This window comes from Miniopterus natalensis, chromosome 14, assembly GCF_054644295.1.
Source record: "Miniopterus natalensis isolate mMinNat1 chromosome 14, mMinNat1.hap1, whole genome shotgun sequence".
NCBI lineage: Eukaryota > Metazoa > Chordata > Mammalia > Chiroptera > Miniopteridae > Miniopterus > Miniopterus natalensis.
The window spans coordinates 47,977,089-48,121,267 of record NC_142094.1 but is presented as its reverse complement, the minus strand read 5'-3'; the positions used below and the strand labels follow the sequence as shown (position 1 = coordinate 48,121,267).

Here is a 144,179-nt window from a genome sequence, read left to right as displayed (position 1 = left end):
ATGAACCTAGAGGCCATGGTTTGATTCCCAGTCAGGGCTGGTGCCCAGGCTGTGGGCTCGATCCCTAATAGGGGAAGTGTAGGAGGCAGCTGATGGATCATTCTCTCTCATCATCTATGTTTCTATCTATCCCTCTCCCTGAAATCAATAAAAACATATTTTTAAAAGAGAGAGAGAGTGCGGACCTAGCTGGGTGGCTCAGTTGGTTGGGGCATTGTCCTGTGCATCAAAAGGTTGCAGGTTCCATACCCGGTCAGGACACATCCCTAGGTTGTGGATTTGATCTCTGGAAGGCAATGGATCGATGTTTCTCTCTCTCTCTCTCCCTTCCTCTCTCTCTAAAATCAATAAATATATCATTGAGTGAGAATAAAAAAAGAGGAAGTGTTTGCCTTCCTATTTCCCTTTCTGTCTTCTTGCTTACATTGGAAATTCATTTTTGTTTGCATAGGACTGACCCTTTGCATGTTTCCACAGTAGTAAGACATATCACATTATGTATCAGAATAGTTAAATAAAAAAAAAGACACCATATGTCATTCTAATGGACAGAGTTTGGGTGATCTCACAGATATGTGTGGCCTGCCAAGGAGTCACGTCAAAACAACTGTCTGAAATTATAACCTACCTGGAGAAGTCAGAAACGTAATCAGAGGCTATTTTCATATAACTACACCCTAAAAACACCCGTCCCAGACAGGCAGGCACATGAGAATAACATGTTGGCATACAGTTGCAGAAATCTGCCTTAGACTTTTGATACTTAATTGCATCACTGTTAAAGGAGAATTGAGTAAAAAAAATCCCAGACACAGAGGCTAGAATTGGGCAATTCTTCATTTCCTGTCCATGTTTCAAAGTTGTGGAAGAACTGGGCTCTATCAAATCTCTGGCGGAACGAATGTTAAGGAAAATGCCTTCCCATCCTGTTAATTTTTAATTTCATATCCTTTGGACGTGAACACTTTTGAGCGCATTATACGTACGTGTAATGCGGTCCCAGGCTGCCCTGGAGATGCTGTGAAGTGTAGGAGCTACTATTCATGAAATGCTTACAATGTTCCAGGTCTTGTTCTCCAAGCACAATTTTATTTCACCCCCATTCTCACTCCATGAAGCGTTCTCATCACCCCCATTTTACAGATGGAAGACAGAGGCTGAGGGAGATAGATGCCTCACCCCAGATGGCACAGCCAGCAAGCGAAGAGCTGGGACGCTCCGCAGCCCCGGCCTGGCAGGCAGGACGCTCCCGCTTCCTGCGGGTGCCCGCAGCTGGTTCTGCCCAGCCACACGTGCATGGGGTGCAGACTGCCTGGCTAACTGGGTTTATGTGCATACCAAGGGCGCTTGTTCCAAATCCTCATCAGATTGTAGACTGAACACTGCTCCATTCAAGGAGACTTGGACTCTCCCTTCCCAGGCTGTGGTCGTTCCGGAGCTTCCATGGCATCTCCTGAGTGTTAACAAGCGCCCTGCGCAGCGGAAGTGTGCAGAGGACGTTATTCGATTGCAATATCTAGGATGTACTTATGCTAAAAATTTTAATAAGTAGCTGTTATTGTTATTATTTCATTGGGCAGATTTCCCCAGCAGAAGCTCCCCGAAGGCTCGGCAGCAAAAGAACAACCTGGAGCTCCCCAAGGAGTCCCTCTGCTGGGCAGAACATGGGCTCCGATGCCCTGGTCCTCACCTTTCTGCCTTTGAGCCCTTGACCAAGCCTGGCAAGATAGGATGACTCATAGTGTAAAAACATGTCTTAGATTGCACAATAGGGACCCAATTCCGTGAATTCCAGTTGTGACTTTGTCACTAACTGGTCATGATCTTAGGCAGGCCTTTGCCCCTCTCAGGGACGTAAGATGGATACAGGCCAAATGGTCACTTCCATCCATAATGTTCTATGATCAGCTTGCCTGTAGAAATTCTTCCCCAGAGAATTAAGATTCTTTTTCTGCCTATTCCAGGGTCCTGAAGGTGAACATCGGGTCCTGCAGGGTAGAGAGTTTGAGAGTTGTGGATTTCCTGCCTTCTCTTCAGGGACATATATACTTCTGTTTTGCTAAAAAAATAAATAAATAAACAAATAAATAAATAAATACACGTGCCTTCCCCCTTTGCATTGTGTATTGACCAATGTCACCCCAATAAATTCAAATAAATAAATAAATAAATAAACATCATGTGTTTCAAGCTAAATGTGAGTGAAACAAAAGATAAATAACTAAGAAAGGAAACGTCTGTGCTCATTCCACCTTTTGCCCATCTTTAAGATGGCCCCAAACTTACCAACACTGGCCGTTGCCAAAGTCCATGGGTACAAAGAGAACTGAAATGCAAAGGGGCTATTTTGAGGGTGTCATTCAAAAGCTGAAGCTCCCCCCACCCCTGAATGGCGTACCCTGGATACACCTGTTCTTTTTCCCTTAAGTAATCCTTTCCTAATCCTTTTTCGAATTTCACCTGTCGCTGGAGCCCACTGCTGTTGTCATTTTTGAAGGACAAACCTGTTTTTCAAGTGGTAATTGCAGGGGCCATCTGTCTCCGTTAGCTGTCCCCCATCCCACCGTCTTTCTCCAAACCCCTGCATGAGTGGAATCGTGGTGCAATAAAAGACTCTGGTTTCAGCAGACGGCGTTCTGTCCATGTGTGTTTCATATCAGGACGGACCTGAGAGCAAACCAGGTAACAAAAGAAAAAGTCCTCTTTGCGTTTCCAGAAGTTTTCCTGCCACAGGGCTCAGAGCTGGAGAAACAGCCAACTGCCACCTCTGATGAAGAAACCATTTCATTAGTAGAGAGCCCCAGGAGGCTGTTGTGTTGCTTTTTTACAAGGGAACATAACCAGCTAACACGCATGCTGACGGATATTCTGAGAACACACCTATCTTCATTAGGGCTTGAGATAAAGTCCTAACCAAAGCAGTCATGAACTCCTTCTGAAGTTGCCCAGGAAATCTCCAGGAAGCAGTTTAAAGACTCTCCTTCAAAGGAAACTCCTTCTTTATTAATAATATTCAGAAATTTGTTTCTGATTTGGTTTTGGTAACTTGCTGTGCTGAGCAAAATATAAGAGGAATTTAGACAGTTTTTCTGGGAATTAAATCCAAAAGATTGGGGTGGGAGTTGCAGATAATTAATTTTGAGGGACGTTGTTAGCCGCCACTTGGAGTTTGCACATGGTACAGCAAGACCCAAGAGCTGGGCACCTTGGTGTTTTTCCAATAGCCACTCTGGGTATAAAACTGTCTTTGCCTCCCCACTTTGAACTAGCGAGATTTAACATCCTGTGATGGAGTTCATTTTACTGTGATAACAGATGTACCCAGAGATGATCCTTGCATAATTCAGGCCTCATTATCTCTCTGGAAAGGCGGGGCCCAAAATATCTCACGGAGATATTCTATTAGCAAAGAACCATGATCACTTAAAAATATTGGCGAGTTATGCTAAAAGTGGACATGATACCAAAATTCCAGTGGGTTTTGCAGGTAACAGCACGAAGGAAGCACTCTCACTTCCAGGAAGATGAAGTAGACACAGTTTTCTCTGTCCCTCCTACTAAGCACAACTAAGAACCTTGGACACCACATACAACACAAACCCACGAAGACTGTCAGAGGCGGAGAGAGGAAGACAGACCAGTTAGGGACCTCAGGACCCAGGGGACAACACAGTGGTGAGTTCTTTGGGTTTCAGGTTTGCCTCATTTATCCCAGACTTGGAGCTAGAGAAGCCAGCAACCTGAAAACGTTAAGCAGATAATAGCCACTCTGCTTCAGCCAAACACCACAGGAAAACTGTGACCCCACCCACGCTCACATCAGGCAAGGCCAAGTGGGGAGCCTTGACTTCCACCCTAGCGGGGCTCCAGCGAGGCTCCTCAGCATCCCCCACCCGAGTGGTGTCAGAGAAGGCAGAAGAGAGAGCCAGGACCTTGAACTCTGCCAGCCGGGAATGAGACACACCCGTCTGCAGTGTTGTGCAGATCACGCGGGGAATTCCCACCCCTGCACAGCTTAACAATCCTCAGGGGTCAATGGAGGCCAAGAGGGGAACCTGGATTTCTGTCCCCACCCAGCAGTAACAAGGCAGTGCTCCCCCTTTCCTGCCATAGTGGTCTCAGGGGAAGCCACATGAAACGGAAGGTTTAAAAAGGGTGCAGTCTTATAATATGAAAATGTCCATGTTTCAATAGACATTCATTCTTCATGTCAAGAACCAGGACAATCAAACTAAATGAAAAAGTACCATCAGTAGATTCCAACGCCTAGAACAAAGAACTAGCCATAGAAAAATGTTTCAATGAACAATTAGAAACTATGCTTGAAAAAAATAAAAAATAGAAAAAAGTCTCAGCAAAGAAATCTAATATATAAAGAACTGAAAAGTACAATAACCAAAATAAAAGGCTCAGTGGATGGGCTCAATGGCAGAATGGAGGAGACAGAAGAAATAGTCTGTGAACTGGAAGCTGGAACAATAGAAATTACCCAGTCTGAACAACAGAGAAAATAGACTTGGGGGAAAAAAAAGTGAACCTCAGAGTCACGAGGGAAGAGAGCAAACCATCTAACATTCCTGTCGTCGAAATCCCAGAAGGAGAGGAGAGAACAAGGCTGAAAAAAAGCCTTGAAGAAGTAATGATTAAAAACTACCCCAATTTTTTAAGAGATGTGAACTTCAGACTCAAGAAACTGAGTGAATCTTTTATAAATTTTGCATATTAACCTCTTATCAGATGTATCATTGGTGAATACGATCCCCCACTCACTGGGTTTCTTTTCATTTTGGTGACGGTTTCCTTTGCTGTGCAAAACTTTTTAGTTTGATGTAGTCTCATTTGTTTATCTTTTTCTTTTGTTTCCCTCACCCTAGGAGATATAGCAGAAAAAAAATATTGCTACGAGAAATGTCTAGGATTTTGCTGCCTATGGTTTCTTCTAGGATTTTTATGGTTTCAAGTCTAACATTTAAGTCTTTAATCCATCTTGAGGGTTTTTTTTTGTGTGTTTTATTTATTTTTTAAATCCTCACCTGAGGATATTTTTTTCCATTGCTTTTTTAGAGAGAGTAGAAGGGGGAGAGAGAGAGAGAGAGAGAGAGAAACATCGATCTGAGAGAGACACTTCAATTGGTTGCCTCCCAGGTGTGCCCCGACGGGGGCCGGGGATGGAGCCTGCAACCGAAGTAGGTGCCCGTGGTCAGAGTTGAATCCAGGACCCTTCAGTCCACAGGCCGATGCTCTAACCAATGAGCCAAACCGGCTAGGGCCATTTTGAGTTTCTTCTCGTGTGTGGTTTAAGAAGGTGGTCTAGTTTCATTTATTTATTTATTTTTTGCACATATCTATCTAATTTATTTAAAACAACTTATAAAACTCAACACAAAAAAACCCAAAACAATCCAATTAAAAAATGGGCAAAGGACCTGAAAAGACACTTCTCTAAAGAGGACACACAGATGCCAATAGACACATGAAAAGATGCTCAATGTCACTACATGTCAGAGAAATGCAAATTAAAACGGTCAGAATGGCTATCATCAATAAATCAACAAACAACAGGTGTTGGCCAGGGTGTGGAGAAAAGGGAGCCCTCGGGCACTGCTGGTGGGAATGCAGGTTGGTGCAGCCACTGTGGAAAGTAGTGTGGAGTTTCCTCAGAAAAATAAAAATGGAACTGCCTCATGGATGACCCAGCAATCCCAGTTCTGGGGATATATCCAAAGAAACCCGAAACACTAGTTCAAAAGAGCATATGCACCTGTATGCTCATTGCAGCGTTACTTACAATAGCCAAGATTTGGGAACAGCCCAAGTGCCCATCAGTAGCTGAGTGGATTAAAAAGCTGTGGGACATTTACACAACGGGACACTATTTGGCTATAAAAAGGAAGGAAATCTTACCTTTTTGGACAGCATGGGTAGATTTGGAGAGAGTATTATGCTAAGTGAAATAAGCCCGTCAGAGAAAGAGAAGTACCACATGATTTCACTTGTATGTGGAATCTAATGAACAAAATAAACTAAGAAACAAAATAGAAACAGACTCAGAGAACAGACTGACAACTGTCATAGGGGAGGGGGGTTGGGGGACTGGGTGGAAAAGGTGAGGGGATTAAGCAAAAAAAACCAAAAAACTTCATAGATACAGATAACAGTATGGTGATTACCAGAGGGAAAGGGGGATGGGGCAGGTAGAAGAGGGTAAGGGAGGGATGAGTGGTGATGGAAGGAGGCTTGACTTGAGGTGGTAAACACACGGTACAATATATATCATAGAACTGTACACCTGAAGCCTATATAATTTTATTAACCAATGTCACCCCAATAAATTCAATAAAAAACTTTTAAAAAAGAAATTGAGCGAATCCATTGGTGGCAACTAGGTAAAGGGTAGACAGGATCTACAATTATATAAACATAAAGCATTTAATTTTTAAAAAACAACTCAGGGGGAAAAATCAGAATTGCCCTTGGAAGTCACAACTGTGTTCCCCATTCACAAGTGTAGAGTTTAAGTAGGTCATAATTTACCTCATTCCATTTCGATATGAGTAACTTCTGGTCCTGAAAGAACTATAATTATCTTACTGTGATGTAAAACTTAAGAAAAAACTGCATTAGTGTTGCATAGAGCTTCTCTATCACAAATGTTTGGTACAATATGCTTATCACTGCTTTATGTTATATTTAAGTGATATTTTCATTAAACAATGATTGCAGCTCAACAAAACAGGCAGAAGCTCTCTCTTCTGAGTGTCAGCCTGGTCGTTGGGTGGGGGTTCTCTTTTGCCCGCCTTCTGCCTGGGGTTCCCACCCACGGCTTTCCTGCACAGCAGCAGTTTTGGTTTCGTTGGTTTTTTTGCCCTTCCCAGGCCTCACCAAAAATGAGGTGACTATGTGGCAGAGTCAGGCTAAGGAGATCCAGTGTCTGCCCAGAAACAATCTAGCACATGTTCACACGATCCACCTAAGGAGAACTGACTACAAAAAATGGCCTGGCTACTGGTGGCATGTGTCCCAGGAGCCCAGGTAAGGTCATGGGCATTGTCCCTGAGAGACTGTGGATGAAATTTCGAAGCCACTGGAGTTTGCTTTTCTCAACTCCCCTTCCCTTCCTACCTCGCTCCCAGCTCTCAGGGTCCTCCAGCCATATAGCTTGGATTTCTTTTAGTCTTTTTAAAAATAACTTAAATTTTTTTAAAATAAGTAAATAAACCATCACAGGAATACAGAGAAGACAATATAAGATAATAAACGTTATCCAAATCCCAGCTGCTACTGATAACATTTTGGTTGGTATATCCGTGGAAACGGATCTGTTTTCACACTTCTGACCCTTAATTTGTACCACCCTCCCCTCTAGGGTAAAGTCAAAATATGTTAAGTGAAAAAGCTATGTCACCATAATGCAAAAGATACCACATAAGGTCCTGTATTCCATGTGCCTGTAGCAAAGTCTTTCCTAAAAGAATGTTCTCCCTAGTTACTATATACACAGGGCTTCCCCCAAAAAGTATACACACTTTGAAGGCAATGTTCATTAAAACACATTTTATCTTCAAAATGTAATAGAATCTACAGCTATCAGCTGTTAAAGTGTGTATACATTTTTGGGGGCCACCCTGTATACACACACACACACACACACATTTTTTTAAATAAAAATGAGAACATACCATACAGGCTGTTTTGTAACCACTTTTCCCCCACTCAATCATGAACATCTTTCCAGGTCAATAAATGTGCTTTTACAATATTATAATGGCTGCACAGTATTCCATTGTATGACTGGACCATGCCCAGTCTCCCAATGGTAGACATTTAAATTGTTTCCAAATACGTGTTGCTGCTGGAGACAATGGTACAATAAACATCCTGGAGCAAAATCTTCATGCACATTCTTACTTATTTCCTTAGGATATATTCCTGGAAGGGAATAGCTGGGTATATGTTTGCAATTTTTAAGGGTATACAAAGGTTTTGTCAAATTGTCCTGCAGTTAATTTGTTCTCATTTGTGTATGAAAATGTCTCGATCAGCCTGAAGAGGCAGGAATAGTGTCACAGAGAGAGGACACTTGAGATCAGTGTTGAAGGATGAGGGAGAATTCACAGGCAGCCCAAAGGGAAGAGAATCTGAGTCAGAGGGAACAGCCTTTGCAAGGACTCAGAGGTGTGAAGGAAGACGGTGTGTCTGAGGGAAGTCCCTGCGCGTGGAGGACTGCGTGGCTGGGCCAGGTGTGCGACAGGGGAGTCACCAGCGGGGGAGACTGGCGAGGTAGGTCAGGGAAAACTAGAAGGGCCCTGTTTTGGTTTCTCATTGCAGTTATAACACATTATGACAAACTTGGTGGCTTAAAACAATGCAGATTTATTATCTTACAGATCTGAAGCTCAGACAACTAAAATGGATCTTACTAGGCTAAAATCAAGGTGCCCACAGGGCTAAGTTTCTTCTGGGGGCATCTGTTTCCTTACCTCTTCCAGCTCCTAGAGGCTGCCTGCGTTCCTGGGCCAATAGCCCCTGTCTCCGTCTTTAAAGCCAGTCCCCCTCCCCATTTTTCATATATAAGGACCCTCACGGTTATATTGGGCCCACCTGGATAATCCAGGCTACTATCATCATCTCAGGGCCCCTAACTTAATCACATCTGTGAAGTTCCTTCTGCCACGTCAGGTAACTTACTCACAGGTTCCAGGGTTTAGGAGTGAACATTTGGGGATGGAGCCCTCATTCTGCCCAGTACTTGGTCCTGGACAGGTGGATGGGGCCCTGTTGTGACAGGCGGTTTTGGAAAACTCATCTTGGTGATCAGCAGGGAGGGCGGGCCTGGGCCGGGGGTGGGGGTGGGGGTGGGGGGCTGAAGATGGGAAACCCCTCAGGAGGCTGAGCCGTCAGCCCAGGGGAGAGGAGTGCATGGGCCGAACGAAGCAGGTGGTTTTGGAAACGGAACGAACATTGGGCTGGAGAGTAGATGTCCAGAGCTTTCCAGAAGTGCAGAGCAGGACAGAAAAGGAAGCTGAAGCTGGAGGAAGATGCTTATTTGCTTGCTGGTTGATTTTGTTCTATCTTTTATGAAAAAATGAGGTACTTATGTGTGACCTTTGACTGAGGGGACAAGACAATGAATGAAAAGGGAAATTGAGAGGAATTAAAGGTTGAACTAAATATACAATTTTTTAAGTCGAAACACTCATGTTTGAGGGTGTCTCTCAGCTGGACAACTTCTTTTATTTTCTTTTATTCTGCCCCAAACTTCTGACACTAAAATAAATATCCACTAGAGGGTATTTCTAAGGAACAGTCATTCAACGTCAGCCTCAGAAGAGGCCAGTTTTTCCTGTATCTGGTATTTTAAGTCCTTTTGTATTGGGGGGTCTTCAAAAAATTGGAGCTAAAGGCAACTCAAGCCCTCTAGTCCCAGTGCGATTGCAACAGCAGAGCCTGATGACCAGTTTCCTTTATGAAACCACCTCGGACTCACTCCCGGTCAGTGAGGAGAGCTCTGGAGTCAGAACTGAAGAGCCGGGTTCAACCTCCGCTCCTCACACACGCATGTGGCCTTGGACAGGTCACTCTTCCTCGTGGCCCTGGCTTCTTCTCTGTTAAGCGAGAATCATTAGGGCCCCTGCCTGCTCACTTCACGGTGCTGTCATGAGGGAGTCTGTTGAAATGGCCCACAAAGAGCTCTGTAGTTGCTAAAGCACCATACAATTATGGGGCACCATTATTATTTTTTTTCATGCCCAGACACTTATTCAGTTATTTTTCCTGAAGATCCTGGTCTATTCCATCTGTAAGTGGGGAAATGAACTTTGGGCAAAGCCGGGTAAGTCTCAACTGGCCAAGGGGGGCGGGTAGTTTTGGCAGTTGCTCTCCTTCCCCTTCCTCAGAAGCCCCACCCCAGCTCCCTGGCACCTGCAAGACTCTGCCCTCAGGGGCTCCCAGTCCAGTGGGGACAGGAGAAGTGAAGTGACAATGACCATGTGTGATGGTGAGTGTTGCAGAGGTCCCCTGAGTCTGTGGAGGGCAGATCCCTCCAGAAGAGGGAATCTGCCCGTGGGGGCTGGTGGTCAGGGCTGGCTTCTGGGGAGGGGACCAAATGATGCGTAAAAACAAACAGTTCAGCCAAGACGGGGGAAGGAAAGGGCGCTCCGAGTGGAAGGCACAGCGTGTGTCAGGCATGAGGTTTTCAGCAACATACTAGGTACCCGAGCCCTAGATGGGACAGCCAAGTCCACAGGGCTGTTGCCAGCTCACTTTCATCTTGTGGACTTTGCAAAGCCCACAGCCCATGTCAGTTTATTCTGAGCGGGCCTGGGGGTCCTGCAGGCTGCGTCCCTGTCATGGAACCTGACTCCACACGGTTATGGTGCTTGAAGAGTTTCCCACTGAAGGCAATTTTCTTATTAGTGGGGGGGAAGCTCCTGTCCCTCCAACTCCCTGACTTGAGTTCGTGTCATTAGTTTCTTGCTTTGGCAGTTTTATTATGGAAATGACATCCTGGAACATGAATGGGGCCGTGTACAGTATGATTACTAATACTGCATACTCATTTCCTCGTTTGTTGCTGCCGAGTCCCCATCGAGCCCTCTTGCCAGCCCCGTCCCAATCCTGCAGGCAGTTGGTTCTTGTCTCTTTTCTTCTGAGGGCCAGGCGGGACTGGGAGGGAAACACAGCCAGAGGAAGTACCTGCCTTCCCCAAGAAGAGCTATTTTTGTGACAATGCTGAGCTGTCCCGGCCTCTGAGGTCCAAGGGCTTCCCAGCTCTCCCTACACAAATAGTTCACAGACCGAGCCAGACACGGGAAGTCCCAGCCAGGGGAGCTTTCTAAAATATTAACTGCAACAAAACAAGTATTTGCAGCGGTGGTTGAGGCTGGACTATGCTGTCCTCCGGGGCCCGTTACTTGTCTCCCGTCAGCACCTTTCTCAGGAGAAGGAGGTCACGTAAGTTGGTTGACTTGACCACCTGCCAGAGCTGCACAGTCAGGCATTCAGTGCTGGGTGACCTGTCCTGTCTCCTTTGATGACCTTGGTTTCTGCCTCTCCCCTGGGGAGCTGTAAACACACATCACTGTGAGGCAGGAATGGCTCAGAGAATGGGCTCTGGGTTCTAATCTTGTTTCTGTCACTTAGCAGTTGTACCACTTTGGGCAAATTTGCTTAATCAATCTGTAACTCAATGTTCCCATCTATAACATAGGACTATCAGTAGTTGCCATATCAAAGAGATGCTATGAGGATTAAATGCCTTTCTGTGGATAAAGCATGTAGGACTATTGTGCTGTAGATTTATTGCACTCATAGCCTCAATTCATATCCTCTCTGTATATATCCCTTTGCAGTGTGGCTTTGCAGGAACCCCCGTCAGCTATTCAGTCTATTTCTTCACTTCTTGAACCTGTGTCAGCTTGTTTCTTTGGCCAGCAGAAGTGATAGTGGGCCAGTTCTGAGCCTAGGCCACAAGAGGTCTTACTTCTGTTCTGTTGGATCCCTGGCTCTGCCATGAGAACAAGCCCAGGCTAGCCTGCTGAAATGATAATAGACTAAGTGAATCACCTTATTGTCCCAGCAGAGGCCCTAGACATGTGAGAAAGTCCAGCAATGATCAATGAACCAACCCCTAGGCAACTCACAGCTGACCACAGGAGCATGAGTGAGGCCACCCTAGACCAGAAGAACCACCTACCCAACCCGCAGCTCCAGAGATGAATACATGCTCATTATTTTAAGCCACTAAATTTTGGGGATGGTTTGTTATGCAGCAATAACTAACTGGTGCATATAGTAAGCTATTAATGTACTTTTCCCCACCTCTAGTACTCACTATCTAAGTGTGTTGACCCATTGCTTATCTGCATTACAGCCCCCAGGGGCAGAGAGATAGCAAGGTATCAGGGCAAGAACATAGGCCCTGGAGTCAGACAGAGTTTAAGTCCCAGAGTTCAAATCTGATATGTACAGAGATAGGACCTTTAAAGAGTAATTCCTGTTCTATTACATGGAAATAATAACATCATACAAAGTTGTCGTAGGAATTGAATAAAGTAATGGGTGGGGAAGAGAATGACACCCAAGTTCTTCTCTTTCCACAGGAAGCTCAACGTCTTGCACATAAAGTAACATTTAGTACATGGTGATTGAAATCACATTTTTCTTGACCAGGTTGAACTGATAAGCTCAATTACCTGATGCTCTAAAGAGGAGGCGTAGGCCATAGCTTCATGTGAAAGCACAAAGGATGTGTTTCTCCAACTAGCTAATGATGGTCATCCTAATCCCAATAACAACTGAGACCCATGGCATTTGCTTCGTGGTTGCGAAGCACGTTCACATAGACATTGCTGAGTTTCACAGTAACTTTGTGGAGCTCTTGAGGATCAGCACTGTCCCCACCGCACATCCTCCAAAGACACTGTTGAGGTCAGTGGTTTACCCCTTGATACACAGCTGGTAAGTGGTGGGGCTAACGCTGCCCCCGATATAGCAGTTGCTACAGCGCTGAGGGCCCGTGCCCATGAGGAGTCCCACTAAGGGCACACGGACCTCTGCTTTTCCGTTTCTTGAATGCATAGAGCTTCAACCGAAGTGTTCTTCATCCCCTGGAAACCCAGCTCAGACCTCACCTTGGCTCAGCACTGAGGCCTTGGGCTTTTTCCGCTCAGGACCTTTTTGTTGCGGTGGAGAACCTTTCCTTGCCCTCATCACTCCCTGCCAGGACATAAAAGGACCCCCGTCAAACTGACATGTGGGCAGCCAGCCTATGACACTGAGGGGCCTTCCTCCTGCACTCTCTGGAAGGGTGCTCCCCAACCGCCACCGGGCAACGTGTCCCCACAGCCAAATCCTTGAAGGATGAGGGCACTTGCTGAATAAAGATCATAAGCTCCCCTCTGGACTCCTTTCTAGTAGGAAGGTCAGGGCTCCCCCCTGCAGTGTCAGACCCTCCCCTTGGGCGGGTTTCTGTCCTGGGTGAGTCAGGGGTTGAGAGGTGGACATGGAAGATGTGAAATGTCAATGAAACAGTCAAGTACCACTCCTGCCTTCCAGGAGCTCAAAATCCAAATTGGTCCTGGGAAATGCCCTTCTGGGGAGGCCATCTCCATCCAGGGAGTTGATCAAAAGTTAAAGAGCTATTTGTATAAAGATATTTATAGCAGCATGACTCAGTGATGACAATCTGGAAATTGCCCAAATGCCCAACAAAAGCAGGCCGGTTAAGCAAACTTTGGTTTATCAAATTGAGGAAATATTACTTTGCCGTTAAGGAGACTCATGGAGTTTAAGAAGGCCCATAGAAAAGGGCACGTGAAATGACAGAGGGCAGGTGAAGAATGCAGAGCCGTTCCCGAGCCTGGGTTACACCGTGTAGAATCTTTTTTTGTTTAGTGATAACAACAATAGGAAGACATCGCAAAGTCAACACCGCAGTTGTTTTAAGGTAACTGGGCACAATCGTAATCGGAGATATGTGAGCTTCATATGCAGTTAAAAAAAATCTGGAAAGTAGCAAGAGAGACGCACGCCACCCGGCTTTCCAAACACGGAGCGAAACTCAATAGCGCAAAAGAGGAAAATAAACGCAGAGCAGGGAGGGGAATTAGAAAAAGTTGGGAGAATGAGGAAGAGGTGGCCTTGGAGTGGCTTAGTGCTGTGTGGCTGCTGAGCCGGCCCTCCTGGCGTCAGTTAGCCGGATGCAGACAAGGCGCAGCAGTAGCTGGGGTGGAGCTGCAGGCACAGGGCCGCCCGCGGGGCAGAGGTTGGAGTGTAGGGGGGTCTTCTTAAATCACATCGTAACTGGCTGCTCCCTCAGCCCGTGGAAGGCTGGTCTTCGACCTGCTTTCAAGTTTTTTGTGGGTTTGTGTGTTTTTTGTCTTCTGTTTTAATATAAATAGCACTATGCATTGATGAGAAAGAACAAAGATGAGCGGTGAGAAGGTGAGCTGTGCATCCAATTTGCTTAGAAGAAGCCAAGTTCTGTTGCCAGGATGTTTCACGTAAGATGTTTCTGGGGGTTCAAGGGAGGCCAGTGCATGCATCGCCTCTGAATTTCTTCTCCGGCCAGAAGCTAGAGTCCCAAACTAACTCTACCTGAGACTCTACCCATCTGTTCTCAGACTGAAGTCTGAGATGCACTTTGGATGCATAAATATGCAGATTCCAGGGCCTCGATGCCCGATTCAGATTCAGACAGCGAGCTCCTTGTCAACAAGGCTGCCAGAGAATGCTGAGGCATGTGGTCCTAGGACTGTGCTTCGAGAAGCATTGAGCCAAAAGACTTCCATTTATTTCAAAGTGAAAATCCTCACCCAGTCCTTACCATCCCATCTGCCTCCTTGAAGTTGCAGGGGCCATTTTCACATGGCAGTGAGGGACACAGGAGGGAGGAGAGCAGAGGGCACAGGGTGCTAAGGGAGAGAAGGCCAGTCCCTCTCCCCCAGCAGAGAGGCCAAGACCAGAAAGCCAAGGACTTTATACCCAGCTTGACTGATGTCATCTCGGCCACCATTGGCCAATGGTGCATGACATCTTCCATCTTGTTATGAATGGATTGGGGTGTGTATCCACCGGCAGTTGTGTATGAATTTTGGGGCTCAGGCTGGAACAGGCACAAGAACAGAATGGGGGCCGTGGGTGCTTCTCTGATCCTTTAACTACCTCGAGGTATTCACAGTTAGAGACAAACAGACAGACTTAAATAAATTATTACAATACAATAATAAAGAATGCCCTGAGAGAGTAATACAAGTATTGTGGGAACCAGGGCAGAGGAGGGAGTGACTAATATCTCTGTGTGGGGGTAGGGGGAGGGCGGGGCCGGTCAAATGATTAGCTGATGACCTGTTAAGGGCCAGGTACGGTAAACAGTAATTTCACCCTCACAACAATTGCAGAAGGAGATATTATTTTGCATGGGTGAATGTGTATCTCAGAAAGATCGGTTGTGCTCCGGCATCATACAGCGGTGATCTGGGCGCACGCAGTTCTGTCTGACTCTGAACCAGGAGGTGTGATTTCCCCCTAGGACTCAGCTGGCTGTGATGTTGGGTGAGTCATTTCCCTTCAGGTTTCTCATCTACAAAAGACAGGTTGGGCTCCCTGTGTGATGATAAGGTGCTCCCAGCTTAGAGCCTTTAGGAGCCTACCAAGAGCTCACGTGGGGGGTTGCTGGACCTGAAAGAAAGCCGAGATTCTGCTCTCCAAGAGGGATTCTTGCCTTCCAAAGAGTCATCATATGACAGGACAGCACGGCCACCTCCTCCCCCCCCCACTGCCCCCCCCCCCCACTAGGCGGTCAAGCCTCGGCTCCCAGACCTGGGCAGGAAGCGAGCGTGGACATTCCAAAGCCAAAAGTATTTCAACAGGTTGCAGCAAACCCACCAGGGAAACAGGATGAGAGGGTTTTTTTTTCTGGTTTCATATTTTGACTCCTGGTCTCCCATCTCTGTTAGAAAGTTTACTGATCCTCAATGCAGTGTGGGACAGAGGAAGTCTTCTTTGTTAGAAGTTTAAAAAAAATATTTTTGGCCACTGGTGGCCCAGCAGCCCACAGCGGCCACACGGACCGTGGGCTGAGGGGAAGGCAGCAAGGTGGGACGCTCCCTGGGAAGCCCTGGGAGGACCACACATTAGGCTGTACCTCCCCTAGCTCAACGCAAACAGAAGGAAAATCAGTCCTGGCTGTGCCAAGTCCCTGGCTCAAGGCTGTTAGGGAGAGAAAAGATTCCTTCTCTCCCCCTCCCCCAGCCTCCCAGGTCACCAGAAAACCTCTTGTGCTGCAAAACCACACCCATTCCTGCCTGACAAGCCTTCACGTGGGCCCCCGGAGTCTACTGCCACTAGCTCAGAGCAAAGAACAGGAGACCGACCATCGACCATCGCTTTCCTGGGGTAGCAGCCATGAACAGAATCCAGGGTCACAAAGGTGCCCAAGGGTGGCTCCAGGAACGGCCCCAGGTGATATCAACTTAACTGCCTCACACTAGCAGCTGCTTAGGGTTGGGGACCTTGGCAAAGCCCCAACCCTTGGTCCAGAATTATTTGTCTACCGATGGACACACAGTGGCTCCAGTCTCACCAGCCAGCCCACAGGTTCTAGGGGACCCCGTGTGGTGCTTTGACACTTAGATGTTAGAGCAAATAGTTCTCAGCTGTGGAAACAGGCAGCCCAGCTGCGGCTGCTCCAACCAGGGGGAGCAAAGCTAGAGACACTTCCCATTGGTATCATTCCCCACTCAGCTCAAGGGTAGCTTTGGCTCCTACTGTTAGTAGCAGGGGCAAAGGCTTGCTAGACTTATGTGGGTTGTCTTATTGATTTCTCAGAGTAGCCAGGCAAAGTGGATACTACTTATTATTCATTTTTTAAATTTTATTTTGCAGATGAACACACCGAGGCTTGGAGAGGTTAAGTGGTGGAGGGGAGATGAGCACCATGGCATCTGGCTCCAGAGCCTGGGCTCTCTCGGCCAGTACACCCCGGGGGAGGACCCTGGGTTCTCTCAGAGTTGCAAGAAATCCACAGTGGCCTCCATCCCCTGATGGCCAGTCAACAGGAAGTTTTCAGGGGCCCCTTTCCCTCCTGGGAAAGAGGAAGCAGTTACTGCAGAGATCCTGGGGCACACCAGTTAACTCCAAAGGGAGGGGCAGTGGGAGGGGATGGAGCGTGAGAGGTGGGGAGGGAGCATGTTTAGCTCCAAGAGGTCCCCTGGGATCGCTTTGGCTGGCGGGCTGCTGCAGGCCCTCGGACACTGATTGCTGATCGCAGCACAGCCTGGGCCCCGGGGCCCTTTCCCTCAGCACCTTGCTCTCCTCCTGCAACACGTTCTACAGCTAAGCTGTTCTCGTGGGCTATTGGCTGCCACTGTGTCACCTGTTCCCTCCTTTGGGTCAGAAACAGTTTTACAGGGTCCTTCTAGAAGTAATGGTGGGAAGTGTTGGGGGTTTGTGGCACCATGGGAGGTCTGAGGGGCCTTTTTCTCAAGTTGAGCCCTGGAGGTTGCCACCCAGCCTTAGGAGCCTCACAGTCAAAGGGCAAAAAAACAGCTTTGTGGGGATGAGGGAATTAAGTGGGGGCTGGCCAAGATATGGAAACAACCTAAATGCCAGCGACAGATGAGTGGATAAAGAACATGTGGTGTATTGTGTGTATGTTACATATATAAACATAATATATCATGTGTATATTATGTGTGTATGTATATATATATTTTATATATTTTTTTATATAGTTCATGTATAATATTATATATGCCCATACACACACTAGAATATTATTCAGCCTTAGAAAAAAGGAAATCCTGTCATTTGAGACAACCTGGATAAACCTGGAGGACATTACGCTCATTGAAATAAGCCAGACACAGAACGACAAATACCACATGATCTCACTTCTACGTAGAATCTAAAAAAGGAGTCGAACTCATAGTAACAGAGAGTAAAAGTGATGTTTAGGGTCTGTGGGTGGAGACCTAGTGGACAGCATGGTGAACAGTTAAAAATACCATATTGTCTAGTTGAAATTTTCTAACAAAGTAGCCCCTGAGTTAACTATGTGAGCCAGTGGATGTGTTAATTAGCTTGACTGTGGTAATCATTTCACAATGTACATGTATATCAAAACATGGGGTCTACACCTTAAATATATACAATTTATATTTGTCAATCATACCTCAGTAAAGCTGGAGGGTGGGGGGGATGTGGGGTGTGGCACCTGCCTGAAGGGCTGTCACAAAAAAGAGATTAGGAAGAGGGGCTTCTGGGGCAGAGTGGTGGGTACACAACCTAGGGAAGCAGATGTCAGCTTAACATAAGAAAGGCTGCCTCCTTTCTCTTGTTGGTATTGTCATTCTCACAGCTGCCACTGATTGAGGACAGTGTCAAGCATTATGCTAAGTACTTTTATCTACACTGGTTTAAGCAAACCTTCTGACCACCTGCAAAGTAGATGCCTGCGGTTAGTGTCCCCTAACATCACAGATGAGAAATTAAGCTCAGTGAAGTGAACTGGTTAAATGTGACTGAATTAGCACCTGGGAAACTGAGGTCCCTAAGTGTGGACTCTTAACCGGTAAGTCTATCATCTCCCCCACCTTCTAGATGAGTAGTGAGTTCCCCACTCCCAGAGGTATTCAAGAGATGCTGTAACTTGCCTGATCATAGGAATCACCCCAGATGCTCTTCCACATCCAGCTCCCCAGGCCTCGGCCCAGAACCATGGCAGAATCTCTGGGGAGGGCCCCAGAGTCTGTTTTTGGCAAGCGCCAAGCAAGACTGGGAAGCCTGGCTTTAGGGATCCTGCACGGAGGGGAAGCTGGACCAGTTGACTTCTCAGGGCTCCCAATTTCTGTGTGGCCTAAGATTTTGTCCTATTTTCCGGCAGGTCCTCCCTGAATCAACGTGTCAGACTTTCTGGCACCTTTTGATGGCTCCGGGGCACCCAAGCTGTCTTCAGAGCCGCCCTGATGCCCCACAGATATGTGGAGCAGGGCTGGGAGGAGCCCTGGGAGCCAGGGTACAGGGAAGGGGAGGGGAGGGGAGGGGAGGGGAGGGGAGGGGAGGGGAGGGGAGGGGAGGGGAGGGGAGGGGAGGGGAGAAGGAGTGGGGCGGCCTTTCCTGTCCAGCTCTGAGGGCCGTCCCTGATTCTCTCCACACCTGTCCTTGCTGCAAGGGCGCTCAGAGAACTTTTCCCTCATCAGAGAGCGTGGAGGGAGGGAAGGAAGGAAGTTTTCTCAGACCATTTTCTCAACTGCTTTGGAAGATTGGAGAATGGCTTGTGGGTAACGCGTGGAGGAGAGACAGCAGAGTGACGCGTGATGGGCGAGCTTGGGGAGCCCTCCCGAGTGCTCGCTTTGTGCGGGACACCATGCCGAACGCCAGCACTCTCCCCCTCTGTGTAGTGAATCCTCATGAAAGTCTCCTAATAGCACGATGGCTCCCATTTTCCAGATGAGTTAATAGGCCGAGAGAGCTAAGGTGATGTGGCCCCAGCCCCACAGTACCGGGCAGAGCCTTCAGGTATCACCGTCCTCGCCACCCCACTCCGCGCCTCAACTTCCTTTTGGGCCGTTGCTTCTGAAGATGCGCCAACAGCTGTTATTTTATCCTAACGGCCAGTGATCAGTAATGCTGACCAAGGGCCAGGCGCCGGCTGAGGTGCCTCACATGTACTGACTCAATCCTACCAACAACCCTAAAGGGCGTTGCCACGATGCCCATTGAACAGGTGAGAAAACAGAGCCTGGGAGACGCGGAGTGCCGTGTGGGCCGTGGTAAACTGACACAGCCACGCTTCCAGCTCGGCGAGTTCCACCCCGAAGTCTGCGCCACTGACCACCCTGCTGGCCAGGCAGGCCTTGCCCTGTTGCACGCCACTGAAGCAGGCTTCACACATGTTACGAGTTTTTACAAATTGAAGGCAAGACCCCGTCCCCCCCAACAAAAAGGTATGACTCGTTACGTTGTGACACTCAAAATAAATGTGGGGGTCTGGAACCACACCCACAGCATCTCCCACCTCACTCCAGAGGGGCACCCCCCAGCACACACACACAACACAGCTGTGCACTCAGTTTCAGGGCATTTAGGGCTCTCCTGAGGTCCTCTTTTGGGGTTCAGTTCTAGGTTAATGATACCTAAGAATTAATTTTAAAAAAACACACACCTGAAAACAAAGATTTGGCTTTACGCTTCCAGGAGACCATGGAGGAGGGAAGCCGAGCCTGGGGCGGGTGCCCTGGCTGCTCTGAAGCTCTCCTTTCCTCTTCACCAAGCCCAGAGGCTGGGGTCCACCCAAGGCCAGGGAAAAGGTCAGCTCTGGCCACGCCTTTCTGGTCTTTTGAAAAAAGACCATGCTGTTGGGCAGCTCCACCTCACACTTGCCCTTAAGTGACTGGGCCTCCATTTGCCTTTCTGCTGGGGTGCAGCTGGGGTCAAGTCCAGAAAGGTGAGTGGGAGTGGGCCAGGTAAAGGAAGGGCAACCGCTAGGTGACAGGGGTCTTCGGTTTCAGTTTACGCCTGCGTCACCTGTCCAAGAGCGCATTCCTGCGCCTCACCCCCAAGGACTCGAATGGAATCCGTCCGAGGTGTTTTCAATCAATGCCTCACCTGTTCCTAATGAGGCGGCCCGTTCACCGAGAATCCGGCCGAGGTCAGAGTCCACACTCTGCTCCCTGCTGGCAGTGTGGTCAAGGGGAGGACTCCTGGTGAATTCTGCTCTTGCCGGGGCAATGGCATAGGTGGGGGACTGCAGTGGGGCGGGGCAGGCAGGAAAGGAGGCGGCTGTCCCTGGCACTCCCTCCTGCCTGCTGCCTTCCTGCTTCCCAACAGGTGGCCGCATGCTCAGCTGCCATCCTTCCTCCCGCACCTACAACCCCTCGCTGGCCTTCCCCGAGCCTCCTGCTCTCTGCTCTGAGCTGTGAACGCTGCTGAGGGCCCACAAGGCTGGATTTGATAGGACAAGACATAGTTCCTGGCCTCACGGGACTCAGACTCAAGTTGAAAATGTGGACAAGTCAAGCGAGAAATGTCAGTGAACCTGGGACGCTGAAGCAGGCCCTGTGGGAGCCAGAGCCCAGCCCAGCGGGCAGGACAGCAGGACGGCAGGGTTGGGAGAGGCCGCGGCGAATGCTGGTTGGGGAATAGAGAGGAACCTGGGGAGAGGGGTGGCTAACCTACTGGGTTTCCCAGGGACGGAGGGGATCCCCCCTGATACAGGGCCTCCGGTGAAAGTCCCGGGCAGACCCTACATGGAAGGCAGGTGCGGTCACCTTCAGAAGGCCCTGAGTGCTCCCCCAAGGCACAGAAGGGCCCCTGAAATCTTATGACATTAAACTCTCCCTCCACCTGGGAGGAGCCGGAAGAAAGCTGGAAAGTCCAGAGGGTTGGGGACCTACTTCTGAATACTCCGGGCTCTTTTACAAACCTTGAAAGAGGCCTGGCCTAGATCACCTCAAGTTTCGAGTAAACAGAAGACTTACACTCCAAGCAGCAGCAGGAGTGGTGACTAAATCAGCTCTTAACTGACTCTTACCGTGGGCCAGGACTGTGATAAACGTCTGGTGGAGACTGTCCCAGTTAATCCCCTTCGCTTCCCCGTGAGGCCGATCAGCAGACAGATGAGAAGAGAGGCTCAGAGGGAGCAGGCCACCTGCCCGAAGTCACACAGCTCGTCAGTGGCTGAGCTGGGACTTCAACAAAACACTTTAATTGAGGAATAAAGATCCACAGATGTTTACTCTAATTGGCCAGGATGCAACTCCCCAAAGTTCTAAACAATACTCACCTGTCACAGAATTGGCTCCAGAAGGAGGAAATGACTTAGTTCAAGGCACCACATGACAAAACCACTTCAATAGGCAGAGACAACCTTAAAACGAGTCTTTGAATGGAAGTTGCATTCTGAGCATCTAAGTCGAACCGAGAAGCCGAAGCTTCCACAGACCCGGTTTCCCAGGGGAAAGGTGCTTTCTGGTCGGGGCTGAGCAGCGTTTGAGAAAAGAATGGAAGATCGGTTGCATTTCTGGAGCACGGTGATTAACAAAGGGGGCCTCTGTCGTTCTCTGGGTCCAGCAAGGTGACACTGCTAATCCTAAAATCTATCCCGCAATCACACTGCCAGGGAGAGGCCCCTGTCCCCAAAGCCCTCGCCAGACAGTCACCCAGGCTCAGGCGGCAGGTGGGGGTGACCCTTGCGGCAATTTCCCCTCTACTGGGGGAGAGGAGCAGTGTTCTTCAAACTTCCTGGTGACAAGTCACAGTAAGAAATACATTCAGTGTCGCAATCCAGCTCATACAGGCCTGTTTATGTGTCTCAGGAAAAATACCCATGTTAAATGCAGTGCACTGGTATTTTCTATTCTATCCAAATTCATTTGTCTTAAAGCTGGTTGATTTCACTCCCCACTAATGGTTTATGATCCCCAGTTTAAAAGCACCTACACTGTGAGCAGGGAAACTGAATAGGAGGTGTTCATGACAGGAATTTACATGGCAGCCATTCTCTCTACCCTCTGCTCCCGTGCCTTTGAATAGTGTTTTGTGTTTACCCTACTTTCATCTAATCAGCATTTCTCAAACGTGTTCCATGGGTTACCTTTATTCCGGGACATCTGAGTAGATGTTTTCCTCCAAAATGGTTCTTTGGGAAATGATACATACTATAGCCACACCCGGCATGTCACAACGTATTGAGCATGTTCAAGGCTCTGAGAAGGTCTGCAGTGAAGGACCTGATTAACTGTTTACCCAGCTTTTCCCAGACGTTTTTTCCCCCCCACAGAGACACTTCCTCATGGGAACATTGGTGATCCCCAGAAGCCGGGGTCTGGCTGCTCCACATTTTCTATGATCCTCACGCTGTCCCCGTGAGGCCAGGGAGGCAGGTGTCAGGGGAGCACTGCTGAAACAGGTTCCCTTACTTGTCTGATCTCCCACATCAAGTCAGGGCCTGAGCTACGCCTCCTGACTTTCAATCAGATGGGGGAGCCCCTGCAGTCCCACGGCTCCTGAAGGGCCACTTTCCCAAAGGGCTGAGGAGACACCTCCACACTGAGCTGCATTCAGAGGCCGGTGCTCAGTGTCCCAGGAGTTCAAAGCTCAGCCTGAAGAATCTTTAGCTCCTCAGCTTCCCTGGAGGCAAGACGGAGACAGGGGCCTTGTCTTCCTCTCCCCTCCCCTCCTGAACAGGGGTTAAGTAACTCACACAGCAATTACACCTACACAGCAGCCACCCACTCCCCTGACTTCCAGCTTCTGCTGTGGTGCAGGCCAACCTTGGCCAAGAAACCTGTGTTCAGATTTGTAAAACGGCTCTGCTGCTTTCCTGTAGGACTTTTTTTGAATACACCATTTATTTCTCTGCATACAAAAGAAACAGGAATATATAATAAAATTTCTTTTCCAAAAAAATAAGGACATTTCTTTCCTATCTCAGTTGTCAAATCACCCAGTTCCTCCCTCGGGTCAGCCAGTAGCATCAGTTTCTAGCATCTGTGCATCTACAAAAACAGATATATATTCCATACCCACCCTCACATTCAGCGTTAGACACAAATTAACATACTCTGCACACTGTTGGCACCTCACTTTTTAACTTAATGACGGGTTTTGGAGATTGTTACCTGTTCGTACACTGAGAGTCTTCTTACTCTTTCACTGCTGCATCCGTTATGGCCACCTGTGGACCCGTCATAGGGTATTTAACTAGCCTCCTTCTAGTGTTTTCTGTCGGAAGCGAGGCTGCGGTGGGCAATCGTGTGTCTGAGCTGTGTGCACCTGTGAGGGTGTGTGCAGGGTAAAGTCCTGGGAGCGGACCCAGCAAAGTGGGGGGGGGTAGTTCTGCCCTGTCTTACACCAGCCGTGGGACCTCAGGTAAGGCACAAGCATGACTCCAGCCTTGCCTCGCCTTTGTAAAGTCAGGACGTGGGGACCCGCCGGCTCCTTCTTTCTTGTGACTCTGATATGTGCTCTCGGTGAGTCTTCCAGGGGTGGGAAGGGCAGCACTGAACTGTTCTTACTGCCCTGTCTCGTCTCCATTCTGGGACACTTCTCGTTTATGAAATCACCGGTTAGGGACAGGCCTTTGGGAGAAAGAAGCCAGCTGAGCTGTGTGATGCCTCTGTTACCTCCCTCCACAAAAGTAGGATCTCCACATGGCTGGGATTTGGTGGGTCTCACTCACTGCGGTGTCCCAGCGTGTGGAGCAGCCCCGTTTACTAAAAACATAAAGCGGTACAACAGCAAGGACGAACCATTGCACACCTACCGGAACGGCCGGGTCTGGAGCGCAGGCCGCATCCAGTGCTGGGGGGACGGGAGCAGCGGGGACTCCCATTCACTGCTGGTGGCAACATCCTGCTCACGTTTAGAACAGGCCGTCCAGGGAGGGCCTTTGAGAAAGGCCAGCCTGCGGGCAGGGCCCACTGGAGGCCTGGCGGAGTTAGGAGAGCGGGGCTCCGCCCAGCGCTGCACCCCATGTGCAGGGAGGGAGGAAAAAAATACGACTCATTGGGAGCTCACTTCGTCCGTCTAAGTCTCTACAAAGGACCCCTCACTTAATCTGCAAAGCCAGGTCCTGTGAGGAAGGCACCCTCAGCTGTATCTTTCCTACGGATGAAACGCCTGAAGCTCCCAGGGGTTGGGGGAGCTCCTCGCCGCTGGGGGAGCCGGGCCTCAGGCCGGCCTGTTTGCCCCATTCTGCTCTCTCCCCTCCCAGCTCGTTTCTCCACCCTGGGTGCACTCTCAGCGTCCCCGAGGAGGTCAGACACAGGTTCAAACGCGTGGCAGCCAGAAAGGCCGGCAGAAAGGAGCGAGGTGCCTGGCGGGCAGGCGTCTGCAGCGGTTCTGGGTGAGATATGGGCGGGGAGAGGGCAGGAGGGGCACAGGCAGAGGGAAAAGAAGTGGTTTATCGAGGAGGTGCCTTCGCACAGTTTACAAGCCCCGCTGCCGACCCAGTTCCTTCCTGCCACACGCCCGCCGGCCTTGTGTGTCCCAGAGCCTCCCCGCCCTCTCCAGAGAGCTGGGACCCAGCAGGTTTTCCTTAGCACCTAAGCTTGGGGAGTAGGTATCATTTCCCGCTGAGGAGACCAAGGCTCAGAGACGCTAATAACCTCTCAAATCACACAGCAAATCAGTCTCAAGGCTGAGGTTCCAACTACGCGTAGGACTCCCAGCCCGGTGCTTCCTCCTCTAGCACAGTGATTCTTAATTTGGGGCAGACTGTGGTCCCCTGGAGATTCTGATGGAAGCTGTCTTCCCCGTGTCGCGAGTGAACATCACACGTGAGTGTGCGTGTTGGGGGCTCACTCATGATGCTGTGATTTTAGGGTTAACATGCTCGGCTTTGCTCCTGGTTTGAGGGACCCCTCTCAGGAGCAGCAGGGGCACGAGAACCTATTAACACCCCCCAAAGAGGAAGGCAGGTTAAAAGGGTGACTCATCACAGAGATGGGTCCCTTCTTCAAAGGCCCAAGGGGGGGCCCCTGGAAACCATCAAAAGCTGAGGCTGGGAAACCCGGCTTCCTGCTTCTGGTCTCGATTCCCCACCACCATCACCACCGTGACCACTAAAAATAAGACCAAACCCAGCACACGCCCTCCCAAGTCATTCTCCTGTGATTTATCTCCCTGCTTCCTGTTGATCGCGAAGGTCGTTTTATTTCACAGCCTCCAACTTCTGTTCACAGCCCACTGGGCACCTCCCCAGCTCGAGAGGAAACGGCATTTTGACAAAGAAAAACCAAGAGAAAGTGGAAGGTGGGAAACAGGGGCTGAGGGGCAGCATCCTGCCTCTCTTCACCCACTTTGCTGGGGGGGCTGGGGACCCCCTCCCACCCAACAGGGGGGCTGCCCCAGGGAACTCTGGCCCAGACCCTGTTCAAACGCTGCCAGGACCAACCTGGCCGAATGCTCGGTTACCGGTCTTAATAAATGGGCCCCCTCTCCCACCTGTGGTTGTGGGGTATGGAAGGCGACATTGCTATCTGGAGTTTTTCACCAGCCCTGGGGGTGGTGAGCACAGGGTCACAGGACACAGGGCCTTTGGAGACAGTTGATGAGAAATGCACATTTGTCCCCTAGAAAACCAAGGGCCTTTGGCCCAGTTTTCTGGTTCTGCTCCCAAAATGCCTTCTTCCGGCTGTATTTTCAGATTCCATCCCCTCCAGGAGGTCTCCCCGGAGCACCAGTAAGACTCAGCTCCACCCTCTCCCCATCTGTTGGTCTCCTTCATAACACTTGTCTTTGTCTCCTGGATGGTGAGCCCTTGGGGGGGGGGGAGCACGGATGGCCTCTTAATCACTCTCTTTAGAAATTACACAACTAATATATGTCCATTGTGTGGAAATATCATAAAAATCAAAGAGCACCCCCTCGTCTAGAATAAAGTTTACCCACGATGCCCCAGGGGGACTGTAACGTGTTGGTGATCTCTCCGCTTTCCTGGGTGTGCACACACTCGCAGGCACCCACCCACGTTTACTCAAGAGAACGGAATCAAACACTATTTCGTGGCCGTCACTCCTCTTGCACCTGCTCAGTCATCTTAACACATTTTTGTATCAATATTTATGTCATTGAAAATCGCTGTGGACTATTCTTTGGAACAGTCGCATCGCAATTGTCTCAACAAGTCTCCTGTGTTGGGCCTTTCGGTTGTATCCCGTTTTCTAACATAACAGCTTCACTGAGCTATAGTTCACGTACCATAAAGCTGACCCCAGGAGTGGAATTGCTGGATCCCAGAATAACTCTATGTTTAGCCCTCTGAAGAACTGCCAAGCTGTTGTCCAAAGCGGCCTCGCCATTTGACGTCCGCACCAGCAGCGCACAGACTCACGCTTCTCCGCGCCCCTGCCAGCCCGCCCGGGCCCCCCGCCTGGCGTTTGAGCCCACGCCCGTGCCCTGAACACAGCAGCCCCGAGTCCGCGCTTGCTGGGCTGAGCATGGGCTCCCCCTGGGCGGAACCCGCTAGCTTCCCTGAAACCCCCTGCACACCCCGCCCCTCAAACACTGAGCCAGGTCAGCCTCGGCCCTTGGAGCAGGGAGCTTCGGGGAGAGGAAGCATTTGAGCTGGGAAACCGTTGTAACAGAAGAGCACGAATTTGGGAGCAGAGTCGACCACCGAGGCCTTGTCGCCTGTTCAGTGGCGGCTCATAATAGTGCCTATGTCATGCGATAATATATAAAATGCTCAGCACAGTGCCTGGCACCCAGCGGCCCTCCCCCTTTGCCCTGGAGGGGGGGGGTGGAGCGTCCCTGTGAGAGGAGCTGGGGAAGGACAGCCAGGCCGATGGAGCACCTGCAGTGACACAGTGGTGTGAGGGCAAATGGCTGGAGGGAGCCGAGCGGAGGGAGTGTGAGAATAAAGCCAGGCAACAGCTGGGGCCAGGTCCCCAGTGAGCTCCATGTATGTGGGGAGTTCGGGTCTCAGACACTGGGCAGGGAGCTGCGGGACCCCGATTTACACCTTTAGAGCTCCCCCTCCAGCACTGGGAGGCTGGGACTGGGAGCAGCAAGACCAGTAAGGGGCCGTTTAAACAAATTTGGGTAGAAGTGAGGAGCCTGGGCCACTGTGACAGTGGGGATAGAAAAGGGCCAAACGGGAGAGAGATTCATGACACAGCATCGCGGGGTATGGCGGCCACGTGGGCTCTGCTGTGGTTCGATTCTCTACAGGCCTCACCTTGTCAAATCCTCACCGCAGCTCTGCAAGGCGGTACCCAGTTCCCCGCTTACAGGTTAGGAAACTAAGGCTTAAAGAAAGCAAGTGAGTTGCCCGAATTCGAAGCAGCAGGGCTATAATTCGAACCCAGTCTGCTTGCTCTGTCTTGGCGTCTCTCTGGGGAAGGGCTTAGCTGCATGGCAAAGCCTGGGACAAGTGGGACAGAAAGCAGGGGCGGACACTCGCTCCCAGTGAGAGGTGACTTGGTGATGTCAGAGCTCAGGTGGGCTGAAGCGGGTGATCAGAGGCCACGACCCAGCCAGCCCGTTTGCAGTGAGAATGGTGCCCAGGTGGAGACCAGGCAGCTTCTTTCTCCTCAAAGCCCCTGGACCCTCTGGGTTCGGGGCCATGCCAGGGACTCACAGGGCTGGTAGCTGAGGCCAGGCTCTGCCCAACAGCTGCCCCCAGCAGTGCTGCAGAGACTCCAGCCCCTTGCAAGAAATGTGAACACGCCGTGCGGAGCGATCCCAGGCCTGCCGCACAGGAGCAGATGAGCTGAGGGCGTGTGGACATAGCACAAGACCCTGTATGGAGTCAGGGCATGGAGGAGGGGACACCGCGAGGGAAGTGCCAAGCTGCCAGGCCTCACACCGAAGGGGGAACCCCTTGCTTCCTCTTTCCTCTGGGTTGGGGAGTGGGGGGGCACGGTCTGTAGTGTGTCCCCCCTCCCCCGCTCTAAGTGACCATGGCCATGGGCTCTTCACAGTCAACTGTTTCTCCCAGACCATAACCAGCTCCTGGGGTAGAGGTCAGGGGTGAAGAGCCACTGGCAAGGTGCCCGTGAGTGAGGGGGTGGCTGCGTAGGTCAGAGGTATGGGGTGTGGTTGTCATGGGACACGTGTTCCCTGATTGACTTGGGGCCCGGCCTAGTTGACCTTTCTGGCTGGGGAAGTGTTCTAGGCCACCAACAGGTGTGTCCAGTGGCCCCTCCCTGAATGTCACTGGACACTCAGAGGCCTCAGTCACGAAGGCGGAAGGAGACAGGAATAGAAGGGGTGCAGTCAGGGTGGGGCCAGAGGCAGGCCCTTCAGGGACAACATCTGGATGCCTGGAGTGGGCCAGCTCCAGGGCCGGGCATTGACTCACAAGGGTTCATCCCCAACATCAATCCCACAGGGCCGACAGTCTCCTTGCCACCTTACAGCTCAGAAACCAAGCTCAGGGAAGAAATCTGCCCCGGGCCACGCAGCTGGCCTGGGCAGAGCTCCTGCCTCCCAAGTTCCCATGCTCGCTTCCTTCTCAGCCCGTCTCGGTCTCACCCTTCCCTCGCTCTGGGATAGAGCCCGTCTGTCAGCTGTGATCACAGGCCTGAGCACCCACCATCCAGCTCCTCACCTAGCTGGGCTCTGCCTTTTAAAGGGACACACACGGCCCCGTTTCAGGCCCCAGGTCTGTTCTGGACAAGATCATATCACAGCAGGGACCACACGAGCAGCCCTAGCAGCTTCCCCAGGCCGGCTCGGATCCGCCCCGGAGAAGCCCTGCTCAGAGGGTAGCCTGCCCCTGGACACACCCCTCCAATCAGGGCAGACGGGTCCTGGGTTTTTCTACGTGAGCGAACAACGTGGTGGTGGCCCCAGCTGACCAGCTCTCAGTACGGTACCTCCTTCACTTAGGGGGGCCGAGCAGGGAGAGAAGCCTGGAGGACCACATGGGTGGGTGAGGCGGGAGCAGCCCTGGGCTCCGAATGCACAGGCCGCCCTCAGAGGGCCCTGCCGCTAACCGGATCTTCAGCTTTGGCAATAACTGATGCAAGAGGCCTCAAAGCGGTTCAGCATGGCCCCCCATCCACAGGCGGTCGGAAGAGACTTCCTAAGGGGAATTCTGGAAGGTTCACGGCCTTCGCCCTCTCTGTCGCCATCAGGATGGTTTTCAGTGCCCGTACGGGCCGGAGCCCTGGCCAGCAGCCCAGCTGACCTCCTCCCACTCCCGCCCTGCCTCTGACAACAGCACTGGTCCCTCAAACTTCCAACCCAAGGACATCCCCTGCGTGACAACAGGTGCCTGATGAGCTGAGGGGCCAGCGATTCTCCAGGCATGAGCTCTCAGCAGCAGGGACAGTGCTGACCAAAGAATCCACCAGAAAAGCCTGTTTCCTAAGAGGAATGGGGTGGCCAATGCTGAGAAGTAGGAATTCACGTGCTTTCTCCACAGCCCCTGGCCAGTAAGCCCGGCACCCCAAAGAGCTGGTCCTGCCCTGGACCAGCCCCCATAGTGAAGCAGCATGGAAGCCGCCAGCCTCCTTCGGGGGCAAGTAGCCACGTGACGATAAACGGCCGGGAGGGCAGTGTTGGGAGAGATCTATCTTTGGAAGGGGATGCCGAGTGGGGTGGGTGGTTCCCTGGCCTTATCAGGCCCCCACAGTCCAGCGTGGCACCAGAGTTAAGCGGCTCTGTGAGAATTCATTCACCCTGGAGCACTGACCGCATCTCTCCCTGGCCGCAGCACGGCGGGGGCTTGGACAGGTCCGGGCAGCTAACAACGGGGAACGCTCTCTGCTTCTCACTGAGGCGGGCGATGGCACACCTGTGCCTTCAGGCCAATGTGTATTTGCCAGGCCCCTCTCATACTTACTGGCTACATGACCTTGGATAAGTCACACATCTTAGGATCTCCTTTCCTCATCTGTAAAACTGAGAATAGGTGTTTCTGAAATTAAACACGGGTCCCTCCTAAAAATGTCCAGTTCTTATTGTCTTACCTTCTCATTTGACTACTGTGATATTGACTAATTCTGATTATTTATTATGCCCCTTGGTGCTTTTTCAATGACTGCAAATTCTTTGATGCTCCTCTCTTCAAAAAGTGGGAACGAACAGCCCTCCCCTTGCATAGTGGCTGGACTTGGCGACTGGCTTCTAATGAAGACCCCGTGGCAGAAGGGATGGCCTGTGACTTACGAGGCAAGTCATAAAAGGCACTGTGGTTTCTGCCTCGTTCCCTCTTGGATCTTTGCTCTTTGGGCCACCCTGTCATGAGGACACTCAAGTGGCCCATGGGGAGGCCCATGTGGGGAGGAACGCGTCTCTCCCACCAACAGCCGGTGCCAACGTGCCAGCCTTCTGGAAGCAGGGTCTCCAGCTGCGGTTGGGCCCTCAGATAACTGCAGCTCTGGCTGAGGTCTCAGCTGTAACCTCTTGAAAGACCCCGAGCCAGAATGTTCCTGAATTTCTGACCCAAAGGAACTCTAAGATATAATAAATGTATATTGTTGCTTCAAGTCGCTACATTTTAGAGTGACTTGTTACATAGCAATAGACAACATATATCCATTTCTTCTAAAAAGGTTGGGAAACTGCATATAGGTGAAGGCTTAGCTATAACTAGATGGACAGCCACAGGAACAAGGTTTGAAAGCTGAGAGTGAAGCAGTGAATGGGGTGGGTATAGCTGTTCCCTTAAACCAGAAAACCTGGTTGAAGACAAAACAGCTTTAGGCTTCTTGGAAGTCAAGGCAAACATGGAAACTCGATGGATCATATTAAAACTATTTTTTTCCTTTTGGCTCTGAATGAGGACATGGGTTTGACGTGTGGGCCTTTAGATAAATAGCACCAGGCGGTGTTGGAATCTTGCAGACATTCTACCTGGATCATGCTGAGCATGTTTCAAATGGTGAACATAGATCGCTTACAATGATGCGTTTTCTGACCCTTTTCAGGGACTCCTGGCATTACAAAATTAGAAGAAGAAAAATACAAAGTGTATTTTTAAAACACTTTACATAGTTACTAGATCAAAAAACAAAGTATAAGAGGATTTGTAGCGAAAAGTCTCCCTTTCACCCCTGCCCCCCATAGGCCAGTTCCTCTTCCCATGGTCAACTCTCTGTGACTGATTTCTGGTTTAATTTTCCAGAGATATTTTATACAAAGAATATGTGTTGTTTGTCCCCTTTAATGCATGAATGGCAGCATGGTCTAGGCATTGTTCTGCACTACGCTTTTTATTACTCAATGTTGATATACAACTTAAAAATAACGTTTCCCCTACCATAACTTTCTATTTTTCTGAGTTTTTAATATCATCCACAATTTGGAAATATAAAAGAGAGTCACAAATATAAAAAGCACTTGTAATCCCACCACCAATGATCATCACTGTTAAATATGTGCTGTTTCGGAGTCTTCTTTCCTTTCCCCTGTGAACACGAAAATGTGTCACATGTTTACTTTTTCAAATCGTAGGGTCACCATTTACCCTCCCTATACCCTCATCTACCTGCCCCACCCTCTTGCTTAATTCTTATAACCCCCCTAAGAGGTTAGCACAATTATCGTACCCATTTTATAGAAAAGTAAAGAGCTAGAAATCAAACTCAGGTCTCTATGACTCCAGGGCATAAGCTCTTCATGACACAGTCCCTGTGTTCCCAGAGCTCATGATCTTTAGGGGAGACCGATATGTAATCAATAATGTTAACTTAAGTCCTGCTGATGTAAGTATGAACCTCAAGTGCTACTGGAGCTTCGTAAAGAAGAAAGTCGCTCGGAGGAGGGAAACACCCTCCAGCAGCGGGGCCGGTGGAGGACGCCCGGAGAGCCAGGCGGGCAGCCCCGAGGGGGGGCGCTCTGCGGCCCGAGGGCTAGAGGAGGGGGCGGCAAGAGGCCGTCTGCCCGGCAGTAGGAACAGGAGTTCCTCGGGCAGCTGCTGGAGTGTTAGACTGGAGCGATTCACACAGATCGCAGCTCCTACAGGTAAGGGCCCCAGGAAGCCCGTCTCTCGGGTGGCAGGCTGAGGGGTGAACGGAGAGGTCATCATTTGGGCAAGTGCGGAGAGACAAGTCAGGGAGGGCTCCTGGCTCCGGGGAAAGCCTAGCAGCACAACCAGCGGGTGACGGAGAATGTACCAGGGAGCACTGCTGCCCCGTCGCACCCTAACGTGGCTGTCTCCTGCCACCCGGGGCTGCCCTTATCGCAGAGGTCGGGTAAGGGCCCTTCCTGTCTGGGGCCACCTGAGCCCTCACCTGGCTGTGGTCTCCAGCACTGGGCCCGACGAGGCAGGAGGGGCTAAGGCGGCTCCAGCTCCAGCTCCAGGCTCTGAGACCACTGAGCGTCAGGCAGCCTCACCCGTCTCCAGGCCGCTCGCGACCCTGTGACTTGCGCCTGGGATTCTGAGCAGCATCACGGACCTCGGCTCTGATGACAGGCGCCCCACCTGTCATTCTCCTCACACCTGAGTTCTGGTCCTCAGGAACTACTCTCAGGCCCCCGGAGCCCGAGGCCCTCCCTCCATCTCGCCATTGCCCCACAGGAAGTGGAGGAAGCGCTGCTCTGGAAGCTGAGCGTGGGGCTGGGCTGGGGCTGGGCTGGGGCTGGGCTGGGCCGGGGCTGGGCCGGGGCTGGGCTGGGCTGGGCCGGGGCCGGGGCTGGGGCTGGGCCGGGGCCGGGGCTGGGGCTGGGCCGGGGCCGGGGCTGGGCTGGGCCGGGGCTGGGCTGGGCTGGGCCGGGGCTGGGCTGGGGCTGGGCTGGGCTGGGCTGGGCTGGGGCTGGGACTGGGCTGGGCCGGGGCTGGGGCTGGGGCTGGGGCTGGGCCGGGGCTGGGCCGGGGCTGGGGCTGGGCCTGGGCCGGGGCTGGGCCTGGGGCTGGGCTGGGGCTGGGCTGGGGCTGGGGCTGGGCTGGGGCTGGGGCTGGGCTGGGCTGGGCTGGGGCTGGGGCTGGGCTGGGCTGGGCTGGGGCTGGGGCTGGGCCGGGGCTGGGGCTGGGGCTGGGCCGGGGCTGGGGCTGGGCTGGGCCTGGGGCTGGGCCGGGGCCGGGGCTGGGCCGGGGCCGGGGCCGGGGCCGGGGCCGGGGCCGGGGCCGGGGCCGGGGCTGGGCTGGGGCCGGGGCCGGGGCCGGGGCTGGGCTGGGGCCGGGGCTGGGCTGGGGCTGGGCCGGGGCTGGGGCTGGGCCGGGGCTGGGCTGGGCCGGGGCTGGGCTGGGCTGGGGCGGGGCTGGGCTGGGCTGGGGCGGGGCTGGGCTGGGCTGGGGCTGGGGCTGGGGCTGGGCTGGGGCTGGGGCTGGGGCTGGGCTGGGGCTGGGGCTGGGCTGGGGCTGGGGCTGGGCTGGGGCTGGGCTGGGGCTGGGGCTGGGCTGGGCCGGGGCTGGGCTGGGCTGGGCTGGGGCTGGGCCTGGGGCTTCCGCACAGGCCATCCACAGGGCTGCCTTCCTGCGCCGGTTCCCGGTAGGGACGCCCACTTCCCTGACACAGACTGCTTTACCAGATTGCACTTTTGGTGCATTGCCACGTCGTCCAGATTCCATGTTCCACCTGCAGGGCTGGACTCCTATGAGCTGCTTCGGCTCCAGCTGCTCCCCGACGCCGGGCTTCGCCGGTGAGCGGGCCGAATTCCGGAGGCTGCCCCACCCAGTCGGCCTGCTCCTCTGCAGTGAGTTGAGCCACGCTCAGCTTGACTTTAGCAAGTGTCTGTGCGTGTCCTCTTGCTCAATATTAACCTAAAGGTCAAGGTGGGGACACAAGACCAGACCAATACAGAATATTTCATATACGTGGCTCTAAAACATAACACTATTTAAAAGATATTTTGAAAATGAAACATCTCGCAATTACCACACAACATATTTTAAAAGGCTTAACGTGCCCAAACATCCTGTGCTCGGGAGCCTCCCCCCTCCCTCTCCCCCTGTGGACCAGTAGATAATATTTCGCATGCATTTTTGGTTGTCTTAACAGCCTCAAATGACCTTTCTTTCAGCTGAAACAATTGAAGCCAAAAATCCAAAATAGAAACCAGGTAGGAAGTAATGTTTAACCTTAACTTGTTAGTCAAGTAAACACCTTTGGGAGAGTCTGCCTGTGCCTGCCAGCAACTGGGCTATATCTCGGGTTCCCTCATAAAACTGTCAGGAGGTCATCTATTCCGAAGTCAAAGTCTATCAAGCCAGCCACCGCCGAAGGCCAGCTCCGAGCATTACTCAACAGGAAAGGGGTGAGCTGGAGAGCGCAACGACTTCCTCCATAGCTCCTGCTCAGTGAGAGTCATCACAAGCTGGTGCTTTCGGAAAAAGGAATTCATTTAAATCCTGCTTATGAAAGAAAATGCCCTCTGTTAAGTAAGGACAGACATTAGTCTGGCAAATCATTGAAGAGCCCAGGTCCAGGCTGGGACTGTCACTACCAACTTTTTTTTTTTTTTTTAAACCCAGAAAAGATCATTTAAGTCAAGAGTACCAGTGGGAAATCCACAGAACAGTCTCCCTCTTAACTCCTGCGTTTTATAAGCACACCACTTCCTCATTTCCAACCCCATCTACTAGGATATTACAGCTCTGGGAAATCCAAGGGTTTTCTTGGAAAATCTCGAGTCTAAACATCAACCGGCTAGGACATTGTTTGGTTGAAAACGTCCAATTAGTTAATACCCCAAATTGGTCTTTCCACAGGGCTCACATATGTACTGGCTTTGGGGGGGGGGGGAGGGGGGAGCCTGATATAAGTAGACAAACAATGAGGAAAAATCTTGACAAGATTCTGTACTACATATTTGTTCTTATTTGTCATTTCAAAAGCACATTTAAAATTTTTAGAATTTCTTAGAAATTTAATATTCTTCTGTGCAAATCCAAATTAGATTAATAAAATCAATACTACTGATGATAAGGTATGGAGTTTAGCAAGGAACTATTATTTTGTCTAGAGACAAGAGCTACCTGGACTGAAAACGCGGGATTTAAAAACACACACACACAACACATTATAAGGTAGGTCAAGGCTGGCCCTGGGGAAAGACAAAACCTAAAGTAGTTTATGTGGGAAAACAGAAGCTAGCGTAACAACCTTGACCACTGCTTTGGTCAAGAAATTACATAGGCCTTAAAAATAATTGTGGACTGGATATATATCCTCTACTTTTCTGTTAAATAAAACATTTTTTTTTGCTATGGACGGAACACCCTAAGGAACCAGTATGTCACCTAAGGTATAACAACAGCATTTAAAATACAGGCTGCGGCAGTAAAGAACTCGGCGCCACGGTTAACTTGAGAAAGTGCAGAGACTTTCACAGAACATTGAGGCGGCTTGAAATGTTAGGAAGAACAGTTCTTGCTAAATGAGAACCAGGCTTGGTCCTGCAACACGTCCCTCTGCATTACTCCCACAATAAAGTTCTAAGCATTAGCTTGCAGAGAACTTTAGAAAAGTGTATTGATCTATCTGTTTATCCACTGTGTTGACCAGGTCACCACCCGACGGGCTACCAAGGGGGACCCTGCTAGAGCGGAAAAGCCGGGGTGCGGGGCGCGTCGTGGCTCAGCCGCCCGAGCTGTGCGGCGAGGCACGCACTTGGCAGGACCGCAGCGTCTCCCTAAGTCAGAGCAAGAAAACGGGGCTGCGGGGAACGAAGGAGAAACGCGGTCCCCGCGACGCCCCAGCCTCGGCCGCGCCTGGGCTGAGAGCGTAACCAGAGGGAAGGCCGGGCTCAGAGCCACTCTGAAGGAAGCGCCCTCAATTCACTAAAACTAGACAGGCCCCGGATCGCCCCCTAATGGTCACCTCGGAAACGAGCTCGATCTGAAACCACTGAATTCACCGATTATTTTCTCTACCGAAAGTTCCCAGAGGCTGATCTCTGTTCTCAGCGCCGGCACGCACGCGAGGTTTTTCTCCCAGAGACGATCTCCAAGTATATTCATGTAAATAACGCTGTAAGTAGATACAGTGTATTTCTCATCTTTAAAACGGCTTCTTTACACTGAACAGTCTTTCAGGTTTTTAAAGTAACACTTGCCCTAGAACGTCTCTCCCTGGCCCCAGCGTTGGGGAAAAATAAAGGGCTTCTGCCGGAGTCTCTTGGCGCCTGGGCCGTGCCGAAGGTTCGGGGCTGGTTCTCGCCGCCACGGTCACTCCCGCGCCCAGGCACCCACCCATTTCTTCCTCCTTGGGGTCATTTGTTGGGGGAGGGGGGGTTAGTCTCCCAAATCGAAAGTTCATGTCCTGTGCCCAGCCTGTCCCCGTATCTTGTATCAAAACCCGACGCCACCACGGCTGGACTTGCAGCCCAAACTACGGAGCCGGGCTCTTCCTAGAAACTCCACAGGAGCGCACCCTGGAGCCCCGCAGGGCGGCCCCCAAGGGCACCCGGCATTTAGAAACCCGCATCCCTGCGGGCGGGATACCCGCACCTCCTTTTTATTTTCGGCAAGGCCCTGGTCTCGTTATCTGCAAAGCTGGGGTGTCTCCCACTTGGCTGGGACCTGGGGAGGCTAACGGGGTGGAGCCTGAGAAGCACGGAGCCTCGAGGGGCAGCTGTTCTCAGCACCCCTCGCTCCAACAGGCGAGTATCTTAGTAGAGGCTTTGCGCTGCCCCTCGGGGGCGCCAGGCTCCCCAGAGGGTCACTTTCCCCCGTGGCCCCTTTCTGAGGCCACCCTCCACATTCTTCCGTGTGTTTGCGTTCCACAGACACCGGAGCCCCGCTGGCGGGGCTGGTGTTGGCGGCTGGGGACAAGACGTTGGAAGCTGTCCGCGAGGACTGTGAGAAGCAACAAAGGGGCGCCAGTTCCCGTCCGGGGTCTTCCAGGATGAGCGCGTCTGTGACTGGGCGGGCGGTGCCGAGACTGCGGACCCTCCGGATTGTTGGGGCTCTTGCGCCCCCTAGTGGCCGCGAACAAGACTTTTTAAAAACCCGCTTTAGCCAACGCGGCCGCTCGACGTGTTTTCTGTTTTCTGCGTCAGGAACAGTCGGTGTTGAGAGACCAGCGCGAGTTGGACGCAGTCGGTTCTATTCCCGGCCGAGTGAAGATAAAGCCCGCAGAGGACAAGGGACAGGCGGCGTCACCTCCCTGCCACTGGCTCGCGAGCGCTCAAGACAACGGCCTTTGCTGCTGTGTGGAAGGGGCCTTTGAGCATCTCTCTAAACAGCAATTTTTCGCCACAGGGTTATTTACAAGCCAAGGTAATAATTAAATATGCCCAAGACTATGAATCTATTCTTCTCTGCCCAAACCCTTCATTTTTATAATGGGTAATGATAGTAAAAACTTCAATTAACCAGAACCCTTAATTAGCATGATTTCCCCTCTTTCGCTCCATTTTTAATACAAAGGGGGGGGGGGGCGGACGGGGACGGGGGACGGGGGACCGGGGACGGGGGACGGGGGGGGGACACACCGAACAGGAGCTGGAAAGGAATAAAAACTTTTTCGACAATTTTTTTTTACTGTGGTGGAATTGTAACCTTTTTCTATTCCTTCTGCTTTTTTCTTTATTGTTATATTGTTACATAAAAATCAAAGAGAAGGGTAATATATAGAAACTGGGAACATATTCTGTAACAGTTTCTATTCTACATCCATAGATCTGAAGAGCAGAATTCAGACTGAGCTTGCTAAATCCGTCAAAGATCCTAGATCTCCGAGGTACAGTGGAGGTCACCATACTCTATCAAGACAAAAAACAGGTCACTTGGAGTATATTTCTTTCCATATAAGCTGAAACCAGGGTTTTATATAGTTAACTTTAAACTGATTTGAAAATAAATTTACCAGAACATTGCTTATTCAGAAGCACCAATCTTACGCAAAATCTCGCTGCAGTATAAAACGCAGCCCACAGAGTAACTCAGGCTAAGTAACCACCGTGAGTTGAAAGCTCATGACACCAAGTCCATCTATTTAAAATACTGTTTATTTGTGATTTCACATTAATTAGCATTACATCTAAGAGCAATATCAGGTATCATTTATACATTTTCCACAGGACACAGAAGTTCATTGGCTCATTCTTTATGCCAAAGCAAGTAAATAGAGGCATTAGCAAAAGGTGCAAATAGTTCACTGTTGTAGTTTAAAAAATATTAATGCACACTGCATTCATTTAAGATATATATATTTTTAAAAAGTTATGGAAAAGCATAGTTCACAGGTTACTGTTTCTACATACATTGTAATACAACATAAATGATGTAGAACATAAAAAAACAAAACCCTCAAATACAGAATTAAGTTGAAAGTATCCACTAAGAGATTAAAACACTGATTCCAGTAGTTGGTGAGATCTAGAATGAAATTTTCGGCTCTGTTTCAACTTTGCATCACCATACATGTACAAACAGAACCCGCCCATAACACACTGTGATCAATGTAACGTTTTACATGCCAGCTCACCCTCCAGAAACACTTTGGATTTTTTTTTACCCACTGACCACTTTGGATCATTGATTTTACATTGATTTGTGACATCACTTGGGTGAAGGGGGAAAAACTATATTAAGCCTAGGTTTAAATCTGTATTTACATTAGAAAGTTAACTGAAAAGATTAAAAATTTTTGTAAAAATCAAGAGGTGGTAGTTTTCTCACTGGGGGAGGGAGGTTAGACCTACCAATTTCTTCTAGTGCTGCCTTCTAAAGATACGTCAGTTAAAAGGATCTGACCCTTTACAACTGAACTATCAACCAAGAAATACAATGGTTTTGGTAGAGAAGCAGAATTTTAGAAATTTGGAACTTGTTTTGAATAAATTACACTTCAAATCCTATCGTGACTGAGTCAGTGTCAAACCAGAACTCTCTTCACGACCCCTCTGATTCCAGTAGGGAATCACTGCTCACTCTTTCCTCTGTCCTTTCATTTGGTCACCAGATGCGAGCTGCTTCATTCACCCGCGATACTGAGAAATACGCTGTAAGGTTCAAGTATGAACCTAGTTATACCTTTAAACCCTCTAACCCCGTGTGATACCAAGTCCCTGGATTCTTGAATTATATTTGAGTATACTTAGTACCAAGCAGCCTCAAATCTGCTCTGTTGTTAAATGATTGGCTAATATGCTTATGACATTTTATACTGAATGGTATACAAACATCTCAACATACAAAAATTGTTTTTTGCCAGAGTTAAACTAAATAACTCATGTTACATGTACAAAATCCCCTTTGTTGAAAAATAAGGGGCTTTCTAAACGAATAAAAAAGGAAGTTTTCAAAAATTATATTTTACTAAAATGACCTTTTTTTGGCAAACAAAGTTACTTCAGGTGAGGAAATTTTATACTATGAATAAAATTCCAAATGAATCCTTTCTTATTTTTTTTTAAAAAAATTATGTGCCAGTGTATACTAATGCTATAGATTCTTATCTTAGAAGCTTTTTAAAGCATTCTGTTAATGCCCATTGAAACAATGGGAACCAAAAAGGTACAGTCAATAATCAAGGATAAAAAATTAAAATCTGATTACCAAGTAAAGCAGGTGTAGAGAAATAAAAATTCTCTCCCTCGTTCACTGGTAATTTCTTTCCAACAGATACTACAGAGAAGGCCTGAAGTAATTCAGACAGATATCTGTTTGTGGTGAATTCTAACACTTCGTGAGGGTAAAGCTAATCAAAACTTGCAATTGTTTAAAACTTCAAAGCCTTTTTTTGACATATAAAATGAGAGATGAATTTGAAAGCTTTTCTCCATAATGTTTTTCTTCAGTAAAACCCATTTCCAGTTCTCAGAGTCCAGTTTGCCACATGCCCCCATCTGTCCTACCACCGTGTACTAACAATCACCTTCAACGTGGTACTTAAATGTGCAACGTCACATCGTAATAGCAACATGAAAAGGCCTCAGGCTTCGACTCTCTCCTTTTTTTTGTTCTTTTTCAGAAAAGAAGGAGTGCGGAACTTCTTCTTTTTCTTGGACGGTGATTTTGAAGGTGAGCCTTCAGGGGACAGGACTTCTTCAGTTTTCTCTGGAGACTTAATGGTGATCTCGATGTTTTCTACGGTCGTGCTCGTAGTTAACCGACTCACTCGCTTGGCCAGCTCACCTTCTACATCGTGCATGTCACCCTGGCCGTTCACGACCATGACGGGCACTTCCATGGAGGTGAAGCTCTTGGAAAATAGCTCATGGTTTTCTACAAAAGGGGAGGGTTTGGGGTTATTTTATATAGTTAATATCTATGTTTCATTTTACAAAACTGAAATGTTTTGGCAAAATACTAAGGCATTATTTAATTCCAATAAAGATAGGTCATTGTTTTAATGGACTATAGATCTATTAGCATAAGGCAATTTTTCTTAAATAGGATAAAGGGGAAAGTTGTTAGACCAAAAAAATGAAGGCTGGGTAAGTACAGTTTGATGACTTGACAGTTTCACTGTACATCAAGTCAATATAAATGAAGAAGACAACATATATATTTCTTTAATTTTGGGGTCATTTGGGAATCAAAATTGAAAAGATTTCATGCTTCTGATTCAAAGACATATGACAAACCAATTTTAATTTCACAAATTCTTAAGAACTATGAGTTACCAAAATCCAGATTAATATAAGTCAATATAAATGCTGAACAAAATAAAAATATAAAATAATTGGGAGCTTTAAGTAAAATCCACGGCAAACTTACTGCACTCAGGTGTTTGATTTCCTTACAGAAACACAAATGACAGAGGAACAAACTCTTTAGATTAACTCAGTGAATACTTTGGGAAATTACATTGAATACCTTCTAATTTCTCAGGGATATTTTGCGGTGACTGAGTTTGAGACTGAATTTGTGAAACAGATGAAGCGTCATCTGAGAGTAACTCCTGCTCAGCATCTGTTGGATAAGAGTTTAGTTAAAAGCCATGCAAAACAAAGCAGCATAAGATTTTAGGAGGTTAGTGCACACGTCAAATGCCTGCATACAGAGATGAGGAACCCTTCAGCAATGAGCTGCGCATGCTACGGTCACCCCGCATCTCAATAACTTGTGCATTATGGGGAAGTTAATGTGTTAGAACTTCTGGCTGCGAGCAGAAATATACATGCTTACTAAGGAAGCATGGCTACTGGCAGCCCAGGCAGATAATATGTACTCATTTAGCTTTTCCTAGAGTGTTAGAAAACTAAAATATATTGAGCAGCCAGAGGAAAGAATTATGAGGCCTCACCAATGATGCTACATTGATGAGGCACAATGCTTCTCTGAACTTTTGAACAATATCCAATTAGTGATTCCTGTCAGAGGATGTTAGTGAGCTAACGCAGAAGGTCATAATGAATGTGGAAGAAACTATAAAGTTGTATGTAAAAAGTGATGGTTCTAGAGTATAATATTTGTTACCTGGCATCTTTAGGCTTTCAAAAAATAAGAGATTAAAGAGGGACATTTTACAAAATACAGAAACAGAGAAAGTCCCCATCCTTATGTTAGAATAAGCAAATGCAACAGTACCACTTAGAGCATGTAGGATAATTACATTAATGAGTCAGAATGACTCTCTTTTGACAAAGACACTAACATGATGATGAAAACTGTTCCCTGGACGATCCAAGTGTCATTAGTTCTTCCTACTTGATACCTAACACGGACAAAAATTGTTCAACTACTGGTTAAAGAATTGCATTGGGTAAAAATTTTAACTGTATGTTGTGGATGCTCTAAAGCAGAGGCTCATACTCTCTTTGGGGATCACAAACTTCTTGTCCCCCAACCTTGAACCCCTTCCCAAATATCAGACACAATTAAGTATATATTTTTAAGATGGCTCATGGACTATTTGAAGTTTATACAAAGACCCAAGATTGAGAGCCCCTGCTTTAAAGAATCTCTTATTCTTTTTAAAAAATATATAACTTTATTGATTTCAGACAGAGGAAGGGAGAGGGAGAGGGACAGAGAGAAACATCAATGATGAAAGAGTCATTGATCGGCTGCCTCCTGCAAGCCCCCAACTGGGGATCGAGCCTGCACCGACTGGGAATCGAACTGCGATCTCCTGGATCCTAGGTAGATGCTCAACTGCTGAGCAACGCCCAACCAGGCAAGAATCTCTTATTCTTGAGAAAACAGGACCTCATATTCTAGCTGGGTGTTTTCATTAACAATTGTAAAATATAATCCTTAGGGTTCTGAAGTCAGGAGAACTCAAACTAGAGGGTCCATGTGCTTAAGGAAAGTCACATCAAAATTCTAGCAGTTTGCTTTATATTTTGATTTTGAAATTACAATGTTGGCACCTTGAGACACACAGGAACAACAGAAATCTTACAAAGCTTTAAAGCCACATACTTGAGAATCTATAATTATGTCAAAGTAGAAAGTTTTTGAAAAGCCACAAACTCTGAAATGTTTAAATCTATTAACATATCTACATTCACTTTAGCTAGGAATTCTTTACTCATCTGGGGATTTCACATTACTTTAGAAGACCTTTTGTTACCAATCAGATTCCTTTCTGAGGAAAACAGTTTTCACCACATGTTAACATACATGGTCTGTGGCAGCTTGTTCAAGTTCAGCTTCATCTATACTCAGGGTTAGGAGAGATGACATAGAACCATCGATTGTGAAAGAAACATTTCAAGAAAACACTGACTGCCTTCTATCCTTCAACTCAGGTGCTCTGTTGTTAACAGAGTGGTTATCCTAGGCTTAATCTAAAAATGAACTCACCTTCCAGGCCTTGCTGTTTACGTTCGATTGTCTTCTTATACTCTTCAAGTTCTCCTTCTGTGAGATGGCTGAAGGGGTTGGGAGGAGCTGGTGGGGCAAGATCGTCATCTTCAAATTGCATGGTCTTGCAAAGAAAAGTATTGACCAGTTACCAAGAGCTTTACTTATATTGATTTATAATGTATATTTACATATATATATGTAAATATATATGTAAATATATATGTGTAAATATACACATATATGTATATGTATATATATGTAAATATACATATATATATATATATACTTCAAACACACACATAAATGTCTATATGATGTTTGTGACACCTTATAACAATAAGAAATGACAGAGCAACATGCTTTGTTTAAAATATTCCTATTAGGGCTTTGTTTAAAATACTCCAGATTAGTGCTTTTAGACTACTGATCCAATGGGCTAAAACTGCCAGTGATGTTTCTGCAATAAGCCTGCATAAGTCAATTTTAATAACTCTTTCTTAAAAATATAAAACTAAGCCCAAGTTCTAATAAGCTTAACATAACTGAAAAGTATCTTTAAAAGAACTACATTTCCAAAAGCCTTTGTGAAAACGTATTAGAAAAATGAAACGGTACCCGAAGGACGTCTTTAAATGTGCTATGAAAATAAACTCGTGTTTGCTCTAGGAAAGGAGTTAATGAGATTTTACCTGGAAGACTAGACCCATGCATTTTTTTTAAAAAGATTTTTTTTACTGATTTTTAGAGAGAGAGGACAGGAGGGGAAGAGAGAGAAACATCAATGTGAGACCGAAATATCGTTCAGCTGCCTCTTGCATGCCCCCTACCATGAATTGAACCGCAACCTGGGCATGTGCCCCAACCAGGAATCGAACTGGCAATGTTTCAGGGCACAGGGCGACGCTTAACCAACTGAGCCACCCGGGCCAGGGAGAAACCATGCATTAAAAAAAGTTCCCAAAACCCCACTAAAATGATAGTAAAGGAACACCATCAAACATGGCATAAACTTTTAAGGAGAAGAGAATGGGAGAGGAGACAGCAGAGGGTGAGAGAGGCTGTCGCACTCCGGAGCTGGAAAGGAGGCGGGTGAAGAGTGGGCAGCAGCGCTGAGGACATGGAACCTCAGCCCTGCAAAGAAGGACGCAGATAGAAGCATGCTCAGTGCCCGTAGAAGGGCTCAGAAACTAGAGGCCTCAGGTCCCACAGAAGGTGGCAGTGAAGAGAAGTGAGAAGGGAAAAGTAAGAATCTGAATAAGGAGCAGAGTCTCGGGTCTCCTTTCCTGCTGCCTACGGCCATACATTTACCCCTCCTGCCTCCGTAGGAGATCAGAGGCTTCTTCTGAGCAGCTGATTAGGGGACATAAAGTACAGCCGAGGGATCCCAGAACGCTGGTGGGAGGCTGGCAGGGGACTAGAGAATTCTCCAGATAAACTAATGGGCCCAGATAAAAGAATGACAGATATTAAGATCTGGGAATTCCCCAGAAAAACCACCTGATCCACACCCAACGTCCCTGCAGCGAAGCTCACCCATCCCCAAGCCCTGCACATGCCCAGAGGTTCTGACTGGCTCTCAGGGCGTCATCCTTACGGATAAACAGACACCACAGATCGCCAGACAGCTGAGGAAAGCTTCCAACACGGGAGAGAGGGGCCAGAATAAACAAGAAAACGGGAACTCAGAAGAAACAAAGAAAACAAAGGCAGCTGAAGAAGGTTTCAAACTGATTCCCCAGAGCAATAAGAGGAAATCATGTAACCGTAAAAGACCAGGGTGTTATTAAAAAAAAAAAAGAAAACATTCAGGGAATAAGAAGTTTTAAAAATTAAAAAACACACGCCAAAATAGAAAATTAAATAGGAGAGTTAGAAAATAAAGTCCAAAACATTCTCCTAGGGAGTAGGATAAAAAGATAGAGAGACAGCAAGTAGAAAAACCAGAGGCTCAGTCAAAGAAGAGGAAAGAAACAGGAAGGAAAAACTATTGAAGAAATACTTAAAAAAAAAAAGTCCCAGAACTGAAGGGTATGACTCTGCAGATTGAAAAGGTTACTAAAAGACTAAACTGAAATCTACTACAAAGCATACCAGCATAAAACTTCAGAAAAGCAGTGATGTAAAAAAGATTCAAAAATGGGTCATAACACTCCCCCACTTCTCCATAACATGGCGTGAGGGGACAAGAGAGTGGTACTTCTCATATTTGGAGGGGAAATTATTTCTAAACTAAAACTCTATATCCATGACATGCACATTTGAAGGCAGAACACAGGATTTCAGATGGTTGCCGTTTATGTGTCCTTTTTGAGAAAGCTATGACGTGATGTGTGCGGTGATAAAGGAGCAAGAAAGCAGAAGCAGGAAACGGGACACTATGCAGGCGAGCAGCACGGGAACCCTCCCCATGAGCCTGTGCCGCTGGCCCGAAGAGCCACCCGTCCAGATCCGGACCAGAATGACAGAGGCTGGAGCTGAGAGGTTACCTGCTACCTCTGAACCCATGGAAAGTAATATAAAGAGGAACTCTATAATTCTGTTGAAAAGTTTGGGAAGAACTAAGCCACTGTACTCGAAATACTAAGCCAATGAGTAAAGAAGGTAATGATTAACTCCAGGGGGAGGAAAGTTGTATAAGAAAGGAAATGTGTTCATAGGATACTGTCTGAATCAGCAGTAAACATTAATAATATAAACAACAAAAGCTGATTTAACAAAAAAACTATGATATAACCTCACTGGGAGAATGAAAAAGGAAAGCATTGTATAGTTAAAATCCTCATCTTCCATAAAAGAAGTCACTACCATCTTTCACTGATTCTAAGATGCACATTTCCCCAACTCTAACAATGGGATTCATCTTATAATTGATGGTTTCCTAATGTTATAATTGTGATGACTGTTTCTTTTTTAGTGATGCATAAAATAATGGTACTTCTTATAGTCAATGACATATATTTGATGAAATACAGGTGATGTCTAAAATTGACAAATTAAGAAAAAGCAGAATACAGTTGCTCTTTAGAAACATGAAAGTAGTAAATCCTAGAAGAAAGTCCTTGCCCCCTAGAAATTGGAAATCGAAGGTGTCATTTAAGTCTTATGGATTACTTGACTTTTTAACTTGTGCTTATATTAACTTTAGTGAAAATAAATATTCACATTTAAAACGCAAAGACATTAATGTGGTAGAAGAAAAACAAAGTTCATACTGCTTTGTGGACTTACAGAAGGAGGCTTATCTATAACAATTCCAGCAAGCAACTGAGATTGTGGTCCTGCTGTTTTCAGGTCATACCGGTTTTGTTCTCGAATCTGAATTGAAAAAAAACAGCAACAAGTTCTTGGGGGCAACTATGCAGATGATCTTTACTACCTGACCACACAAAGAAAGGGCCTCTTTGCTCCCACCTCCATAAAGCCCTCCTTACCACCCTAACAAGGCACATTACTCCTCCACCCTTCCTGACGTGATTCCCTGCTGTCTTCTGTTGTTAGAGAAATATACTTTTCACTGAGACCATGGCTCTTAGCAACAGAAATAGGTTTAATACGTCTTTCCCACGTGGCCCACTCACCAGTGACTAACACAGAGCTGAAGGATTCAATACAAGCCAAAATTATACTGAATGACATTTCAAATTCTTCTGGATTCCAACCCCTGAGCTTAGTATTAATCAGATCCAATCATTGACAATTTAACCATAAAACAGCATAAAAATGTACCCCCCTGGGCACAGAAGACCATGTCTTACCTTATTTCTCTTTTCTAGCACCTCATTTGGGTTTGTGTTTAAAGGAACAAACTGATTTGGATCTTCAATTTTGATAGGTGTTCCACTGCTCACTTTAGAAGAGTCCTCTGCTTTCATCCACTAAAGAATCAAAAATTTTCTAGCATGAAGCTTTGTGTTAAGGAAATATGGTAGGTTTTATTCATTGATGCAAGGAGGGGGCACATATACTTCCAATATTCTAAAGAATTTCACTAAGCTGTATTTAGCGGTCAATTAGGGTATATCTCACACTACTTAGAAAAAGGCTCACAATCAGCATTCAATTAAAAAAACAAATACTGTTAAATATTCATATGAATACACAATTTTGCTGCTATGTAAATTTCCTCCTTTTGGCATTTTAAATATGATAATGAAAATATTTCAAGCATAGACATAGAACTTCATCTCACATTAACTCACATTCAGAGTTGTCACTTGCACTGAATTTTCAACTGATGATGGCTGAGAAATCATCCAAAAGGACTCAAGGAACCTCTTAAGATTTCGTTTTCTAGACTTCATTTTTTATTTTTGGCTGACAGAAAATGCCAAGGCCCTGACCAGCATTTTACAAAGGGGATAATTTGGTAGTAACTTACGGTATAATAGAACCACAGGGATTGAAGAGCCTTATATAATTCTTCTCGTTTACCCCACATTATATCCCTTAAAAAGGCTAATATTCATCAAGATTAATGATGGAGGATCATCAGTCTCTGTCAATAAAGTTAATTCTGAGAAATGTATGAGTTTAATTATGTTCTTTAACTAGGAGATAAATCTTATAGACTAGGAAAAACACTTTGATGCCTAGGCATTTCCATATTAAATGTTACTGATGTGTATGATAGGATGAACTAATTTTGAGTATCTAGGGACTATTTGGTAATAAGTACTCTAAAACTAAACCAAATCTAAAGCAAAATGCTGAAAAAGATAAGAGAGCCCACTTCTTTGTCTCTGAGATGTTGCATAAGGGTAGCTATGTGCAGTAACTCCTGAAACTTTGGCATGTTGGTAACTCATATAGTTCTGATTCACTGCTACAAGAGACACCACAGAGTGGTCCCATGTAGTGGGTAAGAGCTGAGATCGAGTCAGACTATCTTCAAATCATTTACAAATGATTAGTTAACCTTCTGTGATGCAGTTTCCTCATCTATAAAACACAGGAGGAAAGCAGCATCCTCTCCATAGGAGAATGAAATGAGATAACTCATGTAAGGAAAGTGCCTTGGACAAAGTTAATGCCTGATAAATGACAGGGATAAAATTACTGTTAATATTACATTCTACTTTCCCAATATTTTTTATGTAGAACATTCCGTTCATGAGTAACTAGGTAAACCATTTACTAAAGGTGAACCATGTAAAACGGGGGCATACTGTGATTTTGGTCCTGGGACTGGTTTCCCCATTCCGAGACTCCTCAGGCACATTCACTTTCATGTAAGTATTTGGTGAGTTCAGCCATCTGGTTTTCTCACGCTGCTGTTTCTGTGCCATGTATTTGAGAGGAGAGAGTGGCACTGTATCGTCTTCAAAGGAAAAAGCAGTCACAGTTGCTGGGATTTCCACATCACTCTTGTGCCTAGGCTTCTCCCGAACGAGAGGATGCCTATACGCATAGCCTGTTCTATACCCCTGAGGAGGGAAAAAACACATTTGAAGCAACCAAACCTGTACAAGACACAGCATCTGAATTCTAATTCTTTAAACAAATGATTTAAAAAGACTCCTTTGTTGAAAAACAAATAAAGGGGAAAACATCCTTCTAAACCCCACAGCACACCAGAGTTGAAATTAAGCAAATTTCAAGATCTGGTCAAAACAGATTCCAGCTGACAATGCAATTTCCACTCACACAACTGTTCCTGACAAAGGTAATTTCAAAACTGCTGACCAGAACATTTTTCTAGCTATAAACTGGTTTTCTGGAGGCCAAATCACAGTGCTCATTTAAGTCTATGTTCCAGGGTCTGAAGGCAATCTGCCTCTGATCCTTAGTAGAAGAGGGAAAAATCTAAGATGACATTAGCAGGTTTCACTGTTTGACTTTAAAAATGTGGTAATATTACATTTAAATGCCATCCCAGGGTCAAACTCAGCTCCCGGAGGAGTAAGGAGCACATTCCAAAACCAAAGCGAAATGGAAGCATCTGCTCCTGAATCTGAAGGTATGAAATCCAAGTTTATGTTCACTTTTTCACCTACCAAATTGTCCAGAGTCCTCATCAGCCCTTCAAACTCAAGTTCGCCAACCTTCCATTTTTGATGGGAACCCATATTCACGCCTCCTCCTCCAGACGCTGCGATGGCGTGAGTGACAGGCTTAAACTTCTGAAGATCCAGTACAAGCAGATTGTCTACTCCGCCTGCCCCTGCTAATGCCCGCACCTATAACCAATGCAAAACACACACATGCACAGACTGTGAAGACTACAAGGAATATTTCACTTTTAAAAAGGCACACTTTGGATCCAGCAAATATCTAATTCTTGTTCAGGCTATTAACATAAAAAAAAAGGCAATACACTTATGAAACTAGGCAGCTGAAGTATCTTTTTCCATCTATCTCAAAAAGATCCCTGACAGAACTCTGACTCTCCCTGATAAATACATACCTCTTAACACATTTCAAGAAACTGAATTCTCTTGACAAATTTTAAAGTTCTTTTCTTGCAGTTTTCCCATGGCTATCCAGTTAATACTTTTGCTGAAAGTTCTAATTTTAAAGGAATACAGACACTGTATTTTGAATTTAAGGATATTTAGGCAGCTGAAGTCAGCTTATTATCTTAATTTATTTAAGTACTTCATAGCGTCATTTGAGAAGAGGAAGAGGGACCATTAAAGCAAAAAAAAAAAAAAGAAAAAAAAAGAATTGGTAAAGACAAGTTAGACTTGGTAGAAAAAGTGTTTCCCCCATTTTTTATGGTCCGTTCAATAAATTAAGATTATTACCACTTGCTTCAAGAGAACCTGCTTGACTTTCTTGAAGAGAGAAATTAGAGCCATTAAATACATTCTCTGAGGAAAAAAGTGGTTAACAAATATTCAACCTATTATTACAATAATGAGGCTGAGGCTGAGGCTGTGGAACAGTTGGAAATTGCTTGAGTTCTTAAAACTTCTGCCTCTGCTCTTACACTCTTTACAGAAGTGGCCACAACACATCTGAAATTTGATGACTGGTGGCTGCCTTTGCGTCTCAATTAGCACCATACCACTAGAGGGTGAAAACAGAGAAATGTGCAATTATACTATCTTAAAAAGTGGAATTATAAGGAAAATAATCTTTATGTGGCACTTAGATTTGTGTGTATGCGTATATGTGAATTTTAATTTTCTTTTCTCCTATTTTTAACTCAAGAGGTAACTGAGTCGACCCTTTCTACTCAAGTAAAACAGAATTTCTCTTAAAAAACAAAACAAAAGTCACCAACCAATAAGACTTCGGAAATAAGTAAACATGAAACCCAACTCAGCAAGCAAATCAACAAAGCAAAAAAAGGGGAGGGGGTTGAATAATTATTCCTACCTGAATCTCACAGGCTATCTGGAGACTAAAAATATAATGAAAGGCCTCCTCAACTGTTTCTCCAAGTACCACCACACCATGATTTCTGAGCACCAGCACCTAAAATAGAATTCCAGAGCAATCACTTCAAATAACTGGCATAGTGCACACTGCTTTCAACAGCAACAGCAACAAAAATAGCTCCTTAGATAGAAACTCTACTACACACCTTACAACTTGGCCCCAGAACTTTCTGCAGTTGAATTCTCTCCTCCTGTTCATCAAGTGACCCTTGGTAGTCATAATAGGCAACATCTCCCAGGATCAGGGACTCCTGGGAAATGGGAAGGATTCCGCACTTCATGGAGGATACCTAGAAGATTGGGTCCAAGGCCAGATAACACATTCAGTCACGAACACACTTTCATAGGAACCTGATTCAGTGTGTTCACCGTTCTACCCTACCTCCCACTTCAGTTTTTCGTTTCTCCCAGAAAAAAAATGGACTTAGGGGATACAACACAATTTAAATGCTCTGCCAAATACTATGCAAGAAGCTTTGCTGCAAAGAACTCAATGACCCAATTATTAAGCTTAATAGTTCAAAAATGTAAATGGTCTCTCTCTAGTTGTTTCCTAGAATGGTAGCATTTAGACCAAAGGGGCCTTTTGCTTTCTGGGTATGCAGAGGGTCAATATTTCAAATATAATTTTAAATGGTGGAGTCTGAAAGAATGCAGATAATAGAGTACCATGCAAGGAAAGCTATGAAAATAATACACTTCCCAGAGCCCTTGTTGGTTTTGGCCCTTCAGTGACTTACAGCGGCTGTTGCAAGGGTATGGATGTGAATCACACACTTAACGTCAGGACGTGTTGAATAGATTGCAGCATGGGGACTGAATCCTGCGTGGTCAATTTTCAAATTAGTACTTCCCTGATCAACCACTTCTCCTATTATATTGACTTTCACCTGGAAAAATCAGAAAGTAGCTGAATTGGTACACATGTATCAAAGTTTGCCTGTGCTCCACAAGTTAAACCAGGGAGGCGGCAAACTATTTTGTCAAAGGTCAGATAGTAAATATTTTAGACTTTGTGAGCCTATGTTACGACTCTGCCTCGATAGTACAAAAGCAGCCATGAATAGCGATAAAAGGATGGGTGTGGCTTTCTTCCCATGAAACTTTACAGAACAGGTAGTGTGCATCAAAACTTAGTATTTAGCAAGAGGCAGAATTCCTAAGAAACTGAATAACTTAAGCTCTTCACCAAAGGTCTGCACAAGTCTGGCATTCACTGAACTGGCTGGAAAATTTCCATCTGTTAGCACTGCAGCATCTACAACCAATGTGGTTCCTGTTGCTCTAGAGGCTGAAGGCAGCAGCTAGAACAATCATGGAAAACTCGGAGACGCGAGGTCAGACCCTGTTCTCACACCAACTGAACTTTGTTTAAATCTATCTATGAAATACAAATTGACTGGGTTTATGTGCATAGAGTGGACAAAAACTGAAAAGATTCCCTTCAAAACGTGGACAGATTGGCGGATGGGACCAATTCATTCTTAGACCCCTCCACTACCCTGCTGTTGCTTTTTGAACCCTAATGCTTTTCTCAAGTCAATGTAACTTCCCAGACTTTTCTCTGTTCCCTAGCAAATGTTTTTTCCACCCATACCTTCTATTGTTCCATCCTGTATTAAAAGCTAAAAAACTGTCAGAAAAGAACAAGGCAGTAGAGAAAGAATAACAGAAGAATGAAACTTATACCAAATTGGAGGCTGTGGCTTCAGAAAAAGACAGGCCTCTGGGGATTAGTATGACGTGGTCCCGCTCCTTACTTACTCGTACCTGGGAGGAAGCAGAAGGGGGGTTACTGTGAGGTGTTCACATTTGCAGTATAAACATGACTAGCAGTAAGTGTAAGCGGTCTGGGGGAGAAAAAAAATAAAGCAGAGATTAAAGATGTGCAACATGAAACTTTCTCTGAAAGGTTTTCTTTCCTCAAACCTCAAGTACTTGCTAAAAAAGTCTGGCATTAGTTTCTCATCTACTGAATTCACCTGAAAGTGTTATTTTGGGGGTTCTAAGGTTGCTTAGGGTCAGCTACATTCATGCAAAACAAGTACCAATATTATTCACTGAAGGTGGTAATGACTAAACTCTCAATTTACAACATGGAATTAAAGTAAAATGGGCAAAGGAAAGAGAATAGAGTCTCTTCCTAGGAAGGAATTAAGGTGGAGATGGAAAGGGCAACAGAAATGGCTGGGAGAAAGGGAGTTGTAGGAAGACTGCACGTCGCATCTGTGCTATTTCCATCATGCAATATTTTCACATTTTTTTGCTTCCAAATATTGTCTTGCTACCAACTGTGACAACATGAAAACAAGATAATCATGAATGGGAAAAATATATTTAAAAAATAAAGACCAGGGAGGACACTTCCCTGATCACCTCTATTTTCCCTGCCCCAAATACTTTAATGTAACTGATGCTCGGATATAATTAACATGGAGAGAGAAAATTTGGCCAGAAGGATTTCTTCCTGTATAGACTCTACAACTGCTCGGAATTAAAAGATCTCCCCAGACAGTAAATGGAGAGGCTGGGGTTACTGCAGCCTCTCAGAGGTAAGGTTTAAATCGCGGTCAGGCTGTGATCCAGCATGCTGGGTTTAGAGAATAAGGTCTGAAAACTGGACTTCTGAGTACAGGTGAGAAAAGTATAGTTGCCTTCAAGTTAGGATTAAAAAAAAAAAAAAAAGGAATCGAAAGCCCAGGAACTCACTGAGATGTATGTGTTTGCCAGGTGTGCCCATCCAAACAAGTCGGCAAGTCTGTACAGGCTGGCAAGTTTACAACGAGTAAGTTTCTCTCCCTTCACGTAGGAGGATGTATCTGCCCCAGGAAGGTCATTGATAGGTGTGACCATGCCGAGACCTAGGAGAGGAAAGGTTGTGGAGAGAGATTCAGGTCAAGTAATCCCTTACCTGGGAGTCAGTTGCCAGGAAGCAGCCTGAGTCTCAGAGTGTCCGGCCTTGTGCATAATGATCTGAAACTTCTCAGCCCACACAATGTTTCATTAGCTTATCTTCCTTCAGAGAAATTCACTGAGAGTAAACACATGCACTAGCTATCTTTGCTGTTTCATCAAGCACATGTTGGGGAGTGACTGGTTGGGGAGTTAGGCTCACACTACCAGGGAAAAATGGTCTCATGACCCCATTGGTGAAAGTGTTGTTAGTACTGAGGTTATTGCTAATTTTATGATGAGAAGATCAAAACAGAAAGCTACTTTTAAAATATCTCCTTTCACTTTTATTCAACCAAAAAATATGTAAGATGGAAAAGAATACATTTAAACAGTTGTCTGGCTCCTGTCCTCACCAAACAAAAACTAGTTTTGGTCTCTAATGACTTGGTTGCTAGGCTCAGCTTCTGCCCAGGCCCCACTCCCTTCCGGATCTTCGCCACGCCTGCACGCTCCCATCTGGAGTCCGTTCCGTTCTCGCGCCTTCGCCTGCTTCTTCGTTCTGTCAGCAAGTTCTCTTCCCTTCCCCAACCCGCCCCAACTATGGCTCGTCTCCCAAAGCTCTGTCCTCCATCGTGTTCCTTTCCTGTTTCCCTTCTCCCCATGAAAACGTTACATACTTTTAAGCTTCTGTGTGGGTGACACTGATTTTCACCTCTGCCCAGGCCCTCCCGCCCCTTCCTTCAGCCTCCCGCTTCCAACTGCCTGCAACAGAACAGCACAGAACTTAAAAGGGATTAGAGTGATTTTATTTCCTCTGGTTTGTATCTTCTCTCCTCTCTTCCCTTCTCTTTTGATATGATGGTATTACAATTCCTGCAGGCTCAAACACTGAGGAACCCGTACCTCTTACCCTCCAAGCACCACAGGCCACTTCCCACCGCGTCCCGTCCCTCTCATTCGCACGGCCCCTCACCTCCAGACTGGAGCTCAGGCCTGGCGCGCACGGAACCCTCGACGTGGCTCTCTTCTCCTTGTCCTCGCCATGACCCCTCTCTTTGCAAACCCATCTGCATCAAGCCACCAGACTGAATTTCCCAAAGCACAGCCTTTAACCTCACTATTCTCCTGTTCAAAGTCCTGCAGGACCCCCAAACTTGAAGGCCTACAGGGGCCAGGAAATCCGCGTAAGTGCATAAACTGGGCCTGGTGCAGCCTGTAGGCTACGAGAACACATGCCTGCTTGAAGGGGCAGCTACAACTCACCAGGCAGGTGCTACCCTGGGAGAATCTGAGTCCAGGGCTATCAGAACGTTTAAAGGGAAGCTCCAAGTCAACACTCTAATGTGAGATATTCTTATTCTGAAATGTTATGAACTAATTCAAAGAAAGTGTAAGCCACACTAAACAGTATAATTTCTCACAAAATTTCAAAGTCAGCCATTAACCTATTTACTACTCACCCTGTCTTTCCAACTTTAACGTCCACTTTTCACAGCACAACATACATATCCCAGCCAAAGTGGTTGACGTCTACTCCATGACCTATGCACACTGGGACACAGCTTTCCTGCCGGCCAGCACCCTTTCCTGTCGTATCTAGGACACTCACAGGACTGCATTTCCAGCCGCTGCAGTCTTGGCAACTCTCGAGGCAACCTGACATGCCTAAAGTTGAACTTCCTCCTTTCCCCCAAGCCAAACTAGATCCCCAACTTTGGACATTCCCATTTTTGTCTAATAACACTGTGGAACCTCCCAGTTAATTCTTTATACAGAATCTAGTGGTCCTTCTACATTACCCTCCTGCTCAAGATGGCTTTCCAAAGTTGGAATAAAATCCAAACTTCCAACCCTGGCTGTGAAGCCCTGTAAAATTTAGCCTCTCCCTGTGTTTCTGACCTCATTTTGATCTACTTGTCCCCTCAAAGATAAGCTCTAGACCATAATTTTTATTTTTGTTCCCTCAAAAGGTGGCCAAACTCATTCTCACATTCTCATCTGACACTTGTACTTTGTTCCTTCTACCTGGAAGGGTTTGTCTCCATCTTGGTATGGACTACTCCTTCTTGCACTTCAGATTTGTTTAAACGTCACCTCAAGGAGGTTCTCTCTGATCACCCAATCTAAAGAAGTCACCTAGTTACTCGTACAAATCACCATATGTTAATTCTCTGCATAGCACTTCCCATTATCTGACCCTTTTCTTTATTTACTTAGGCACTTTCCTGTCTCCACAAGCACAAGAATCTTGTTTGTCTTGTTTCTCACTGTATCCTCTATCCCTAAGAGGGTGCTTGACATAGAACAGATACTCAATATTACAGAAAGAACAAACCAAACCAGCCCAACCGTAGGATTTTTCAGTTTCTTCTGGCAGAATGTCTCCCTGAGCTAGAAGAGCAGGTGAATTTGGAAGTCATTATTTTTCCCAGGACCCCTGTCCCACCACGTCAAACCTGCTGCTGAGTCTTCTACTCGCCCCTGGTGATGCCTTTCTCACTGATCCCTTCCTTTTTGTACCACAATCACTACTTTAGTTCAAGCACTTACACCTCACACTGGGACTCTTTATAAAGTCTTTAACCAGTAGGCTTGTGCCAACATACTTGTCCACTGGAGTTCCACAAGCATACCCACACCTTGCATGTTTCTGCCCTCATGGCTCCCTTTATGCCACTCCTCTATGTGGAAAGTACCCCAAATCACTGAACTCCTACTTATAAATCTTTAATGAAAAAGAAAAAAAGGAAGGAAAAACAAAGAAAGAGAAGAATTTTTTTTTTAAAAAAAAGGAAAGAAAAAGAGGAAAAGAAAATCCCTGGGCTCTGAAATGAAGGCTCGGCTCACCCACTGACACTGATGTGAAGCCGTCCCTGACAGTCCCTCTGGCACTCTGTGCAGCTGCCTTGGTGCAGTGAGTTCCACACACATCGCCCTGAGATGTAAAGTGCTCGAACTTAATGCCTTATGATTCTTGATATCCTGAACAGTGTTCAGCTCATCAACGTGGTGCTCTCACTGAGAGCTATTAATAACACAGTGTCCTAACCCCTCTGACACCAAGTTCTAACCACTCCACCGGAGTAGTTTGGGCCTCTCTTCTTCCCTAAAGTTTTCTCAGTCCACTTCAGCCAATAATCAATTTCAGCTCTGAGTTCATAGCATGATGGTTTGTTAAGGGTCACTGGACAACTGCTTATGAACTGCTTTGTAACTTTTCCTCTATAGTTATCTTGCCGTTTTAATCGTCTGTGCATTCACAGTATGTGTCCTCAATTAAAACATATATTTATCTAGGGCAGAGACCACATCTTGTAACTATTTTGTAAGCCTCATAAAGTCTAGTGAATGCCTGGTTGATATGAAAAAGTGAGATATTCTAACACTATGTTACTCTAAGTATTAGGTGTTTAAGCTTAAGGACTGAACCAGAGCAGAATATGCTGCTAGAGATGCACAGTGTTCAAAGTAGAGATAAAATTATCGTTTTTTTAAACTTTCCAAAACTGACATACTGAGGGGAGGTGAAGTAAAGCCGGAAAAAGAACTGGCCATGATGTAATCTGCAATCTGCTGTAATGCTAGTAATCCAGTTGGGTTGTGGCCTTTCTTCATCTGTTCTTGAATAAGGCATTCCAGGTCTTCCCGAAAGGCCTGTAACACACAAAAATAACCACTGAGCACACACATCTCTCTTGGAGCAGAACAACCCAAACATAACTTGCTGTGATATAATCAACCTTTTCTCCCCTCTTTTGAATGGGCTTCATCTACACTCTTTTATAACAAATATAAAATACAAAATAAGTATGGAAGAAGCAAGAAGCTTGCTTTCAGGGGGAAAAAAATCATTAGGCATTCTTAACCTCAAAGAAAATTAGCTACTATAACATCTACAATAGACAAGTATAGGTATAGTAAAAGGAACTCTGTTAATAACTTGCAACGAGAGCTCCAAGTATGGACTGATAACTAAGAGACGGGTTCCTTGCCAGCAGCCTCATTATCCAGGGTAGAATAGAATTGCTATTTGAATGGGGCACGACTCTTGACTACAGAGGTCTCACATAGCAAGTCTTTGCTAAGTCGCTGTCACACTAAGCCATGAACTCTGAAAGCAAACTGATAAGAGTTGAGAGCTGATTACTCCCCTTCCGTAACACTGGTAAAGAAATAATTTTTCCCCCAACTTTGGGTACTGGATGTTCCGTTCTGGATTCTGCTGTATCTTTTCTTTCCTTTTTTTTTTTTGTGGGGGGGCAGGTTACAGGGAGAGGTGTCTGTGGCAGATTTTTATAAATAAAAATCCTGAACATTAAGAGCAAACCTCTATTCTAGTAACCCTCGAGTTGCTAATATGACTGATCATTTGAAACTTCTCCCAATCTTTCAATTAGTCAAAATGGCTGGTTTCGTTATTTCTATCACAACCCCAAAACCACTTATTTTATTAAATTTATCATTTGTTCTCTTGCTCATGTCTACTTTCATTCATTTTAAACATGAAGGCTCTTGCAATATAAATCATCTAAACCATGCTCTTCCATTTGAGATTGGTTACATGTGTAGCAGAATGCCCTGCCAGAAACTGAATTCAATCCCTGCCCCTTCCCCGCTCCCTCCCCCTCCACAATTCACCTAAGAGGGAGAAGCAGACAATTGCTTTGGAATCACTACTTCTGAGAGGGGTAGATATGAAGACCCTGGAGATCACTGGGGAAATATTCCTTAGAAGGGTCAATCTCCTCTGAGTCAATGATAGTAGCTTTCCTCATTGAGCTGGGAATCAGATCCTCTGGAGTCCCTACTTAGATGTAGCCTTGCTTAGAGTATGGCCTAATAGCTTAGAAGTTTTCAGAAAGAATGACTTTCCTCCCTCCCTCCCTTCCTTTAAATAATGGCATAAGAGCCCGTAGTGGGAAGGGAAAATGTTCTGAGGCTATGAGGTGGTAGAAATTAGGGCCAGTCCTGAAGCAATGCTTGTGTTGATTTTTGAACAGCTGAGAGGCATCTGTGACATCAACTGAAAGAGAGTGTGCTAATAGCTGTAATCTTGGGAACACAATCATGGGCATCCTGGAACACCCTAACTGAGCTTAGTACAGCAGAGGGACAGGGAGGTCATCCTTCCCTGATGCACCATGGTGGCCTGCACAGGCATCTGGGTCAACAGTGAACCTGCATCTTCTGTTGGACGGGTAAGGCTAGTTTTCAACACCACCACGTGGCAGGGAGGGGTAGCGGCAGCGGTGGACTCAACAGATTCTAGTGTGACTCGCATTTGCAGACAGATGTGCATGCCACATCTTGGATATGGAGGCCACCGATGAACCCTTTTGGACTATGTAAGCCACTGAAGTTCTTGGGACAATTTAGGGGAAAATAGAAATTCCAAGAGGAAGATGCTGTACTTTCCACTAATACGGCAGGTGGATGCTTGAGTGATTAATCTAAAAAATACTAGCTGTGGCCATATTTGAATTCTGACTTCATGAAGCAGTGTACACCAGTTAAATATGGTTTTTCTTTACAAATTCAGGGCTTGTCAGATGAAAATCATTAACACAATTATAAAAATTCTAAACATCTAATTCCATTGTCTGTATATAGTTCATTTAAATACATAATTTAAACCAAAGAAACTGTCCTATAAAATCTCTTCCACAAAAACACATTACATTTATCGGAAAACTCCACTAAAACATTTCTATGACCTTATGAACACAAAGCAGTTGTGAGCTATATATAAGATGGATGTCTTCATACAGATGAGTAACATGAGTATTTTACCATGTTTAAGGCTGAAAAGAATCTTCTAGATACACTCATTTATCTTTATATAAACCACAGAAAACTCTGGACACCTGGCAATAGGCCAATCTGTTCTTCTGAAACTTTATCTTCTCCTTAAAACCAAATTCTATTTAAACTTTTCTCTGTTCAAAGCAGCTATAACCAATGTTCTTTGATTCAGTAAGAAAAAAAAAAAATTAAGGATACCTACTATATCACTCACTATGCACATTACAATAGCTCTGAGAAATAGGCATTATTTATTTTATTGAATGTTGTTCCAGGAAGAACAGAAGGCAGATTCCATAGATGAAAGTGATACAAAAATAAATTAAATGTATGTTAGAAAAGTCAAGCTAATGAGAAATAAGTATAAGGAGGCGAAACAGAGCCAGGAATGAGGTTAAGCTACAAAGCGCATGCTATAAAATTGTATGCATGAGCTAGAGATGAGTCAAATTTTATCTAAACTCTCTAGCAGTCAACATGAATCAAGACAATCTGCTCCGTGTGATTTACAATGGCTTTAAAGTTAAAATTAACCAGTTGCTCAAGAGAATCACAACTATTTGTGAAACTGATGAGAAATTTCTGCTGGGTCAGATGAGAAAGCTAAATAAGAAAGGTTGAAAAATTTGTCCAAGGTCACACAGCTGTCAAGTGCCAGAGGAACGACTCAGGTCAAATGGATTTCTCATAAGTGAAAATGCTTTTTTCACTACTATATATCGCACAGTATAGTGAGCACCATCCTATAGCTTTATGATCCATGGTGTCATACAGGGGAATGGATAAGCCCTTCTGTAATCAATTAAGAGAAAAATATGATCTCCTCTTTAAGGCTAGTGAATAGCTTCTATAAAGCTTAAGAAAAGGAAAATTTCCAAGTAAATAAAATTTCCTCAGCCTTTTTACATAGTTGACAATGCTTTGACAGAGAAGAATTCTTCTATTCCAAACAATTTAATATTTCGTCATAACGTTCATAATTCAGTTTAAATGTTTCAGATATTTTTGAAATATTATTCAGATAATTATCTAAGTCAAAAAAGTTAGTGTAAAAATTACTAATGATATAAAACTGTTTCAGCTGTTTTTCAAAACTTATCAATAAAATTATTAAACTTTCATTAAAACATTAAAAAATAAAAATTTTACTTATCTTTATGATGGATAATTAATCATATTCCTACTAAAATCCAATGTTAACAAAATAATCCTTTATAGTGATTCATTTGAATCTCACAACAAAGTCCTGAGACAGACAATGATTTTGCTCAAGGTCGCACAGCTAGTATATAATGAAACAAAGATTCCAATCTGGACTCTAGTTGGGCAGCACATGATTTTTTCCTAATTTTATCAGAGATTGGTTGTATCACTGAAACCAAAAACAACTCATAAGGCATCAGGTATGTTATGATCAGAAATACTGAGTGGTTTACTTAGGCTAGATTAGAACATTAGGTTGAAATGACAGAGCAAAAAACTACATGGCAGCAGATGATGATGACCCTGGAGTACTTGCCCTCTTAAACTAGGATTCTCCCATGAAAGCAGAATGAGAAACTAACTTAGAGCAGGGCAGCAAGGTTGCATGCTGGGCTTCTGAAGTCAGGGTAAAAGATCAAACAACACATACACAAAACCACAGCACAGACTGTGGCTTTTCCGTCTCAGATACAGAAGAGCAGAGAGGAGAAAACAGTGGGGGCTGTTACACCTTGAATCCACAGATACATGAATGCGAATACCCCAGAGTGCCATCACGGTGAGAGACTCTTTGAGACCTTCAAAAACCAAAATGCAGTTTAAGGAATTATGATTATTATCTTCTATATGCATACAGTGATTGTTGCCAAAACAATCACTGTATGCATATATGTATGTATAAAAAAAATTATATGAACAGATTAAAGCTGGAAATGAAGAGAAAATGGGCTGACCCCTAATTTAGACTAAAATAGTCTGGTATTACTCCAGGACCTCTATAACCTGTTCTGTAATTTTTTGTCTTATCTACCTTGTGCTCTAGTCTAGCCTATGAGGTTCGCTCAAGCATTGTCTAATCACAACTTGTAATTTTCTGCCCCTGCTCACTATATTCCACCAAATGAAAATGCTGGTTTCTACTGTTCCTCTACCTAATGAACTACCCTTCATTCAAATTCATCTTAAATGCCACTTTCTTCTTGAAGTCTTTCCTTTAACCACCTGTCAGGAAATATCCCCATATCTCTTCTTTCCATCCCATTCCAAATTCTTTTAACATTTGCCTATACTACACTTAGGGTACCTACCATATGATTTATTCTGCCTACTCTACTATACCACAATATCTGATGGCTGGGACTTCCATATTCCTAGAGACTCCCTGAGTGTCTAGTTCAGCGCTCAATTAATAAAATAGTAAGTTAGAGTTTTCTTCTTATTTTTTTAGATATAAGAAAGAAAAAAAAGAATCGGATCTCCATCTTGACTGACTTAATGATAGCAAAGATCCATTCCATAGGTTATTAGAACCAGAAACCGAAGCTCTAGAAAGCAATTTCATCAGTTTATCGCTTGAATGAGAAATTCTTCCTGTGTAATTAAGCCAGTCCATGATCTGATGGGAGAAAGTCATCTTTTTTTTTTTTTTTAAGAAATTAATCTTCACTGAATGTTATAAATTTTTAAGAAGTCATTTAATTCTGCAACTCAAATAAAATCATACTTGAAAACTGGTTTGTCCCTAGAGTATTATAGTGTGAGCAGCTCCCTCATCAAACAGATGTCTAAAAAAGTATGATAAAAAAAATCACTAGGGGAAAAACAAAATGTTTAAGTTAGATAGAGGGTGCCTTAAAAGCCTAATCTGAATCTCATAACTTTTTATTTTATACATCTTCTGTCAATGTTGAGGGAGTGATCCTATAAACTTTGAATTGAAAAGGTACGTATAAAAATAATGTATAAAAATATGAAAGATTCAGAGATTTGAAATTCATGTAGGGTAAGAGTATACTCTGAAGTACATACATATTCATTTTTACTATAAACCAAAAGTAGAATTAACTTGAAATGTCAGAGCTGAAGGATTCTGCATATAAGATCAGAACTTTCAGGAGAAAGTAGCAATACATGAAAGGTTTTTTTAAATCACAAAAAAGAGGACCACTTTGACAAAAGAAACTGACCTGATACAATTATTTCCGTTAAAGCTGAAAAAAAATCATATAGGCTAATTTATACATAATATCGAACAATACTGATAAATATCAGGAGATGGATTTAAAATAGCCACATGTGGATGTTCTACCTCATAATAATTACTAGAAAGAAAACTTGGAGCAAAAAGAAAAAAAGATTACAGACTTGCTGCTCCCAAGGCACCCTGCAATTATGTTATTAGATCTCTCCTAAAGAGGGATTAGGAGCATAACAAACTTACTTAGAAATTCTCCATTAAGAAATGTATTCATTTGGAAATAGATTATCACTGGTCCTGTTGAAAGGAGAAAAAACAAATAAACCAAGTTTTCTTCTGGATGGTCCTTCTCCTGTAGCTAAGTCTCAATTAATTAATATGAAGCTAAATGTTAGAATAATCTCTTTTCTTGAAGTTGGTATATAATAAAAATGCAAAGTTAATAAAGATTACTTGCATCTGAAACTTCAGAAGTGCCAAGATAAATCATGGTGATTTCAACCAACTATTTTAATTAAGGTGCTATTAAATTTTAGGCCTTAATTATTACAGCGGTATTCTAAATGCATATGACTTTGAAGTTTCTCCATTCTTCTAATAAGCTTATAGCATCATACATCGCCCTGTGATAAGAAATGCTAGTGTGTCATGTGCCTGAACTCTCACCACCTACACTCCTGTTGTGCTGTCTTTCAGAATAACATTGCTGTCAACCAGTCTAAATTGCTTCCTGTAAGTGGTGAGGTATAAGAACTTCCATTCCTTTTCTGAAACCCACCAATTGTTTTCCATATTAAGCAATCAAGTTCTGTAGGAGCTTGTTGGAGAACATTCAAGTGTTTAATGACTCAAAGCGCACTCAGCTATTCATATATCCATTTATCATTGTATTCAGAATTTACTAAATATCTACTATGCACAAAGTACTGTTAGTTTTTCAACTTACACACTTCTTTAACTTTGATGAGGAGCCATTTAATTCCAGTGGTTTGCCATGAACACATCATTCTGAGACAAGGGAGTAAATGACAATCTAGGGTCTCCATAGACATATAAATGAGAAGTATATTGGTCAAAGAAAACTTGTGGCTGCTCTCTACTGTGTTAACAAAATCTCTAGCTTAACCAGTTTACTCACCAGCATTTAATTTCTAAGGCAAATACTTTCTTAAATTAAAAAAAAATTATGACACAAGGTCATGAAATTCCTAGAAAGAAGTAGTACTTGGAGTCTGGATGAGAGAAATTCTATGCTCTTCTCTTATTTTCTCAGCTCAAGACAATAATGTGCTACATTTGTCATTCAAATTTACAGACACCAAAATGTCTTCTGACTGGAAACTCTTCTTGAGTTGGGTGAAATTAAGTTGAGCAAGAAAATTTGAAGATGAGTGAAACAATATATGGGTGAAATTATTTCAATGTTATTGAATGCTTTAAGTGGTACAGCTTAGTGGTCAAGGCTGTAAACTTTGGAGTTTAAATTCAGACCCCATCTTTAACTAAACTTGTAAAAACTTCAGCAAGTCATTTAATGTCTCTATGTTTCAGTTTATTCATCTGTAAACTAGGGATATTAATACTTCGTTGACTGAGTTTTTGAGGATTAAACAGGATTTGATACATAATAGGTGCCTGGCACATAGTAGTGCTCAATAAAAAAAAGTAGTATTATACTTCACGTTCATTCATTTCTCTCCTGATTTCTTTTCTTCCCAAATGAACTCACCATTTTAAATAGAAGGCTTACAAATTTGTTTCTTACAAACACAAATTAGAAATATCTTTGATTTTTATCTTATTGGTGATGAGTTTTGTCTAACAGGAACCCCAATATTTATACGAGACCCACAAATTTTAAGAGAGTTCTGTTGGCAGAAACAATGCAAGCTTGGGCTTAAAGGAACAAAGACAGTACAAAAAGAAAAGGAGTCTTTGAACACCAAAACCTCTACAAGAAAGAAGCAGGTTGAGAAAACACAGTTGCAAACACAGGCTACCTTTCAAGGAAAAGGGATGATGCTTCAGAGGAAGGACCCAGAGTCCAGAAGGCTGAGTCAAGACCTAAGGAGACTCACCTCTGTTAAGCAGAAGGACTGAGTCCTCATCAGGGGAACTTCCAAACATTTGCCCAGATGGATTTCAGAATGGTTATGGGTGAATTATGCCTCTGTAACCCAACTTTTCCCGTTTTTGAACAGGAGGAATGTTATGGTGGTTATCTTTGCCTGCCCCACCACTTGTCTCTTTAGTTCTTAGGTCAACAGATTGAGAGGAGGAGCTATACTTAAGGAATTATACCTGAGGACCAGAATTATATAAATGGACCAGATTTAGATGAGATTCTGAGTTCAGGCTAATATGGTACTGGAATGAGACTTTTGTAGGGGCGTTAGGTAAAGGTGAGTGTATTTTGCAGGGGGGAGGAAGGTAAATAGACTGTGGCAAACCGTAGTGTTTTAAAATTGTGATCAGAGCCCGACCGGACGTGGCTCAGCAGTTGAGCATCAACCTGGAATCCAGGTGATCGGGGTTCGATTCCTGGTCAGGGCACATGCCTGGGTTGCGGGTTCGATCCCCAATTGGGAGCATGCAGGAGGCAGCCAATCAATGACTCTCTTATCATTGATGTTCCTCTCTCTCTCTCCCCGCCCCTCCTTTCCTCTCTCTGAAATCAATAAAGATATATTTAAAAATAAAATAAAATATAATTGTGATCAGAGAATCAACAATCCTCTCCTCAAAAGGTGGAGCTTAATCCTCTCCTCTTGAGTATGAGCTGACTTGGTGACTCACTTTTAACTAATAAATATGGTAAAAATGATAGTATTTAAATGTCATAAAAGGCACTGGAGGCTCTTCTTTGCTCTCTCTCAGATACTTAGTCTGGCAGAGGACACTCAAACAGCCTCAGGTAAAGGTCATGTGGCAAGGTACTATGGCTTCTTGTCAATACCCATGTAAGTGACCCTCTGGACCATTCAAGCCCTCAGGTGACAGCAGCCCTGGCTGATGTCTTGACTGCAACTTCACGACAGACCTTTAGCCAGAACCACTCATCTAAGCTGCCCTAAATTCCTGACCCGCAGAAACGATGAGATAATTAAAGCTTGTTGTTTTAAGATGCTAAGTTTTGGGGTAATTAGTTATTTAGCAATAGGTAACTAATACAGGCCACTATGTATAATTTCCTTTGGTGAAAAGTTTATTGTGTTAAACATGGCAGGAAGACAAAATTTTACACTTTCACAACAAGACTTTCAATTCACTAGCAAAAATCTAGGGGGAAAAATGATCACTCCACAATTCTTTTAAACCTTCTTTGTTACTCTCTGGGTTGAAGATTATCACTCTTGCTACATGAATATGAAAATAACAATCTATATATCTGCTCTTTCTCATTATTTTATTAAGTTCCCCTAGGCATAAGTAAAATTGATACTTTAAAGCCAAGTTACAAATGAAAATACATAAGATTTAAAAATTAGATAATCTATTCAAAGTTATGCTGTTTTTAGTTTAATGAGGAAATTATAAAACAAAAAACCTCACATGGAAATGTAGTTTAGTCTTTCTTCCTTATAAACTTTACAGTTAGAATTCAATGGTCCTCTTTCAATCACTTCCCAAAGAAACCTCACTATCTAACAACACTGAACAAAATCTGAACTTCATCTCGTCCTTTCAGTTACTTTATACAATATGTTATATAATTATTTAGCTAATAAGTTAGATCTTAAAATTGGGGTTCCTTTAGAAGACGAAATATATTTATTTTTGATCCAAAAAATTAACATGCCCTTCAAGTATTTCTAAACACAGAAACTCAGGTTTGTATAAAGGAAGGCACTTAACATTTATTCCCTCATGATGAAGCCTGGTTAATCTCCTTTCCACTGGGAAAGGGTTCCTTTAAGGGTTTATTTAAAGGATAGCTTTAAATTTAAGCTATACTTAAATTCCTCAAAGCTTGCACTGCTTTTATAACTTGTACTTGCTTTTATCTAGGCCACTGGTATAGGAGAATTACTCAGAGTGGAATTCCCCTTTGGCTTTGGACTAACCTCTGTGATTAAATTCACAAGGGCACAACAAAAATGATTTACCAGGGCCACCCCAGGCAGTTCTATGCCTTGGTGCTTATTTTAGTACTTCAGTTGGAAACCTAATATAACTCTAACCTGGGCATCATGAGTCTATGTGTGCTGAACTCTGTCTGCCTTAAGGGGACCATGACCTTCATTATGCATAAAGTTATGAGTTAATTTTGCATCTTAAATTAAACTGTTCTCTCATTTTCTATCACTTATATGCGACCTTTGCAATTCCATTAAGGGTAAGAAAACTAACAAATCACCTGAATATAATTTGCAAAGTCTGGATACTACTGTGAAGATAGAATTTTCATCTTGAGTTTATATTATAATCCACTTTTAATCTAGTTAGTTTGGTGTGTATGCATATATGAGTGCCTACATTAGGGGTCTGTAACATGCGGCTACCAAATCACAGACCTCAAAACCTTAGGTCTTCCTATGCTGATCTGACTGTCAAGTGACCCAAGGGAAGAAGAAAACATGCGTATGAGATGTACCTAACTTCTTTCTTGGTTTTTAACACTTCCGTCCTGCCTTCCATTTCTTCACAGATATTCAGTCTGAACTGGGTGTCCTTGAGCTCAGAAGCATCTTTTTTCCTCCTTAATGAAGCATTACATTCAGAAATAACCCAAAGAGAACTGACACCACCAAGACAATACCAGTTTGCTATTAAAGCTCTGTAAGTTAAATGTATAGATTAGGTGTGCATTTTGCCTCTGCAAGATTGGGAGCAACTAGTCACTGTTCTTCACCCCTCTTCTAAGCTGAGGGTTACGATACCTCCTACCTCATTATATCAAGGTTTCCAAAGAAGAAGAAAAAGTACAGCCTTTGAACTATTTCAACTCACAGGACTTTGCAAGATCTGAGTAACTCGTTTTCTCTGTTCCATCATATTGAAGTCTTGCCGTAGATCAGGAGACATGTTCCTCTCCCTGATGTATTCTGGGTCATTTTCATTGATGCGGTCAAAATACCTCTCCTTGTGAGGCATACTGGGAGGAGGAGGAGTAGTGATCACGCCTTGGCTGGCATCTGAACTCATGCTTCAAGCCTGCCGATTCCCCTTATCTGTATTAATAAACACAAAGGAGGGCATTAATGGTAAATTCATTATAAAATTAAAAATCTTACATGGGTCAAGAAGAACTCCCCTACCCCCAGAGTAAGTGGGTAGCTCTCTTTAAAAAGCAGCTTTTCAAAAAATATTAGAACAATTTTATTAAGGTAAAAATGTCTTAGATTATAACGCTAAATTGGAAATTGATATTTTCAGAGCTAATGGAAACTCGTGGTTCAATTATAATAATGTCACCAAATGCGATTAAATTTTTAAAGGAAGCAATGATCAATTACACAAACCATATCTAAGATGGCAAGTTTCCCAATTAGTGAGTACTGTCAGTAGAGCTCTTTTCTCTCTTACTCATGATTTTATATTAGACCAAACTTCAGCCAGATTTAAGAGCCACTACATTTTGTAGTGAAGATAATTTACTAACATGAGAGAAACACAGCTTTAAGATTTTTAAATGATTCAACAACTTCCCAGGGAGAATGTAGGAATTGCTAAGGTTGCTAGACTACAAAACTTCAGCAAGACAGTACTTCAAAACCAAGTAAGAAACAATGAAAAGCTATTCAGGAAACACATGAACAGCTAATTCACTTAATTATCATGATTATCACTGATACTTAGGGTTATCCTTGATTTTATGCTAGGGAAACAAATTCATTTGGGCTTTGCTACAACTGAGCACCTAACCAACTATAGCTAGATCAACAGGACAGTCATTTAATATTCCTCCCTCAGCTCCGCCTGGAATACCTGTGTTAGAAATTGAAATCATCTAGCTCGGTGCCTTTCAAGTTGTCTATGGTCACCTTTTCCAATTTGCTGTGTGCCAATATTTTTGTAAAGTACAAAATTAGGCATTCAGATGTCTTGGCAATTTCAAACTGCAAGAAATTTCTAACCACATACTATCAGAGTCTGTACTTGTCACAGACAGCCCAGTCTGCAGACTGGCACTAGATCCCGAGTCACTCTTAGAGGAGTAATGAATGGCCTAGCAGAGAGTAAGTCACTGCCAATTGCAGGAATGCTTCCTTCAACTTTTAGAAGTGATACGGCAGTAAGCCTAAATCAAGAGAAAGGGAGACCAGTGATGGCATATTCCTTTCCCTAGTGTTCTTTTGAACTAAGTATAAAAAAATAAAAAAATGTGCACCAAGGTAGAAGAAAAAAAAAACACAAAAAAAGAAATTGTAAAAGTGGTTTTGCTTAACATAATTTTCTCTACAGGTGGTGACTTCCATTCATGCAACCTGTTCAAAATAAATGACTGGGTAACAGAAAAACCATTCTGTCTAATTACAAAGTGGTATTTTTTAAGTGATTATTTGTCTGGTGGGAAGAATCACTTCATAATAAAGGGAATTAAATGTAAAACATCCAAGAATTCTTTTTCCATTTAAGTTGAAAACTAACGGGAGAGAAGTTTCTGTGGACCCTTAACTCTGTAAATTCTTCACAACTTTGAAGTCCCAGAAGAACACTTTTCTAGATAGATGCAGAAGAGGGAAGGCAAAAGGGTCACACTCATCTTGGGGATTGAATCCCTGATAAAGACCAGAGACATCTGGTCTCACCTTTTAAACACAGTAACAACCAATTTGTCTCTAACAATAGTCTGCTGTGATAGACTTCATCTCTAAAGCTGCCTTGACCCAACTTAGCCCACATGAACTTATGATATTAAAAATTCTTGCATTAATTCTGGTCCTAGAAGTGTAAACTCATTCTGTTAAAAATATTTTTTTCAAAACACATTAAAACTGTTTCCTTCTTCTTGCCAATGTTAATTTCATATGCAACATTCTGTACGTTATCTAAGTTACTTTAGTGTACTACACAAAAAATTCAGGAAATATGGCTTAAAACATTTTATATCATACTGCTTTAATGAAATTCTGACTTTGTGACTAGAAAGCAACTAATCAGTGAAAAAAATGAGCTTTTATATAATTGAACCTTCCACATCCTAAGTCATTATTCTAAAAATTGAAAGAAAACACAACTAAAGAATGAGTGTTTGATGATTAAATGTGTTCTTCACAGGTTGTTTTGTCCCCCCCCCCCCCCCTTTTTATACAACATTCACTACTAATGGAATGACTCTGGCCATATTATATTCTTTAAAAGTTTGGTTTTTCTGTACTGTTATTAGTTTGGCTTACCAACCTATGGTCTTTACCATTATCTTGCTATATCCAAAAATGTGGTACACAGAGCACCAACTTTAAAAAACTTCCCTGTTTTCATACCCAGCTGGGTTATCAGAATTCTAGAGGCCTAACCAATCTTTGGAAACGTATCATCTTAGAAGCTCTTTATAACGTCATGCTAACTTTTAAATGGCCAAGTAGAGACTATGCGAGTACTCAATAACTGGGATATCACTTAACAAAGATCAATTCTATTTTAGTTTGCCACAGTAGGCCACTGGCTTAAGCCATTTTTAAAAAGACAGTCCGCAAATATTGCTTTCAGTTGGATTCTACCTATTCCTCAATTCCAAAAGCACTACTTAGTTTAACGGAGAAGGGAGTCAGGTAACAAGCTTGTGTCTAACTTAATTTCTGATGTTTATAAAATAATTTTATGAAAACTCAGCAAAAAATAAAGAACTGTAGTAGTAGATTCATTTTATTGTCTCAGCATTGGTTTAAGAAGCTGATCAGTGAAACATTGATAAGTAAAATCTTACAGTTTGAAGAACTCTTGATGATGAACACAGTTTTCAATGACTAAGGTAAAGAGAAAGATACATCTAACCACCTATTTTAATAATAAAAGAAACTGCTATATGTGTATAATGCTTTGCAGTGTATACCATCTCTTATACCTTTCTATCTGATTTTATCCTTGCAGCTATAAGTGCAGGTTGATACTTGAGAGGTTCATGGGTTTAACATCCTGCTCCAATTCATACTGCTTACGTCTTAGGCAATATTCCAAGTCACAGTTTTCTGTCTCCTAGTTCACTTTACAATGACACATACTATTTCACATATCATAAAACATAAGAGGACTACGAAATTTTGAAATGTTTAGTTTACATTCTGTCCTGAATATTTGATAATTGGAGCTTACGGAATTTGTCAAAAAATGAGGAAATGACACCAAAAAAGGGAAATAAGATTAGAAATAATTCAAAACACTGTGACCTTTTTAAAACTTCAAAAGCTCATTATTTAATGGCTTTTTAATAGAAGTTTCATAGTTTTATGTACAAGGAATAAGAATTGGGAATTTATATAAAGGATACAGAATAAAGAATAAAAATGGTAACTTCTCATTTAAGTGTTCTTTTATACATAAGAACTTTTACATAGATTTTAAGTCAATCATAAGCACAACTTATTATCTGCAATCTTGTACACTAAGTACCACAGAATGAACTATATTTTAAGCCTTGAAAAAATTTAGGATCCATAAGATTATCTGAACATAAACAATTCAGGAAAATATGGGAGAAGCTTGCGGCATTATTTACAATAGCCAAGATAATGGAAAAACCTAAGTGTTGATGAATGAGCGGATTTTTAAAAATGTGGTATATATACACAAGGAATATTATTCATCCATAAAGAGAAGGAAATCCTGCCACTTTCAACAACACAGATAGACCTCAAGGGCATTATGTTGTGAGGTAAGTCAAACAGAAAAGACCTGGTACATGACCTGTTCATAGCTGCACTATTCACAATAGCCAAAAGGTGGAACCAATGCAGATCCCACCAACTGACAAATGGATAAACAACCAATGCAGTATTAGCCACATAATGGAATATTATTCAGGGAAGAAGGGTGGGGGGGCTGCTTAATGGGCACGAGATTTCTGTGTGGGGTGATGAGAAAGTTCTCAATCTAGAGAGTATGATGGCTGCACAGCACTGTGAATATACTTAATGCCACTAAACTGTACATTTTAAAAATGGTTAAAATAGTAAGTTTTATGTTATATGTATTTTACCACAATAAAAAATGAACTCAAAATGAATCACAGACATAAGTGTAAAACTACAAAACTTTTAGAAAAAAAATAAGCAAGAACTGGTATGTATGATACACAACAAACTCTCGAAACTCACCAGTTAAAAAAAACACTACTCAGTTAGGAGATGGAAAAAATCATTCATAGACAAGGTAAATAAACACACAAAAAGATGTTTAACATCATTAGTCATCAGGGAAATGCAAATTAAAACCACAAGATACCACTAAACAAGTAGCAGAATGACTAAAAAAATAACGACAACCCCAAATGCTGGAGAAGATGAAGAGAAACTGGATTCCTTATACACTGCTAGTGGGAATGTAAAATGATATAGCAACTCTGGAAAACAGCTCTGCATTTTCTTAAAAAATTAAACATGCAACTAGCATATCACCCGGCAATTACTCTCCTGGTCATTTAACCCAGAAAAAGGAAAACATATGTTTTCATATCAAAACACAAAAATCTATACTGATACACAATAGCAGCCTGAATAAATCTCCAGTGAATTATACTGAGTAAAAAAAAAAAAAGGCCAATCACAAAATGTTACATAGACCATGATTCTATTTATATAATACAGCAGGTTTCAAATAATGTTTTGTTATAATGCTGATGAGATGCTGTAGGAACTTAACTCTTGTTTATATAAATTACCTTATGGTAAAATTGGTTTTGTGATACATCATTTTGCTTAAAGTTGCAGAACCTATTGACGATGACATTAAGTGAGGACTTTCTGTGTTCTTCAAATGAGAAAATTACAAAAATGGGGAACAGATTAATGGTTACTAGGAATCGAAGAGGAATATGCTCAAGAGGAGGAGAGGTGTATTCAGGAGGGAGGGAGGTGGGTGAAGTGATAAAAGGGCAACAAAATGAAATACTGTAAAAAAGGCATTTAATGGATACTGCTGAGATTTCAGTATTAGTCTTTACAAGCCAGGAGACACGGCAAGTGGAAATATTCACTCAACTGTTGGACTCAAGTCTTTGCATTTCCACCGTTTTGTGACATAAGAATAGCCACGGAATATTCATTCAACAAGCGTCTGAGCATCTACTATGTGCCAAGGTCCTGCTATGTGCGGACACAATGGCAAATAAGACACAGTTCTTCCTGTAAGCAGGCAATTACATCATACGGGTGCTGTGGTCAACAGTGAAACAGAACTGTCTCAAAAGGCCCTTCAGGCTTCCTGAGTTCCTACACCCCGTAACTCTGCTGGTGTCCTCTGACCTATCCCCACAGAGACAGAGAAAACCCTTGGTATGGGTTAGTATTCGTAACAGCTAGTGATTTTCTAACAAAAACTAGGTACTTCTTACTTTAGTGATGGGTTATCACAGCATTTAAGAACAATAGTTATTGGGCCCTTACTATGTGCTAGCCACAGGGCTTTCCACACATTAGCTCATTTACTCCTTAAAATCCTACGATGTAGGTGCTACTATCTCCATTCTACAGGAGGAAATAAAGTCACTGAGAAGTAACTTGTCTCAGGTCAAAGAACTGCTAAGCGGTGGAGCAGGGATTTAAATCTAGTCTGTAGACCTCTAAAGCCCATGATCTTTTTTTTTTAACCCTCACCCAAGGATAGTGTTTCTGTTGCTTTTTCAGAGAGAGTGGAAGGGAGCAAGAGAGAAACCTCATGTGACAGAGACACATCGACTGGCTGCTTCCCACATGTGCCCCACCTGGCTGACTGGCCAGGGATCTAGCCTGCAACGGAAAGGGAATCAAACCTGGGACCCCTCAGTCTGCAGGCCAACGCTCTAACCATTGAGCAAAACGGGCCAGGGCTAAAGCCCCTGATCTTCATCACAATCCAGACCCAGGGGTAGCTAGTAATTTCTTTTCAAATGCCCATTCCAGCTATAGTAATTCTTAGTGGTTTACCCAGGCTCAGGTGCGGGTGGTGCGGGTGGTGCGGGTGGGGGTGAGGGGTGGGGGGAGGAGTAACAGAATTGCCAAGGCTTGGAAGGGAGTCATACATCTTCACTTAACTGCCTTACAGGAAGGACGTTTTAAGTGAAGTAAATAGTAGATTCTAGTTCCTCATAATCCTGAACAACAAAACCTAACATAAATATTTCTGTTTCCAGGTGACAGGTGAAACAATTCAGTTCACAGCTGCTTCTCTTTAAAATTAACTTACCCTATTTTTAATACCACACTACTACGATACACAGTCAGGCTTTCTAGAACTTCAGAGCAATATAAACCAGTGCAAACCAGCATGAACTCCACTAAAGGGGAAAAAAATTAGTCTTTTAACAGTGTTCTTTGAATTGAAAATGAGGTGGGAAACGGATTTTTTTTTTTAAAGTGATGTTATAAAACTTGTCAGCACTATGGGTTTTCCTCTAGCCATGCAGATTAGAAATAAGATAGCAAACATAAACAAAATCCTGGTTTTAAAAATCCTATCCAAATATTTATGCAGTAACTATTCAACATGCGTTTAAAGAACATTAGGTTCAAGACACAAATAGATGAAACACGCTGGAATGGTAGCTTTCAAACTTTTTAAAAACGGCAATCAACAATAAGACATATACTTTATGTTATAATCATACAAATACATGAGATATATAACTGAAATAAATTCATGACATGATACTTTCCCTTGCTATGTGGTATACTCTAATATTTTCATTTAAAAAAAAATTTGGGTCAAATTGATTCACAATCTACTAATGAATTATCACCCACAGTTTGAAAAACACTATCCTAGAAATTCAAGTGATGGCCAGATGGGAAACAGAAAAAGGAAAAGAGGTGTGTGTGTGTGTGGGGGGGGGGGGGGGATGAGTACGTGCTAGAGAGACAGAAGAAAATAAGAAATGATTCATTGACATATATATTTGAAATGTTTACGGCAGGTTATAGAAATAAGGTCTTAGTGATTGGTGGGATAATTAATTTATCCTCCACTTGGGCACTTAGAAAGTGCCATCTATATAACTTAATGTCAGATTTTTGTTTTCATTTTTTCTGACTCTTATCTACTTCTAGTTCAATTAATCGTCCTGATCTCTTTGCTCATGTTTGCAGTCCCCATAATGGCAGAGTGCTCCATAAATGGTGGCTGAATTGAATTATTTTACTATATCACAGCCCCTTCTAAATAAAACTGGTTTATATTATTTCTAGGCTGGGAATGGTAAAAACAATTATATGAAAAGTTACTACTTATAAAAAGTCTTTCCAAATTTAAAATTCTTGGCAGTTTTAGCAGCCTTCTCTAGAATATAATTAATGAGATGGCTCTACTTTCAAGTACCAGGCCTAAAGTTCCATATTTAAAACAATAATCAAAGATATGCCAAGACTTCAAAGCAGGACATTTGGTAACAACAACAACAGCTTGTTTACTGAGAATTTTTCTTGATGAAAGTTACTATAAAATTGTGAAGGTATTTAAAATTCTAGAAAACAAATTGGACTCAGCACAAACTATGACAAGTCACATCCTCATATTGACCAGTGAAATTTTATTGACTTTAAATTCTAAAAGAAATGAACTATTTTCAACTGCTAGCCAAATTTTTATATAAAACTGACAGAAAATCAATAGATTTGACAAAGTGGATTAAAGAAAGTCAAGGAAAATGAAAAACCAAACAAACTGGCATTGAGTAGAACCGAGCAATACAGATGACACTTTCTAAGTGCCCAGTGGAAGAAGATTTAATCATTCCATGAAGCACTTATTGCTATAATGGCTATTGATTCTATGACAGCTGTCTTGGAATATTTCAGACTAGATTCAAGGATCACATTTTACAGATGAGAGGAAACTATACTCAGAGATGTTGAGTGATTTTTCTAAAGCTACAATGCTCAAGTATCAGATGACTACTATGTCTTAATTAGAGGTTATCAAAATGACATTGATTGTGCTCTGGGTAACAATAAATGATGTTCATGTTTACACTTTTACCACTCAAGTTAATTTGGCATCATTCTGAAATAGCTGAGGGCCTTTAACTATTTATAATGAAACAAATCAACCCTCAGAAAAAGATTATGTTGTCAGTATCCCCACTTCATAAATTAAAAAATGAGGTTTAATAATTTGCCTCAGATAACCAAATGTTCTTCAAATAAGGAATTATTCACGGTTACAGATATTAATAGGTGTGGAAGGGTGGACCAAAAAAGATGGGATGGCTCAAAGGATGTCATTTCCCAATGGTATACATAGCTATTACAACCTTGATTGTGGCCTTTATTGTGGTGCCTGGAAATATAGGATCACAATATTCAGCACAAAAACAGAAATGGTAAATGTCCTCAAAGTAGTAAAATTAAAAGCCTTGTAGGGCTATAAAATAGGCATAAAGTGAAACTTAACTAAGGCCTACTGCCAGAATCTTAAGATTGATCCAAATCATTCTTAAATTTCTGAATCCTTTTTTGTTGTTGTTTTGAAATGACTTCTGTTAAGTATATGTTTAAAATAAAAGTATACATTCTAAACTTTAAAAGTCTAGGAAACAATGAATCTACAGTTGATTAGTAAAAGATACTATTAATCTGAGCCTTTGTTAAAAATCCAATTTAAAGGAAAAAAATTACCAACAATAACAAAATAAACGAGTAACAGTAGCAACAATCCATTACATTACTAAGTGCCCTATACTTAACGGAAGTTGACAGATGGGTTAAAAAAACAGAGAAGCCCGGCCGGTGTGGCTCAGTTGGTTGAGCATCATCCCATGAACCAGGAAGTTGCAGTTCCTGGTCAGGGCACATGCCCAGGTTTCCAGCTTGATCCCCAGTAGAGGGCATGCAGGAGGCAGCTGATCAATGTTGCTATCTCTCACTCTCCCTTCCTCTCTCTGAAATCAATAAGAAAAAAAAAAAAATTAACAAACAAACAAACAGAGTAAAGAAAACTCAATTGGAGGGCACATCTATGAGAGTATTTTGGTTTGGTTTTGGTTCTTTGTTTTATAAATAAAAATAACACTGCTAATTAAGATAAACTTTTTTAGCAAACATGAAAAATACATCCTGTACCTGTATAGCTGGAAAATATAGTAGTTACATGCAATCATAATATACATTGTTCAAAATGTAAGCACAGAGCAAAACGTTCCAGTAGATGCTTGCTAGGTCAACATTCGGTAGGGTAATCCAAAGACCACAGGGCATTCACTGCTGCACAAAGCAGAGGATGAATCTAACCTCTTTCTCACTAAAGTACCAATGATTAATGAAGAATAGTTTATTCGTCAGCATAACCTGTTGCAAAGAACAGTGAGCTGGACTTCTGTATTTGAAGAGTAGGGGTTGGGGAGAAGAGAGGCAGTTACTTGCTCAGACATTGGTAGGAGTGGAAATAACATTCACTGAATTTGAAAAAAAATCTTTTGTTACAAATTTACCAATGATAGTGGTCATGCAAAGGACAGTGTTATAAACTCAAAACAGTGTACAAAAAGTTCAGAGGAAATGTATTTTCTAAAGTCAAGGTTCAATCATTATCCAGACTTAGCTCAAATTGTTCCTAACATGAATCATTTGAAAAAGCAAATATGAAACTGATCTTTCAATAAACTAACATATAGTCTTGTAAAACAATGAGTAAAACAATTAACCATAGAGAGGCAATCCTTCACATATCTGGCGGAATCCAGAAACATATGCGCCTCGATTCCTTTACCCTCCTTTCTTCAAAATATGATGAAGGCCTTGTATATATCCTCAGTCATCATTTGTCTATAACATGGAGTTTTTGGAAATGGTTGGGGGGGGAAAAAAACAAAAGAAGAATTTTTTCCCCCCCGAGAGAAGTTGACAAAGACAAGTGGATTGATGACTGAAATGTGCCTCTCAGACATTTAGTTTCTATTACTAAGTCCCCTGGTATCAGTGAAATTTTAAAAATTGAGATCCAGGAAACTATCCAGAACTCAACAGCTCATGATAAATGAGAAGTTTCAAAAATGGAATCACTGGAGATTATGATTTTTAAAGAAAGATTCATTGGGCTCAATTTCTGGAGATACCTTAAGTCTTTGGTTCTTTACTATTTGGTACGTAGTCCTTCTGGGCAAAAAGCTTTTTCTTTTTTTTTAAAGAAACATCAACCTTCACATATTTCATGAACTAAAGTCTACTTAATTATTTGTCCAGCACTGAACTTGAAAATTTAAAGCCTTTGTTTTTGACATTTTCTTGAGAATAATGTTTGAGGTGAAATTCACTCTTACCCATTACTGCATATCTACTCTAGAAACCTGGGAAACTTTCCAAAGTGAGTATCAGAATACAAGTAATATAGAAAACTTAACTCCCTGAAATTCGGATCTTATATCTACCTATTTTTCAAGGATTTTTGAACTCAAGAAATTCTGGTCACTAAGTTTGAAGAAATGCAAACAATCTTCCAAAGCTCATTATTAAAAATGAGTTGAGTTTTGCAAAATCAAACATTCACCCAAAAGGCTAACCTAGAAAACTGATTTGTTACTGTGTACAATACTTCTAATAAGTCCATCCCTAATGTGGGCATTGTGACCAGTGAGTGACAGGAGGGAGGCTGGAAGGGCACAAAAAATATGAAGCAAAGTTCCTTATTTTAAAAACTATACAAATATATACCAATAAAATGTTAAAGAACACAGGGTATGAGTAAGTCCCAAGAGTTCATCTTGATCTCCTATTTCAGGTATTCCAGCTAAAGATTTTTGGCTTTTATGGCTGTAACTTATAAAATACAGCTATAAAAGTCAATCCAAAAGCTGTAGGTAACTCAATACATCATTACTGCAAAGAAGTCTGATGTGAAGGACTTCCTACCTTCAGATTTTGACTAGTAAGGAGGATTTCAAGATCACCACAACCTCATCTGTGCCTCCTCCCACCCCCCGCGTCTCCCCATGGAAAGTCTAATATTGAGCCACGAAAATGCAACTTATTAAACACAGATAATAGTGCTTGGAAATCACTTTAAAAAATACTTGGTCATAATATGTCATTTTAGAAATCTGATAACAGTTTTAAGTGGAAGTCCATGAAAAGAGATATTAACCTTGGAAATCTGTTTTTGTAAAAGCAAGCAAATAAACCATTTGTGTGCAATTAGATTTTTCAAATGAATCATCTTTAGATCTGAAGTTCAACATTACATACTGTACTGAGTTTAATAGTATCCCTTAAAATTTATGTCATTATCTCAGAATGTGATCTTTTTGAAAATAGTCTTAATTTGTCATCAAATTAAGATGAGGTCATACTGGATTAGGACACAATGACTAGTGTCTTTATAAGAGAAAAATGAGAAAGATGTGATACAGAGACACAGAGGGAGAAGAGCTGTGTGATGATGGATGCAGAGACTGAACTGATGCATCTGTAAGCCTAGGTACACCAAGGATTGCTGGCAGCTACCAGAAGCTAGGAGAGAGGCAGAGAACAAATTTTCCCTCAGAGACCCCAGAAGAAACCAACCCTGCTGACACCCTGAATTTTTACTTCTGGCCTCAAGAACTGTAAGAGAGTAAGTTTCTGTTGTTTTCAGCCACTCACTTTGTGGTACTTTGCTATGATAGCCCTAGGGAACTAATATACATACTGTGCCAATGGAATTTCCATCCTAATAATACCTATTTTAGGAGGCATTTTACCATCATAACAATGTGGACAGATAACGCACCTATGCGTAATCAAAATCAGCTCTTCAGAAATAAATACTGCCTTCCCTAATATTACCTAATTAGCACCAAAAGAGAAATAGCACCTTTAGAATTTAAAGGTGTTGGAGAGTAATAGGATAGAAGATATTATTACATCCAGTCCTAATCCCTTGTTTCTCCAAATGAAGAAACAGGTTCCAAAAGAAAATGTGACTTGCCTAAGGCCCTCAATTTATCTTACTCGGGGCTTTTCCCATTACCTAGAGAGCATGTAATACATAGAATGTAGATCGTATGATCTGTCATTGTAAAAGAAGATTTAAAACATACACTGCATTAAAAAATTCCTTTAATGGTTTTGGCAGTAAACTAACTTCAGAAGCTACAGTACATTAAATAAAATGTTAACTTTTATGAGAAAGAAAGGCACCTAATGACTCAAGCTCCAATTTCTTGATTTTAAGGGATTTGTAGGTATGCATTCAAGGTTAACAAGAAACAAAACAGATCTTTAAAAAAATGTGTTTCCATAAGAATTTAGGTCCATTTGTACCATTTTTAAATAATGAGAATGCTTCTCTTCCCAGCTTTCGTGGTAATTCACTAGAGAGTAAACTATATGACTCAGCTTTTTGTGCCCACTCACACATGCCTGAAGGGTCCACTTAAAACTGCTTGCTATATTTTAAACTCAAGCTTGCACGAGGAGTCCTGTTTTTCTGAGGCTCACAAAGACTAGACTCATAGCTTAGTTCTACAGTGCTTATTTAGCTGGACTTAAAGCCCACATCAAGCACTTTATTGTCAAATAAAAAGCAGTCTTCTGGAGCTTCGTAACTTATGTAGCTCTCCAGAGTTTGGTAAATATTTTGTGTCTACTTTTGATCTCTATTGTCAGGAAAAGGTGCTACAGAGTTGTAAAGTGGTGGAAAGTGTTATTTCAAAAGTCTAAAATGTAGTATGGATACAAAAAGCCTTGAGGTTCAATGGTTACAACTGAGAAGCATAAAGCTACCTACTGTACTTTACCACAATATCATTTTCTTAGTTCCTCCCTCATGGGAAAAAGAAAAAGCATCCTAGAGTCCCATCTTTACAAAAATACTTAGGAATCAGCCTGACAGTTTCTAAAATTCAGGCTCTAGAAACAGGATGAAAAAGCCATTTCTCCAATTGAGGCTTTGCTCACCTCATTTCTCACACAGTTGAACTGTTTTCCCCTCTCATCTTCATCCATCCAAATCTTAACCCACGTTTGGAGGCCTTAATTCAAAAGCATGCCCTTCCATTATGGCTTCCCCAATCTCCTCCATCAGAATTAGCCTTTGTCTCCCCTTGGTGTTCCCAAAGCACTTTGCCATAGTTTGTGTTGCTTTTAAATTATTTGAGTATGTCTGTCTGCTCCAGTATCATCTTTTCCCTTTATTTACTGTCCACTTAAAGTTACTCAATAAAGGTTTATTAAATTGACTCATAATACCCCATTCTCTACTTGTCCTCGAATAAACTAGAGCAGACCTTGAAAACTGGGCTAATCATGGTTTGATCAGAATGACCAGGTATCCAAGATGGTTGAGTATATTGTGATCTGCATATAAAATGTCTTAAGCTAACTGAAAAGAAATTTTTTAAAAAGTATAAAGAGCAATTTAAAAAAATCTATATTTACTGCTATGTTTTGAGACCAGATACAAATAATGCTACAAAAATGTCATCTTAAAATAACCCCAAAATACTACTGATTCAAACACCAATCAGCAAACGTGAAGGGTATAAAGAAATATATGGCACAGGTCTAGGCCCTGCCCTTAAAGACTTTCCAGTTTAATCAAAGAGAGAACTAAAACATGACCACATGGAAAGATAACTGACAGTAAATCCAGTTTATAACAACTACCAAAAAAGATAAATATGAGATTTCTAAGAGCTGCTGATAATAAACAGAATCTTAGATTAAGATAGTATAGGAAGATTTCAATGGACAGGTAAGGTCTGCAGTTCTTCATGTAGGAAGTGAGGTGGTTTGACCCAATGACCTCTAGGTTTACCTTCCAGCTCTGAAATTTTATTGTACTTTTTAAAATATATATATATTTTTTATTGATTTCAAGAGAGGAAGGGAGAAGGAGACAGAAACATCAGTGATGAGAGAGTCATTGATCGGCTGCCTCCTGCACGCCCCCTACTGCGGATAGAGCCCAAAGCTCGGGCATGTGCCCTGACCGGAAATAGAACCTCGATCTCCTGGATCCTAGGTCAATGCTCAACTGCTGAGCCATGCCGGCCGGGCTGTACTCTTATCACATAATTATAGTAGTGACTTCATATTAACTGACTACCCCTTAAATGGAGTTTTCTTCCTAATCATTATGAAAACTAACAGCTTTTAAAAAGCTGTCAGTCCCCAAATAAGCAGTAGTATCAAATTATTTTTAGTATAAATATCCAAAACTGAATGAGATATATCCCATAAGAGGGTTTGCAATTTCATAAGAAAACTTGAGTTGGAGGCTTTTTTTCTTTATGCCAGTTTCTTGCTGTGGCTTCCAAAGCTCAAAACAGACTTTTAAATGGACATTCTTCATATCTAACAGATGTATTTGAAATTATTAAATTTATACTTGTCTCTCTGTGGACAGGAAGAGTGTAGAGTAAGCTTGCAAAAGTTCATCACTATTATTAAAGCTCTTTTTCTTCTTTGTTCTATTTAACGGTCATGGCTTTTATGTCCAGCAGTCACTGATGGTCAAGGGTACAAAATATATTCTGAAGCCCAGCCAAAGTTTTTTGTTGTTTTTTTACATGTAACACTCAAAACAAAGCAAATATTGGCTTAGTTATGACACTTGTTGTTCTAATACATTAATAGCCTATTGTTCACTGTCGTTGTCTCAACAAGATAATACATTGAAAAACAGCGTTTCCTGACAGGAAGTGAGCTCCCACTGTGTGTCACGGGGACCCTAGCCAAGAGCTGGGTGGGCTCCATCAGTCCCTTCTGGGATTGCATAACAGACCAGAGTAACGACTGAAGTTTTTCTTCTCTCTCTCTCCCTCTCCCCACCCCCCCGTTTAAAATGGCTTTCTGCTTCAACTCAAACTACAATCTATTTGACTAATTTTGCTATCATAGGACTGTTTTTCTAAAATGATTTAAAATGTTTTAGACTGTTTGTTCAACATCCTGTAGACAGCGGTATCCTGTATATTTCTAACTACAGTGAATTTCCTTAGTCATAAATATCACAATGGATGGGGTAACTTGACAAAGAAGGTATCAGGATGTGTCATCAAGACATAGTGTGACCACTTTCAAGGTTAATTTCATACAAGCAATTGTTTAAGTCATTAGACTATCTGAGGCACAATAACTGCAACAGGTTTTTATAACTCAGATACATTTTAGTAGGCTAAAATTGAGGCTCAATTAGTCCCAGCATCACAACTTTATTTCATTTCAAATTTAATTAGTGAGAAACTGATTTACCAGTAGACTCACATACTGAAGAATGTGCCTGCACAGTAACTGACAGTGCCCTAGCAAGACACAAAGACCCTCTTTTTAAATACTGCAAATATGCTTTGTTTTCATCTATTTTCACAGACTCAGATTTGAAGAACTTTTTCTGTCCAGTTCCACTTACCAGTGGACATTAGAAAACTCCATCAATGAAAGAAATAGGAACAATTGTCACTTCAGTAGACTCCAGTGAGATTGTGTCTGTCATCTCGGTAGTCCCACCATTTAATGCAGTGCTTGGGTCCTAGAAGGTCCTCAATACATTTTGATAAAGTGAACCACTTATCAAATAATTGATATGAAAATTAACATGGAATACCAGTAGTATAATTATATAACATTACTTGGATAATAAATAATATCTCATGTTTTAGAAAAGTATATTTATTCAAAGTATGCCAAGCCTCCTGCCAAGAAGCTAGGGTAACCAGCATCAAATACACACAGATCCCCTACCTCCAGGCCAAGAAAATGCCTTTTTTATGTTCCTGTTGTAATTACACAAATCAAACATTGAAGTTCTTATACCATTTTGCTTTCAGGTCAGCTGTCATTTGACAGAATTACAAGAATCAAATTGTGAAACAGGCAATGCTAAATAACCCATGTGTGATGCAGCAAAGATTCCCGCTTCTGTCACTTTATAACTTCGCTGTGTAACTTGATAACTTTGCTGGCAAGGACGACGGTACACAGGTTCACCTCTAAGGCTGCTTCCTCAGCACCAAATCAGAAAACTTTAACTATGTCAAGCAATATCAATTTTAGCATTTAGTGAAACAAGGAGATGGATTAGAGGGCTAGAATGTGAAAACAATTTAAACAAGGGGGCTGAAGCCAAGTTTCAAAGGCCTTAGGATTAGCTTTGAATGGTTAGATTCACTGAAAATTACAAGGGTCCATTTTAAAAACAAACATCACCTCACTCGGAATCTTCTCAAGTATTCAAGCTTGATAAAAGGATTTGCTTTTACTTCTGGAATGGGTTTTATGCTTTGAAAATTGACATTTTACAAAGGAGAGTTTATATAAATATAGTATAGTATTCAACTTCCCTTTTTTTACACCCTTAAATTTTCCAATGGCTTAGGTCATATAGCAAGTCAAATAAATTACAGACCACACAATATATACAAAAGATGTTTTCAATTAAATAATAGAAGCTTCATATAATTTAGGTTATATAGCTTAAATCGATATTCCAACAAAAATACTAGGTAAATATTAACAGTTGGAAGGGACACTAGAACTCATCTATCCCAGCCTCTCATTTTATAGATGGTAAACAAGGAGGTTAGGTGATCTGCCCATAATCTCACACTCAAGTCACTGAGCTCTGAACCCAACATTACCTATTACTCTGCTGAAAAAGGACTCCAAGGGCAGTGCTTACCTATGTGTGAATGGCTGGGACAGTGGGGCCTACCTTTGGCGTTCTAGCCAGAGGAGGGGAAGTTGGTGAGGGGTTTCTCCACTTCCACATAGTACTATCACCCCTTTCCTGTAGCACCTGGGTTCTGGGTTCTGTCCCAAAATGGAAGTGGGAGAGAAGACTAATAGCATAAAGATATCTGATAGGGGAGAAAGGCAAAAACTTGGAAATAATCCAGGTTATCAAAATATGTATGAATTATAGTATATCCAGCCATACACTGAAGTACTACGCAGCCATTAAAAAGGATAAGGCAGATACATGATGGTATGCATACTATAACTCTATTTGGATTAAAAAAAAGATGTCCACTCACATTCATAGGGATTTTCTGGGAAAATAAAGAAACTGCTCCCCAGACCCTGTAAGTATGGCTCAGGAATTAGGGTAGGGAAGAGACATTTTGTCATATGCCTTTTGTATTGTTTCACCTTTTTACCATGCGCATTTTGTAAGTTATAAATTAATAGTCTTTCGAAGGCTATTAAAGCAGAGAAGGGAACTTGTGAGAGCCCTGGAGAAACTCTGGTGAGGCGGGTAAAGGTGGGGACTGTTGGGGAGTCTGAAACTTGATACCTACCCTACATGACACATTGTATCTAACTCTCTAGGAAAGACTTCCCAGCTCCTTTCATGTAGTGGAATGTGTCTTAGTTTTCACTCACACAGTCTGCATAAATAGGACGAAATGTGGACAGCATACTAGAAGGGGACTTAGGAGCAGCTCTACAGGGCTTGGAGAGTAAAATTCACTCCATTTTCTTTATATTAAACAATTATTATAAGGAAAATATGAGAGTATTACTGGGGATATTAACTGTTGACTTTCTTCAAAAGTTACAAAAAAATCTTTTAGGAAATCTTCTAATTTCAATATTTAACAGCACACTGGTTGGTAAACTTTGCTCCGGAGCAGCTTCAAAAGTCTAAGAGTAACTGTATTCTCCTAGAGTTCAAAGGGCCAGTAAAAATCTAGCTCAGTAGATGGAAACCAACATTTTAAAAAAGGAAATAGAGCAGGAAATAGCAGTGTCTTCTGTGCTGTAAGAGAAATTTATTCCAGAGATTAAGTGGTGTGTATGTATTGGGTCATCACGCAAAACACATTTAAAGAAAAGTTTTAAAGCCTCTTATCCAAGGTGAAACAACCAATAATTGTACACAGAGTACAGACAATGTTTAATGAAATGTCTACACACACTTGTGACATGAGGTTCACCTAGTTTCAACCTGAAAATTATTTTCTTGTTGGGGAAATGATTTATATAGCTAATTTTATTGCTCTGGTATTAAAAGGTAAATTTCCAAATTTTCTGACACATGTATATACACAATTTACTTAAAGCAAAGCTTTGGTTTTCATGTCATTTATAAGAATGATTCTGGGTTAGTATCTAAACATTTCTTCTCAATTCTAATACATTCCTTTTAGTATTTCTGGAATAGGCATGTGTCTTTACAAAGAATATTAGGGTATTCTAAGCTGGAAAAGATCTTAGAGAGCTAACCCAAATTCCTAATATTACAAGGTAAAGAAACTAGTGTCCAAAGAAATAGCCTCTTGATTCCCAAGTTAGTGCTTTTTTCTGTGATATGATGATTTTACTTTATTTTCACATCCTTATGATGTTAGAAAACTGCTAAACACAATTACTACCAAGTTACACAGAGGAAACTGAAGCAAGGAAATGCTAAGAAGTCCAAGTCCAAGAAGGATGACACAATCTCACCCCTGCAAGCTTCACTGAAATCTACTAATTTCAACATTCGGCTCTGATTTTATCTGGGGCAAGTGGTTCAACTTGCTCGTACGGAATGGGTGTGTCTAGCCCACAAGGGTACACAATGAACAGGCACAGGAGGAAGAAAACAGTCAGTTTAGACACTGTGAAGCACATCCTCTCCCAACATGTCCCCTTTGGTCAGTGCATAATTAAATACCCCGCAGGCATTTAAAAACCAGCCAGAAAGAGAACCCCTATACCTGAGGGGGGGAAAGTCAGATTCCCCATTTGAAAAGAAAAAAAATGCTGAACGTGAACCTCGCTGAATAACAATAATTCTCCTGTAGTTCAACTTACCGTTCACGTCACAAACTCTAGAAAGAACACAGAGGCACAGACAAGGCATGGAACAGAACTTTGGGCTGCAGCCTTCCCCAACTCTTCTGACAAATACCCAACAGCAACAGGACAAAGCATCATTATGACAGAAATAAAGGCTCTTTAGATGCTGCTTTTTTTTAATTCAATAAACCCCTCTTACACACAAAGTTCATGCCATGATGTCTCAAAATACAGTGCTGACAGATTGTGCTAATGCATCCAATAAATTCAGTGCAAAACACTACTTCATGTATTTTTATGTTAAATAATTAGCACATTTAGGAGACTACTAGTATTTTCCTTAAATAGTCAGAGTCATTCCAAAACAAACACAATTCAGTAAATTGCTTAAGAAAAATAGAGCAGGCAAGTGAATAGGAAAAAATTTAGTTGAGCGATAAAGCTACAGGCTCCTCCCCAAGAAGAATATTGCACTTTACTAACAGCTGGCACAGAATTAACCATCTATCTTATCTATGCTTCCCTCTAAGCTGTGCGAGATCAGTATTACAATAGACAATCCATTACTTACAAAAAAAATTGAAGCTGCTGCTCATTTCTTCAGCTGGTTTTTGTGTGGCAATTCTGATGCAATGCTGCCCTAAAAATGAACTTTGTTTTAAACAGCGAGATATCCACACTTGGTGTGGTTAGAGCAGGGTGGAGCCCACTCTGGGGGAAACAACACACCCAGGCAGACTTCAGTGAGAGCAAACTGCACGTTAATATTGCCGTAACATTTTTCAGGGCCTCAGAGTCAAAATTAATTGGTTAATTCTCCTCAAAGAAACAGGGGCAAAGTTCATGTTTGTAGATCAGCTTTCCTGCTATGAAATGAAATACAGACTCATTTCTTTTTCTTGAAGAAAGTAAAGATAAAATGCAAGGTAGATCACACAGCTCAACCAACAAAACAGAATGTTAGGTGGAAGTGAATTACTACAAAGGAAGTCCAACCATGCCAACTTCTAAGTTTAGCAACAGCAGCTTCAACAGATCTCAAGGTGTCAGCAACACTGCTCACTCTAGAACTGTACTTTGGCCCATTTGGCCAAAACAGGGGACTTGAACATGAACATAAGCATTACTTACCCTTCTCTACCAATACCCTACCTCTCCTGGCAATTGGAAACAATAAAAACATTTTCTTATCAACTAACTAGTAAGTACTGCCTTAAAAAATAAGGGATCTGATTTATGGACTTCCTTTGGTAGAATACTAAAATGAACACCGAAGTTATTTTGATGAAAAACACTAATATGCATGCTATACTCTGAAAAATTTTGTAATCACCCACTTTTAAAATTAATTTCATGAGTTTTGATTTAAAATTTTATTTATTTATTTCCAAATAAGATATTCAGTAGGCTATATATGTCTAAAAATCTTTAATGGTGTCTAAAATAATTTATCAGTTATTGAAACTGTCAAACGTCTATTATTATTCAAAGTGATTTTAATCAATACTACTTTCTGAATATGCACATTCAGAAAACACAACCAACATTTAATTTGAACTGAACTCTGTAACTCATGAAATAAAAAATGTTTCTCGGTGAAATACCCAAGCATGTAAAAAATATGATATATAATAATTACATAGAATTTAAAATAAACAACAGAAAAGGCTTTGGGGGAAAAACCAGGAAAATGTTATTTTTAATGATATATGTCACATTACCCTCACCAACAGCTACTCCCTGACATTAGAACGATACATCAATTTGGAGTATTGACCATTTCGATATTTTGAGAGAGGGCCTAGAACACCCTCTTTTAGGATCCTAGAGAGGGGGTGCTGACTGATCTAGCCTTTTGAATTATGACATCACTCTTACCATAAGATAAATCGGCCCATTCCAAAGTACTCCTTTCATAGTTTGAATGCCTGATTTAATTACTTTTTCAACCATACTACGTAATTATAAATCATGTTTGTCTTCCCCAAACCCAACAACTCAAAGGCAGCAGAGTTAGATATTACATCTGAAGAACCCCGTCTTGACACTTTTTGGATCTGCACTGCTGGAAATGTCTGTTTTCAAGTCAAACTTCACTTTCGCAGCTGCAAAGGAAATGACAAGAGAAGAAAAACACAGCCAATATATATCAGCAATTAATTCCATCCACAACTGCCCAGCTGTTTGTGCACGGAAGAATCGGTCTGTTTCCTTTTGGGTCTTTCACCACTGAAAACTGATACTGCACATTCAGAGACACAGGCTGTTTGTAACATGTCAGGAATGTGCACAAGATCACACAGAGTTGAGGAGACAAAATGAAATCCAGATCTAGTTTTCTTGGGACTTGCCAGTAATATTTCATAGCTTAAAAAAGAAAAAAAAGTACATAAAAACACCCCAATCACAGAAAGAGCAAAATACATGAAAAAATACTCTCCCTTCTGAGTATCACCCATCTAATAAAGAGGAAAAACTGCCAATGATATCAGATTTAGTATTAAGAATAGACACTCTGATTTATTGGCATAGACAAGGTGCGACATTCTTAGGAATCCACATGCCCCCAGTACGGTAAGTCCAGCCAATACTTTTTGCACTACATAGTGGCTTGCCCAATATGTAGTTAGTCCCTTAAAACAATCCTTGTAAATGTGAAAGTTGTTGGTTACCAATGCTTTCACCACAGTCATGCAGAAAAGCAAGTTTTTCTTGGTTAGTTCTGATATTATTTGGCACTCACATACACCTGCCTTTTTCAGGGATTCATGTAAATTTACAGATCCAATCTTTTAGGGTAACTCTCAAGCAATCAAAATTCTCCTCCTCTCTCCCCATCAGTTTTGTGGATTTTAAATAAAAATATGCCTTTCCTGAGTGCTAGAGGCTTAACATAAATAATAGCATGGCTCATGTGCAACTCAAGAAGTATACTATTCCCCTCTTCCTGCCCTCCGAGTCCAATTTTATTTCAAATACTTATTTAAATCTTGTAAAATGCCATTTTGTTGTTGTATTTTGAAACATACAATATGTAACTTGTTTTCAGTATGTAAAATGACTTGTGATTAATTATTATGAAAATTAGAGAAAAATGACATTTTTAGAACAAAATAATTCAAAACATTTTAGCTATGTTACTGTGGTTTTTTTATATACAACTAAGTATCCCCATGGTTGAATTCATCATTCTAACGTAATTCACTGCTCTCCCGTTTTGCCATACAAGGTTTCACGCACTCGTAATGGTCTTACAGTCTCAAACTCAAGTTGGATGAGACTCATTCTGGGTACCACTAGGGGCTGGGGCTTAACCAATGAAGGAAAGGAAAACTGTTTGCTCCAAGTACAAGAGTGGCGTTCCACAAGCTTCAGAATGAAGCTGCTCTCAAGTACCAGAACTCAAACCAGCACAATGAGAAGTTGTCTGCAACTAAAGTGCTGTGAAAGCATCAAGTGTGGTTTGTTAAAGAAATACAAGGCATCTCAAACATGTGACAGACTAAAAACAAAGCACAAAACAAAACAAAAAAGGGGCTATTTCCTTAACATCATCTGATCAAGGGAGAGCAGAGGAAAAGTTTAATCTTTGGCTGATGGTGACACTAACTTCTAGAAACATAACTATCAATGACTCTAACAGCCACAGGAATGAGCTTTGCTTGGCAAGCTTCAGCTCTGAGGGACATTCAAACTAGCTTGAAATGTCTAAGGGAAGGAACCTCTCAACCTACAGGTTGGCTAAAGAAAGAAAAGGTCTCCCTGAGCTGTTTAAATTAGGTCACTTACACTCATGATAGTCTAACTAGAGCCTGTGGTGGCATTAACAAAGACCTTTCAAGGAAGAGAAGGCTGCTGATATGAAATTGTCGATTCAGTTGAAATGTGATTTTCTCTCCAACAATTTATTATAATAATATTTAAAATTTTATATATGTATTTGTTATTACAAATTTCAAATATACCACAAATTTGAAAGAATTTTACAGTGAGAACCATTACGCACTACCTAGATGCTACCATTAACCTAGTACAATGTTAATGTACTATGCATATTTTATCACATATCTCTTCACCTAGCCATCCCTCTATCCATCCATTAATCTATCTTATTTTTAGTGAATTTAAAAATAAATTACAAACACCAGTATACTTCCCCCCCAAATACTTCAGCATGCATATTATTATCTAGAGTTCAATATTTGTTTATGGCTTTTTTCTTTAGATGTAAAATTTAAATACAATGCAGAAATGTAAGCGTACATTTATATAACCCAAACTCCTATCAAGATATAGAACATCACCTTCACCCCAGAAAGTTCCCTCTTGCCTTTTCCCAGGCAACCTGTTCTCCCACTTCCCCAGAGGCAATCACTATTTTGATTTAAAAGTGATTTAAAACACCTCCAAATAGTCATGTTTTTGCAACCTGTGCATTAGAACATTCTCCACTACATCATATAACTTATAGTTGGTTGCACAAAATAGATGAGGGAGCCTAAGAAAAAAATAAAGTTAAAAGGAAGTGTAGCCTCATCTGCTCCAATTACTCCACTTCTTAGGTGAAGAAAATACAACTTAGAAAGTTTGGCTGCCTGTTCCAGTCATCCAACAGGTCAGTGATTTATCGGCTAGGCCTAGTCTAAGGCTCTTAGGCAGCAGCTCTGCAGTTCATTTTAGGATAAAAAGAACTGAAGCTTTGGAGATAATGCTGGCTCCAAGGAAGAGCTCTCCCACTTACAGGCTATGCATCTTAAACAAGTCTTTTTTTGTTTTGGTTTTTAAAACGCCTTTGAATCTTGGTGTTCTCATCTGGAAAAAAAACAAGGAAAATCTTAACTCAGAAAGCTGTGTGGATTAAAAGAGATAACCACTGCAAAGTGCCTGGCATGTAGAAAGTGATCAAAGGAAAGAAACACAGGAAGTGGAGGAAAAACTGATAGTACGAGGCCCAGTTCAAGAACATGTGCACTCACATGTTGCTTCTAAGCTCCTGTGCTAGCCTCACTCACTTTGTACACGTGAAGAGAGTAACAGCAAAAGCAAATGAAGCTGAACTCTTTATTCACTGAGACAAGCAGTCTTTTACATTGAAAAAAAGGGCTACTATGCCTTCCACTATGACAGAACTGGGGTGGTAGGGGAGGAAAGCAGAGACTAGACTTTGAAGACTACCTAAACCGTATATAGTTTGTATTTATACCTGTCTTTTCATAAACAAGGGAGAAAAGCACAGACTTTTGACTTCATAGAGATTACTTATACTTTATACTTGTATCTTCACCTGTCTCTTTATAAACAGCTCCTGTTGCCTAGCAAGATCTTCCTTTTATCCACCAAGTAAGAATTCAACGACCAGTTAAAAATCTAACCTACTTTTCTGATCTACTTCGAAAAAAGTTAAAGCTCCTTTCATCTGTGTCTCCATAATGCTTTAAACAATAGCATTCTGGAACCCCTCATACCAGCTGGTTGTTTCCATGGGTTCGCCTACTTGAATGGGAGCACCTCTGTATCCGAGGCCTAGCATACTGAAACCACCCACGTCTGCTGAATGGACATGCCTGGGTAATGGGTATTCAGTTACAATCAAAGTAGCAAAAACCCCTATGGCTGAACACTCACCAGAAAGGGAAGCAAAGAGCCAGAAAAACGGGCAGGGAGATGATCACAGGGCATATTGAAAGGCATAAAATTAAGAAAAGATTAAAAGCCAACTGTGTGAAGACTTTTGTGTTTCAGAGAAGGGACTGCTGCTAAGCAGTTGAGGTGTCACTGGAATAAGGCAGACCGCTGTGTGTTTTATATACTTATCCCCTGTACCGCCCATGACAACTCTCTCTCGCAGCACTGTTACGCTCCTTTCACAGATAAGAATGCTGACTCATCTATGAGCAGATAGGTCACACGATTCATACCAATAGAGAAAAAGACAGAGAAGTGATTTTCATACAGGCTAATTTTACACCGTTGGAGAGGCTCTGGGTTAAAGAAAAACCAGATAGTAGTGGGACAACCAAACAGTACAAAAGATGCAGCTGAGGGAGCAACTCCCAAGAGGAGAAAAAAGGCCTGGACCAAAAACAAACCAAAGCTGAGGTGGTAAGAGGTGAGTGCGAGTTCTACGAAGGAGTAATCTTCACGGAACAGTCTGCCATCCTGGAGTTAAAAAACCTCAGTCAGAGATGGCCCCAAAAGCTTTGGAGAGCTAAAGAGCAGCTCTTATTCTTTCATAGCTTTCCCCCCACCAAAATTATTGCTCTTGGAAGTGATAATACAACATGGATAACTCCATGATAAAAATGTTGCCTGCGGTGTTCATGCTTCAGATGAGAGCCTCGTCAAGCTGGTGAAATGAAACTTGTCTGCGGGCATCTCTGGCTACATTCTGTAATTTCCCATTTAGGAGCACCTTGGTTTTGCCTCCCTTGCAAAGATGGATTTGTGAAGGAAAGCCTCCACCTTGAAGTTTAAAGCCTCAAATCCCACAGCCCTCTGGCTTACCTCCAACAGAGCACTCAGGACACACTGACTCACAATCGCCTGTTCTGGTATAGCTCTTATACGTGCTGTGAGCAACTGGAGGACAGGGCCCCTCAGGACCTAGTACAGGGCAAGTTCAAAAAATATTATGGATGGTAAATGAATACTGTCCTTTGCCTAGTTAATATTTGATAGGTGGTTATTTGTTAAAAGAGGTAATCCAGGACTTAAAAAGGAAGCAATTATAGAAAAGCTTGCAAGGCTGGGGATAAGTGAAATATGGTTAGTGCTTAATAGGTTTTCTTTTGGACTAAAAAAAAGTAAAAAAACATAACCTACAATGATTGACAAATTAAGCCCAATAAAGCTGAGGTCGAAAATTCAGTAAATCATTAGGTCTGAAGATTAGGCACGATCCCCATTTAAAACAAAAATTAACCAAACTAGTGAGCTTGTATTGTATCTGAAAGTTGCCAAACTTGAAGTGAAAAAACAATATGTGGCTTTGACCCTACCATGGCATAATACTTCCCAAAACAACCTGTTTTATTAACTACCTGTTTTAAAGACTACATGAAAAAACAAAATAAGACAAAACAAAAAACAATTGAAAATGAAGAATAATATATATCTGCTATTAAAAAAACCTGGATTCAGCCTGGTAGGCGTGGCTCAGCGGTTGAGCCTGGACCTAGGATCCAGGAGATCAAAGTTCGATTCCTGGTCAGGGCACATGCCCGGGGTTGCGGGCTCGATCCCGAATAGGGGGCATGCAGGAGGCAGCTGATCAGTGACTCTCATCATTGATTTTTCTATCTCTCTCCTCCTCCCCCCCTTCCTCTCTCTGAAATCAACAAAAATATATATTTAAAACAAACAAACAAAACCTGGATTCATAAATAATTTCTGCTTTGAGGAGAAATCCAAAAACAGAACAGAAAACAAGTAAAAATAAAATGTAATATGAATATACAACATGAAAATATTCATGACAGATTTGCAATCTTTTGTTAAAAATACTACTTTTGTGATCTTGTCTGTCAAGATGGCTGCATACGTAAATGTAGTATAGGAATCCTCCCACAACCACATCAAAATTACAACTAAACTACAAAACAATCATTATTCAGAACACCTGAAATCTAGCTGAATAGAATTCCTAAAACTAAAGATATAAAGAAGAACCTACATGGAGACTGGTAGGAGGGGCAAAGGCAAGAAGCAGGCTGATTAAGATTGGGAGGAATATATTGGCTTTAGATGTCCCCCTAAGGACAAAGAAGTCCCAGTCTTACACCAGACCCCCCGGCCCAGGGTTCCAGTGCCAGGAAGAGAAGTATTCATAACTCCTGGCTGCAAAAACCAGCAGGGTATAGGACTATGCATGCATTTTTAAATTGTTGCTTTTTCTAAACATGAGACAAAAGCTCTTTAGTTCAAAAAATATGTTTCACATTTTAAATAATTTACCCAGTAAAAAAAAGCCATAACAAAATTTTTTAAATCTTGGAAAATTTAAGTATTCTCATCCAAAAAATTCAAGTACGTAGATTCAAACACTGCTATAAAATAGGTAGGTGCCAAGCTGAAACATCAAGCTCTAGAACATGGGCTGCCCCTGCATGACAAGAACCCCATTCCATCCTGTAAAATTAAAGCCCTGAGTCCCCAAGCACTCTCCTAAGCTCTTTGCAAGGTGGGGCACAGACAGGTTTAGAAATTTTCTCCCCATCTTCACTTCTGTTCCTCAACACTTCCAGTTCTACCTGTCCTCAGTGCAATTAGTTTTGGATAGTTTGTATCATCCTGAGGCATGATACGAGGTTTAATTAAAATGAAAACAAAAAACAGAACTGGCCTACAAACACATCTCTTCTTTGCATTTAGGGGCAGTTCAGTTTACTGTATCACACTTTCTGCCCCAAGTATTAGTCAAGTTGGAGAATAGCTTGTTCTGTGCCAGATCTATGGCTGTACTAATTTTAATCTACTCTGATTTTAGATTTTAAAATTTTATCTTTAAATCTAAGTTGGTAAGTCAATTCATCAACAAATCTTTCTACTATCTGCTTAAATTCATTTATTCTTTTAGCAACAATTCAATACGTATTATGTGCTACAACTGAGGGAGCAGTATAATGGAGAATGCAAAAAATGAATGAGACATTATCCCTGATCCTAAGCTAACAGCAACTTAGTCGGTTGGGGGAGAAGGGAGAGACAGCTTCTTAAACAATTATATAGCACACACAGTGTTCCTGTGTTATAACAGATGTATTACAGACTCAGAGAAAGGAGCCAATTTGAAAGGTTCCAGGGAAGTTATAATTAGAACTTGGTATTTGTTCTAATTTGGGGGAGAGGGTGGTATGTACAACCCTGGCAGAAAGATATGCAAAGACAACATACTTCTTAATAAACTGGTACTATGACACATGGCTTTACTTTAAATGAAAGGATCACACACTGCAACTAACACAAAAGGGAAATTGAGATTGTCACTAGTTAATAGCTTATAGTGGTTTGTATAATTTAAGCTATAGGAACCTATAATCTACTAGCAAACCATACAGTTTAGCGTCATGTGCTATTGTTTTCACTCTAATTTTTTGACTTGTATTCTAAGAAAAGAAACTCAAAAGCCATTTATTTCCTTTTCGGAACAATGCTTGTTTGCACTGCAGTTACCAATAACTTAGAAATAATTAAGACCAATTATCTTGAAGCCATTCAAACTGTAATCTGCCACCACATCATCACGGAAGGAATATAAGAACATTCTAGGTTAATACCAAGGTCAAAAAACAAAGACACGGTCAACCTTTAACACTGGTACCATACCCTATGGACTCAAATCCTTAAAAGTCTGATCATGGTAGGTTTAATGGAAGGGGCTGGAAAGAAAAACAACACACACAACTAGTCACCAAGCACTGTGTTTGAAAGATACCTAAATTCTCAAGCTCACTGGCCCAGGAAGATGCCGACACATAGAAAAGTTACTTTTGTGGACTGGAAAACAGGGCTAATCTGTTGGAAGGTGAAAAGGATGCCATGTTAAATTGCTGAGAACAGATAACCCATTTTGATTAAGTTACTATTGATGTGAAAATGCCAGAGGTTAACATTTAAGGTGTGTTTTCACATCCAAGTACACATAAATAGCAAATTCTCTTTCATAGAGTATGTTATGAAAACCATCATCTACAACAACCTATGTAACAACCTGAACAGAAAAAAAACTTCTAAAACAGAGAAAGTATGGTAGTATTATTTATATTGTGAATTTTTACTCTAAAGATTCCTTGCCAAGTTCTTTCAAATGTAATCTCCCCCACATTTAATATAAGATACTGTCAACCTTTTAGAGCACATATTTATACAAAGGAAGGGCCATCTGTACTATATATTCATGAATTCATGACTATAATGCCTAATCTCTGACAAAAAAGAAAGAGAAAAAAACCCTGCAAAATGTTCAAATTGAGGGGGTTAATCCTCACGTAAGAATTCCTGTGAAACATGTCATTCTTCAGACAGTGTCTCAGTCTCTTCCTCAGAATATTTAAAGAAAAGGAAGAGAGAAAAACAGCTCCTCAGCACTGCTCCTGATCCTCTGAGAAGGGAGGAGACTGGGGCAGTAGAAAGCTGGAGGGAAGAGAGAAAAGGTGGGGCTGAGAAAGCAGAAGAGACAACTACGGAGCCCAGCGTGGCTGAGATAAGGGGGATCGAGTAACTGGGCAGCAGCCTGAGGCCGGACACACCCATGGGGAGCTATGTGGCTTATTTCAAGGGGGTGGAAACTGGGAGCAAGTGAACAGTTTTGGTTTTGTTAACTGAAAGGCTGTGCAATCCTACGAATGGGAGAAGGAAACAGAAAGGATGTTTTTATTAATGTAGGAAAAGTTAGGATGTAATAAATGGTTATCAATTTAAAAATATTAAAACAAAAAAAAGTAAATATTTTATGTATGAAAATGAAAAATTGAGAACTTTGAGGAAAATCACTATAAAGTCCATGTAAACCCCAAGCAGCTTTATTTACTGATTGTCATGAAAAGCTTTTTATCCTGTGGACTCTACAATCCTCCAAACAACAAGATCCCCATAAAGCATAATGGCAAGAATATGGGGGGGTGTGGATCAGTGTGAAGTTTTTCTTCACTCCAACTTTCAATTTGGCAGCTTACAGAAACAATTCTCAATGGCTAAGTTTTTAAAACTTACTTCAAGATAAGCAGGACTGTGACTCCAGTTGGCTATTTCCAAGTTGCCAAGACATTAATCTAAAACAGCTCTCAATCTCTTTAAACTGATCCCTGCTGGTCCAATATAATAAATGATATGATGTTTTAAATAAAAAGAGGACTGGGAGGAGAGAAAGAAGGCCCAAACTAGTACCTTTGGAGTTGCTATTAAGTTAAAAAACAAAACAATACTGGAAGTGAGAAGCAATAAGATAATACACATTTTTCAATCGTGTGGCTAAAAATTATAGAAAGCATTTTGGAAAGGCCTTCTGCCAGAAGCAAATTATTTTCTTCCATTTCAAGTTTAACAGCTCTTTATTACCTTTGCTAAACCCCCAGAAATGAAAGCAGGAAAAAAAATATTTCAATCTTTTTGCAGATGATTTATTACATTAATCAAATCTGTTCATTCTTCTAAGCATTCATTAGTATCTTCCCACAGAACTGGAAAAAGGACACTGAATATTCAACAAGTGCTGGCCTTTGCCATGACACAAATGTCAAGATGTACCTGATAAACCAGTAAGCAATCAGTGCCTCTAGACCAGTGTTTTTAGAAATCAGAACAGTGCAACCAGCAGCAGCACTACGATTCTCACTCATCAGTTTGAAAACAAAATTTGTAGCTAGGGCTCAAAAGAGAAATCTAAACATGCAAACCTCTCTCAATATAAAGTCATTATATAGAATGTATCATTAAAAGATACTCAAAAAATACTCTTTTACTTGAGTAATTTCAAAAAAGGCCCCGCCTGGCTGGGCGTGGCTCAGTGGTTGAGCATCAACCTAGAATCCAGGAGACAGAAGTTGGATTCCAGGTCTGGGCACATACTCAGGGTTGCGGGCTTGGTCCCCAGCTGGGGGCATGCAGCAGGCGGCCGATCAGTAACTCTCTCATCACTGATGTTTCTGTCTCTCTCCCTCTCCCTTCCTCTCTCTGAAGTCAATAGAGATATATATATATATTTTTTAAAAAAAGCCCCCGAAAACCCTAGACATTTAATTGCATCACAAAGAATATATAAACAGCTTAAAACTTATGAAAGAAAGAATCATAGTCAATTTACCAGAGTGAGTAGGATCAGAGGTAAAAAATGAAAGTTGCCTGGTCTTCTGATGAGCTCAATGTTATGAAAAAAAAAAAAATTGCTACAACAGAACAGGTTTTCTTCAAGACACCAGTTATAGGGGTATATAGAAAGAGTTCTTTCTACAAGACAGGGAGTTGTTATAGACCCCCAACACACACAGTTGGAGTCCTGGAAAGGTAATACTCTCAGTTAAAAGGCAGACAAAAAGAAAGAAAGAAATCCGTCCTCAAACAGATGAAATTTTTTTTAAAAAAGAACAAACCATAAAACCTTTTATATCTTTTCCAAAACGCTGAGTGGGAAAAGAGAGTGTCCCTGGAGAATCTGTAACAACAGGCCAACCCTCCCAAGAATTTTGAATTTGAATTTACACACCAGCATGGTCCAGCAAACTCCAAGTTGAGAGAATAAAGTGGTCTTAGGTTGGTAGCACCCCCCCACCTGACACCTGGCAAAAAGGAAACATAAATTCTGTCTCGATAAAGGTGCTCTCAAAACAGGCCACCTAAGGATTCCCACAGATAAATCCTGCCAACTTCAAAATTCAGAATTACAAAGCACGAGTAAACAAACCACATTAAACAAAAGTCAGTAGAAACAACAGAGAACAGAATCTGACACCTTCCCCCCCTTGTCTCCCAGAACTGCAGATAACAGAATATTGACACACAGAATACAAAATAAGTATTTTTACAATGTTCAAAATCCTTAAAGATAGAACTGGAAGCATGAAAAAGAAACAAGATGTTATAAAGGAAGGCCAGTAAATTTGAATAACTACTGACTATAATAATTGAAAAATGAATAGATTAAACAGGAGACTAACCCCTGGAAAGTGGAAAGAGAATAAATTGGAATATAGATTTGAAAAAATTAGCCAGACTGAAGCAGAGAGAAAAAGAAAAAAAGAGAAAAGAAATATATAAAAAAGAGAGGCTAAGAGACAGAGTAAAGAAGGTTCAACATACCTGAGGTTCCTAAAAGAGAGATAATGGGGGAAAGGTCATATTTGAGGAGATCATGGCTAGGAATTTTCTAGACCTTTCAGAGATGAATCACCTATAAAGGATTGACAATTAAATTTGCAGTAGACTTCCTAAGGGAAAATAAAAATAATATTTTCAAAGTACTGTTAGCCTAGAATTGTATATCAAACAAAACTCTTTCGAAAGCAAAATAAAACATTTCCTCACTAAAGAGTTCTATAAGCACATTAAAGGAACTTTCAAAGGATGAATTTCAGAAAGCAATTGAAAGGAAGAACTGAGATGGAAGAGTGAGCAAAGATACTGGTAAATGAGTAGTTTTTAAAATATTACATAAAACTTTAATAGCAATAATAAATATAGGGAGTAGAAAGGTGGAACTAAGATTCTGGTCTGCAGTATCATATAAGGTGGGAATACAGAATAAGAGTTAAAGTGTTCTAAAGACCCTTGTATTGTTCAAAAAGGGAGAGAGAGCTATTAACTTTAAACTGTTAAAACTTTAATCTGACAAAAGATTATCCAGAATATATTGTAAAAACCACTAAAATAAATAATTAAAACAAGACAACCTAATTTTGCCTATCAGTAAAGATCTGAACAGGCACATTGTAAAAGAGAACATCCAAACAACCAACAGATACATGAAGTGCCCATCATCAGTTATTAGGGAAATACAAATTAAAACCACATTTGCCCTAGCCAGTTTTGCTCAGCAGTTAGAGCGTCAGCCCTCGGACTGAAGGGCCCCTGGTTCGACTCTGGCCAACAGCACATATCCCGGTTATAGGCTCCATCCCCAGCCCCAGCTGGGTGCATGCAGGAGGCACCCAATCAATGCATCTCTCTCACATTAATGTCTCCCTCTCCCTCCCTTCCGGTCTCTCTGAAAAGCAACGGAAAAAATATCCTTGGGTGAGAGTTAAAAAAATAAATTAAAACCACACTGAGATACTGCTATCTACCCAGCAAAATGAAAACAAAAATAAAAAATTTAATACCAAGTATTGGCAAGGATGCAGAGCATCTGGAACTCTTAAAACACTGCAAATCCTTGTGTCAATTAGTACAAATACTTTGGAAAACTGTTTGACATTATCTACAAACACCAGACATACCCATGTCCTGTAATGTGGCGGCTCCTCTCCCAGGAATACATCCAACAGGAATGCATATATGTGAACACCAAAAAAATAAACCAATGTTCATGGTAGAATTACTTTTAATACACTAAAACTGGAAACAATCTGAATGCCCATCAATCTGAATGTTCATAAAATGGATTACACACAATAATGAAAAGAACTATTGTTACATGCAACAACATAGATGCATTTCATGGATAAAAGAGCAAAGGAAGCCAGATACAAAAGAGTGGATATTGGGTGATTACTTTTATATAAAACTCAGAAGGCCACACCAACCTATGTCAGGATTATGGCTACCTGGCTGGAAGGTGTAATGCCTGAGAAGATACATCAGGCTGTTTCCGGTGTTCACTTCTTGATCTAGGGGAGACACAGGGCGCTCACTTTATATGTATTTATCAAACTGTACTTCATGATTTCTGCACTTTTCTATATGTATGTTAAACTCACATTTAAAGGTTTATCCAAAAAAATTAAATTAAGATTAATTTAAAAGAGAAAAAAGCCTCCCTCTTTCTGTGGTAAGAGCTTTTAACTTGATGTCATCTTTTCCGTTGCTAGTTTACCTCTCCAGAAACACTGTAAATCCTTTCTCACAAAATCAAAGCATTTTCCTAATCTAAACTCCTGTAAGAAAAAATGTACGCTCTCTACATATTAAATTATGTATTTCCTATAAAAACAAGAGTAAAGCATGTAACAGTTTTAACTACTCAGCATGGAGGCATAATAAATTAAGAGATTCTCAAACAGAGAATTTAGGTCTCAAATCAGCATCCTACATTCTCCCTATCAATAATACAATGAATGGATTGAATTGTACAGTGTAACTTAAGTGATCACAATGTTCAATCACTGTGGCCAACAGCAATATTAAAATATTAATATGTTCCATTGTCTCAATGTATTCAACAGCTTCTTCCCTCTTCAGATCCTAATATCATTTCTCAATGATTAGAAACATTCCCAACATGTTCATGAAACATTTAAAGATAAATTAGACCTCATAGTCATTAAAAAATTAAGACATTTTTGAAACTAAGTAATTTATAAAACATATAAAATGAAAACAAAAAACTGCATGTAATCACTAACGCACAGCAAATAATAAGGGATTCTCCTTTTCCCTTTATCACATTCTCTGATGAATTGAGACCAAAATTTCTGTTCAAAACCAACATAGATCAGTGTTACACAATCTTACCCTGTCATAAGAGAATGTTCTGGATTCTCACTGTACAGAAACTTTACATCCATGTTATCCTACTTTTGCCGAACACTGTTTTATATCACAGTCCAAGCATCTGCTAGAGAATGTAATATGAACATATATCTATTGGCAGAATGCTACTTTCAGAGGTTGTTAAAGAGCAAAGGCGGGGGGAGGGTTCCTAGGGGGAGAAAAGGCAAGTTTAGTCTCATTCACTAACTTACTAAAATTGCTTACCATTTTGGAAATTTTTGTGAGTTAACTTCATACTTTCAAGGTTTTATTCTCAATAGTAAAAATCTAGGAGTAACCAGAATTGGGTTCTAGTTCCAATTCTAACTCATAGCATGATTTTGGCCAAGTCACTACTCTCTTTCAGCTTCAATTTCTCAACTGCAAATGAGGGGAAAGAAGTAGACTCCCTCAAAGATTTCATACAATGCTGAGTATACTGAAGAATGTATGACAGACTAGAAATTTACATGGATTATGCTACCCAGATAAAAATAACACAGCAACACAAAATAAAAAGAAATAGTTACTCCTTCTTCAGCCAGTGCATTTGTTATGGTAATTCTCCATGCAAATGGATATTTGTTATTCCTCTATAAGCACCTAGATTTTTTAAAATATTTTTTTTATTGATTTTTAGAGAGAGAGAGTAAAGGAGAAGGAGAGAGAAACACGGATGTGGGAGTGAAACATGGCTCAGCTGCCTCCTGTATGTCCCATACCAGGGATCGAGCCCACAACTGGGCATGTGCCCAGACCCAAAATTGAACTGGCAACCTTTCAGTGCGTGGGAAAACACCCAGTCAACTGAGCCACACTGGCCAGGGCTATAAGCACCTAGATTTCATCTACATATTTCAGCTTTTATGTGCACTGTAGGAAGAGCTTACCCTTTGTGAAATACAGCGCCAATTTGCTTTACTCCTTGCAGAAGTACTTAAAGATGCTCTCACTGTGTGTTCCCAAAAGAAGGCGTGACTACAATCAATCCTCTTAGGCTTCCCTAAGACCAAGTAGCTGTAAGGGGAAAAAAATCCTTTTCTAGGCTGTGCTGTACCAATAAAAGTGAGTGCCATTGAATAAATCAATCCATAAGCTCCAGTCCACTACCTACACTGTCAGGCCATCAGTGTTACTTGTGCTACTTCTGCTGTAGTCTGTGTCCTGCTGTGTGAGCCTCACCATTTGGAACACTGAGGCTTCATCCTTCTAAATCAAACAGTTCAAACCTTCTTTCCACTGTTCATATTATATAGTGGGTTTGGGAGTAGCTGACACTAATATAATGAGACAACTGCGTTTTGTCCAAGCAGAGAGCTCAGGCTCCGTGAATGTCAAATACAGCTGAAAGGACCTTAAAGGTCATGTAGTCCAATTTCTTCATTTGTGAGAATTCAGAGGTACCTAAGGCTGTTACCTAAGGTCATACAGAAAACTTATCTCTTGATTTCAGGCCAATACTTTTTCCACTCTATCAAAGTTAAACTTGCAACTCAGGAAAGAATGCTAAAATTGTAATGCCCTCCCCTATGGAATATTAATTGTCATTCCTCTGTATTATCAATGAAACATCCCACATCAACTGGGATAATGAAAAACATCTCCAAGCTATCTCTTCAATGTCAAGAAATGAACATGCGCTGATGTGAGCAACCTACTATTTTGTATTACTCTTAAAGAGACATCTGAGTATAAAACGGGGAGGGGAGGAGGAGGGGGAGAGAAAGGGAGGGGAAAGGAGAGGAGGGGGAGAGAAAGGGAGGGGAAAGGAGAGGAGGGGGAGAGAAAGGGAGGGGAAGGAGGGGGGGAGAGAAAGGGAGGGGAAGGGGAGGGGAGGGGAGGGGAGGGAGGAAGGAATGAATTCTGGGTAATTAATACTGTTCCAGCAGCAATCAAAGATGTTTAGAATAAGATGGTACACATTAGAAATAACATCCTAAGTTTGTTCTAAATCTTCGAGAGAAAATAAAATGGTGGAATCCAGAGCAAGTGTGTGGTTCTTTGTAAAGGAATTGTGTGGCTTATAGAAGAAACAGAACTGTTTCAATTATAGCACTAGTCTAAAACATCCAAATGCTCCTCTTGGGACCTTCTTTTAAAAATTTATTTGGAAGGGGTTTCTCCTTGTCATTCAGTTTTTACAGCACACATACCCCATATTTAATTCTCTCTGCCTATACCCTAGTATTTAACCATTGTTCATATCCTCACCTGGGCATATATCCAACCTCTTGCTCCATGAAACACTGGAATAAACTCTTATTAGGAAATTAGAAAAAGTAAATGAACAGGAGGGAAAGCAAATACATTTTCACACAAAGTACAGGATACAGCTGTGATCTGTCAAGCTTTCAGGACTATCTCCTTAGCTATCAGGACTCCCTTTTGCTGAACAGGAAGAAGCAATTTAAAAAAATACAACTGTTACCAAGCCCCAGTTCTATTCCCTTCACATTTCCAGCACACACTCACCCTTTAACCAGGTCTGTGTAATATACCCAATCAAACAGCCTTCATGAAGTGATGAACTTGATGGATGACAAGCTCACAGAATAACCTTTAATTATGATGTCCCCAAATTTAAAAAAAACTGTGTTGGCTGTACTCTTCTGAAGAAACTGGTTGTAGCCAAAATGACAAAACCAGCCTTGGCTCTTAAGGAATTCATATTTGTCTAGATGGTCTTCAGTTTCTCATTCTGAAAGTTGTTTCCATAGCACCAACATATAACTAAAAAAACATAATTTTCTTTTATATCCCTTGCAAGATACCATGTGAGCTAACAAACAAGGCACCTAACTCAGGCCAAGGCAAAGAAGGTGAGAGGGAGCATTTCATAATAGAGCTAACAAGTGATTTATAAGTGATTTATAAATTACACATATAGATGTACACATTTGTGATTTATAAACTATAATTTAAAAGGATAGAGTTAGCTAAGCAAAGCAGCAGCAAGAGTGTGTTATAGGCACTAGGAGCAGCATGAACAAAAGCAATGACATATTTGGGGCCAATAATTAACAGTAGTATGTCAGATCCTTAATGAGTTTCTAATACTGAAAAGAGTCAGTTAGCTGGATACTTAGATGCTGAGTAGAGGTGCTCAGGTAAATCAACAGGAGATCATATTCCAAATGGTAGTTCTACACACATAAATAAGAGAGGCTCAAAACAAAGGAAAGAGTGATCCGCTCAAATAGGTGTGTTTAGAGAAGAGAGGAAGTGGTAAGCATTTTAACCAAAAAAAACACTATAGAATTACTTTCAAAATAACACCCCTTTCAATCTCTTGACTTCCTCAGCTTACTTCTTAAATCAAACAGAGGAGAGAACACCAGTGTTGCCACAGTCCTCACAAAGTACTATCACCGTGGGTGTGATACACAAAAACAGAGCTAACTTTCAAAGAGGAAGTCACCATCTTGTCAATTAGATGGTACACATTAGAAATGAAGAGATCAGCTCAATGAAAAAAGCAATGAAAGAACCCGTGGAATAGAGAGAAGGAACTCTTTCTGAAATCTTCCCCTCTCCCACAGCAGGCTCCATAATATATAAACAGCTGGGAAACTTCTTTTTCATGGGAAAAGGATGACTTCTTCATTCACATTAAAGTGGAAATGACAAAAACTGCCTCACACAGTAAAAAAGGTGTTTCCTGAAGGAAGGAGACAGAGCACTGCCTTTATTTAAACAAACACACAGACACACACACATGAAGCAAAATACATACAACAAGCAGAAATCTTTTTGAAGAGATACAGGAGAAAATAACTAAATCAAGGAAATGTTTCATGGTAGAAGTTAGTGTTTTCGGACTCATCATTTTGTCCCAGTGGGCTATCTCAAGTGCTAATCTGCTTAAAGGGAATGGTAAGAACATATATGCACTTTTTTTTTCATGCAGGGATTTTTATCTGTGCATATTTTTTTTTAATATTTTTTTTATTGATTTCACAGAGAGGAAAGGAGAGGGAGAGAGAGAGAGAGAGAGAAACATCAATGATGAGAGAGTCATTGATCGGCTGTAGCCCACAATGTGGGCATGTGCCCGGACTGGGAATCGAACCCCGACTGCCTGGATCCTAGGTCGACGCTCAACCGCTGAGCCACGTCCAGCCGGGCTGTGCATATTTTTAATAAGTATCTAGTTTCAGCTTTTCTTCCACACATACACAGAAAGGATCCATGTTTCTTAACTAACTTATCACTAATTCTTATAGTTCAGATTATTATAAAGAACTGATGTTTGAACGGTTTATTCTTTAAATAAATTCATACTGATTTCTAACAAGCATATTTGATCATTCAATAAAAAGTATTCTTTGAGTGTCTCCTATGCACTAAACACCAGTTCACATGTTGGGGACCCAACAGAGAACAAGCTTCCTGCCCTCAAGGAGCTTACATCATTCACAATTGTGAAGAATATATTTAAAAATCCCTTTGCCTAAGTCACTACCCTCATACTCCACCTCTTATGAAGAAAGACATCAAAAGATTTTGCAACCAAAGGAACTCTTAAGGAAATCATTGGAAACTGTTAATAACCTAGTGTTTCCTTACACCACTGACCACAGGAATCCAAACGAGTTTCTAATAAAGATATGGATCTAGAAAGAACCAAAAGTAATCTAATTATAATTCCGCCTTCCCACTAGCATAGCCACTGTCCAACAGTCCCTTTGGAGATTGAAGACCAATCCAAACAGATTTCTTCATTTGCTCTAGATACAAGGTGAGGGTACTTCTGAGGAAGGTGGGCTATAATATAACATCGCCAAGTTTCACTCAGTAGGAGTTGAGGACAGGGGTTTTGGATTTTAAATTTACACCAGTGGTTTCAAATTCAATATTCTTATGAATCTACTCAGTGTTGACTAGACGAAAAATCTGATTTGTTCATTTCTCATTTCCTTCTGTTAATTCTTGGTCAGAGCAAATTTAAACTCTAAACTCAAAGTTAATTTTTCACTTTCTACTCCAAATCCTTGAATTATTTTGCAAAAAGTCCCACTTTTCCCCCGATCATAAGGAAAGGTATTCTGCTTCTAAACATTATGTCTAATATTGTTTTTGATGAAGGGAAAACCGTCAACTTCAGCTGGGTAGTCATATTCAAAGTAATTTTAGTTCCCAATATAAAAGAAGGTCAAGACTAACTTTTTAATCCTTGCAAGTTCCCCCTTGCACTTTCCTGCTTTTTATAAATATTACTCTTCATCCCTGAAATTGATCATTAAAGGAACCAACTGATTAGAAAACATACCATTCAGCCCAGGAACAGAAAGTCTGCAAATGCAAAATGGAAGTAACTCTGGTATGCAATTTATTCATAGAACTAAATATATAAATGTGAGGTTTATCAGAACCCTTTTTGAATTATGTTAACTCAAAAGGCTTCTAGTCCAAGCCTAAACCCTGGAACTGAGGGAGAATGACAGTTATGCAGCTAGTTGTCTCATTAAGAACACTTGGAATTGCAATGTGATTCCGGATTAATGTTTTTGCTGACTTATAAAAATCTGTTTGCAATTCAGCAGTCCTCAGGTCATAAGCTCATATATGCTACCACAGGCACTATATTAGTCTGCATGTTTAGCTAGGCCAAAAGATTTCATAGTGGTTAGCATGGATTTACAATAAGTGTTCCATTTTACCATTACTGTCTCATTCCATTAAGAAAATTGTCATGATGGGCTTTTATGTCATCTAATAAAACATACTGTGCAAATAAAGTCTAAATTAGAAAAAGATTACATAGCTCCTTCTATATGCATAGTGCCTTCTAGTTTACAATACACTTTCATATCTGATTAATTTTATGCTCAAATCAACTCTGTAAAATTATACCACCATTACAGGCTAAATCCCAGTAAGGGCAGTGTTAGAAAAGGGGAAAATTAGGACTGGAGTCCAAGTCTTCTGACACCTGTCTCTTTATTCTTGGGCAGGTGAGCTCTCATACTTCAGTCACTTGAAGTTTTAGCTTATCAGTAAAATACGCACTTTTCTTAGACTTACAGTATGAATAAAATCAAGGAAAAGTAAGTTATTCACATTGTAAATATTTACAGACTTTGAACCTTAGGTAATGCCATTAGCCCAATAACTTACTGTTATAATTGTGTAATTTGGTAACCCACTTATTTTTCAATTTTGCTTTATTGTGATAAAATATTGAAGAGGATCCATTTTCCATATCATCCAAACACATGTTTGAGAGCAATACAATATGGCTTGATACAGGATATATTTAATATCATGCTTAGGTAACTATCTTTTAAATGTTTGTAAATATCATACTTGGGTAAATCTTTTTGTAATATGTTTGTTTCAAATGGCTGGTGATTTTCATTAGTTGAGTGTGATTTTAAAACATACTCATTTTTACTTTAGGACCCCAAGATACTCCTCAGATGTTCTTTGATTGGAGATACACATGAACCTATTTTTTTGGTGAGGAAATGCTGGGATTTAACTTGCTCTTTATACTTGCTTCTAAGACACTCACTTTTTGTTCTGCAACTGAGTCTTTTTCCTATGGTTTCATTTCTTATTTTCTTAAAACACCTATGATAAGTAGCATGACAAGTGTTTCTCTACAGTAGCCCCAAAAGAGTCATTTAATATTCAAGGAAGAATAAATATTGTAAGATAGGATTTGCACAAATTTTCATTTGTAAAACAGTTCTTAAGCATCTGTATAAAAATTATATAGGCCTAAACCTAAAAAGATTCTGATTTAGAGGACCTGGAATGGACCCAGACATATATACTTGTAAAATGCTAGCATCTGATTCTAATGCATCTCCCTGTTCAAGAACCACTAGAACTCATATGACCATTATGACATTTCTATATAACAGTTCTGTGTTGCAGTGTATATTTACAGATCAGCAACATGAGGCTGAGTTAGCCAAGTGACTTGCCCAAGGTCATGTAACAGAATCCAAGTCCTCCAACTATAAATACATTACACAGAACTGCCTAAGCACAAAATTACCCAATATTATGGTTGCTAAAAGTGTGTTAATTTGTATGTATCAACAAAAAAAATTTTGTTGAAATTATTAAAAAATGATTATTATAACCAATTTATTTAAACCAAAAATAAAAATAAAAACAGTACCTTACATAGTAAGTTATTTACATGAGTGTTAAACATATGGATGATGTACCAATAGGAAGACTCTTATAGAGGCCCTACAGGTAAATATTAAAGAATAATGAATAACATACAATTAGTTACTTTGAACTAACTATCCTTGTTATTGAGGCACACTAGGAAAGCATGACCCTTAAAACATATATTATCAAGTGACCTGGGGAAAACTCCATTCCACTGTTTCTAGGATGGCAAGTACTTCATCTCAAAATAGCCAGCATTTGTGACCTATGAGCAAACCTCAATGGCTTACAGTAGACATCACTTTAGAGTCACACTGGATCTTAGCAGTACATGAATACAAACTCCATAAAACAAAGCAAAAAAAGGGACAAACTATCCTGAATTATGACAGTATTTCAGGTTTCACTTTTTTTTTTTTTTTTTTTAATCCTCTCCCAAGGATGTTCTTTTTATTGATTTTAGAGAGGAAGGGAGTAGGGAGCGAGGAGGGGGGGAGGGAGGGAGGGTGGGGAGACAGAGAGACAGGCACTGATTGGTTGTTTCCCGTTCCTGCCCCAACCAGGGATGGAATCCGAAGCCTAGGTATGTGCCCTGACCAGGAATCAAACCCACAACCTTATATAAAACATTTTAACATACACACAAACCTTCAAAAAGAGGCCATCGAAACAATGTGCTTTTAAAGAGCAGCTAAAGTAGAGAAGCTGTCCTTCACAAATGTTTAAAAACAATATGGTTAATAATGAGACAGTCTGTAAGGGCTTCATAACATTCCAATAACACTTCATGATTAGGGGCAAATAAGTAAATGTTTTAATAAAATAAGATACAAAATTATGTTTAGACTGCTGTCCCAGGTTTGAGTGCTAGTTCTTAAAAATTACAATGGGTTCCTTCATGGTCTCTCTCTTTCCTCACTTACTAGCTGGCTACAAAAGATCCAAGATCCAGTGCAGGAGTTAAAGGCCTGGGGAATGAAGCCACTGGATGACTAAGCCTGGGTATGAGAACAAACCCTCTCCTACCCCTTCACTCCCACTCTATACTGAACTGCACATAGTGAAAAGTAAACCACTGCATTAAATCACTGAATTTTGGAGGTGTTTATAAGCACAGATAACCTATCCTAATATAATAGGATATAGCTGGGTGGTTTGTTTCTGGTTTTTATTTGCTAACTTGTATCTGTATTTTCCAAACATTTTACAATGAGCTTGTGTTATCTTTACAGTCAGAAACAAACAATAAATAGTGAATACACACATGCACATGGTATATATGGCAGTGATTTCTTTGAATTTATATACATTTTAAATCATTAAAACCATTATTTAAAAACTAAATATTATATGCTACTAATTTCTTAAGAAGCTGAACTATGCCCGGCCGGGTGTGGCTCAGCGGCTGAGCGTCGACCTAGGATCCAGGCGACTGGGGTTCAATTCACAGTCAGGGCATGTGCCCAGGTTGTAAGCTCGATCTCCAGTCAGGGGTGTGCAGGAGGCGGCTGATCAATGACTCTCTCATCATTGATGTTTCTATCTCTCTCTCTCCCTCTCCTTTCCTCTCTCTGAAATCAATAAAGATATTAAAAAAAAAAAAAAAAAAAGCTGAACTATGTGGCTAGTTACCACCAGAGTGTGTCACAAAATTTCCCTTCATGCCAGTGTCAAAGAGCAGCAGAAGCCTTGAGGCAAGATGGAAACAGTGGTCCAGTGATCTGTGATTAACCGGCTGTATGACCTTGGGCAAGTCCAGGATATGTTCCATTTCTTACTGTGTAAAATTAGAAAGCAACTATACAACCTCTAAGGCCTATGAACAGTTTTTCCAACATTCTTCTTCTTTTTTATGATGTACCCGGTACTCCTATAACTCTCTATCCCCCAGAAAACCCTTCTGCTTATATTCAGAACTCAGTACCTGGTTACCTCTGATTAATCATGACCCAGGTAGGAAGTCAGATTACAAAAGAGGCTATACTGTTTGTAGCTAAAGCAATATTTACATGAAGAGGGACAGTCTGTTTTTCCTCACCTAACTTCTAACTCCAGCAGACTGGTCATGACACTACTTTTTATTGCTGGGCAATGATCGGCACACTCCTTAAGGAACACTTTCATATCTTAAAAAGCCACTATGGATTTATAAGATCACATATATGGCATTACCCCACAAAGTGGGAAGCATCTGAAGGCATACTTCATTTTACTGTTTCACTTTATCGTGCATCACAAATGAAAGGCAAGACCCTCCACCAGCAAAAAAGATTACAACTTGCTTTATTGCAGTGGTCTGGAACCAACCTGTAATATGTCTGAAGTATGCCTGTATTTAAAATTTAAATGTGACAACTTTAGAAATTAAAATGTTCACATGAGAAATATCAAAACTTAGAGAAAGTATAAAGAATTCCAAACCTGATAGAAATACTGTTCAGTTATTATAACTATTGTACTGTATTATAAGTACTGTACAATACTGCCTCACTGTAGATGGTTAAAAAAAATAAAGGAACTGATGAAGAAAAAGCTCATAAGGAAAGAGGGCTTCTGGGATAGTTCATAGCAGAACTTTCTGTTAAGGGTTTTGATGGGGCTACCGAAGCATGAGGAAGGAAAAGAGCAGAAAGGAAAGGGAAGATTCAAAGAGACTTTCTAGTCTTAAAAAACAGTGGTTCTCAAAATTGGTCTTAGGCCAGCAGCAGCAGCACCACCTGGAAACTGGTTAGAAATGCACATTATTGGGCCTTACTCCAGACCTGCATCAGAAAGTGTGGGGGTGCGGCCCAGCATGCGTCGAATGCATGCTAAGTCTAAGAATCACGGGTCTAAAAGGACTCATGCTATCCCTGGTGGTAGAAAGGAGAGCAGGTCCCACTACAGGTAGCAGACAACTCCACAAGTGCACTTTCTATATAATCAGCTAGTCTAGCTTGGCCTTAGGGCTTTTGGTCCCACTTCTGCTGCTAAGCAGTTTCTTCCTAGAAGTTAGTTATCACTGATCTTTAGGCTTCCAAGTTATTTATCACTCTAATCTTTAGGCTTCCTCATCAAGCAATATCCTTTAAAATATGAACTGCTCTTCTAGTGAGTCTACTCCCTACTACCTGTAATTCCTTTAAAACATGGGATGCTGATGGGGTGGGGTTGGGGAATGGAAGTGAAAGGGACTGTCAATGAAGAAGAGTTATTAGTAGCCAAGGGAAGCAGAGTGGATGGACCCCCTGAAGAAAGGAAACCATATGGATGATCACATGTTCCATAAGATGATGCTATGTTCCATAAAAGAGTAAGATTACGATCTTATACTGTCTAATATAACACTAAGGGGAAAATGTTAATTTTATATTTCAGTATGAAAGAATCCCTGCCTCAATTCCAATTGGGATTTGATGGCCTAGTCATAAGTACTACTTAGCATTAAACATGTCATTTTTAGTTATTCAGTAAATGGCAAGCCAAAGCTAACAGATACATGGTTTTCCAAATACAACTGAAAATAAAATATTATCTCATGGTTTGGTTTGGTGGTTAATGGTAAGAGAACTATTTCCAGCAGGAGGTTACATTTATGTATTACATGTCCCCAAACCTGAAACATGGCCGGTTAAACTTTCTTTGGTTTAATTTATGCTCTGGCTCAAACTAGAAACTTGAGTATACTTAGTACTTTCTATTACTCACAATATGACACAACTTTCCAGTTTTCCAACCTGGGGATGATTCAAGATCCACATTTAGCTGTAACATTTTTTAAACCATTTTGAGATGTCATTTTTAAGGAATTCATGGAAAGCAAAGAAATCTTTAAAACCCTTAATGTACTTTCAAGTTAGAGAATATAAACAGTAGGCTTTGTTTGGTATAGGTAAGTAATTTGTTTATGCTTAGAGTGTCACTGTCTAAGTTGACAGTCTCAAAATAGAATTAATTACTTGGCAGTATCTTGGGTTATTGAAATCTTTGGTTTTTCTTCCAGTTGAAATGATCAATCAAAGATTAGCTTAACTGCTACTAAAACGTCTCTTTACCTAATAGCTGAATTTAAAACAATTATATTTATATTTTATTTTATTCTTGAAAAATTTATAAATTTGAAAATAGCTTGTTAAAAAAGTTATCTGGCCTATCAAAAGTAAATAAAAAATTTTAAATATAAGAAAAATTACCTTTACAAAAACATCAAAATGCCTCCAAAAAATAGTAACAATTTAAAGACATATCCCATAGAAATCACTATTTCTATGTAAAACTGACTTATAATACAGATTTTAAAACAAAATTTTTAAACACAAGGCATTATATCCCCCAGGCTGAGATACCTATAACTGCCAAATATAATTTTAATTGATTTTTTTTTTTAAAGTAATCACAAAAATAAACACTGAAATCTGCTAACACATTACTTAAAGGCATTGTTTCCCACAAGTGTGTTCTAAAAAATAACAGTTCCATGGGCTATTAATACATTTTACTAGAGATTCATTTCCTTGGTCTATGTGACTTAGCTGAAATACACCCAGTTGGTTTGTTTTGTTTTTTAAGGTAAATCCACTATTTAGCACTTCTCAGTCTTTGCTACGCTAATGTGCATTGTAAAGCTTTAAAAAAGTGTGCAGAAAGTAGTTTCCCAAACATATTTGGAACTACTTTTCCTGGGAACTCTTAGAACTAATGATCTATAATACCTACTGTGGGAAATGCTACTCCAGGGCATGAGGTTTCTAATGTGAAAATGACAATGCATTGCACTTATATAGGGTGAATCCTCAGGTTAAAAAGGATCCACATTAGCTCTTCAGGTCTAATCCCATCTATGAAGTTTGAATACCTTTTCAAATGTGCCAATGGTCTCTGATGAGGCCCATCTATCTGTTTATATTAAACAGAGTATTTGCTTAGTTTATTCTTCCCAGAAAGGTAACTGCCCGTTATTAGGATTAACCCATCTGCACCTCAGTATCTTTCTGGTTCACAGAGATTAAGCAAGTTGTGATCCCAGGAACTCAAAATAGAAATGAAAAACAAATGAGCACAATAACTGTGACTGCTATTGATTATTTACAAAAATGCATGGAGTATTTGTACCATATATATTACAATGCTTATGCTATAGACATTTTAATAAAGCACATGAGAATTTTAAATTAAAAGTTAATGTATAGTTACTTTAAAAATAAGCTAAGAACACTGCTCCTGCTAAGAAATCCATTCCCCAGAAATGAGCTCATCTGAATAGTACAACTGATCTGCCAGCTGGATGGATCTCAAGTAAATTTCAAACTGGCACTTGGCAAAATATCCCTGTGTCCATTTAACATGGAACACAAATTAAAGATGCACTGTGGGACTGCCCTGAGAACTAAATGAATATATGGTAACACGAATATATTCAACTTGCCCGCCTTATGTTAAATCTGCTAGATGAACAGTTTAAATAATACTTCAAATTCTGTGCTTGAATTCTGTTTACATCTATTCTGTATTAGTCTGTTGGCATCTAACTCTGGATTAGGAAAGAATGACATCTGGTAGTTATAGCAACCCTTTACTAGGTCAGAAGCTGAAGACCACGAGCCTCAAAGAAATGCAAACCAGGTTTATTACTATGAACATATCAAAATCTTTTTCTAAAATAGCCATTCAATAGGGCTTTTCATGTAAAAGAGAAGCACCATGTGTGTGCTTTCGTGCTCATGCATTATATAATTGACCTACAAAAGTCAAGTTTTAAAAGGGGTTAAAGGGATGAATGATTAAATTAAATAAGTACTGAGGCCTGCATTCCCTTCTCCCACAAGGCTGCCACTGTCCCTTTTGTAAAGCCGGAATGAGAGCCAAATTAGTCTATTTAAGTTGGCCATTTAATTTAGCTCTCACTTCCCTTAATCATAATGTGGGTATTCTTAAGGATATGTACATTTTTCCTTCTCAAAGAAGTTTCACGTAGGCAATACTTTAGGTGAGGAGTAAATACTTAATGGTATAAAACAGTAACAATGTGTATAGGAACACACATAGTTTTTAAAATTCGTCCCAATCTTATTAAATTATGAAAAAAAGCCAGATATGTAGAAAGACGATTATAATCTCAGATTCTATAATTTCCTAAAGTTACCCCGTTAGGGTAATGGAGCTGGGAAAATGGAATTCAGATCACCTAGTTAGAAATTTTATTTTCTTTCTAGTACATCACAGTTTCTTTTCTTAAATAATAGTATTTTACAGTTTACACAGCTTTTAGTATTATAAATATAATGTGCATATATAGGTATAAAGGGCTTTGCAGCTGGAACTTGCTCAAACCTCCCTCCAGCCCACCTCCAGTCTGGTTTTACTCTTTGAACATCTTTGTCCTGCTTTTTCTCTCCTTATCTTTCCAAAGTCGCCACCGCTTGCTTAGGCCTAAATGAAGGCAGCAGTGAGTAAATGCAGCATCTGGCCTTTCAGAGCACTCATGAGTTGTGATTATATCTACTCTAATTTACAGACTAGCATGCCAACACATGGACTATTTATTTCCCTTTGCTCTCATTCTTAATGCAACAATGTCAAGGACACAGCCATTAAGAGATGACCTAGGATTATACAAGATTTATCCAGCTCAATAAGCTTATTCTATCCCATTATTTTACTTCAACCCTCTGTCTATAAAATGCCCTTTCCTTCTATGGCCAGGCTCTGAAGTCTAAGATTTGATATTCCTGGCATTTAGAGAGGAGACTCTTCTTGTATCTCTCCCTGAAGGCATCTGAAACATACTCTGTTGATTGACTTTCAAGGTGGGAAAGATGCTCTTTCACAAGAGGCTTTTAGGTTATCTATCCTGCTCAATGGGCTGTCAAAAAGTTTCCTCAATAATGTCTGGACCACTCACTAGGTACCAGACATGGGAGGAAGGTGACCTGAAGTGAGGGGCACTGAAGTTATTCACCAAGACAAAGGAAAACAACTCAAGGATCAGTCAACACCATTTGGCAAGAGACCCCTTTACATATAGTACTTTGCTTCAAGCTAAAGGACAGTTAATGGAAAACACAAGGAGAGCATAATATAGCAGAAAGAACAATGGCTCTAGAACCAGGCAGACTTGGGTTGGAATCCTGATTCTGCTACTTACTGGTGAGCCACGGCAAAGTCACAATATATCTGAATCTCTTTATCTTAAAATATCAATCTTGCAGAACTGATGTAAGGATTCAATATTTTATGTAAAGTACCTGGCACAGTATCTGATACATGGCCAGGTGCTCAAGAAATAGTAGCTATACATTTAATTTTTTTAATCACCTGTCTTCAAGAAGCTGGACAGAAGTTAGAAACCATTAGAGGTGGTGGTAAATTTATTTTAAATACCTCATGAATTGCAAGAGTTAGGGAAAGAAGAGAGGTAGTGGCTGCTTGTAGGCAAGAGCCCTCAAAACAGCCCTGTAATACAAAGAGGCCCAGCCAAGTCAGCTGAAATAACTGTAGCCAAGGCATCTTTGGGGAGCATTTCCCCGAACCTCTGCAAGCTCCCACCAGTAAGACCACAAAATAAACTCTCTTGTTTTTATAGCAGCATTGTCCAATAGAAATAGAACGTGAGCCACAAATGCTTTTAAATTTCCTAGTAGCCACAGTTAAAAAGTAAAAAAAAAAAGGTGAAGTTAATTTTATTTTATTTAACCCAAAATGCCATCATTTCAACCTGTAATACATATAAAACACTGAGTTATTTTACATTTTTCCCAGTATTAAGTCTTAGAAATCTAGTATGTATTTTATATTTAGAACATCTCAATTAAGTCTAGCTACAGTTCAAGTGGCCAATAGCCACAGAGAGTTAATGGCTACCTTACTAGACGGTGGGACTCTATAATCCTGGCACCAAATCTGGACCAAGTCCAAGGAATCTACCCTAATTCTTGTTATTCAACAATCTTACGAGGGGCCTTAAAAGCCTTGTTATTAAAAGATCTCACTTTTAAAATGTAAACATCTCTGGAAAAGCAGTAAACTAATCAGCTAACATTTCAACAAGGATTATCTGAGACAGGTTAGCCACCTGGGGAGTCAAGAGGTGGAGGGGAGAGCAAAGGAGAGCTAAAAAGGGGGTGTTGAGAAAGGAATCTTAAGATAATCAAAGAGTTATTTACCTAGTTGACAGGTTAGCCTAGATCTATGCCACTTAAAATCATCTCACACATCTTCCAGGTCGCCAAGCCCTAGAACACTGTAATCATAAGACACCTGTATATCAAAAGCTCACGGTCAGCTGTGACAAACATATAGACAAGTATATAACCAGTAACAGCTGTGGGGAGCTGTAGGAAATTGGTAGAGGAATACCAATAAGATCAATCAACACTATTTCTTGATTGCACATTAGTAGAGCGTATTCCAATCAGGTCAGCGCTTTCGAAATTCCACAAACCTGAAAGAATGTTTAATAAATAAGACCTTTGTAAGGGGTGAATAGAATAATGTAAAAGTCTGGACAATTTTTAAAAGCTGATAAATATAGGAATCTTTTATCTCTGAGGTGTTGTGATAATTCATGCACTTGGACAATTTTGCCTTTGGTTATGTTAAGTTTGTTAAAGTTCAACTACAACTGTAAACAACTTTCAATCAGGTAAGGAAAGCCTGTGTCATATGGTTTCCTTTTTTGCAATTCAAGAAGTACTTTCAAAGTATGTAATGTAAAGTGCAACCAGATGCTGTTGGCAAAAACTAGATTTTTAAATGTGACTGACTTCCAAGAACATTACCATAGATGTGACCTACACACTGAGTGAGTATAAACTTTTGAAAAGCTCATATCTAATCTAATAATCTATTCAGAGCTCTCCAGGCCTTCCCACACATTTCAATGATGTCTCAAATTTTCAAATAAAGTAAATTTCTCAAAATGCGTAGCAAATAAAAAATATACAGTGTTGGGCAAAAATTGGTTTACACAAGAGTTTATTCCTGTATTATTACTTATTAATTATTGTATTACTTTTCCATACGAACTGTAAACCTTTTACCCCACCCTGTATGTATGATTGAAAACTCCCTCTTCCTAGACTCAGATCACATCATACAGCTAATGTCATTCTATCTAAAAATACAAATTGATGTTAACGCCTGAACAAGAACAAAGGGTCACTTGCATTGTAACATAAAGTTCAGTCACAAAGTGGCTGTTTTCTTCCATTTAGAAAAGTTTTCCTTAGTTCCAGCTACTACACAAGTTTACAATCATTAGTATACTATTACTTGGTAGGCCATCCTTCCATAGTAGATGCAAAACATACTTAAATTCCAAATTGCAACAACCCTGTGATAAAAGTTAAAGAAATGGAAAACAATGCATTTGTATTCTATTTAGGAAAAGACAAAAAGAAGTATCTTTAATAAATGAATTTTTTCTCTTAATTGAAACAAATTTAGAAATACAGATGCTATTTTTACTGATTAATAGAAAAAGCATACTGAAATAAAATTAATTGGCAAAATTCATTTCTCATTACTTAAACAATGTAGAGTGTAATCTATTTCACATCATCACCTTTCAGATAATGGTACTGAGTTAAAAATCTCAATTAATCACAATGCTTAGGGACTAGTTCATTCTAGACAAACACTGAATCCTAGTCAATACAGTACATGGGGCTAAGTTTCTTTACTATATCCCAACATTCATTTTAGGCATGTCTCCTTCCTCTTCCTTTCTCATAAGCAGAGATTGGGAGTAGGAGATATAAGAAAGGAATAATCACTTCTTAATTTAATATAAATTTTCTGAGCACCGCATAAGTACCAAATATATAGGACACACTTTACATATGTAATATTATCTAATCTTCATAGCAACTTAAGAGTTAGGTAGTTTTATGCCAATTCTACATATGAACAAAGTAAAGAGGTTCAGAGAAGTTAAGGAACTTGCTCAAGGCCAACAGGATTCTAAGATCTGTCTCATAGCAAAACCTGTTCTATTTGGACTATCCAGTACTAACTCTTCCTTCTCTCTAGCCCACCTCTCCTCACTTAAGCACAACCAACTGAACTTGCTCTCTGAATTTCTCATTCAATAACATTCGCATTTCTTCAGAAGTACTCATTTTTTATCATCACATTATAAAGGCAAAAAATGACCAAAAATAGTTTGTTTTTCTCTCTAAAGCGTTTCATTTTCCAATCAATTGTAGAATAGTATATATAGAGATTGCAAGACCTTAAACCCCCTAATAAACTTCTAGTAGAAGACACTGATGTGGGACAAAAGATAAAAATGTTCTAAGGCTGTGCTGTCCAATTTGGTAGCCACTAGTCGTATGTGACTACTGAGTACTTGAAATGTGCCTAGTCTGAATTGGTATGTGCTATACTGTAAAATGCACACAGGATTTCAAAGACTTGGCATATAGAAAAGACCAAAATAATCTCATTAATTTTTAATTGACTCAATAGTTCAATGAATGAGTATTTCATTAATATTGATTATATGTTGAGATTTTAAAATTGTGTTAAACATATTATTAAAATTAATGTTTCTTTTTTAAAAATGTGGTTACCATAACATTTAAAATTACATATATATTTTTGGGGAGGGGACAGTAGTAGTCTAGGGCCTTCCTATGAGACTTTAAGCTGTGCAGGTAATTTTTTCTAAAGCCATCCCATGCCTTTGTAAAAACAGTCATGCCTGAAGAGAAGGCTCAAACCCTTATGCTTAAAACTTTTTTTTTTTTTTTAAATATATCTTTATTGATCTCAGAGAGAGGAAAGGAGAGGGGGAGAGAGAGAGAGAAACGTCAATGATGAGAGAGTCACTGATCGAGCCCGCAACCCGGGCATGTGCCCTGACCGGCAATCGAACCCTGATCGCCTGGATCCCAGGTCGATGCTCAACCGCTGAGCCATGCACTGCCAGGCTGATTAAAACTCTTAAAAAAAAAAAAAAAGTAGTGGGTAATTAAAAGAAAAACACTTTAGGGAGACCCATATAATTATTCTGATCAGAAACAGCAAATAAATGTCAATTCTTATAGTAATAAGCCAAATAAATGTAGCCTTCTCTTCCATGTTCCCCCAAAATCTTAAAAGCTATCATTCCAACTTCCAGTTTCATATACTTTCATGAACATACTATCTTTACTGCTTAACACTTGTGCAAGATATTTCAGTCTTATTGGGGTGATCACTTGTAAGGTATATACATGTCTAATCACTATGTGGGTACACCTGAAACTAACATAATATTGTTATGTCAACTATAATTAAAATAAAATTTAAAAAAAGATAGCAGGGTATTCATTCTGAATACTGATTCTAAGAATAGTAGACGATGAAGATACTGGGATTGATGTATACTGGCTTTAGGATACACCTAGAAGTTACTGATTCTAATACATCCCTGAAACCCATTTGTATTTTTAATCATTTGGTCTTCCTCTCATTAGAGGACACAAGGAATTTCAGGCAATTAAAGTTTCTATTTAATTGATATTTTGTTCTCTATAAACCAAAATCTCAGGAAAAAAGCACTAGTAGAAACTTAAATATATTAATAAGTTAAAAGAAATATTACATGGTTTTCATAAAAATTGAACTACAAGATTTTAAATACAAATACTGTGACCATAAAACACAGATAGTCCCCAAGCAGTTTAAATCAACTTTATAAAATACTGAATTCAAAGCTGTCCAGTAAATACCTTGACCCTGGACCTATTCCTATTAAAACTGATTTAAAAATAGATCAAAAGACATCTTTCATACTCATAGTAAGATCAAAAGCAATTATATTTTATTTAGACTCCCCCCACCATAATAATGAATCATTTCAGTTGCTCAGAAGGATGTATTATAGAAGGTTTTATTTTAAAAAGACAAGGCTATCTTGAAAATTGCCTTCTGAAATTGTTGTCATGAACCAAATGCTATAGCCAAACATTAAAAAAATAAAAACAAATCTGATAGATTCCATTCAAAGCCCTTGGTATGATGCAACATAGATAAAATGCATTCTTGATGGCTAAAATATTATTTTTAATAAGTGAGTTTCATTATAAAATTAGATTAAAACACTAACATTTCTAATATGACCAATTTCTTTCTTGACTGTGCCTTATGTCATGGCCCGCTTACTTAAAATAACAGAAAACTGGGGCCGTAAGTTCTATAATCTGTTTTACTGAAACAAATGACCTAAAACTTTTTCTTTTCATTGGAGGGTGAAACTGTTTCTCATTTAAATATGTTCTCTTCCAAAAGAAAATGTCAAAGGAGACAAATACATCTAGTTTGAATTTTCAACGTAATGTTCCTAAACATGTCAGAAACATTTACCACGTACATGATCTGCAGCAGTGAAAAGCATACAAAAACTGGAATACACAGATCAGCATAGCTCTGTCAAGAAAACAAGAAAGTTCATGACATTCCAGACTTTTTAAAGAACTTCTTCACAAAACTTTCCTGAATTCAATGAAAGATTTAAAGCAGGGGTGGGGAACGTCCTGCCGGAAGGCCGTATAACACCCATGAAATCATTTGTTCTGGCCTCACCAAAGAGAAGCGGTTCCAGCCATCACATTCGGGGCGAGTTAATTAAATGCTTGACTAAATATAGCAGGCTAATTTTTAAGTTGATAATTTTGTATGGCCCATGAATGATGTTATAAAATATCCAAATGGTCCTTGGCAGAAAAAAGGTTCCCCACTCCTGATTTAAAGAAACAAAAACAAAGACAGGTACCAGCTATTTCTTGAAAAGCAGCTTCAAATCCCTAAAAGATTGCAGTCTCTAATCCTGTCTAAACCTTGCTCTAGGGAAGGTCAAATGGAATTCTGGGGAACACCCTCACTCCAGAACTGCCTGAATGGGTTAAGATGGCTGGTGATGTGGTCAAATCAAAAAGCATTGGACCAGGGCCCTGGCCAGTGTGGCTCAGTTGGTTGGAGCATTGTCCCCTGCACAGAAGGTCTTGGGTTCAATTCCTGATCAGGGCACATATTTAGGTTGCAGGATCAATCCCATGTATCTCTCTCACATCAGTGTTTCTCTTTCTCTCTCTCTCTTCCTTCTTGTCTTAAATAAAAATAAGCACTGGACTGAGAGTCAGAAACCAGAGTTGTGAGTCTAGAACATGTCACTTCACTGAACCAGACGAGGTCCTTCCCTTCATACATAAAATGAGGTGGGAGTTTCCAAAATTCTAGGAGTCTAGAGGTCATTCCCCTATTTGACTCTCCAAATGTTAAAGTTTACAGAAAATGCCCACTTCTATTCATAATAAAAAGCCTGGATGCTATAGCTAAACATTAAAAAATAAAAACAAATCTGATAGATTCCATTCACACAAAGGAAGAATTTTAGCATTTATAACCTATGAATTTATTTATTACCACTGACTGTACACTTAAAAATGGTAAGATAGTAAATTTAATGCTATGTATATTTTACCAGAGTAAAAAATACTGGAAGACAGCAGACACCCAGGACTCCAAAATGTCATCTGCTGTACCAGTGAAGGAGAAGAAACTCATGGATATTAAAATAAGGGAGTGCCAAGCTGGATAGTGTGCAGGATTTTGCCCCTGAAGGCACTGTTGGAGTATTTCAAATAGGTTACTACCAGTATTACAAGAACCATGTCAGCAAAGGAAACATGCTGGGGTTTCTATGGTGCTGGCAGCTCACCTGCTTTTCAACTACTCCCTTTCTTACAAGGAACTCAAACATTAGTGGCTATGCAAGTAACAATGAAGAGGGCCCAGTATGGAGGGCAGGCACACTCTGCATTGCTGACCTTTACCTTCTTTGCACCTCTCCGAGAGGAACTCAAGAAACTTGATCACTGCTGATCCTTTCATATCCTAATTGAGAACAATGTCCAATAAAAGATGACTGGTACAAAAATAAAAATATATTGGAAATTTAAAAAACGGGACTCCCTACCCCACCCCCCAAAATATAAGACTATTATTTATAGTTCTGCACAGTAATTTCATTATATTAAATACCATAAATAATAGATAAAAGACCAAGTCTAGTAACTAAGTTTAAGTCAGGTAATTCCAAAGTTGGGGAGAAAAATCTTATGATTTGGTGGGTGGCAAAAGGTGGAGTCAACAAAATAATGTCAAGTACTAGAAAGTACAAGTTTTAGAAGAGGTCTATTTCTAGCTGACATAACAGGGTAGAAACACAAAGAAGGAAAAGGCTGACCATTCCTGACCTCTTTGCCTTCCTAACTAGAAAATGTTTTTCTATGGGAGCATTCCTCAGCTGGAATTTGCTTTGTGAGCATGTATCATTTCATGAAAGTTATTTGTCATTGCCTAGGGTAAGATATGAGTGAAAGATGATTACAATTACCACCTACCACTTTCCGTAGCTCTGCTGTAAGTGGAGGGGAAGCTGGAGAAACACACTCTAATAAAAAGACACAGTGGATCTGGAAACCATACTTAAGAGAATAGGGCTGGCTATTTCCCCAGGTTGTTCTGGGCCTAAAGCTATATTTCTAATGCAACAATTCACCACCAGCTGTAGGCAGCCTAAGTCTTGATTCAGGAATTTAAAAATAAACAATGAAAAATATCTCTGGAATAACATACACAAAAGAAAGAAAGCTGAGTGTTGAGGGATGGGGGTGACAATTTACTTTTCACTGTATAATCTTTTGTGCCTTTTGGATTTTTGTTCCCTGTCCATATATTTTGTACTCAAAAACTAATTTCAAATATTTAAAAATAAAATGGATTTTATAAAAATGTGACTCAAATAGTAAGTTTACCTTAGAAACCAAGTTAAGAAAATCATTCTTGCTTTTTAAAAACTCAGTGAGTATGCTCTTTACATGTCTAATGCTTAAACTTTTAATTGTATTTTATGTCCATAAAGTAGTTTTAATTTTATTAAATTACTTTTGAATAAGTAAGTTATTTTAAACAAAATGCTCAAAAATTTTAAGCACAAAAGCAAATTTTTCACTGCAACACTTTACAATTTACATAGGAAAAAACAAATGATTTTACATGTGCTACTTTTGACATTTCTAATTGTTTCTTATACACACTTACTACATGTTCTTAAGGGGAAACTTTAAGATGGCACAATGACTTCCTGTAATGACAGCATGCAATATTTAATCTTGCAATGCTCAATGTCTTCAATTCTTTTTTTTATTCCACTACACAAAAGTTTAAAATGAAACAAAAACACAGCATAGGGAGGCAGTTTCATTTGAAAACAAAAAGACTATTCTTTAGCCAAATGTTGACTATTCAGCCATTTCCAAATGCACATATGAAAACAAATCCAAAGATGAGACAATTGGGTAATAGATGACAAGCTATAAAAATTAAAGAAAATTAAGAAATAGTCAAGTATCTAAAGTTTTTTATGTATGTTAAGGAAAAGATACCTTCAAGACTTGCTTTATCTACTATCTAGTTGTACAGGTGTATCTTCCCTCTGTCACAAATCTGAGTATTGGGAATGGAGTAAAATGCATTATTTAAATTGCCATCCCATGATCAAATGATCCTTCAACCCCTGCATTGTTCAGTGAGATGTATGGATTTCTGCTTCAAAAATATCCCATTCCTCCCTTAATTCTTTTGCTTATCTCTAAGTACCTCCTAACTTGTCTCTTTGCCAACACTGTCACAACATTCTTCACACCACCAAATCTCAGGCATATCTGATTATGCCTTTCTCGTCAGCTAAAAAAATCTAAATTTCTTAAAATAGTACCCAGAGCCTTCATGATCTGGGTCTCACAACCTTACCTTTCCCCTCATTCTCCCACCACATATACTCACTGACAGACCTACCTGCCTTTGCATGTTCTATTATCTTGGTCTGTACCTCACCCTCCTCTTCAACATCTGAGATCCTCTAAAGATCAACTCAAATGTCATTCTCCTCCATGACCTGTGTCTCCCCAGAGAGATAAACATTTTCCTTCTCTGTGTCCACCTGCACTTCCTTTAAATCACTGTACAGGTAACTCTCAGGCTAGTGCTGGCATCAGTTACATAAGTATCTCTCTTCCCTACTAAAGTTCTTGTCTGGTTCACATATGCTTCCCTTAAAATGCTGAAAACATATAAAACCATTCAAATAATATGAACCTCTATTCTCTAGATGTTTTCATTCTAATGAAGGAATATATAAATATCTATATATTCACAATAAAATTAGGGGGTAAAATTTATGGTATATGAATTATATCTTAATTAAAAAATAACATTAGGGTAAGTGGTACAAGAAAGTTAAAGATAATCCTTTCATATACTTCCTTCAACAGGCAACTCTTTAACAGGTAATAATGTTGTTTTTAAGAAGGTAAATATCATCTTGGGTTGGCTAAAAAAAAATCACTGGGGATTGAATTCTCCTTACTTTAAAATTCTAGGTTTGGAGAAAAAAAAAATCAAACCATTTCTGTTGACTTAAGGCCTTATAAACTGGTTCCTGCTGTCTGAAACCTATAGAAATGATCATTGTATCTAGGTCATCTCTATAAAACTGGGTATTTAAAAAAAATTTAGACTCACTCATGACTTGCCAAGGATAAGATTGGAAACTGCCTCCTGACTGCTACCTGAATGATCAAAGTATCTTAACTGCCTTTTTAAGCAAAGCAAGTTAAACCAGGTTTAGTGCAACAATTCTTGCTTCCTCAACTTCCTACTGCAAAAGCAGGTCTATTTTAGAAATAAGGTCCACATAAGTTGTTTTAGTTGTTCTCATGTACATGGGTGCATACACACACTTTTTTCCCCGATATCTTTTCTAAAAGTTGAGATAAAATTCACTCTTTTAAACTGTACAAGTTCTAGAACTTTTTCATCACACCCCTAAGGAAAACCCAGTACCTATTAAACGGTCGCTCCCTATTTTCCCAACCCCCAGCCCTTGGCAACCACTAATCCGCTTTTAGTCTCTTTGGATATTCCTATTCTGTACATTTCATATAAATGGAAACATACAATATTGGCCTTTTGCATCTGGCTTCTTTCACTTAGCATAGTGCTTTCAAGGTTCATTCATGCTGTAAAATATATCCATACTTCACTCCTTTTTATGACTGAACAATATTCCATTGCATGGATATACCACAGGTATTTATCCATTAATCAGTTGATAGACAGCGACAACACTATTTTTATTTTCACATTTTCATTGAAAGCAAATTGTTCTATCTGTAGAGAAAAAGATTTTCTTTGGGACAAAGGGTGCTTAGAAGTTAAAATAAATTCAAGGCTTTACAAGACAGACTAGATGTCTCCAAAGCATAAAGATGTAAAGCAATACATCAAACCCTTATTACAGCAAAGTTTATTCTAGTCACCAAAGGAATTAAATATGCAAATATTTTAAAATGAAAGAGGAAAAGGACAACTTTCCAGTGTATACAGTCAGCCGATAACTACACACTGATCTCCACTCGCAACTTCCTCCTCAAAATCTCCAAATATATGTCTAGTAGACATTTCAAACTTAAAATTCCTTAAACTGAACTCCTATTCTCTCCCACACCCCAAACTTGTTCCTTCTGCAACTTTTGCGTAGGTTCCAAACCTTGTTGTCAAGTTTGACTTCTTCCTCTCACGTCTACCCCCATATCCCAGTTAGTAAATACTGTTGCCTCTATAATTAAATATACCTGGAATTCAATCTATCTCACCATTTCTACTAGATACATTATCTCTCACCACAATTAATGCTCTAGTATCAAAAGAATTGTTTTAAAACCTATGTCAGATCATGTTCCACTACTGTTCAAAGTCATCTAGTGGCTTCCCAACACCCATCCCTCAAGCTCTTTCATCCATGCTGCATACACTTAGGCCTCAGGGCCTTTGGGCTTGCTGTTCCCTGTCCCCATGATCTTCTCCTTGATATCACACACATTCTCAAGTCTTTGCTCATATGTCACCGTCTCAGTGAGGACTTCACCTCATCACTAGATTTAAATTTGCCATTATCCCCCAAACACTCCCTTTATCTTCCTTCCTTGTTCTATATTTCTCCATAACATTTACACCCACACAATATACACTCTACTTGTTTGTTTCTATTTACCTCCAAGAATATAAATTCCATTAGGGCAGGAGGGTTTGTCTGTTTTGCTTACTGCTGAATTTTCAGCACTTAGAACAGGGTCGGCCACATAATAAATGCTCAGTAAGTATTTGTTGAATGATTAAGTGAACAAATGAAAGGAAACATAAAGCTGCTTAGAAAAGACAAAGATCTAATCAGAGGTCAGATAAATATTTATGGGGAACTAATACACTGAACAAAAAGTTGGGATGAGAATAGAAAGCAGCATTTCTAGAAAAATATGTCACAATGTTTCTACAGTTCGCTTTAGGAAAAACTGCTATCCTTGCTCATTTCATTGTTTTTGAAAAGAATCTGTCCATAGTGCATTGCCAAGAACCCTTAGCTTCTGAAATAAACTCTGGGAGTTGACAAGTTCCTGGGGTAATAATGTCCTTTTCTCAATTGCCACATATATGTAGAGCCAAGGACTTTCATGGCCTTGGCTTTTATTGGGCCCACTCACAGTACCTTCACACAGTACAATCACAGACTTCTAGGCCACCTTCCAACTAAAACCACTAATTGTTGAATTCACCTCCCTTGGAAGTACAATCACAGCATCTTCAAACTGTGGAAATGAATCTAAAGACAATCTATCCCATCCCCTCACGTATTTACATATAAAAAAACTAAACTAAAAAAAAGGAAAGAAAAGTGACTTGCTCCAAAATATCTTGAATAGTTACACTAAGTATTTTCAAATAGTAAGTGATAAACATTAATAAGTCTAAGAGTATTCAGACACTTTGGAACAAATTGTATAAAATCCAAAACCAAACACCGTTATTTACAAAAATTAAGTAGAAATGATTATATCTCATAATATCAATAACTCTATCCACATATTAGATTTAAGAGTTTTAACATGGCTGTCAACAGAACTATACTCTAGCATTCAGCAAAGTAAACAATGGACAATTTTAGATTTTTTAAAAATGTAAATCTCTTCTTAAAAGGAGACTTTCTTTGTCCAGTGGTGGGAACGATGAGGATTTCTAAAGTCTTTTTTCAAATACCAATTTTCCTAAGCATTACTAGCTTCAAAATAGGAGTGTAAGGGTGTTTCTATGAACTAGTCATTTTCATGTGGCGTTCAGAGGGAACACTGTTAAAATCTACATGATGATCTTCACCACCACCATCACCCTCTCCCACCCACCCCCACCCCCTGTAATATTCTAATATACCTCCTAGGGAGGTATGTCCTTGGCACTGTCAGTGATAGGAGTACGTATGTTCTAGCCTTCAGGTGCCTTACAGTGGAAAGGGATTGTGAACCACTGTTACAAACTATCTCCCATCATGCTACAGAAGAATAATTATTATTTTCATGGACAGTAATTTCTCGCCAAAATTCTTTCTATAGCCTGCACCTAGTGAAATCCTACCCTGTCTTTCAAGGCCCACCCCTGTTCCTCTTTCCTGGGGATCTTTTTCTGACCGCTCCATCTATGGTGCTCTCTTCTTAACTGGATGACCTGTGACATTTGTTATCTGTACCTGTCATTTAGCATACATCACACACAGTCAAGTAACATCTTTTGTACTGTCATCTCAGTTGTTGCCAACTTTTTCTACGTTTGACTGGAAAGTCTTGGTGTGCACAAGAAGTTGAAGTTCCCCCAAGCCCTCAGACTGGAACATGGTTTAATTTTACTGTTCTGTGGATATGACATATTACTGCCATACCAAAAAGTGCTGCTACCTAAAAATACTTAGGAGCCAGCAAAATATAGAAAGACAACTACCAAACCCCACCCGACCCCAACCCCCGAAAGCCCAGCATCAAACCCTTCAGTAACTCAACCCCTCCTCCCATGAAGTAGCATATGTTAAGCAATGTGAAGCAACTCACGTCAAGGTTTCAACAATAAACTTTCCTTGTGGTTTAAATTAATAATAACATAGCAAAAGGAACAAAGAAATGAACATTATAGACAAAACCAATTAGCCAATATGTGAAGGTCTATCTCATATATATAATTCCTGATTCTAGTGAAATATCCTATTTACCCATTTCATCACCCTCTTAAGCAAACAAACAAAAAATCACCAATGTTTTCCAGCAGAGGCAGAAATATCATTCTAATCTTGGTTCATGTCTTTTGTGCAGTCACCAACAAGAATGTGCTTAAATGAATTAGCAGTAAAGCACAGTGTTTAAAGGAAATTGGCCCTGGGCTCAAATCTTGGCTGGGCCACTTATTAACTGTATGATCTTGGGCAAGTTACTTAATTTCAGATAATTTATGTCAAGTACTTAACATGATCCTTGGAAGGTTTTAAGGGATGGGGAAAAAAAGGTTACTAATTAAGTAATTATATATAATAGATATATAACAACAAAGATATTCTTCTTATCATAACAATTTCAAAGCTTCCTTTCAATTCAAGTTGTCAAAGTTCCTTCTTATCTGGCCTAGGCAGGCCTATTCCAGGTGTCCTAAACCTCCACTGACCTATACTGGTTCTGCTACCTTCAGTTCTACCCACAGCTATTACCATACACATTTTCTGAAAATTTGGAAAAACTTGACCAAAAAAAGAAAGAAAGAGAAACAAGAGGCCACTTGAGGAAACCAAAACAACAACAAAATCCACTCTGAAAAAAATAAATTCACTCAAGTAGGAATCACTGCCTTAGAAACTGAGACAAAGTAAAAATGTAAGAGAAAAAAAATAATCACATCTCTTAAAACCCTTACCTCCAGTTAAACAGATGATCTGTTTGATGATTTTAAGCCCAAATAAATTTAAACATCATCATTACTGTCTGCAAAAGCCATCAATAACCAGAGCTACTAATAACGCATGCCTCATTGAAATAATTTTCTTTACCGCTTTTAATAATGATTTCACCATTGCTACACTACTTTTAAAGTCTCAACTTCTTAGCTTCTCCTTTCCCATGCATTTCAACAAGTGGTGAATTAGTTCTTCATCATGTGTCTAGACCTCCTGCTGGGAAGCATAATTAAAATTAAGCAAGCAACAATTCCACTTGGTAAAAGTTCTGCCAAATCCTTCAATGAAGCTGAGCCTGGTTTCTCAAAGCCAGATGAAAAAGTTGGGGCTGCTCAACTTGATGCTGGCCATTCAACAGATAGCACTCTTCCCTTTCAGCCCAAATTAAACAAGCTCAAAGAAACATGTTCTTTGACATTCAGGTGTGATACAATGCAGAGATTCTCTCTTCAAAGTACTTAGCTGATAATCACAATCCCTCCAGAAAAAAATTCATCAAAAGTTGATGGTCCAGCCGGACACTTTTAAAGAGCACAGGCAAGTTCAGATTATAAAACATCAAACACAACATAAAATAACCTAACTTAAGTGATTACCAAGTGACCAGCTTCTCAGAGACTTCACTCTGTCAAGCAGATACACTCTTCTCATTTAGGCATGAAATGTTCCTTCCCTATTACATTCGGCTATAGAAGTGACAGTCTTTCAGTGGTCAGTAATCAGATCCTTGTCTATCCATCAAAAATTTCATTAGCGTTTTTAATGATAACAAAGTGTTTAGAGAACTATGACTTCTGTCATTATCAACATTCACTAAGACCAATAAAAGATGCATTACTTTCATATTACTTTCAACATTTTTGGTTGCAAATAATTTGATACCCACTTAAAAAGAATCAAACATCCTAGTACAAAATTATTATATAGTTTTCCAAAAAAGAGTGTATAAAGCAATATGGATTTCCAATTCATTAATAATATGTATTTTACTTTAATACATAATGAATCCCAACTATTACATGATGAGTAAGCTTTCTCACACTTTTGTTTTGATATCTTATTTGTAATTTAAAAAGCTGACAGCTGTGGAGATGGAAGGAAATTCCATTTAGTATAACCTCCAGTTGAAAGCCAAACTTTTCAGCAATATGATACAGAATCACCTTAAAAATTCCACCTCTCTGGGAGAGATAAAACTCAGTCCTGGCAATAACAGTCATAGCAGGAAGGTAAGAGGAAAACTGTTTTTAAGTTAAAAAACAAAACAACAGAAAGCCAGGACTGAGGATAAGGAGTGGAACCAATGCATCAACTTCAGAGCCAGCCCCCTTCCCCTTTCCACCTCCCACCCTGTGCACTCACGCCCATTCACAGCCCCGACTGAGCTCTGACCATCACCCTTCCCCAACCACTTCCTTCGATACTAAAAGGCTGACTTTGCAGAATCTTTTTCTTATATATTAATAATACAAATGAGATGAAAAGTGACAATGCAGTTAACAGTTGCTGGCTCTAATTTCTGAAGGATTAAAAATAGAGTGCTCTTAAAGAGTCCCCGGGGAGGCCATGATGCCAAAATACACTCTTTTAGACGTACCAAATAAGCCTGATTATGTTTCCTACGAGGATATTGAGTAAACCCATCTTTCTGCTATGGCATTTAGTCGTTCCCGAAGATCAAAAGATGACAGGATGAGAATATCGTATGGAAAAGGAAGAAGGAAATTCCTTGAAAAGGATGAGCTGAGCCATTGTGGAAGAACTTCACGCAAATACTGCTGATGGTGACAAATTAAAGGCATACGTCAAGTCCCCAAGATGCTGAAAAACTCAGCATTTCTCCAGCCTGATGGCTTTCTACATCGTTATAATTCCAGCTCCCCTATCAGGCAGCCAACAATGGCCATGGGAGCTGAATAAAGCAGGCTCTGAACTCACACCTGCACTGTCCCTCCCCGCCACCATCCAAGGAAGCAAGCACTTCCTATGTGGGAGATGGGAAAGTAAAAAATTACACGAATTTATTTAAAGGGGTATGAGAGTTACCAAAAGAATAATTTCATGTATGTTACTTAGGTTTTCATCTTGTTTCATCCATTGCTTACCTTAATGTTGACTTGCCTGAGTGCACATTGTAAGCATTAAAATTTTTTATTAATATATACAATATACTACTTGAGACACTTATTTTAAGAACATTATATCGTTATGCCCTTAAGTTTCTAAGAAGTGTTTTTACCCCCTGGCTGGCTGGTTGTGGGAAATTTGTATCCTATGGAAATCATGTATGCCTACTACAGAAAAAATGACATTTATAACCTGAGGTTCAAACTGTAGCCTTGTCTGAGGAGGTAGCAATCTTAAATGCTAGTTAATGTACTACCTATATATACATTAATATCCTCAGGCCTAGGTTCAGGCAATTTGAAACAAAGAGGTTTCAAAGTTCATCTAACATCAGGGAATCTTACCATTCACAATTAAGCTTTACTTAGAGCCAACTTTTTTTAAAAAAAGTAAATGTAAAGTATATGGTGGTGCTGCACATCAGACTGACATCAGGTAAAAGCTTAATTCAGATCTAAACTCACTCTAAAGATATAATTATATGTGAAAGACTATACATCTTTTATAGTAACAGTACAGCTTGTTCACATAGTTAAAAACTAGTCTATACTATTTTCCTAAGAAGGAAATTTACTAGAATGGTAATCCTTTCAACATCAAAGATGTGTTCCATCTACTTTATACCTTTTGGTGATCAGGCTATTACTTTTTGGGTTGTGCTAGACAGCACTGACAGCCACATTCATTCTTTAAGGTTTCTAAGATACTCTTCATTAAATCGTTCTTTCAGTGTAGTAAGTAATGTCCTAGAAATGCAAAAGAGTTTATTAATGAAGCTTTTTAAAGATACCCAACAAAAAATAGTTTAAGGAAGCAAGAGACTCTGATTTTCATCTATGCTATCATCTAAGGCTTTAGGGTAAGTTACACAGTACTTTCCGAACATTCAAAAATGTTTTCAACTGTGTAAATAACTTTGAATTTTAATTTGAAACTTGTCCAGATATTTAAAAATCAGCATCAAAATACACATGAAATAAATAAAGGAAATTTCCATGAACCTTTTTTCTCTAACACTTTTGGTTAATTTTCAGTTATAGTTCTTGTTCTATGCATACTGTTGGTGCTGGTATTCAAATATTGCATGAATGCCAGGTGAACTTTACCTGAAAGGAAGAGTATCCCTCAAGGAGCATGGTTACACGCATGTGTGTCCATAATTAGCTACTACTGGAAGAAATAATTAAATTCGTCTAATTATTATGCAAAAGGGATAACAAATTTTTTTTTCTTTCAAGCCACTGTTAGTGAGACTTCTAACCTGTGTGATTTAGAGAGGATTCTTAATATGTACAAGCCATTACAGTAAAAATTTGAGATTGCCTTGGCTTTTGGCCAAGAGAACTTAGTCTCTGGCAGAACCTGAAAGGCCTCATAACAATCTCATCTATAAATGCTCTGGAATGGACCCCAAGATCAAATGATAAAGCATTAACAGAGAAGACATGAAATAAAGTATTACGTCACTCATTTTGACACGACACAGCCTATGACTGCTCAATTAATTTCAAACAGGGTGTCTATGTTTAAAAGGAAGACTAGTACTATGGAGTAGACATTTTTTTCTATTCAAACTCTATAAACTTAATTTTTCCAAAGAAATCAGAAATAGCACTCAATATTAATTGGAGCCAAAAATTAGTGTTTATTTAATGTGAGAAACAGATTAGTTAGTAACCTGTGACTTTGATACAACTTCAGCTTTTTAAATTCAATGTATGCTTATTTTTAAATATTTTCCCCTTATATTACATCTCACTACAACAAATGACTTATCAGCTCTCTACAATAATAATTCTATACATTACTTAAAATGACTCCTAATTTAAGTTCTAACTAATTTTGCTTCACCTATCAACTACACTGATGAAGCAACAACACAGTTCCATGAGGAATGTGAGTGAAGCCACAAGTTATCTCTTTTCACTTAAGGCTAATTTTAGGAGGCAATTCAGGTGGAATTTAGAACAAAAAGTTAAAAATCCATCTCAGGTGGATATGGTGCTGGTAATCAGAAGATCAGGGCCACTGATCTAGCGTAGAACCTGAATCTCTCGTAGATGCACCAGTGCCTGCTGGACCAGTTGGAGCCCTATATTACCTGGCAAGCAAAAAAAAGGCTTTAATGCCATGAGTAATTAAAAAGATAACAGTATAGCAGTCTAGCTAAACATATGCTGTGTGAGAATCCTCTTCCAAAGTAAAAAGGTGATTCTACTTAATGCAAATTAATCACCACCCTTCAAATTTAAATCTGTTGGTGGTATTAATATTGGAAGGTGTGGCTAAGCAAGACAGTGCACACTTGGGGATACTGTGAAGTATCATTGATTTGCAACTGTTTCCAGGGATGTGATGGAGTTTAAGGGCTCACTTGTGCCAGACCCTGGATTCAGAACTAGCGTGTGGCACCTGGTAGTTGTATATCTTGGGTAAAATACTTAACCTCTCTGCGTCACTGTTTAGTCACTGGGTTGTCATGAGGATTAAGTTAAATCATATAAAACTAAGCCTAGCACAGAGGTAGAGCAAATAAATATTGACTGTTAAAAATATTTGCTGAGTCTTCACTTGGTGGGTAGCATGATATAACCATCTTCAAAATAAGTGTCATTTTATATACTGATGATAAACACATAAGGCACTTACTCAGCACCAGACTACATTCTAAGCACTTTACATATAACAACTGGTTAAGCCAAGGTTCTTATACTATTGTTCCACAACATTCTATAAACTCAGTTTGTTCAGAGTTGGGTTTCTATGATTTTATGTGATTTCTTCCCTCAGTAGAAATGCTTCTTATACCCTGATGACATGCACAAGTTTTGCCCAAATCTGGTACCAAACTGCTTTGAGATAGGTGGCATTAAACAGCTAATAACTGTGTAGGCTTAGGTAAGATAAAAACACACACAATAGGCCTGCTTCTGGAAGCCTTACAACCTTAGATGTTGAGTCCCACCCTGTCGCTAGGTTTTAGGACTGTGTGTGGGAGGTGGACTGATGCTCTGTCCTCTTAGTCTCAAAAGACATTCTGGTTTTACAAAGACCAAATCCATACTTGAAACATCATTGAGCAGAACTCACATTCATTCCAGAATAACACTGAAAAAAGGGGTAGAAATAACAGAGTGTACAATATAATTTTCTTGTTCTTTTTCAGAACATAAAATTCATATTCTGAAAATACAATCCTTCCATCACGTAAAATATTTCCCAGGTAGGTAATCACCTAGGTCATTTGTCAAGTGTTTACCAAACATTTCCTGATATCACACATGTAAAAAGCTACAAAATGCTGAATGCCTCATCCTCAACTACTTCAAGGAGTATCAAATTAGGTTTAACATGCAAAATAGACACACCACGTTTCTTTCTTCAAAAGCAACTACTACCAACATGCCAGCACTTGAGGTCAATATTAAGATTTAGCACAGACTGAATTCCTTAAAAAGATTAAAAGTTAAATGTAGCCAAGTAGCCATTTTTATTTATTTACTTTTTTCTGGTCCTCCCTCTGCAGAGTTAATGTGCTTAATTTAAGCAAAGAGAGCGAGTTACAGGGCAAGTACAACGCTACTGAGACTCAGGCATAAAACTATCCACATGCCCCAAAAGTAACTCAACACATCTAATTACACAAAAACTTTTAACAGTTAAGCATCTTAATTTTCAAACGACAAATTACGCTGTACTCTCTTTAACAACATCCTCATTAGAAGTCTCCTAAAGCCAAAATTAAGATGCGCTGGGCACGACGCAGAAGCCCTGGATTCCAAGAAAAGTAACCATTTCCTACTGCTCCAGTCTAAAGTGTATCCTGCGACGCAATCGTGCCCTTTAATGCGTAGCTGGTTCCCGTCTCCAGAACCGTGTCCGAGGCTTCACCGGACTCGCGTGGAATCGCCACGCAGGGCCTCGGGGCTGAGCTGAGTTCCACCTCTCTCCACGCCGTCCCAGCAGGTCAGCTGCAACTGCACGTGTGCCAGAGAAATTAGTGGTTTGCCTCGCGCTCCCCTGTTAAACGGGCACCTACTCGCAATTAAATCTCTTCAACAAAAAAGTTCACCTGAGGCCATTCCTGGCATCCCAGCAGAGGCCTAGCTTCTCTACCTGCCGCCGCCGTCCCGCCTCGGCTATCACAGCAGACCTCCAAAGGCGCTGGACGCGTCCCAGCGCCGCGCGCCGACCTGCGGCCAGCTCCGCCTGTCACCCCGGTAGGAAGCTCAACCGAGGGGGCGTGTGTGTGTTTCTAGGGGTGCTGGGTGGGGGGGGTCGGGGGGTGCGCGCGCGCTGGGGGGATGGGGGCGCGGATTACAAGAGAAAGGTGGTAGAACACTTTCTACTTGGAACAAAAACTTTTTTAAGTAAGAAAAGCAACCCAAACCAGCGCTCCCTCCCGCGGCGCCTCCACCTTTTCCAAGCGCGGGAACCTCCCCGCCCCCCCCCGCCCCCGGAGCGCACCTTCCGAGTGGAAGGTCCCCGGGTCACCGGAGCTTCGGCGAGCTCTGGATTTTTACAACGCCCCGCCTCCCGCGGGAAACCGGAGGGCGCCCGGGAGAGTCGGGCCCACCCCGCGGCGCCCCGAGACCCGCCGCGCAGACCCCCTCCCCTCGGGCCAGCCGAAGCTCCCACGCCGGCCCCTCGGTGAGGAGAGGGGGTCACCTGAGGCCGCGGGGGCAGCCAAGAGGAAGTCCCGTCGGCTCCCGGGCCGCCGCGCGCTCTACCCCGCGCGAGCCCCCTGAGGGTCGCCGCACCCCAGCCCGCGCGGGCGACCGCCGTCCCCGCCGGAGGAGGGGCCGAGCCGCAGCGCCTTCTCCCCTCAGGATTACCTCCAAGCGCGCAGCCGGCTTTGTGCTTCCCTCCCTCTTCCTCCGCCGCCGCCGCGGCCGCCCGATCCGCCGCCGCCGCTTCCTCAGCACCGCACGGTCGGCTCCGCACCGCTCCCGAGGAGAGGGCAGAAGAAGGGGAGGGGGCGTGAGGAGGGTGGGACTAGGCGCAGAGCCCTGCGGAGCAGGAAGCGGCGGCACCTGAGTCGCCGAAACCTCTCGCTCTCGTTCTCAAAAATATAATTTCAACCCCACTCCCTTCCCCTCCGCCCCTCGTCCTGGCGACCGTTACGGGAGGGCCGCTCGCACTCTGGCGGGACTAGCCCCGCGCCTCTCGAGCGCCCGCGGCCCCGCCCCAGGGCCCCCAGCGTGCCTGGCCCCGCCCCCTACAGGCCCGCCTCTCGCAGCCCCCGAGCGCCCCTAGCCCCGCCCCCGGGCCCCCGCGCGCTTTAGCCCCGCCCTTCGGAATCGCCGGACGTCCCTGACTCCGCCTCCTCGAGGCCACGCCCCCTCGCGCCCCTCCGGAGCCTCGGCCCCGCCCCTTGCGGCCCCCTCCGAACGCGCGGGCACCCAGTCTCTGAACCCGCGGCCCGGGGGGCCCCCGCGAGGGCTCGGCGCGGGGCGGCTGCCTGGCACCGCCTCCTCGGGCGAAGCAGCTCGGATCCGCGGCGTCCCCTGAGTGTCGGGTGTGGGGAAAACGACCCAGACGGAAACCCGGTGGCGAGGGGAGGGGAGCGCCTCGGCCGAGTCGCCCGCCCCAGCCCGAGCGAGACCCCGGTTCCCGAGGCCGAGCCGCCTCTGTGGGAGCCCACGCTGCCTGCTGGTTTGAGCGTCAGGTCGCTGCTGCGGTTCAAGCTCCGCGCGCCCCCCATTGGAGGGGCCTGGGTTTTTCTCCGGAGCACAGTTGCCAGTGGGGGCGCCTCCCCCCCCCTTACAACGCAGAGGGGCAGGGCGGGGGCTCTCTCAACCCTGCTGCACTTCGCCCCGGGCGGGGGCGGGTCTTCACCCCCACCTCGGCCCCTGGCCTGGTGGCATTATCAGAGCTGACCTCTTGGAGGCGAGAAGTCGAGGCACCGCCAGCCTTGGAAATGAACGCGGGGCCTGGGAAACTTTGCAGGGCGCAATTACAGGGAGGGGGGGGTCACCCACAGGTGACACTGGGCCGCCCACGCTCGTCTCTCGCCGCAGCCCGGTCCCCAAATAGGCCTCCGAGCAACTCGCACCTTTCTCCGCCACCCGCGGCTTGCACACCCTGCGGCACCCACGTCGCCCCCGGCGCGCGCACTGCCCAGCTCGCCCGGCTAAGCGCCATTCCGGCCACTCACGGTCCCTCGGGTCAACCCCACCCTCAGGCGCACAACTAACTTCAATCCCCACCCTGGGTCCCTTCGTTTCCGAGGCACTGGCCGCAGTCCATTTCCTTTCCTTCCCCCTTAAATGCCATCCCATCATCTTCACCTCCTCCCTCTTCCCCCAAAACACGCTAATTAAAATGTAGTTTCCTCTCCCCAACATACGAAGTGTGGAAAATGAACCTCGTCTTGGCACAAACTGTGACTCATTTACCCTCGTTTTCTGTCTTCACTGGACTGAGGCTATAGACGTTTTAGACTACCACCATCTCCCATCTGCTCAAAATCTAGCCATGCTTTATGGCTTTTAAATACCCCTAAGGGATCGTGGGGAAGGCTTCCTGGCTTTGGGGAGAACACACTTGAAAAATGCCCAGCCTGTCATTTTAATTTGGCATTTAAAAATATCTGCAGTATTTGAGAGAGATATTGGGAGTGGCTGGATGTGGTGTGTTTTTTGTGTTTTGTTTTTTGGGGGTTTTTTTGCATTTAAAAAGCAAAAAATGAAAAGCCTTGCATGCATCAAGGTTAGCCTTTTTATGAATAGCCAAAAAAAAAAAAAAAAAAAGTATGTTGAGGGCACCTATCAGACAATAGTCTCCACTATACAGGGCATTTGCCAGTCACACATCTAGGACCCCCCCCCCCCCAATCAAAGGAAGGCAAATTAACACAGCCCATTCTAAGCATGTCTGATGAGCGATTTTTTCCATGATCCTTCCCTTTCGCACTGTTTCTGGGCAAAATGGAGAAAAGATCTTGCTTACCTGCTGAGGATCCAAGGCTCCCCTGCGCGCAGGGCAGTAGACGCGAGGCTTCTAGGTGTGGAGTCTGCAGTGCTGCACAGAAACCCCTGCAGCCTCGGCCCGCGGCGGAGCGGCAGCCGCGAGCAGCAGCAGCCAGCAGCCAGCAGCAGCAGCAGCAGCAGCAGCTTCTCCCAAGGCTGAGTAGTAAAGTGTGTGACTTCGTGGAGACTCCACGATTAGCATGCGGCGCTTGCTTATAAGAGGGGAGGCGGAATCCTTCTTAAAGGACTGGGTTTGGTTTTTCCTCCCTGCTATTGCTTCATACGAAGCAGAAAGGGTGGAAGCAGGGAGTTTTTTGGGGCTGAGTAAAGCAGTACAGCTGTGGGAGTTCAAGGTTAAAATTAACTGGGTGATGGAGGGACCGATTTAGTGTGAGTCAATGAAATAAATGCCAGAGGCACTGGTTTTAAACAGCCCTGATAACTTCAAGCATTGGCGTCCATGCAAAAATAAAGCCGTGTGCCTTGAAACCGATTCGTATTTTGTGCTGATATTTAATCTTCAATCATTGCGCCAAAACGGACGTTATAATAAAGGGGAGTTATGTAGTTTTTAATACAAGAATGTGAAAAGAATAATAAAACTCATTTATGTGACTGGGAGCAATGGAGTCAGGTCCTACTAATACAAGCATACCTGGGATTTCAGTGAGTATCAGTATTAGGAAATATATTATTGACAGAGGCTAATCTGTTCGGATGTTATAAAAATCACAGTTATTTATAGAAAAACCAAAAATATATAACATCTAAAATAATTTTAGAGAATAATAGCAGAGTACTATGCTATTTCAGTGACAATCCAGAAGTCAGCAAAATTTAACTCATAAACAGATTAACTTTAAATGCAAGCAAATATTCTACTTAAACTGTTAAAATGTGATATGTCCATACATGAGGAACTCAAGAGACTACATTATAACTTTAAATGTTATTTTTAATAGTATTCCTTGATTTAAGCACTGGTCGGTGATTTTTTTTCTTCATAGGTAAATGAAGAGGTGTGGTCTTAATATGAATAGAGAAAAATACAGAAAATGTTCTGCAGTTGGTTTTCTTTGCACAGCCTTTTTAACCACTTGTGTGAGCCTAAACAAGTAAAGCTTTTTTGTTCCATAGTTTCCTATTTTGTAAAATGAGGACAATGGATTGAAATTTTCCTTTAGCATTCCAAAATACTATGCTTTTATGACATTTATATGTTTATATTTTTGTTATTTAATGCATGTAGGCCTCACTCTAAATTACTTTTTCTGAAAAGTTGGATTAAAAATAAATATTCTAAATGTATAACCAGGTTTGTTATTTATCATTATTCAGGAATAAACTTAATTTTATTTGACTTAGGATAAATTTTCCTGAAGCAGGATCCTACTAGATCGCTTAGGATATTGATCGACTGGAATACATAATGTATGTTTAATAGCAACAAAAACATTTAAAAACTGGAGCATCATCAGATGATATGGTCAAAATAGAGTTTAGAGTTCACTGACTCTAACCTGTAATATCACAAGTGGAAAAACTGGACACACAGAGAAGCAAAATGGGGACAGAGTAGAGACAGAGGTGAGGTTAACTCTGAGTCTTCACTTTTCACAGGCACGCACAAGGCAAATAAACAACAGGACATACTCACATTGGGAACTGAGCAAGACCTGTCACAGCAACAACAAAAAAAGTGGTTTCAGTCAATGACACTATTTGTGTATATATAGCATAAACTAAAGAAATACATCAAGCAAGTACTTATAATGTATGTAAATATTAGCATACATTTTGCCTTCTGGTTTGGAGGTGTTTATGCTAGGAAGCAAAGAAATTTGTCCAGGGAAATGTTTCTTTTATTTCTTTTTTTCCTTTTTAAGTGACCTCCAAGGAATCTTACGACATGCACTAGCAAACTCTTGCTTAGGTTCCACGGAATGACAGGGCCTTCAACTTTTGTCAGTTTTCTTATGCCCGTTGTTGCCTCTGATCCCTTTTGTCTACATCCTTCAGCATGCCTGCCAAGAGGGAAAGTTCATTTTGGAGTCCGGCAGGGAAAAGTATTGTAGAGTAACTTTTTGGAAGTTACTTTTTGGACTGGATGCTAACATTTTTCTCTTAAATCCTGATCTGGCATTCCTGATAAGGAACCTGGCACTAACCTAAGACCACTCTCCTTAGTTTCAAGGAGGTGTTACAGTTAAAGTCTGTGTTGTATTAGATGACACAGCAAATTTTGTGTTTTGTGTACCTCACAGGACAATTTTATCACCTTGATTTAAAAAAAAAAAAGAAGCCTCCTATAGGAAGAAAATTGAAGGAAATTAATCGCCCAGTTTCTTCATTTGTTTTTGATTGTCTTGCTCTTCTGCAAGGGAGGCATTTTATTTCCTCTACCAGGTGGTAATGGCCAATGGCTATAATGGCAATTATCTGTATAATTCAAAGCAAACCCCCCAAATTAAATGCATTCCTTTGTACCTTCCCAAAAGTGCTAAGCACAGTCTCTTATATAAAGACACTTAATAGATACTTTAAAAGTAAATACACAAATTAATGAATGAATAGCCCCCCAAATATCTAGAAACTGATTACAAAGTGTTTTTGTTTGTTTGTAATTTGCATTGTCTAAAACAACTGACTGCATTCTCTCCCCCGCTTTTCTAACACAGGCCTGGTCTAAGAGAAACAATCTCCTTTCTGTAGAGCTCTTTGGGCATGCCTGATTGGTATTCTCCAGCTATATTGTAGCCACAAATCTCCACATGAACTCTGGGTAGATCAAACAGTACCCGAGACACTTTCTGCCAAGAAAACACAGGCTTAGGTTTCAAAATTCCTGTGCTCTAGTTCTTCTAGCTGTGACACCAACCGATTTTGTGACCTCACACAAGTTTCTTGACATGCTTGTGACTCAGTTTAGCCACCTTTTAAGCGGTGGTGGCGGCGGCTATAATACCTGCTGTACGTACTTATAGGATTGTCGTACAGTTCAAATGAAATAATAAAGGTGAAAATGCTTTGAAATTTTCAAGGCACTGTGTAATACAAGGTATTATTATAGGCAGATGTACTTAAATATCTAGTTCAAGGGACTTTACCCTAAACAACCTGTTTTGCTACTTGTTATTTCAGAAAGCAAACAGGGTTATCTTTCTCCCTGTGTGCTTGCACACACACACATACAACCCGCACACCCTGCTGCTCCCAGTTTAACTCTCAGTTCTAAAGCTTCCCCCTGGTCTGGGAAATATGCATCTGCAGTTGAATATGAAAAGCTAAGAATTTACAGACAGAGCCCTCCCCCATGCCTTCCCCCAACTTTCCCTCTTTAAAGCTCTCAGATAGAAAAGTAAAGTCAATGAAGCACAACAGCCTTTTCATCCTGCGTAATGTCATGTATTTAATCAGTGGGGTTAGATGAGCCATTCATTTAAAACTTGGCCTGCTACATACATTTCGATCACCCTTTTATGCCAAGCCCATCTGGAAAGTACTTGGGGAACAGAGCAGGAAGGACTGACAGGGAACTCATGCTAATGAGTTCTCCATTCCCCAAGGAGACGTAATCAGGGCAATACGCAGGGATTCATCAACATATTTTATTAGCACTATGTGACCTATATGGTTTATTTGAAAGGAATTACCTCAGCTAAATAGCTGACAGGTCCTTATACAACTGTTTAAGTAATCAGGCCTGATAAGGTCTGTAACATTAATGAACTATCATCCTCGGGGTTCTCCTGCTTTTTTTTTTTTTTAAGGTATTTATCCTTATTTGTTCATTTTCCATTTGGTGAGCCTTTTAAAGTCATCATAGCTAAATAAATAACTTGTGGTAAAAAAACAAATAGTAAATAAACAACTGCTCTAAATAAGATACTCCAAATGAGAGACCCACCGACAGGTAGCATATAAAAACTCGTACGAAATCAATTTAAGTTATCAGTTTCTGTGTAGAGAAACTGCAAAGTGAACACAAAACATACAGTTGCTATGTAATCCTAAAATGAGTCAGTTTACCTATGTACCTTTTCATCATATGATCACATGCCTTAAGATTTCAACTATTCTTTAATATATATGTCTGAGTTACGTGATTTTAGATCTGGGTGTTCTAATCCTTGTGGCACTATTTTGAGAATGTGATTGGGAACTATCTGCAACAGAAATACTTGTAATTTACATTGTCTAAAACAATGAACTACATTCTCTGTCTTCCTTTTCTAACACATTCATGATTTAGGAATTTCCTAAAATGCTGATCCCTGGGCCCTATCCTTGAATTACAATCATTTAGGGTGGGCCCCTCAAGTGAGTTTTTGTTTAAAGCACCCCAATTAAAGCACCCCAAGTGATTCTCTTGTACAGCAAAATTTGGACACAGGTATCCTTTAGAAACAATGCAATGTGTGTAGGATCTCAGAGACATGATGAGTGAAATGTAGGTGGGTCCTTTTACATTTTTGTGACAGGGATTCAGAGAAGATTAACTCTGGCTCCACCATGTCTCTGGGGTAAATTTGGGTATGATACCTCTCTGAGTCCTGCCAGCCTCACTGTAAAATAGTATGTGTTTGACTGTGTTGTGAGAATTAAATGACATATGGAGAGCTTCTACTCTAATGCCTGAAACATAATGAAACTTAAGTATAAGTTCAACTCCTCTCTCCTTGTTCAAAAATGAGTTTCCAGGTGCTTTCTTTTTGTCTAGTGTCCTTAATATGCTCGGTAGAGGAATTTGAACTCGAAATTTAATGATAGCTAATATTTTTGGTTTCTTATAGTATGCCAGTACTGAATGCTTTATATGCATTATTTTATTTCATACCTACAATAATCTTTAAAGGTAGGTACTATTATTTTCATTTTAGAGATGAAGGAGCTGAGGCTTAGAAAGGATAAGTAACTTGCCAGGATCTTAGAGCAAAGAATTAGTAGAGCTGGGATTCAACCCAGGCTTTCTGACTCCAGAGCCTAAAGTGTTCATTATGCCGTATATTTTGTATATTCTGTAAGTGCTTACATTCCAACATATGAGCCAGTCCCTTGGAAGGACTAAATAACTGCAAAAATGGAGTTTATAAACATGCCGGATATACAGACAAATGAATGCCTTCATTTCCTTATTTGAAGCCTTTGTTAGTTGCCTAAAACCAAATGTGGCATGTAGTAGGTGTTCAGAAGCATTTAATGAATGAATGGAAGGCAGAGCTTTCACCAGCATGCTGTTTAAACAGCTGATATATCTAAACCCAAGTTCTAAATTATAAACCAAATTGATCTGATTTTTCAGACCAGTTTATAATCTGACATAATGCAAGTCACTAAATTTCAGAGCTACAGTTCATTGTATTGTTTGCAACAAATAGTTCTTGAGCACTTGCTCTAAATTATGAACTAGTCTGGCACTGGGAAGATTACTTAAAAAGAAACCTTATGACATAACCTATGCCCTAAACACCTAGTTGGGAAATAAACACAAATGTATGAAGCAACTGGATTGCAAAATCACCATGTATGAGATAATACATGTGAAACTCCTAGCAAATGGTAAATGTTCAATAAATACCTGCCTTACTATCAATATTATTTTCTATTTTAATAATTATTGAGATGTAATTCTTATAGTTTTTATTAACAATGAGAAGAAATAATAATTGTTATAGCTACCATTTAATGAGTGGTTATATGTCAAGCATTATTCTTGGCATTTTATTTACAATATGTTATATTTAATAATCTTATCAATCATGTTAAATCAGGGTCATTAATACTATTTTTAAATGAAGAAACTAAGGCTCAGAGAGGTTAAATAACTTGCCCAAGGCATGCATTTAACAAGTATATAGTTTTAAATTATATTTTAAAAGGCTCTCAGAAAAAAAAAAAGTACAAGTATAGCAGCAACAGGCTAAATAGTATATATAGAGAGTTTTAAAGAAGTTGGGTAAGAGAGGTCAATTCCCACTAGAGAAAACAGGGGCGACGTCTCTGAGTAGGAAGAGCAGAATTGTGATGGGGGAAGAGAGAGGAGAAAGGCCTCTGATGATGGCGGTGGCAGGAACAAAATACGTACGTACTTTCTAAGACAGGTTCCCCAGCACTTCGCTGAGGGCTGTGCTTGTGGTGAATGCACCACCTAGGCCTCTTCACTGGGAAGTACAAGGTGTGTTGTTAGCACAGCAAGTAAACCTGTTTGCCTGGAATGAAGAGTCTGTGTA

The 144,179-nt window shown here is 41.2% G+C and overlaps 1 protein-coding gene and 1 pseudogene across 2 annotated transcripts; one reads left to right on the top strand and one right to left on the bottom strand.

The window, feature by feature from the left end:
- Positions 1–37,830: 37,830 nt before the first annotated feature.
- Positions 37,831–136,133, bottom strand: ADD3 (adducin 3). 2 transcript variants are annotated; one of them, XM_016212123.2, is made up of 15 exons: positions 135,814–136,133; positions 66,812–67,032; positions 56,394–56,532; positions 52,693–52,844; positions 51,673–51,753; positions 50,724–50,873; positions 50,130–50,273; positions 49,922–50,020; positions 48,595–48,777; positions 47,767–48,024; positions 46,357–46,476; positions 45,830–45,916; positions 42,599–42,722; positions 40,664–40,759; positions 37,831–40,069 (listed from the first exon to the last, which is right to left on the bottom strand). In XM_016212123.2, exons 2-15 carry the CDS (start codon positions 67,004–67,006, stop codon positions 39,777–39,779), a joined length of 2,121 nt encoding a protein of 706 aa, XP_016067609.2. In that variant the 5' UTR covers positions 67,007–67,032; positions 135,814–136,133; the 3' UTR covers positions 37,831–39,776. The 2 variants fall into 2 exon arrangements, with proteins under 2 accessions (XP_016067609.2, XP_016067610.2); XM_016212124.2 differs by lacking the exon at positions 40,664–40,759.
- Positions 121,493–121,729, top strand: LOC148091569 (ATP synthase F(0) complex subunit f, mitochondrial pseudogene; annotated as a pseudogene).
- Positions 136,134–144,179: the final 8,046 nt, after the last annotated feature.

Excerpts from the sequence above, each read along its gene's own strand:
- ADD3 (XM_016212123.2), bottom strand. The coding sequence starts at position 67,006 with ATGAGTTCAGATGCCAGCCAAGGCGTGATCACTACTCCTCCTCCTCCC. Across the intron at positions 52,845-56,393 it reads CTTTACTTCACCTCCCCTCA|GTCTCGGCATGGTCACACCT; the intron begins GTATGTCAGTTT and ends TTCCTCTCCTAG. Across the intron at positions 51,754-52,692 it reads TGGCAAACACATACATCTCA|GTACGAGTAAGTAAGGAGCG; the intron begins GTGAGTTCCTGG and ends GCTTCCTCCCAG.